Source organism: Sorex fumeus, unplaced genomic scaffold, assembly GCF_029834395.1.
Source record: "Sorex fumeus unplaced genomic scaffold, SorFum_2.1 ptg000024l, whole genome shotgun sequence".
Classification (NCBI taxonomy): domain Eukaryota; kingdom Metazoa; phylum Chordata; class Mammalia; order Eulipotyphla; family Soricidae; genus Sorex; species Sorex fumeus.
Genome location: NW_026606081.1, coordinates 2,983,736 through 3,126,704, shown reverse-complemented (window position 1 = coordinate 3,126,704; position 142,969 = coordinate 2,983,736). Strand labels below are relative to the sequence as shown.

The window sequence follows — 142,969 nt, the reverse complement described above, 5'->3', positions numbered from 1 at the left end:
TCAACCAGGTGCAAGGCAAATGCCCTATCTGCTGTTCCAACTCTCTGGCCCATTTCTCCTGTACATTATTCAGTATTTCTCTGTAACTTTCTATTATGTGGCCTTCATTATTAGAATAATTATAATACTAATAAGTTTTTATTATGCTATCATATAATAATTGCAATATGATATCTAATTTTCATGAATAATTATAGTTCAATAATTTTATGTATGGGCTGGAGCAATAGCACAGCGGTAGGGCCTTTGCCTTGCACGCAGCCAACATGGCCGACCCGAGTTCGATTCCTCCGCCCCTCTCGGAGAGCCCGGCAAGCTACCGAGAGTATTCGATATGCCAGACACAGTAACAACAAAGTCTCCAATGGAGACGTTACTGGGCCCGCTCGAGCAAATCCATGATCAAAGGGAGGACAGTATATACAGTATATAATTTTATGTATAATAAGTTTTAGAATAATTATATTCACTACTCTTCCCCATTTGTACAAGGGGTTGAAACTCCTGAACTATCTAGAATAGTTGAGGGAGGGGAGAGCTAGGATTAGGCTTTAAAAACAAAACAAACAAACAAAAAACCCACACAACAAAACAGAATATATCTCCCACTTTCTCTGTCGTGCAAGGACTCCTGTCCCAATCCTTTGTTGAGAAAAAGAATTTTTCTTGGACCTTTTCTGGTCTTTCTGGCTGTGCCACTTAAGCAGTTCCTAGCTCTATGGAAGGGGGAAAATGCATGGCCAGGACGCTCACTACTTTATAGGTCTTTTTTGGAATTTCGCTTTCTCTCCCCCACCCACCTGCTCTTAATTTCCTTTCTCCATGTGTTGCTTTCTGTATTTTGTTGAGGGTTTTTAGGTGAAATCAGCGAGAGCCAGTGGAAGCTGCTCTCTCCATCCTCATTGGAACCAAATCCAGAGGCCACTTGTTCATTTTAGACTGGTTCCCATCTGCGAATGAAACACCATTTTCTTCTCAAGCCCTGATCACCCTTGGATCGAACAGTCTGTTCTCTAGTTCAGTTCCGCTCCTGTTTCAACGTTGGCTACTGCCAGAGGCCAGGTGGCGCGTCCAATGCCATGACGAGAGTGTTCCTTCACACCAGCACAGGGTCCCCCAGTCCATTTTCCATTTCCCAAGGAGTCATCAGTGTTGATGCTGTTAAACTTCCACCACCGCATAAAAATGTCTCTTTTCATCCAGAATCCCGTAATATTTTCCTCATGTTTACTTAAGTCTTTGGCGACAGACTTCTCAAGGCCAGTTCTAAAGCCAGTACACATGGGTTAGGTTTTAGGCACCAGACACTCGCATTCGAAAATCAGGATCAACCTCAAGTTCAACCAGAGAGGCAAAATCTACTGGAGCAGAACAAGGATTGATGGCAGGGATTTAGCACATCTGAGATTGTATGAGAGTGAGTTATACAGTCTATGCCTGCTGACATCCCTGTGGCAAGACTTAGGTGTGGAAATCCGCAGACAGTAAGGGTTAAGGCGCTTGCATTGCATGTGGCTGATGCTAGCTAGACTCCCCGGCAGCCCATGCAGTCCCCCGAACCTTGCTAGGAGTGATCCCTGAGCACTTTGCCATGGATTTCCTCCCAAAGAGAGCTAAGATTCAGGGAGGCTGAAGAAGCTGGTGGTCTGGTGGAAGGTAAAGGAACTGTAGGTCTGGGCTGGAGTGATGGTACAGGTGGCAGGGCACTTGCCTTTCATGCAGCCAACCTGAGTTCAATCCCTGGCAACCCCATAGAGTTCTCTGAGCACTGCCAGGAGTGATCCTCGAGCACAGAGCCCGAGGTAAGCCCTGAGTACTGTTGGGTGTGTCCCCAAAGCACAGAACGAGACAAAGCAAAACAAAATAGAACCAAAATCCCATAGGTCAACCTGCTGCTCTGTGTCCACAAAGTGACCCAGTGGGTACAGCACTGAATGACCTTCAGATGACCTACAGTGGCCATAAACGTCCACCACCTTACTTCTGCCTTCTGAAAGTGCATGAGTTTTCTGGAATGCATAGGTCCAGCTTAGGTTATACCGATACAAAACCACAGTCCTAATGACCCTAGCCAGGGACTGTGACTTCTTCCTGAGAACTCACCGTATTTGTCTATTTGTAATGACACACACTGACCCTTTGTGTGTATCAGAATGAAGGAGCCCTCACAAAGGTTGGGAGTCAGTGTTTACAGGTCAGTGATATTAGCTAACAGATACCAAAGAAGAACTGTTCAGATAGATCTTTTAAAACCATTTTTACTGAGGTAGGGAGACGTACAATACTAATTATATTTTTTCATGGGGCCAGAGAGATAGTGCAATGGGTAGGGCACTTGATTTACCAGGATTTGACTCCCCAGAACCGCATATGATCCCCCAAGCTTACCAGTACTGATTCTTGAGCACATAGCCAGGAGGAAGCCCTGAGCACCGCTGGTGTGGCCCTAAAACCAAATACATATAGTTTTTTTATCCATACATTATTCCAACACCCCACCCATCAGCAAAGAGCCCACTTCCTTCACCACAGTCCCAAGGGCTCCTCCACCCAGCCACCACCTCCTCCCATGTAAATGTCCAGCTATAATTCAGTATGTAGTAATGATATGATTATTAGCTTTATTCCAAGATATTCCAAAGCAATAACAAAGATATTCATAGGTTTTCTGCATTTATTCACAAGGATTGCAAAGTACCATAGGTTGCTTTAACAGTAGAAATTCACTCTCAAATGGCCAGGGCAATAGTCCAACAGGTAAGCCTGGACCTCGGTTTGACCTCCCATACTGCTTATGGTATCTTGACTACTGCCAGGAGTGATCTCTAAGCCCAGATCCAAGAGTCAGTGCTAAGCACTGCCAGGCGTGGCCTCAAACAAAAGAAGAAGGAAATGTCCTCAGCTAGTGCTAAAGAGAGGTGAGAAGCCCAGGGTCAAGGTGCGGATTGAGCTGGGCTCTGGAGGCTTCTCTGTTGCTCTGTGTGGATGGCTGCTTTCTTGCTGTGTCAACATTAGGTCATAGATATGTACGTCCACTGAGTAAGGAATATACCTTTATTTCTGTCTTTAATTTCTCTATACAATTGTCTTGTTTCATTCTGGGGGCCATACTTGGTGATGCAGGGAGGGGTTACTTCAGCTCTCTCTCTGCTCAGTTTCTGAGAGTGCTCAAGGACCATGCAGTTCTGAGGATTGAAGCCAGAATTCCTACATGCAGAGTATGCATCTAATTCTCTGGACAATCTCTCTGGCTCTCCCTAACAAGTTTTATGGGATTCAACATACAGGCTGCCCCCATGTTTGCACACAGTTGGTATCTCTCTGTCCTGAGATACTCTTCTTGCAAGAACACCATTTAGGAATAATTTAGGACCCACTGCCATGAATCTACTTGAACTTAATTACCTCTTTTTAAAGTCTTAAAAATGTAACTTGCATTGAGGTGCTGGGGCTTAGGCTGTCAACTATGAACTTGGATGAAAACCCAATTCAACCCATCACATTTCCTTCAGGACAATAAAGTTTAAAGAAACACTACATGCTCTAGTTTCATCCAGAAAATGTACTGAGTACTTTTGTATTTAAAAGGTTGCATATAGTTTTCAAGAAAAGTACTCTGTACTGCTGATCTTTCATACACCTGACTGTTTAATACATTACTTATTAGTAATGCTAAACTGTCCATCATCTTTTAGACATTAACTGATAATACTGAACTCTCGCATGGTAATTCCATCTGCTGGCTGGTGTTGGCAATCAGGAAGGAATAATGGACATGAGGTGGAGGACAGGAAGTCCAAGCTAGAATTGGAAGCTGAGTCATGGGAACTCGGCGACTCTTATGAGCACTCATTGTTCTCTCGCTGCCTTCAGACCTCAAATCTTGAAGACGCCTTGGGAATTGCTTTTCAGCTCTAGGCTCAGAAAACTGGGATTTAAGTAGGCAAAAGAGGTGGCGCTTCTCATACAGAATTATCCCTCCTGTACATGCCACATAGCCCTGCCAGATCGCTCAGGTTGAGTTTCCTTGCTCATGCGCCCTGACCACAGTAAATGTCAGCTCCCTAACCCAATTGGCTTCCTTCTTTCCTTCCTTCCTCCTTCCTTCCTTCCTTCCTTCCTTCCTTCCTTCCTTCCTTCCTCCTTCCTTCCTTCCTTCCTCCTTCCTTCCTTCCTTCCTTCCTCCTTCCTTTCTCCCTCCCTCCCTCCCTCTCTCCCTCCCTCCCTCCCTCCCTCCCTCCCTCCCTCTTTCCTTCCTTCCTTCCTTCCTTCCTTCCTTCCTTCCTCCTTCCTTTCTCCCTCCCTTCCTCCCTCTCTCCCTCCCTCCCTCCCTCTTTCCTTCCTTCCTTCCTTCCTTCCTTCCTTCCTTCCTTCCTTCCTCCTTCCTTCCTTCCTTCCTTCCTTCCTTCCTTCCTTCCTTCCTCCTTCCTTCCTTCCTTCCTTCCTTCCTCCTTCCTTCCTTCCTCCTTCCTTCCTTCCTTCCTTCCTTCCTTCCTCCTTCCTTCCTTCCTTCCTCCTTCCTTCCTTCCTTCCTTCCTTCCTTCCTTCCTTCCTTCCTTCCTTCCTTCCTCCTTCCTTTCTCCCTCCCTTCCTCCCTCCCTTCCTTCCTCCTTCCTTCCTTCCTTCCTCCTTCCTTCCTTCCTTCCTTCCTCCTTCCTTTCTCCCTCCCTTCCTCCCTCCCTCCCTCCCTCCCTCCCTCCCTCCCTCCCTCTTTCCTTCCTTCCTTCCTTCCTTCCTTCCTCCTTCCTTCCTTCCTTCCTTCCTTCCTTCCTTCCTCCTTCCTTCCTTCCTTCCTCCTTCCTTCCTTCCTTCCTTCCTTCCTTCCTTCCTTCCTTCCTCCCTCCCTTCCTCCCTCTCTCCCTCCCTCCCTCCCTCTTTCCTTCCTTCCTTCTTTCCTTCTTTCCTTCCTTCCTCCTTCCTTCCTTCCTCCCTCCCTTCCTCCCTCCCTCCCTCCTTCCTTCCTTCCTTCCTTCCTTCCTTCCTTCCTTCCTCCTTCCTCCCTCCCTCCCTCCCTCCCTCCCTTCCTCCTTCCTTCCTTCCTTCCTTCCTTCCTTCCTCCCTCCCTCCCTCCCTCCCTCCTTCCTTCCTTCCTTCCGTCCGTCCTTCCTCCCTCCCTCCCTCCCTCCCTCCCTCCCTCCCTCCTCCCTCCCTCCCTCCCTCCCTCCCTCCTCCCTCCCTCCCTCCCTCCCTCCTTCCTTCCTCCCTCCCTCCCTCCCTCCTTCCTTCCTTCCTTCCTTCCTTCCTTCCTCCTTCCTCCCTCCCTCCCTCCCTTCCTTCCTCCTTCCTCCCTCCCTCCCTCCCTCCCTCCCTCCTTCCTTCCTTCCTTCCTTCCTTCCTTTCTTCCTCCCTTCCTTCTTTCCTTCCTTGCTTTCTTTCTTCGGACAATGGTGGTGGGAAATGTACACTGGTGAAGGGATCGGTGTTGGAACATTATATGACTGAAACCCTATTATGAACAACCTTGTAACTGTGTATCTCACTGTGATTTAAAAAAAATTGTTTTGTTTTGAGACACATCTGGCTGGTGCTCCTTGTTGGGGAACAATTTTCCCCCAACGTGCCCAGAAACATTGCGCCCTGGGTCCGGGCAGATGTGGGGTGAAGGACAACGGGTGTGCGTAGAAACACCTTCTGGGAGCAGCTGCTGGCTGTTCACTTTATTGCCAATACATAAATATTTTATAGAGGGTCTCAGCTTACAAGAAGACCCAGTCTCATAAAGTATAGCATTATTGGCCTATCAGCTCTCGTCCTCTGCTTTGCCCCAGTCCCAATCCCAATCGAGGCTAGATATTGCGGTTAGGATGACCTGCTAAGCGTCCGTGACAGTTTCTGTGCCTTGGGAGCATGTGATTAGGAGATTGAGTGAGGCCCAAGGCCGGACACCCCGTGCTGACACCCCGTTCTTGCCAACTTGTCCCAGATACTCCCTCTTGTGAGGCTTTGCTTCTGGGATGCTTTGCAAGGTCAGGCTTATCTGCTTCAGTTCACGATGCTCCACAGCTTCTGGTTCTGCTTAGGAATCCCCCCTGGTGAGACTTCGGGGGTCCTAAATGGTTCTGGAGGAGAGAAACTGGCTTGGTCTCATACAAGGCAGCACCTTTCCTGCTGTATTGTCTCTCCATCCAGAAGCTTTAAGATTTTAAATCAGATAAAGTCAAGGTGATTGTAATAAGTGCAGTAACAAGCTAAAGACAACTATGGAATAGTTTTGCTCGCAAGTGAAAATAAATAACCAGAGCAAATGAACTGGCAAAAACTAACAAAAGAAACTAGGACTTGGTGGAAATGATGGTGGATTGAAAGGAAAGGGAAAGTGCTGGGGTGTGTGTGTGTGTGTGTGTGTGTGAGAGAGAGAGAGAGAGAGAGAGAGAGAGAGAGAGAGAGAGACATAGGCAAAGAGTTCATTCTGTTGTGAGATTCTACCAGAATTTCTGTGTGGGTACAATGAGAGAGAAAGACAGAGACACACACACACACACAGAGAGAGAGAGAATCCTAGTATTATAAACTGGTGATAACAATAAATTATATAATAAATGCATACTTTTCTTGAAGGCCTACTTCACAGCCCCCTTAAGAATGTCTCAGAAGATTTGGCAGGGCTCTGTGGGGGAGAAAGGCATCCTTCTCCTGTCAGATCCCCACACTAGTTGACCCCTAGCTAGCATCAGTTTCCTTTCGTCCCCAGAACCCCAGCCAGTGTGCAGTAATGAAAGAGAACCTGACCCTCCTTCGTACTTCCTACATCCACAAATTACACAGAAAATTCAGGGCTGCATTCAAAGCTCAGTGCTCTGCTGGTTAGAATGGGCCGAAAGGCAGTGAGAAGGTCAGGGGTGGAGTCTTGGGGGAAGTCGTGAGGTTTTGTTCCCTCATGGCAGATGGGACACATGGTCTTTTGCCAACCTCCTCATTCCCTAGCGAGGAACATGCATTCGCACTGCCAGGGAGAGAATCTGAACTGCCGAAAGCTATTGAGGTGGCCAAACAGAGTCTTAAATACAGGTCCCCTCGCCAGCGTCCAGATTCTGCTGCATTCAGAGGTAAGAGACAGTGTGACTGGTCTGGCCTGTTGCTGCTGGCTTTGTCCACATTACTGGGACATTAGAACGAGCCAGCTTGCAAAGGGCAGAACATTCCAGGAAGAGGAAACAGGAAATAGAAAGCCTCAAGGAGGAAATGGATTAGGCAAGTTCTAGAAACAGGAAGAAAACTAGAGTGGCCAAAGCCGACCTCAGCACACTTTCCTGGAAAGGGCCAGCTAGGCAACTTGTGTGGGTCACTGGATCTTGCTTGTAACTTCTCAGCGACTGGACCACCAAAGCTTCTCTGGAAAATACAGATCAGGAGTGTGGCTGTGTTCCAATAAAACTTGACTTATGGATACCGAATTTTGAGTTGCACATAATGTTTACAAGGCAAAAAATATTCGTCTTGGGACCCGAGAGATAGTTCAGCAGGTAAGGCATTTGCTTGGTACTCAGCCGCCCCAGGTTGGACCCCCAGCATGTATATGAATCCTGCCAGGGGTGATCCCATGCATGTCAGGAGTACCTGAGGATAGGCAGGTGTGACCCAAAACAAACAAACAACAACAAATCAATCTCCTTTTTTCAACTTTTCGTACCTGTTTAAAATGTCTAACCATTAAAAAAAGTTAAGATCTGTATTTTTTTTAATTTTTAATTTTTTTCAGCTCAGAGGCTATACAAAAACAGACTGGGTTTTGACGATGGGCTTTATAGCTGACCCCTAGGTGAGTGCAGTGAGGAATGGCTGGGAACAGAATCTCCACTGATAAAATGAGACTGAGTTTGTAGGCATGGTTCAAGTTAAACTCAGAGAGTTTCTAAGTGTGGATCTTATTCTAATTGCTATGGGAAATGCCTGAAAGGCTTTCAGCAGGAAAGTAATGTGAAACATTTATAATACTCTGGAGTATCTGAGTCCAGAATGAATTATCAGGAAACAAAAGTAGGAGCAGAAAAACCTGGAAGGAGCCAGCATCAGCCATACAGGCAGCGATAATAAACTCCTGAACTGTGCGAAGTGAATGATCGATGAAAGGAGATGGGTTTAAGCAGGAGGCAGAGTGCTGCCACTGTGCTGGAACTCAGAAAATGCTCGCTGCAAATGTTTTGCTTCCTTCTTTGGTTGTAAAATGGCTGGGAGTGCTGGTTTGCTCCAAATCTCTCACCAGTCTCAGAAAAATGGGTCGTTCTACTGAAATAGGTCAGATAATATCATTAAAAATGAGCAGATACTGTGGTTTGCAAAAGAGGCATTGAATGGTAATCATGTTCGGCCTATAGTCTACTTTCTCATCCTGGAAGGATCCTCCCAACACCCTTGATTTGGTGCTCCCTTCTCTATCTGAGCTGCCTTTTCCCCTAGTATGTGCGGATGGCCTCGGAGCCATGGAGTGATACTCCTGGTTCTTATCTCGGCTATTCTTGGGTGTTAGGCTCCTATTTTGTTACTTTTTGTTCCCCAGATGAATGCAATCTTTTTATGTCTGTCCCTCTCTTTCTGACTCATTCCACTTAGCATGATACTTTCCATGTTGTAGCACTTGTATGTAAATTTCATGACAGCACCCAAAAGGAGAGAGAAAACAAAAGGGAATGCCCTGCCACAGGGGTGGGGTGGGATGGGGGGATGGGGGTGGGTGGGAGGGATACTGGGAGCACTGGAAGTGGAGAATGGGCATTGGTGGAGGGATGGGTACTCAATCATTGTATAACTGACACCCAAGCAGAAAAAATTGTAAGTCTACAACTGTACCTCATGGTGTTTTGCTAATAAAAATTTAAAAAAAAGAGCAGATATATTCTTAAGTTTTGCTAATTACTCCTTGATTGTGTGTGTTTGTGTGTGTGTGCACGCATGCGCATGTGTGTGTTCATATTTTGTTGAGTTTCATGAAAGAGCTGAGCTTGCTTACTTCTACTAATCAGGGTTTATTAAGCTCACTGGCAATATTGTTCTGAAAGCACATTTTGTTTTTATCTATTTTGATATATAACAGCTTATTTAATATATAATGGCTTATTACAAGCCGTTATATATTAAAACTGGATTTAAAATTATTCTTTTTTTTTTTTTTTTGCTTTTTGGGTCACACCCAGTAATGCACAGGGTTTACTCCTGGCTCTGCACTCAGGAGTTACTCCTGGCGGTGCTTGGAGGACCATATGGGATGCTGGGAATCGAACCCGGGTTGGCTGCGTGCTAGGCAAACGCCCTACCCCCTGTGCTATCTCTCCAGCCCCTAAAATTATTCTTAAAGAAACAAACTTGCTTTATCATTTTACACACACACACACACACACACACACGCACACTCACTCACCACATGCAAGGTAGCGCCCTACCCACTGTACTATTGCTCTGACCCCTATTACAGGCTTTTAAATGATGCATTTATCAATCTGATTAATCACTAGCATGAGGGGCTGAAGAGATAGCACAGTGGGTAGGGCGTTTGCCTTGCACGTGGCCGACCCGGGTTCAATTCCCAGCATCCCATATATCCCATATGGTCCCCTGAGCACCGCCAGGAGTAACTCCTGAGTGCAGAGCCAGGAGTAACCCCTGTGCATTGCCAGGTGTGACCCAAAAAAAGCAAAAAAAAATCTACTAGCATGAATCCTTTGCTTTCTGGGCTTGTACATGTGATAAGAAGTCTTTGTGATTTTAATTTTATTGCTTATTTGTTTGTCCTGCTTAAAGTTTGTTGAGCTTCTTACATTTGTAGATTTCTTCCAATTATTTTTCCTGGCCTCCTTTCTTGCCTGAGACTTCAGTAATATTTTTTATCAAATTACTTCACATTCCCTTGCACCACACGGCCCCTTGTGGGGGCTAACCATAAGCACAGAGCCTGGAGTATCTCCCTACAACTGCCAGGTGTGGTCCAAGCAAAACAAAACAAAACCATACCGCTTTGTATTGTCCCTAAAGTTCCTCTGTTTGTTTTGTTTATTTTCCTTTCTATTGTTGTTAGGTTTTTGTTTTTTTTTTTTTAATCTCTGTGCTTCATTTTGGACAGATTGCATTGCTATGACTTCATATTCCCTAGGCTTTTGTGTCTAAACTCTGATTAGTCAGTGACTTTTAGTACATAAACATTTTATCTTAGAATAATCTTAGCTTTACAGAAAAATCACAAAAAACTTCCTATATACCTCTCACCCAGTTTCCCCAATGACTAGCATTTTATAATACTATGGTAATATTCGAGACAATTAGGGAATCAACAGCCATGCATCCCATTTAGGGGGCTTCTTCGAGTGGTGTTCGGGGGACCATGGGGTACCTGGGATAGAACCCCAGCCTTCCGCATGCAAAGCAGGAGCTGAGCCCTTTGAGTTCTCTCTGCCTAATACATCAGTGTTTTGCTGTTGGGGGTGGAGGGTACCACACCTGGCAGTGCTCAGGCCTTAGTCCTGGCTCTGTGCTTGGTGATCACTCCTGATAGGCTGATGGGGGGGTAGGGTGGGAGCTGAGGGGGCCCACACACAGTGTCAGGCTTCGAATTCAATCAGCCACATGCAAAGCACATGCAGCCACAGAAGGCAATTACCTTCTGTATTATCTCTCCAGCCTCACCTGTATATTATTCTTAACTACGGTCCATACTTCAGGCAGACTTCCTTAGTTTTTACCTAATATTCTTTCTTGCATCTAAGACACCATAGGTAATGCGACTTCTCAAGTTCCTCTGTATGGTGACAGTTATCTAGACTTTTTTTGGTGACCTTCCTAGCCTTGAGGACCTCTTTTGTAGAATTTCCCTCAGTTTGGGTTTGCCTAATGTTTCTATTTATCAAGACTAAACATATTTGGGGACTGGAGTGATAGCAGAGTGGGGAGGGCATTTGCCTTGCGCACGGCCGACCTGAATTTGACCTCCAGCATTCTGTACGGTTTCCCTGAGCACTGCCAGGAGTAATTCCTGAGTGCAGAGCCAGGAGTAATCCCTGAGCATCGCTGGGAATGATCCAAAAAGTCTCAAAAATAAATAAAGAAGACTGACCATATTATTTTTCCTTGCTGTGACAAATACCTCCACATGTAGTGATTCAACACATGTTTTTTGCTTGCAATTCTGCAGGTCAGAAGTCTGATATGACACAACAGCAAAATCAAGATGTTAGCCAATAGGCTGGCTTTTTTTCTGGAATTTTTAGGAAGATCTGATTTCGTTGTCCTCTCCAGCTTCTGAAGGCCACTGGCAATTGACTTATCAGCTGGCAGTTACTCTCTCCATCTTCAAATCAAGCAAAAGTCTATCTTATTGATTATTCTTCCATACACTTTTTTTTTTTCACTCTCTTACACACACACATACCCCATAGAGCCAGTCAAGAGTCTCCACTTTTGTTTAATTGTTAGCTACATCCAGGCAGTGCTGGGGACTCCCCCTGGCTCAGTGCTTGTCATCATTCCCCAGTGTTATGGGAATGGGACCAGGCCTTCTGCAAGCAAAATCTACTCTCTCTCTCTCTCTCCTCCTCCTCCTCCTCCTCCTCTCCCTCTCCCGAGAGTCTCCACTTTTTAAGGACCATGTGATACTCTAGAAGACTCTATATCCTTAATCTCATCTGCAAAGTTTCTTTGACAACAAGGTAGCATAAGGTATATGTTAGGTTACAATTCACAGGTTCTGGGATTTTAAATGATGACATCTGGGAGCCATGATTGCATTGGCCACCTTGGAGATCTCGGTTTGGGGAGGAGGGAAGATGGCTGAGTTCAAGTGTCACGCTGTGACTTACAACTCTGCAGCTCAAAAGTCTGATGGGACACAATGGCAAAGTCACTGCAGAGTTAAAGTGGAATTTACTCAAGTCCATGCTAATAACATGACATCATTGATGCTAGTAACGTTAACCACCGGGCTGAGGTCTCATTGCCAGTTTCTTCATTCTAGAGAGCGGAGAACTTCATTATCAGTGAAAATGCTCTCCTGCTAATTGCAACTGAACACTTGGAAAAACACTCTTTTTCTTCCACACTGGGATGTTAGAGAGCTATCATCTACTTTCTCAGGAGAATAGTACCTTTCTTATAAAATCACTTGAAATTCTTCTTTTGAGTTACTGGACTTTATTTATTTATAGAGTTATGTGCACATGGCTTTTTTTTTTGCCTCTCTAAAAATACACATTTTTCCTTTTTTCTTTAAAATTAAAGTAACACTGCATTATTGCAACATATCTATGTTTCAAGTGTGCATCATTAAAAACCAACATGTGTACATTCTGTCACTAAATGTCCAATTCTATCCATCATAATTGTTATAAAGGGAATTCATAGCCTTGAAACCAGTTTTGCAAGAAGCATTATAAAAATTTCCCTAAAGGACGAGAGAAACTTTCCATCATGTGGTTTTGAGCATGGCACTTACGAATGGAGTATATGGTTGTACTCTACTAGATTAAAAAAGTGTTGCTCAGGACTTAGTCCTGACTGCTCAGGGATCACTCCTGGTGGTATACCAGGGCTATATGCAGTGCTGGAGATCAAACCAGAATTGGCCACAGAGAGGGTACATGTCTTACTCACCAGCCCCTTGATTATTCAACTTATTTATTTTTTTCAGGAATTTTTATCAAGACATCGCTAAAAATCAACATGTGTATATTCTGTCACTAAATGTCCAATTCTATCCATCACAATTGACCTCTTTTGGGGGTTGGAGGGCACCCAATGGAGCTCAAGAAGCTCTGGGGACCTCCCCTGGCCAAACAGTCCAGCAATTCTTGGCCAATCTTGGGTTCAATATAAGGGCCTGAAGAGGGGGTAGTACCCAGGCCCTGTACTAAAGAGGACTACTCAGCTCCTGGGTTGGCAAAGCCTGGGGACTTCCAGGGCTACACCCAGCAGCAATCAGTGGCTTCCAGGGTTTCCCCTGGTGATGCTCAGAGAAATACGCAGTGCTGGGAAGCAAATTGGATTGACTGTATATGAGGCAAGTGCCTTAGCCCCTCCCCTCTCTTTCCCGTCCATAGTAGCTCTTGAAAATCATCCTTGTCTGCTGGGTGCGTCATTCTCAGTCTCCACTTGTACCCATCCCCATTCATCGCTTTAGGCTGTGTTATGGGTGACGTGTCCTCCCATCTTGGTATGTGTAGTGATTTTTAATCGAATATTAGGCATTGTGCTTTTCATGTTGTTGAAAGTCTGGATTTCTGGTTTTGGTTTTTCTTCCATCAGTGAACTTTGAGTTTTGCTTAGGGATACAGCTTTATTTGGTCAGTTACTTCTGCCCTTTGAGATCCGCTTTTACACATTGTTAAGACCCACAAAAAGTAACCCTTGTGTTTCTTTGGTAGATAGAGGAATGCAATGTCCTGAAGGGGCAATGCCTTTTACAGGGAAGAAAAGGACGGATTTAAAAAAACAAATAGAGGTGGAGAATAAGAAGGGGTGGCCAGGAAATAACAGAGGGCAGGAGTCAAGGGCCTTGGGTAGTAGGCAGTATAGTGAATAATATAGCAATATATCCAACCCAAACTTAAAAATATGCCTGTGTAAAAGGGGGGTTAGAGGTGGGGTAGGAGGAATGTGGAGACCTTGGTGGAGGGAAGTTGACACTTGTGGAACATCTTATGCCTAAAACTCAACTAAAAATGACTTTGTAAATCATGTAGATCATATTGTCTTAATAAAAGATGCTCTTAAAAAAAAAGAAAGAAAGTAGCCTTTATGAAACTGACAATGGCTGATGGGAACAAATCCTGAGATTATGCCTGGAACTGAGCTTGAAACTATGTGTGTAGTGATAAGGAACCTGGGGACCATGGTGGAGGGAGGGAATACTGTCATTCTGGTGTTGGGTGTCTGCCTGAAATAGTATTATCAAAACCATACTATCATAAAGTATGATACTTCAATAAAGAATTGATTTGTTTGTTTGACTTGGAACAAACGAAGAATACTTGATTGTTCTCAGGGCTTAATCCTGGCTCTGTGCTCAGGGATCACTCCTGGAGTGGCTCATATGTGGTACTGGAGACTGAATCCTTTTGGTTTCCTGGAAGGTGGTACTATCTCTCTGACCAAACAGTTGATTTTTAAAAAGATACAAGAGGGGGCTGGAGAGATGCTACAGCAGGTAGGGGGTTTGCTTTGCAGGAGACTGACCTGGATTCCATCTTGTGCACCACATATGGTCCCTGCAAGTCCAGCCAACAGTGATGCCTGAACACAAAGCTAGGAGTAAGCTCTGAGTACTCCTGGATGTACCTCCCAACCCCCCCAAAAAAGATTAAAAGTAGGCCTCACTCTAGGGAGTGTTTGGGAGGCACGCATGCCCTGGGTGATTTGATAAGATTCCTCTGTTCTGGGTGGTAGGAATGAATCAATTCCAAGCTCCGCCTAAGTGGAGGGATTGCTTCCTTTTCATGCCCTGGCCATGGCCATTCTTGGTGCAGTCCTTCTGAGGGCTGGCTTCCACATGCCTGCTTCTAAACATTCAAAGGGACCGCTCACACTTTCTTCGTTTCACTCAGTACCTGTTTCTTTGAACTCACAGCCTCAGTGACCCTGTTGGCTTCAATGACTTCTTGTCTCAGCTCTGTCTCTGCTTTTCTGCTCAGCTGGGCGCCCCGCCCCCATCACTCAGCTCCAGTGAGGAAAGTACCTAAGTGCACATTGAATCTGGGCTTCGGGCTAGGGTTTCTTTGTCTCAGGGGTCATAGTCCTGCAGAGTCCATTGCTCAATGGCTGGAGCAGTTCCATGGGTTCTGCCCGGATCTCTCCTTGTTTACTGGACGAGGTTAAACCCTATTCCTTCACTTTTTTCATGAAGCAGCTGTCTCTTTAGTTGCACAGACTTGGATTTAAATTTGATATAGAGCTTCTTGTCGTATCTTCATTCACAAATTGTGCTTGCATCAGGGTGCCTTTTAGGTTGGAAAATCATGTTCCTTCAAGCTGGTAGGGCGGGTGGCAAAATTTTCTTATGTCTTTACTCGTAATTTTTTGTCCACTGTTATTGCATTTTCATTTTCTGAAATATATCAAATGTCTTGAACTGATCATCTATTTTTTCCTCATAATTTTGCTATTGTCCACCTATTTAAAATTATTTTACTATAATTTGTGTGAGATTTATTAGGGCTGGAGCGTTAGCACAGTGGTAGGGCGTTTGCCTTGCACGCAGCCAACATGGCCGACCCGAGTTCGATTCCTCCGCCCCTCTCGGAGAGCCCGGCAAGCTACCGAGAGTACCTCGCCTGTGGCAGAGCCTGGCAAGCTCCCCGTGACGTATTCAATATGCCAAACACAGTAACAACAAAGTCTCCAATGGAGACGTTACTGGGCCCGCTCGAGCAAATCGATGAACAACGGGAGGGCCTTTACTTATTTGGCCAATTATTCTAATAATTTTATAGACTTTGCTTGGTTGACTTGTTTTGATTTAGGGTTATACCTGACAGGACTCGGGATTTGCACTTAGGAATCACTCCAAGTGGGGTTTAGGGGACCGTATGAGATGCCGGGGATTGAACCTGGGTTAGCAGTGTGCAAGGCAAGTGCCCTACCTGCTGTATTATTTCTCCGGCATTTTTTCTATATAATTTTTAAAATTCTGTCATATTTTAAATTTTCAGTGTTTTTTCTAGTTATCTGAACTGTACTTTTTTAATGTCATTTTGTTCTTTTTTCATCAATGCAGTTCTTTTCTCATATCTTTAATGCTATTAATTCTAGAGCTATTTAGTCTATTAATTAGTGCTTTCTCGTGCCCTTTGACTGATCACATTATTTATTTGTTTGCTTGCTCAGGAAATTGCTACACAGGGAATTCAAAAGCCTGAAACCAGTTTTGCAAGAAGCATTAAAAGAGTTTCCTTAGAGGACAGGAGAAACTTTCCATCGTGTGGTATTGAGCATGGCACTCACTACTGGAGCATATGGTTGTCCTGTACTAGATTAAAAAGGTAATGCTCAGGACTTACTCTTGGCTCTGCTCAGGGATCACTCCTGGTGGTATATCAGGACTGTATGCAGTGCTGGGGATCAAACCAGGGTTAGCCACAGAATGGGTGTCTTATGCACTAGGCCCTTGATTATTCGGTCACGGTCACGGTCCTCCCATTGTTCATGGATTCGCTGGAGCGGGCCCAGTAACGTCTCCATCATGAGATTTGGAACTTGATTATTCAATTTATTTTTTTTAGGAATTTTTATCGAGACACTGTGATTTACAAGTTGTTCCTAATAGAGTTGTTTTAGGCATACAATATTCCAACACCAGTCCCACTACCATTGCCCCTTCTCCTACCAATATTTCCCGGTCCCTTCATCCTCCCAGCCTGCACCCTTGGAAGGCATATAACAGATTTATTTCATATTACTTGGTTCAGTTAACTTAAAGGAATGGCAAACAGAATGATCAGAAAATAAATCAATAAAAGTCGATTTGTGACGGTGAATTACTTTAAACTTTTCTAAATCTAGTAGAGGACAACCATGTGCACTATCAGTGAGTGCCGAGCTCAATGTCACAAGATGGGAAGTGTCTCCTGCCCTGTAGAGGAGCTCTTTTAATGCTTCTTACAAAAATGGTTTCAAAGCTATCACTTAATCACTTAATCACTTAACTTCCCGTTAGTCGTCGATTTGCTCGAGCGGGCGCCAGTAACGTCTCCATTTGTCCCTGTCGCGTGCTAGTGTAGCCCAATGGCATCTTTTCGCTCCGGGAACACGGAGGGCCTCAAACCGATCGTTCATGACCTTGACAAAGAAGTCTGACCATCTGGTAGGTGGGCGGCCACGCGGTCTCTTGACATCCCGTGGAATCCAATCAGTAACAGCTCTAGTCCAACGGTCGTCTTTAAATCTCATTACGTGACCAGCCCATCTGATTTTAGACACCTTGGCAAATGAGACAGCGTCCCTGATCCTTGATCGTCGACGGATGTCAGAACTCCGGATTCTTTCTCTCACTTGAGTGAAACGTGATATTCCAAGCATAGCTCTTTCTATTCTTCTTTGGGAGACCTGAATAGCGTTCTCATCTTGTTTGCGTAGGGCCCAGGTCTCTGAGGCATATGTTAATGCAGGAAGAACAGTGGAATCAAAGAGATGTGCCCGGAGCCGGAGGTTCTTCGTCCTCTTAGCTATTTCTTCGACGTTCTTGAAGGCGTTCCAAACCGCTCTCTTCCTCCTGCGCAGCTCGGGTGCCAGGTCATTTCTCATGTTGACCTCTCGACCTAGGTACACATAGCTGTTGCATTCGGAGATGGTCGTTCCATTGAGAGCGAATGGGGCGTCAGGAACAAGGCTGTTTCTCATAAACATTGTCTTCGTAAGATTCAGCTGTAGTCCTACCTTTCCACACTCACGGTCAAAGTCGGCCAGCATTTGTGCCGCTTGGCTGATGTTTGGTGTTATTAAAAGAATGTCATCAGCAAAGCGGAGGTGGTGTAGTTGCCGACCATCTATCTTCACTCCCATTCCTTCCCATTCCAGTCGTCGCATGATGTTCTCGAGGGTGGCACTGAAGAGTTTTGGTGAAATGGTATCACCCTGCCGCACCCCTCTCTTGACATCAACGATCACTTCTTTGTAGAATGGTGAGATCCTGGTAGTGAATCCGCAATACAGCTCACGGAGGATCCTGATGTATTGGGCTTGAATGCCCTGATTGGCTAGGGCTTCAATGACCGCTTCCGTCTCAACAGAATCAAAGGCCTTCTTTAAATCAATGAACGTTAAGCAGAGCGGCATCTTGAACTCCCGAGAAACCTCAATGAGTTTGGTTATCGTGTTGGATATGGTCGATGGTGCTGAATCCTTTGCGGAACCCGGCTTGCTCACATGGTTGTCCTTCATCTAGTGTTCTGCCAATCCTATTCAGGATGACTCGAGTGAACAACTTGTAGATGACAGACAATAGGCAGATCGGGCGATAGTTGCCAATGTCATGGATGTCTCCCTTCTTGAACAGTAGTACGGTCCTGCTGGTTTTCCATTGAGATGGAACCTTGCATTCAGACAGGTAGCGAGTGAAGAGCCGAGCCAGTGTATTGATGAGTACTGACGGCAGGTTCTTCAGGTGTTCAGGTCTGACCTTGTCTGGGCCGGGTGCTGTTTGCTTCTTTACTGACGAAATGGTCAGTATTCAAAGCTATGAATCTTCTAAACTGTTATATGTCCATGAAGCTCTGTATTATTCTTTCAAATCTCAATGATAATCTATCCGGATAGAGTATTCTTGGTGAGGTGTTCATTTCGTTGAGTTTCTGTACAATATCTTTCCATATTCTTCTGGTTCATAGAGTCTCATATGATAGATTTGCTATATCTAATGGGCTTTCTTCTGTACATAAGTTCCTTTTTTGATCTTTCTACATTAAATATCCTGTCTCTATCCTTGGATTTTGTCATTTTGACTTTAATGTGTCTTGGAGTTTTCCTGATTGGGTCTATTTTCACTGGGACCTGTTTTCACTTTGGACCTCTGGGATTTCAGTGCCTATAATCCTCAACTCTGGGAAGTTCTTACCAATGATTCTTTCACTAATGTTTCTTCACCACAGCTGCCTTCAGGGACTCTGATGATTCTTATAGTGTTCCTCTTGAACTCTTTCCATAGTTCTCTGATGTGCTGTTTATTTCTTTTCAGTATTTCCACTGTCTTCTGTCTTGGAGTTTTCCTAATTGGATTTTTTAGTGGCTTTCTCCTCATCTTGGAGCTCCTCTATCTTTTGCTCAGCACCTGCTATTCTGCTGAGGAATAACAGGTAATAGAAAATAAGAACTTCTATTGAGTTTTTAAAAACTATCACCTACCATGTTCTTAATTTCTGTCATTTCTGACTGTAGTAATTTTTTCATTTTGATCGCACACCTTTTTTTAGCTTTTTTTGGGTCACACCCAGTGATGCTCAGGGGTTACTCCTGGCTCTGCACTCAGGAATTAATTACTCCTGGTGGTGCTCAGGGGACCATATGGGATGTCGGGGGTTGAACTTGGGTCAGCCACATGCAAGACAAATGCCCTCCCCGTTGTACCATTGCTCCAGCCTGATCTCACACTTTTTGTGCTTTGCTGTGCTATCATTTCTTCGCTCTCTTAGAACATTCTCATCATAGTGTCAATAAAGACACTCAGCACTTACTGATGGTTTAATGTCTTTGGTGATAGTGTTTTCTCTGATTGAGCGTGGTGGACTTCTGTGCATTTTCCCCATTTGTGTTTTTGTGTTCTTGAAGTGCGTCTTTTTCTTTACTGTTCACTTTAAAGAGCAAGGTACCCAAAAGCTGACCTATCCAGGAGATCTTTATACCGTGTGAGACATATACACTGGTTGTTTTGAGGGACCAGCCAGTGATTCACTGACATGCTCCAAATCCCCCGACTGGCAAGTATTTCCTGTGTGGTTGCTTCTCCAGTATCTTCTCTGAAGGCTCCGTCTGGGTATTGGTGTCTCAGGTCTGTTTATTGGGTGGGTGAATGGAGATTTCACTGTACACACATAGTCCCCTCAATTCTCTTGCCTGGAAATTCTTTTTTCTATCGTCTAGGAAAGAACCTTCACCTCTCCTTTGCCCACTTCAGAATCTAGAGGGAGAGGCGAGGTCAACAGTTTGGGAAATGGATGGGGATGGAGAACTAGAGGGTTCTAACTGCTCCTTATGTAAAGCTTTACAGCAAAAATCCTTCTGTATCCTACCCCAATTTTTCTATTCCTGTGAATTTTCAGAGTTCTGCCAGGAAAATCTCCTCACTTCTCAAAGATATACCCCCGGCTCCCTTTGCAGGTGCTAAAGCATTGGCCTTCTTTCTCGGTCCTGTTATTTGTCTTTACAAGCTTGGTCTCCATGGATTGGCTCTCTGCTTCCTAACAACAGCTCTGTGTGTCAGTATCAGACTGTCAGTGTTGGCATCAGAAAGATGATCCGGGGGCTTCATTAAGGCATTTGCCTTTCATATCCCTGACCCCAGTTCCTTCCTGGCACCTAATATGGTTTCCCATGTGACACCAGGAGTGATTGTGGAATGTAGAGCTGGGAGTAGGCCCTGAGCACCACCAGGGCAATGCTCAAACCTCACTTCACCCTCCAAAAAATGAATAAAAATGTATTAAATGTATTCAAAAAATTCCCAGTGTTGTAGCTGCACAGACCTTTATGCTTCCTGTAATGTCACAATAATACGTCAGGACACTTTAAAAAAAAGTGAGTTTTATAATTTATAGGTGCTGAAATCCCACAGCACAGACGCCACGGGGTAAGGTGGGAGGAGGGGGCTGGAGGGGACAGGAGGGGACTGAGAGGAACTAGGGATTTTCTCATATTAAAAGAGGAGGCCAGGGCTGGAGCAATAGCACAGCAGGTAGGGCGTTTGCCTTGCACGTGGCCAACTCAGGTTCGATTCCCAGCATCTCATATGGTCCCTTGAGCACTGCCAGGGGTAATTCCTGAGTGCAGAGCCAGGAGTAACCCCTGTGCATCGCCAGTTGTGACCCAAACAAAACAAAACAAAACGAAAACCAAGAAAGTGGAGGCCAAGGGCTTTGTGGACACTTTTTACTGGAATTTTCTCTACACTGCCACTAAGGTATGATCCCAGGACTTGGCAACCAAAATGACAAAAATATCAAAACAAATGGAGTTGAAGAGCAAGTTACAGGAGGTGATGCACTCACCTTGCATGCGACCTTGGTTAGAATTCTCACACCACAGATAGTCCCTGAGCATTGCCAGGGGTCACTCCTGGGCCCAGAAAAAGACCATGGAATGGACCTATGAGTCCCCAGGGGTGTGACCAACACCTCCTCACCCCCAAAGATATGTATCAACAAAGGAAATGGAAGTAGGGTGAGGGTGAGGCGTGGGAATAGAAAGCACAGAGGGAAATAAGTCATCCGAATGGTCTGGTTTTCAAAACTCAACCAAGATCTCTGCAAACAAATGTGCCTTGGTGGGAGAAGGTCCCTGGCTCCAAGTCTTCTGTGCGGCTGGTCAGTGTTTATCTCAGGGATCCCTCTTTATAGCTCTTTATAACAGGAAAGCACCCGAGCACACTCCCATTTCAAGGGACTTGCCTTTCTGTATTTGCCTGTTCTTCTCCATGTTTCTTGGTGAATACTGAGATGGTGTTGGCAGGGATGTCTTTACTTTGCTGTTCTGAAATGACCGTCTCTTATTTGCTTGGGAGCCACGCCCTGCTATGCTCAGACCGCTCTTCTGGGGGTGTGCGGGATCAGACCTGACTTTACTATTCTTACAGTGAAAAGTCTTACAGCTTTTGTATAAAAAAAATGTGACTGGTGGATTCACGCTTCCCTAGCAAGCACGAGGCCGCAGGTTTGACCCCGTGTTGCCTGCACTCCTGGCGGCTCTGCTGTGATGGCGGATGCCACAAACCATGTCTGGCTGCACTGCCGTGTGTGTGTGTGTGTGTGTGTGTGTGTGTGCGCACATGCTCACGGGACTAAATCACTCTACCATCAACTGAGAGATGGGAAAGGGGAAAACAAACCAAAAGAAGCACCGTATTATGGATTTTTGTCCTTATTCATTTATTTTGGTTATAAGGGACATACCTGCTGGTGCTTAAGGCCTACTCCTGGTTCAGTGCTCAGGGGTTGCATTCACTGGTGCTCAGCGGAACATGCAGGTCCATGGATGGAACCAGGAGTGCTGAGGGGACCAGGGAATTCTGGAATGGACTTGGGGTTCCTGTATATACCAACATGTACTCCCACCTCTCGAGATATCTCCCCAGTCCCCTATTCTTTTTTTTGTTTATCTGATTTTGGGGCCACGCCTGGTGATGCTCAGGGTTTCCTCCGGGCTCTGCACGCAGGAATTACACCTGGCAGTGCTTGGAGAACCATATGGGATGCTGGGGATCCAACCGGGTTGGTCACGTGCAAGGGAAATGCCTTACCTGTGGTACTATGACGTCGGTCCCTCATTCTTTTACTTTTAATTTATTAAAGCTGAAACCTGGAGATATGCTCAATGTTGATCTAATATGTTGATCTAATTTATACTCATGTCACTGTCATTGTCACTGTCCTCCCGTTGTTCATCGATTTCCTCGAGCGGGCCCAGTAACGTCTCCATTGTGACAACTGTTACTGAGTTTGGCATATCAAATACGTATACTCATGAAGTGAAAAAAATAAACTGTTGAGTGCAGGTGATGGGAACCCCATCAGCCGGTCCCTGGCTTGGGTCTACAAAGCCCCAGAAAGCCACATCTGCAGGCACTGACCTGTGACCCTGATATTTCTTTTTCATTCCAAAGGAATCAGTTAAAAGATCTCAAGGAAATGGTTTCCAATCTCTAGTTTCAGAGGCTTCCTTGGAGATGTCATTAAATGCACATATTTTTCACACATGTTACATTTGGGAGTCTCTCCCCACCCTGGACATCTGCGGTTTTTAATTGGAAAAAAACCAGTTTGTGGATGTTCCCAATATATTTAATATATCATTCAATAGAATCCCGCAGAACTGGCTGGACCTAGAGGACCTGATGAGTCTAGAAGGGCATTTTCAGTGGGGGCAGGGACTAGTTCAAAGTCTGAGAAGTGTCAAAACAAATTTAAAACAGATTAGTAAGTGAATCACTGTCACTGTCCTCCCGTTGTTCATCGATTTGCTGGGCTCAGTAACATTGTGAGACTTGTTACTATGTTTGGCATATCGAATACATCATGGGGAGCTTGCCAGGCTTTGCCTTGCAGGCTAGATCCTCTCAGTAGCTTGCCGGGCGAAGGAATCGAAGTGAAGGCGGAGGAATCGAACTTGGGTCGGCTGGGTCGGCTGCGTGCAAGGCAAACGCCCTATCCGCTGTGCTATCACTCCAGCCCAGTAAGTGAATATAAATCTGTAAATCTTTATCAGTGACTCAGGGCATTTTAACCTATTGTCTTCTATTTTTGTGTGTGTGCCCCAGTAGGGCATGAAGGTGATACAGTCCCAGAGGTTGGCACGCCTTAACTTCTACACTATTTCTCTGGCCCTAAAACTATGGGCCAGAGGAAAAAAACAACCGTGCCTTATTTCTCATTTTGTTTTGCTTTGGGGCCACACATGTTGGTGCTCAGGAGACCATATGTGGTGCTGGGGATCAGACTCGGTCGGTTCTTGGTCACACAGCCACGTGCAAGGCAATTGCATGCATGACCTCCGAGCCCCTTAAACCTATTCTTCATTTTTAAATTTTGATTTTAGGCCATACCAAGGGATGCTCAGGGCTTATTCCTGGCTCTCACTCAGGAATCACTCCTGGCAATGCACAGGGCGCTCTTTGGATGCCAGGGATCAAACCCCAGGAGGCTGCGTGCAAGGCAAATGCCCTCTTGCTATACCATCACACTGGCTCCTTCAACTTAGTCTTCAACGAAGACCTCAACCCCAGGAATGTGTGGGAAGTCTTCTGAGCTGTCCTTCTGAATATGCTCCATTATTTGCTACTTGAAACTGGTCATGACAGTGCTGGACTGAGGATGGTGTTGTGCTGAGGTAGTGAATATCTATCTCCTGGCAAGTAAGTCCTTGGAAGAAGGACAGGGAACACAGGACTTGGGTGTGTTTCTCTCCAGGACATGGACAGTGGGGGGACATGGGGAGAGCAGGGATGTACACAGCTGTGTCAGACTGTTTGCAGGGGACAGTTTCTCAGACTGACCATTTCCAATGAGCCCCTCCAGCCTGCCCAGAAGGAAGGTCTTAGTTCCTTCAAAAATTAATTTGGGGGCAGACCTTTCTCATTCAGTGTTTGGGCATATAATACTACTACACCACCCCCTCACCTCAACCCCCAGCATCCGTATCTGTCCACCCCTAATTCTGGAAGATTTATCAGGAAAAGCCAGAGGAGGCTTAGGGAACAGAGACTACTCTTCCTCCCCCCGTAAGATGGTAGAGGGGGGTGCTGGGGGCTGTTCCCCCAGAAGGAGCTGGCTGTGCCCATAGTCACGGTAATGCAAGTCTGTCTGTAAGAGTTTCTATCTGCATCCAGTGGGTGGCTCTGAGTTAGAAAGTACTATTGTCAGAAGGCAGTGCTTAAGCACAGAGACAGGCAAGACAACACTATTTATAAATAAGTATCCAGGGTAGGTGATGTGCGCTCTCTCTCTCTCTCTCTCTCTCTCTCTCTCACACACACACAAACACACACACACACACACACACACACACACACACACAAATGCAGACACTACTTTGAGATTCAGAACACTTTCACCTTCAAAAATAGGGGAGACTGGGGCCAGAGCCATTATAAGTGGGTAGGGCTTTTGCCTTGCATGCGTCTTGACCTGGGTCCGACCCCCCAACACCCATCGTGTTCCCTAAGCCTAGCCAGGAGAATTCCTGAGTGCAGAGCCAGGAGTAACCCCTGAGCACCACTGTGGACCCCAAACAAAACAAAATACTGGTGTGTGTTAGGGGTTGCAGAGAGGCAGTAGGACTTTGTAGAACCCTTGTGGTACATGCTATCCACCTGGATTTGACCTGTAGCACCTCCTGTGGTTCCCCCAACCATACCAGACGTGAATCCCGAGTGCAGCGGGGTGTGTTCCATAACCCTCCCTCCATCCCCCCAAAGATAGTTAAGGCATTCTGCGAGGCAGTTCTGTCTTGACAATCATCTTGTTCACTATGATCAACCCAGTACTGTCCCTGGCATCCTGTGGTCCCTGGTGCAGTGCCATGTGCAACCCTGAAGAACACTGACTACCCCACCCAGGATCATCTGGGTAATCCCTGGCACCACAGGGCCCAAGCACTGGGTGTCCCCTGGGCCTGCCACCGGACTACTGACCAGGTTGGCTGAGAGTTGGCAAAGGGGCCCAGGAGCCCCCCGAGCACATCCCGGGAGGCCATGGACAATGGGGTAGGTACAAAGTTCACCTTCATTGTGGGTGAAAATCAGGCAGCAGCACAGGGCTGAGAGTGGTTAATTAATTATTATTTAAGAATAATTTGGTGGGGGCTGGAGAGATAGCACAGTGGGTAGGGCGTTTGCCTTGCACACAGCCAACCCAGGTTCGATTCCCAGAATCCCATATGGTCCGCTGAGCATGGCCAAGAGTTATTTCTGAGTGCAGAGCCAGGAGTAACCCCTGTGCATCGCCAGATGTGACCCAAAAAGAAAAAAAAAGAACAATTTGGAGCTGGAGCGATAGAACAGTGTGTAGGTGCTCGCCTGGTACATGACTGACCTGGTTCCATCCTTGGCACCACCTATGCTTCTCCGGAGCCCTGCCAGGAGTGATCCCTAGCACAACGCCAGGGGTTAGCTCTGAGCACCGCAGGGTGTGGGCACAACCACATTCCCCACAATTAAAAAAGAGTATTTTGCACATAGGAAACGTGCAGCCTTCAATCTCAACAGTTGTTTATTGAGGGGCAGAGGGGCGAGATGGTAAGTGAAGGTACAGTCAACATTGCACAGGGGCTATGAAGTGGCCAGAAGTGCTCATAAATGCCCCCACTGGTGCTCAGGGAACCATCGCTAGGAGAAGGGTTCAAACCTGGGCCGGTTGCATGCAGAACCTTTCTACCAGCACTCTCTCTGGGACCCTTAATGACATTTTTTTCTACACTTATTTTTCTTATTTAATTTTGTTTTTAGCAAGTTGTTCACAACGATTCGTTACGTTTAACATTCCAACGCCAATCCCACCACCATCACACCTTCCCACCACCACATTTCAAATGTTTCCACCCCGACCTCTAAGGCCTGCGGAGCGATAGCACAGCGGGTAGGGCATTTGCCTTGCACGCAGCCAACATGGCCGACCCGAGTTCGATTCCTCCGCCCCTCTCGGAGAGCCCGGCAAGCTACCGAGAGTATTCGATATGCCAGACACAGTAACAACAAAGTCTCCAATGGAGACGTTACTGGGCCCGCCCGAGCAAATCGACGATCAACGGGAGGGCCTCCTCCTCCTCCTTTTGCTTGTTATGAATAATCCACTAAAATTGATCCAGAAAAGTTTCTTTAGAGGAAAGTGTGTGAAGATTGCTGTTTTTCACCGAGGAGCTACTAAGCCCTTATATAAGAGATTACTAACATATTGAGCCTTGTGTGCTAATAGACACACACAGACACACACACACACACACACACATATCTATCCATCCATCTATCTATCCACCTATCTACCCCCAAGATTGGTTGCCTTCTACTTTACACCCCATCAAATGTGGTGCACTCTACTCTTGGTACATCAGTGGTGTAGAGTATAATATGCTGCGTGGGTGGCTGCAAATGTGGCTGAGTGCTCTAGGAATTCTAAAATTTTAAATACTCTTACACATCTGAGGTTAGTTTAATTTTTTTTTTTTTGGTGTGGTCCAAGAGGCACCTCTGTGGCTTGCTGCTCCGTGTTGCTCTCTTTGGAGAGATTTGTGAGTCTCTGGATCATGGCCATTAATGAGCTTACATGGCATCAGAAGCAGTTCCTGACCATGACTGCCAGGTGACAGGAAGCACAGGGAGATGGGGGGAGGTCGCCCATTCCTGACTCCGTGTGAGTGTGGAGATTTCAGTCACAAATTCCGCATATCTGGGATTTTTAGCAGAGTCACTCATGGATGAGGTTTGTCTGAGACTGTGGAGATTGACTGTGAGGATGATGGTGATCCATGACTGAAATCTCCAGATGCTGCCAGACCCCAAGCAAGGCTGTCTCATCAGGGGCAACACGAAGAGGGGTGGGTGAGTGAGCCATCCCTCCCACCCCCCGTGTCCTGGCAGTCGAAAACCTCCAGAACTCAATTGCCACCATGTTCACAGCCGATCTCCAATGACTGTTTTGGTTTTGGTTTTGCTTTGGGAGTCATGCCTGTAATGCCATGAGGGTGCACTGCATTGCATGGGGCTGGAACATGTGTACTCTGCAATTGGAAGGGGAAGAGAAAGAGACCTGGTTCTTAATAAGAGTCAAAAGTTGATTCTAAGGCAGTATGGTGTGTGTCTGCATTCCAAAGGCGGGTAGAGCTGGAATATACTCTTTTGTTTATTGAACATTTTTCTATTCATAATGATCCTCTCTTTTTTCATTTTATTTATGTACTGATTTATTTTGGGTTTGGGAATCATACCTGGTGCTACTCAGGGCTTACTCGTAGCTCTGTGTTCAGGATTCACTTCTGGTGGTGCTCAAGGGGACCAGGTACTCCCAGAGCAGTCCTGGGGACCCCATGTGATGCCAGTATCTAACCCAGGTTGGCTGTGTGCAAAATAAGTGCCTAACTTGCTGTATCTGCGCTCTCTCTCTGGCCCCCCTTTTTTGGGTGAGCTTTAAATTATGCTTTTTCTAATATAGATAATACATGAATGCTGGAGAACATTAGAAATTTATTTGTAGTGATAAAGTTGGAAAACTCTGTATGTCTACCTATAAACAAATGATTGAATAAATTGTGATCTATCCATTTTATGGGAAGTTACACACCAATAAAAAAGAGCGAATAAAAACATTTTCAGAAAAAAAGGAAACTCTTGACTTCAAGACTTCACATGAGAGTTTTTTTCCCTTCTGCTAACCTAGTTGAATGTGGAAATTGAGCAAGCAAAATAGGAAATATGATGACTCAATATGAAAGTGTCAAAAATAAGAAAGGCAAAAAAGAAACCAACCTAGCACAAAAGCTTGATCATTTTCTTAGAGTTCTCATTCATGTTAGAAATCTAAGAATCTGCATTTGATGTCAGGAACTTGTAACTGAAATTTGCATATAAATGAAAGATTTATAATTAAAATATTCTTTATGGGATGAAGAGATATCTTAAAGAGGATGGGAGAGGCAGAGAGACAGTACAGTGGGCTGGACCTGATTAAAAAAAACTTGTACATTCTTTGCAAGTAGGAGGCTTGGGTGTGAGCCACAGCACCTCGTGGTCTGTTTTTTTTTTGTGGGGGGAGTAGAAAAGTTAATTGGAAAGTAATTAAGTAAAGAAGCTCCCCAAGTGGGGAGGATCTTAGTATAGGACTAAGTTGAAAGGGAGTTTTGTGTACACCCTTTTATTTAAATTTTTATTTTTATCAAGTTGTTTACAATAATTTATTACATTCAATATTCCAACACCAATCCCAACACCATTACACCTTCCCACCACCATTATTTTTAGTTTTTCCACCACCACCCAAACCTGTCCTAAAAGCAGATCCTAAATAATTTATTTTGTATTGCTTGTTGTGAATAACCGTCTAAAAATGATCCAAAAAAGTTTCCATGGAGGAAAGTGTGTGAAGATTGTTGTGTCTCACCCTGGAGACATTAAGCTCTTGAATAAGAGTTACTAACATGTTGTTACAGGTTGAGCCTTATGTGCATATAATATATATATACATATATATATCACTTAATCACTTAACTTCCCGTTAGTCTTCGATTTGCTCGAGCGGGCGCCAGTAACGTCTCCATTTGTCCCTGTCGCGTGCTAGTGTAGCCCAATGGCATCTGTTCGCTCCGGGAACATGAAGAGCCTCAAACCGATCGCTCATGATCTTGACGAAGAAGTCTGACCATCTGGTAGGTGGGCGGCCACGCGGTCTTTTGACATCCCCTGGAATCCAGTCAGTAACAGCTCTAGTCCAGCGGTCGTTTTTAAATCTCATTACATGACTAGCCCATCTGATTTTCGACACCTTGGCACATCATAAGACACACATATATATATATATTTTTTTTCTTTTTTTTAATTGAGATCAGTTGCTTCTACTTTACATCAAATGTGGTCTGCTACTTCTGGTACATCAGTAACTTAGAGAATGAGATGTTGCTCCAGAAATTCTAAAATTTTAAATAGGATGATAGAGCTGGAGTTAAATTTTTAACTGGATGGTGACTTTGGGTCTGGAAGCATCTCTGAGCTTGTTGCTGTCTTCCAAGATTGTTTTTGTGAGTCTCTGGATCTTGGCTATTAATGAGTTTATATGGCAGCAGAGGCAGTTTGTGGGCATGACTGCCAGGCTCCTGGAAGAACAGGGAGATGGAATGGGGGTCTCTCATTTCTGACTCCTTGAGAACCTGGAGATTTCAGTCATAAATCACACATACCTGGGTTTTTCAGCAGATTCGTTCACACGAGTGAGGCTCATGTCATGCGTGTGGAGATTGTGAGCCTGGCGGTGGTTGGGTTCTGGAGGCTTTTGGCTTCTGGGGCTCTGTTAGGGTGGGTGATGGGCTCACCCGCCACACTCTGGGGCATTCCGGATGAGACTCAGGTCCTGTGGTCCCTTGAGCACCACTGGAAGTGACCCCCAAGACCCTAAGCACTGCCAGGTGTGTATGGTCAAGCATCCTCCTCCAAATATTCTTTTATTTATTTATTTATTTTTGCTTTTTGGGTCACGCCGGGCAATGCACAGGGTTACTCCTGGCTCTGCACTCAGGAATTACTCCTGGCAGTGCTCAGCGAACCATATGGGGTGCTGGGAATCGAACCCTGGTTGACCACATGCAAGGCAAACGCCCTACCCGCTGTGCTATCGCTCCAGCCCCTCCTCCAAATATTCTTTAGTTATAGATTTCCCTGAATTTTTCATCTTTTTCAAATAGCATATTTAAGACATAAAGTAAATCAAAGCAAAAGTTTAAATATTAATAAATTTCACTGGGTGTGTCAATGAGTATTGATCCGGACACAGGAGTTCGTAGGTTTGTTCTTATAAGACACCTTAGATAGTTAATATTTTAATAAAAGGTAAAGGCCCTCCCGTTGATCGTCGATTTGCTCGAGCGGGCCCAGTAACGTCTCCATTGGAGACTTTTATTGTTACTGTGTCTGGCATATCAAATACTCTCGGTAGCTTGCCGGGCTCTCCGAGAGGGGCGGAGGAATCGAACTCGGGTCGGCCATGTTGGCTGCGTGCAAGGCAAACGCCCTGCCGCTGTGCTATCGCTCCAGCCCAATATTTTAATCGGTAGGATAAATTCTAAATGCTTTTGGAGCTGGAGCTGCTCACCTTGCATGCAGCCGACCTGGGTTCCATCCCCAGCATCCCACGTGGCCCCTGGTGCATCGACTCTTACAATTCTTGAGTGAAGAGCCAAGAATAACCCCTGAGAATTGCAGAGTGTGGCCCCAAAGTCAAACACCTAAAAAGACTTTTTTTTTTATAGTGCTTCTAGGAGATGAACTGTCACAGTCATCCTGTTAATCATCGATCACTCGCGTGGGCGCCAGTAGCGTCTCCATTCGCCCCAGCCCTGAGATTTTAGCACTGTAAACTCTATGCTCTCTCTCCGAGGATGCAGCACGCCAGCTGGAAGTCCTTGGGCATAATGGTGACGCGCTTGGCGGGGAATGTGCAGAGGCTGGTGTCCTCCAAGAGCCCCACCAGGTAGGCCTCGCACACCTCCTGCAGTGCCATGCATGATGGCAAAGCCCGGGGAGCACAGGTCGGTCTTGAAGTCCTGCACTATCTCGCGCACCAGCTGCTGACGTGGCAGCCGGTGGCTCTCGCGTAGCGCCACGGTGTCGGGCCAGTGCTGGTAAGGCTTCTTTATGCCACCCGTGGCCGGCCCGCTCTTGTGGGCCACCTTGGTGGCCAGCTGACTGCGGGGCGCCTTCCCGCCTGTTGACTTGTGCGCCGTCTGCTTAGTACAAGCCCTCTCGTTCTTCCCAACTCATCTGTAGACTTCCTCAGGGTTAGGGAAATGAGACCCATTTTAGCTATTGCTGTTGGCATGTTTGCTACGTCACGGGTGGCTTGCCAGGCTCTGCTGTGCGGGTTGGACACCCTCGGTAGCTTGCTGGAGATGAACATTTTAATAACATTATCTAGAAAACCATGCTATTTTTCTATAACTTGAAATGACAGGCTTAACAAATAATTCTAGACAGTATAGCAGGTAAAGCGTTTACCTTGAGGGTGACTAAACCAGGTTTACTCCTGGGCACCCCTTAGGGTTCCCTGAACACAGCCAGGAGTGTTCCCAAGGTGCAGAGGGAACACTACCAGATGTGACCCCAAAACCAAACAAAGAATGCAGTGCAAAATGTAAGAGGATTTTTTGGGGGTGATTAATGAAACTAGCTAAAACTTAAAAGCAACTATATTTAAATTACAAATATGTCTAAAAGCATTTTTCTAAAGTTGCCCAGAATATTAACATTTTACATTCAGGCTAGAGAGACAGTACAGTAGACCAGATGCTTACCTTGATCACAGCTAACAGGGATTTGATCTCTGGCATCACATATGGTCCCCAAAAGCACTGGCAGGAGTGATTCCTGAGCACAGAGCCGGGAGCAAGCCTTGAGCACTGTTGGGTGAGCTCCCAAACAATATTTCTACATTAACAAAATCAAATTTAGTTGTGGAAATGTGAATTTGTTTTTGCTTTTTGTGCCACTCCCAGAGGTACTCAATGCTTACTCCTGGGTCTGTGCTCAGAGATCACTCCTGGCGATGCTTGGGGGACCATATGGACTGCCAGGGATGAAACTCAGGTTAACTACGTGCAAGGCAAATGCTCTACGATTATTTCTCTGTCACGTCCCATGTTCATTTTCCTATAAAAAAATGATCATCCATAGTTTCAGCACTCAAAAGACAGCCATCGTTAGTATATCGATTTAGTTCTTTGATCTCTCTCTTTGTGTTTCTGGTTTTGGGTCATGCCCTAAGATGCTCAGGGTCACGCCCAGTGGTACTCAGGGGGACTGTGCGCAGCCAGAGATCAAACTCAGGCCTCCTGTGTGCAAAGCATGTGCTTAGCCCTTTGAACTCTCTCTGGCCCCTCTCTAGTCTTACGTTTATGAACACTTTTGGGGGTGGTTTTACTGCACACATAAAACTTTATTTTCTTTTCACCCTCCAGGTGGTAGAAATATTTCCCATTCTCATATTTATCTTACGTTCACCATAAGCAATGCTCCCAACAAAGGATTCGGTATTTAATGTGGTCGAGTTTTTATGTGCGTTCTGAAGATGGCAGGGCTGGAGATGTTCTTTCAATTTCTCAGCGAAGCAAAAACTGCTTTGTGCTAAGAGCCCAGAAGCATGACATCAGCCACGTGCGCTGGGAAACTAGTGGCGGGGATGCTCTGGCCTCTGAAGCACTGAGAAGATGAGAAGTTCTCATCAGGCTGGGAATTGGCAACAGAGGGAACTGGAGGCAACCGAGGGAACTGGAGCACAAGTGATGGGGCACCTCTAATGTCAGTCCCTTTGAGTGCTAGCTCCGCCCATCCACCTAAGGGGAATTTAGCAATCATCTTGGCACAACACTAAACTATGGCGCTGGGGTAGCCATTTCTTTCTCTTCTTCAGCCGTACAGCTTTTTAACTTAGGGTTGGAGTAAAACCCTCCCCCCCAAACCCCCCGCGCCCCCCCCTCCGATCTCCCCCATCTCCACCCACTTGGACTTTGTTGTTTAAATTTTCTTCTGATTTTTTTTGTGGGTGTGTGTTTTTGCTGTTGTTGTTGTTTTTTACAATACCAGGCTGTGCTCAGGGCGTCCTCCTGGCTCTGCACTCAGGAAACATTCCTGGAGGGCCCAGTGTGAACTATATGGGTTCCCAGGGAACAAACCCAAGTTGGCAGCATATAAGGCAAGCACCCCACCTGTTGTCCTATCTCTTCAGCCCTGGTCCACTGTTTTATTTTTGGAGTGGAGTTTGGGTCACATCAAGCTCAGGAATTACTCCTGGCTCTATGCTCAGGGACTACTCCTGGTGGCAAATCAGGGGACTATATGTGGTGCCTGAGATTAAATCCTGGTCTACCATGTACGAGACTTTACCTGAAGTACTATCTCTCCAATTCCCTTCCTCACCCCACATTCTTTTCTTTTCTTTCTTTTGTTTTTTTTTTTGAGGGGGAGCACAAAACCTTTCCCCCAGTGCAATGTTACTGAGAACCTTAATTTTTCTTTCTTTAAAGGCAGCAATGTTTGATTGGCAGTAGAGGAACAGTGCTGAAAACCAGGACCCACAGCTTGAGGTTAAGAAAGTATGTGATGGGGTGTTTAAACCAATATTTGCTTTCAAATTACAAAACACTCGAGGCAACGCATGGAGTTTTGCTCATGCTGATTGTTCTGCCAACAAAACTCAGTTGTCTGGAAACTATTACACAAGGAGTTTCTGATAGAAGAAAAAAAAAACCTCTGAAATTTTTCAGAAATCAAAAAAGTGAAAGGCCTTTAAAATCCCCACAATTTTGGGATTTTTGGTTTTGTTTGGGGGCCACACCCAGCTATGCTCGGGACTTCCTCCTGGCTCTGCACTCAGGGATCATTCATAGTGGTGCTAGGGGACCATATAGGGTGCTGGAGATTGAGCCTGGGTCACTGCTCAGGGGAATCATAGGGGATGCAGGAGACTGAACCTGGGTTAATTCCTACACTCAGGAATTACTCCTGATGGTGCTCCAGGGACTGTATAATATCTTGTTTTTCTCTTCTCCCTAAGTCCTTTGCGTAGTTTATTCAAAGCAATGTCCTTTTTGTATGGACACAAGAAGACAGTATATGCTATGCTTTTGTAACATGAGTCTGTGTTACTTTCCTAAAATCCCCAATGGCTCTCCCCTTCGCTGCTCTCAAAGTTGCGGTGGCCCTGGGTTGCTCTCCCAGCTGGGACGGCCCAGGCCATGGGACAGATGGAGGAGGAAATGAGGGCCAAGCCGGTGGGTTGATCAATTGTCGTTTATTCCATCCTCCCCACGCACCTGCCCCAAACTCTCTGAGCCTCCCATTCTGGCCTCACACTCCCTTCATTCCTGTCTCCTCCAGTCTCTCAGCCTGGGCTCTCTCTTTCCATGTGCCTGCCCCTGTATTCTTCTTCTGTATCCTTTTCTCTCTGTGTCCCTTGCTAGTCTCTCTGCACTCCACCTCGCTACCCTGCTCTCTCTCCCCTCTCTCCAGCTCCTCCAGCTTTTTCCTCTCTCCAACTCTCAGCTCTCCGGGCTGACACTGCACCCAGTCTGGTAGCCAGATCAACATAAGAAAGCCCTTCCTGAGAGCCCACCATATTCAAAAGGAACACCACCTAAGAGGCATTCCAAAGCCCTTCCTGACTGCCCAAGGGCAAAATACCTCCTAAGGTGTTTTTCTCCTTTCCTCAGTCCAATAACTCTATCGACATCTCAATACTAGTTATTTTTGTATGGACACGGTAAGAGATAACATTGAGGCTTGTAGGACAGCTCTCCTGGAAACATCTTGCCACAGACTCAGACTACAGTGCTCAGGCCAGATTAATCATTCCTAACCCTAGCAGGGTCCGAATCTAGTTGCTACTTTTTGGATCATGACAGCATCTGTCCATAACCAAGCTTTTAACTGAGAGTTAAGCATTATCACACCTTGGCCAGGCCCAACTTGATGCCAGGGTAGCACATAGCTTACCGCTTGCCCTGGTTCCATCCAGTCCCTCGTTGGGACTCTGCTTTTGGGGGTGCTAGGAAGCAAGGGCAGCTGAGGCTTAGGTCGAGAGAACAGATGCCCATTAGGAAAATAAGACTGAGAGTCATGTTACAAAAGCAAAGCACCTACTGTCTTCTTGTGTCCATACAAAAAAGGACATTGCTCTGAATAAACTATGCAAAGGATTTAGGGAGAAGAGAAAAACAACATTTACAAGTCAACAGAACACAAAGAAGTTACAAATAAACACAGAGGAATGGGAGCACTGTGATGGGAGCAAACCAATAAACCTAAACTACCTGAGGCCATGCAGGAACAATGTTATCCGACAGGGGACCATATGGGATGCTGAGGATAGAGTCCATGTCAGCCACATGCAAGGCATATATCCTACCTGCTGTACTATCATTCCGACCCTGGAGCTAAATATTTTATCTTGGGGACTTTAAAAAAAAGGAATAGAGCTGTTCTAGTATACTCTAAATATACCTTCTTTCCTCAGCAAATTCATCATGTGATATGCTGAGAAGGGAATGAAAGAACAGTTTTCTAAATAATCAGTAGTTTAAGAAATCCTTATATGAAAGAGACGAACACACACCGGTGCTCACTGTAGCACCGTTCTCAATCATCACAGCATAGAAACAACCCTGTGCCTGAGAGCGAATGATGAAAGGAGATATCTCTTATGTGCACAGTGGAATACCATTCAGCCATGCAAATGATACAGTCTTCTTGCTACTTTCCACAACATGGTTGGACTTCGTGTGGCATTATAAGTGAGATATGTCATGCGGAGAAAGACAAATATCCTATGACTTTACTGATTTGCAGAATGTAAAATAACAAAGTAAACAAACCGAGAAAATTAAAATAAACCTGTAGAGACTGGAAACTGAAACCTGGTGGTCACAAGAGGGGCAGGGGGTATGGGCAAGACGGTAGAGTGGCGGAACGGGTGGATGGTGACTGGTCATTTGTTTGTGGGTGTGGTGTGGTATATACAGTGACAGAGATGAGGAACTGTAAACCTGGAACCCGGGCAGTGTCTTAAGCTAGCGTCACCTCACAGCAGACCTCTGGGAAGTAGACCATGTGTCTTTTTATGCCCCCACCCCTCCATGCAGAGTGTCATTTTAAAGCCACAGAACGCTTGAAAATCTCTCCCATTGATGTCAGAATAAAGGAGAAACTCCTTGCTCTGGCCTCTGCTCACCTGTGGGTTGCACTGGGGCTCAAGCCCCAACATCTTGCATGTACTGCAGTGCCCACCATTGAACAACGTCCCAGAGCCTGCCTGCCGATGACTGCTGAACATAGCTCTGAAGACACGAATACCTTCTTCTGTTCCCAGAATATGCCAAACACTTTATTTATTCTTTTATTATTATTATTATTAGCGGGAGGGCTACCCCCAGCAATGTTCAGCCAATAGCGTGGCTCTGACTGGTTGGTTCTTGAGTCTGGTGAAGCTTGGGGTCACCAGAGCCACGGCTGGCAGTGCTAGGGATTAAACCCAGGGCCTCACCCATGCTAGGTATGTGCTCCGCTATCTGGACAGCTCCCTGTCTGCCACACGCCCCCTCACCCCCTCCCTTGTTTGGCACGGCAGGCCTTTGCGCCCAGTTTTCCCTCTGCCTGGGGCTTCGTCAAATCATCAGTGTCTGTCATGAACAACACCGTGTTCCTCCCACATTCATAGAGTTGAGGCCTTACCCTGAAGTACCTCACACCCTGAGAATTTAGGGAAATGAGCCGAGAGCTGTAATTAGGATGAGGTCATGCTGGAGTAGGGTGGGCCCATAATCCAGCATGACTCGTGTCGTTACAAAAGGGGAAATTAGAACGCAGATGTGCACCCCGAGAGAACACCTTGCGAAGATGGGGGTGATGTGTCTGTTAGACCAACAATGCCCTCGGCAGCTGGCAAACCACCTGGACAGAAGGCTTGGTCTTGTTTTGTTTTGGGACCACACCTGGTGAGGTGCTAGGGGTTACTCCTGGCTCTACACTCATCAGGAATCACTCCTGGTGGGCGCAGGGATTGCCGGGGATTGAATCTGGGCTGGCTACGTGCAAGGCAAGCACCCAACTCTCTGTCCTCTCGTGCCAGCCCAGAAGGCTTGGTCTTGAACATCCAAATCTCCCAGTCTTGGGCCACACGTTTCTGTTACGTGAATCACCTAGTTGGAAACTACTTTGCATGGCAGCCCCAAAAAACAGCATCACCTCATTTTCAATGAGTGAAAAGACACTTCCAGGGCCACCAAGAACCCTAGTTCTTGAGGGGAGGGGAGTCTGACTCTGGGGGGGGGGAGGGTCACAACAGGCAGTGCTTAGGGCTTGCTCTTGGCTCTGTGCTCAGGGACTACTCCTGGTTGGGCCTAGGGGACCCTGTTCGGGGTCAGGGACGGAACCCATGTGGGCCTAAGAGCCCTACCCGCAGTCTCCCAGCAGTTTCTCTCAAGTCTCTTGTCAATACGCTTGTACACATGGAAACAAGTCTGTCACTCTCTGGTTGGCTGCCACTTGCTTTGGCTGTGGGGAAGGAAAGCGGGGACTGGTCTTGCTCGAGCTGCCTTCACAGCAGCTCCAGGTCCCAGCTGGGAGTGTCGCCAGAGTGACACCGCAGGGGAAGGAGCTAGCAGCCCCCAAAGCCATGTGTGAGTGCTGTCATGTACAGACTGGAAATCGGAGTGATGCAGTATTTAAGTGAGAAAAAAAAATTGAGTACTAATCTCCATCCTTGGTTTTCTGTCACTCTTCTGTCTCTCTGATTGGCAAATCTCCAAACATTTTTCACAGACTGAGGTGTGCCCTTCATAACACTAGCAAACTGGGGAGAAAAAGAATCCCGATGATCGTGAAGCTGCCGCTCTGACAAGCGAGGAACTTAGAAAGAAATGGTGAGAGCCGTGAGAAAATGTTCTTCACATGTACAGATCCAGTGATCATGAGGCATCTAGAAATGTGAAATTTCTGTTTTTTGTTTTTTTTTTTTTTGCTTTTGGGGTCACACCCGGCAATGCACAGGGGTTACTCCTGGCTCATCTCATGCACTCGGAATTACTCCTGGTGGTGCTCGGGGGACCATATGGGATGCTGGGAATCGAACCCGGGTTGGCCGCGTGCAAGGCAAACGCCCTACCTGCTGTGCTATCGCTCCAGCCCCAAGAAATGTGAAATTTCTGGACCTGAGAGATAGTAAATAGGGTAAGGTAGCTTTTCTTTCATGCAAAGTGACCCAGGTTCAATTCCCGGCACTCCAGTCCCTTCCAGGAGTGGTCCCCGAGCACAGGAGTAAGTCCTGAATACCGTTAGATGTGGCCCCCAAATAAAACAAAACTAAGCTAAAAGATAATTGAACACTATTTTCTTTTTCATGGAGAGGGCTGGGTTTGGGGGCCACAGAGATGATATGTGGCTTCTTCTGGCTCTGTACCCAGGAGCGACCCCTGATGAAGATACTGGGGGAACTACATGTGGTACCAGGGATTCAAATCTGGGTCAGCCACAAGCAAGGCGAGCAGGCACCTTAACTCCTAAACTATCAGTCCACGGAAATTCACTTTTGGGGCCACACGAGTTGTTTTCAGGCTTACTCCTGGCAGGTCTCGGGGGACCATGTAGTGGATCTAAACTAGGGCGGCCGCTGCAAGGCAGGTGCCCTACCCACTATACTACTGCTCCCCTTAAAATACCTTTAACACTTGAAACTTTTAAGAACTTAAAGGCAAACTGATAGGCACATTTTCCTTTTGACTCTAAAAGTAAAAGCACGACTTTACAGTTTATCCCCTTAGAGAAATAATGACTATTTCAAAGTAGAATTTCTAAGTAGAATTCTACATTCCACTGTAGAATGAAATGGAGAAAATACACTTTAAAAATACCAAGAAGTTGGGCTAGAGGGGCTGGAGCAATAGCACAGAGGGTGGGGCGTTTGCCTTGCACTCGGCCAACCCGGGTTCGATTCCCAGCATCCCATATGGTCCCCTGAGCACCGCTGGGGGTAATTCCTGAGCGCAGAGCCAGGAGTAACCCCTGTGCACTGCTGGTGTGACCCAAAAAGAAAAAAAAAGAAGTTGGGCTAGAGAGATTTAAGTAGAGGGGTTTTGGTGCTTTCCTTGAAGGTGACCTACTCCAGTTAGATCCCTGGCATAACAGATGGTTTCCAGAACAGTGCTCAGGTGACCATCTGTGGTCCCTGGGTCAGTCACCTGCCAGGTAAGTGCCTTACACGCTGTATTATCTCTCTGGCCCTATTATTCATGATTATTCAGCACCATGCAGGAGAGTTTTGCAGGCCAGGAGGCAAGTGGTTCCAATGTAGTAGGTAAGAAGTTGGACCACCAGCTGGCAGACTTGACATGAGACCTCCAAATAATCACAGCTAACAGTCAATATACCAGCATCTTACACATGCTTCACTGCAAGGCACAGTTCTAAAGGCTGTGACAGATGAGGGTAAAGATGTCACTAATGGCATGGGACGAGAGAAATGAGCCTGCCTATTCGGTAGACTGTAGGAAAATTTCTTGTAATTTAGAGATTTTCATTTCTTTTGCTCACTGTGATGAGAAAATCTGGTGGAGTCACCTTGAGTGAACATGTTACTTTAATTATTATTTTATGAAACTGTTCTTTTTTATTGGAAAAATAAACACCCATTTGAAATGTGCTAATCTCAACTGTACTTTGACTTTTATGTTCTGCAGATTCATCACCAAGGGCGCAATCCCTGCATTTGCTACACATTCAAAGAATTCACTGTCCTGAATTGACTTCTTGGAAGAAACGAGTCCTTCTGTCCTCAGGCAAATCTTAGAAAATGCTCCATTTTACAGTTAGAACATAAACAGTTCTCAGTCCTGGGCTCATTTTAGCTTTTTATTCGGTTTGGCTTTGCTGTCATACCTGGCTGTGCTCGGAGTTTACTCCTGGCTCTGTGCTCAGGATCATTCCTGGTGGGGCTCCGGGGACCAGATGTGTGTGTGTGTGTGTGTGTGTGTGTGTGTGTGTGTGTGTGGGGAGAGGGGCAGGGGGGAGGCGTCAAACCAGGGTCAACTGCGCCTTAACTTCTGTAGTCTTTTTCTAGTCCATCATTCTAGTTTCTTTACACAAGATGACTTGTGTCCCACCAAGGCGTTGGGTCAAGTTTCCTTAGTACAAAACAGGATTCTTTTCCCGCTAACTTTCAAAAAGATTCTATTTTGCTCTCCTGATCCATTTCCCACCGAGCTTTATGACTATGTGCATCACATCAAAGGGCTCAGAAATCCATCCCGGCCGTGTTTATCAGAACCATGTGGATTGGGTGTGATATTTACATTTTTGGGTCTGCAGTGACAGGTCATCACGGGGCTGAGCAAAAAGAGAAGTTTATTGGATGCTTTATGAGTGCAGGGGCTTGGAAAGTTGGAAACAATATCCTCACCCTAGAGTTCTAACGGCTGAGGAAAGGGGGGCAGGTTTCCCCCATATTCAACTGGCCGACAAACTCCAGCAGGCTGAAAAGAGCATTTGTTCGGTTTTATTTTTATACTTGATTTTAGGGTCCTACCCAGCAGTGCTCAGGGCTTATTCCTGGCTCTGTGCCCAGGAGAGTCACAACAACAGTATCCTAAATTCTGGTGGTGCTTTGGACCATATGTGGTGCCAGGAATCGAACCTGGGTGGGTTACGTGCAAGACAAGTGCCACAATTGCTGTACTGTCGTTCCCACACCAGGAGTGTTACCTTTAGACAGAGCTCATTTCACCCAAGAAAGGAGGAGGAGGAGATGCCTTGAATGAAGAAGTTACAGCAGCATCCAACAGGGAATATCTGAAGCTCTGGGGGTGGCCAGAGCAGCCAGAGACAAAGCAAGTAGAATGAGAAAACAGTTGGTTTGGGGGCCACACCGGGTAATACATTCCCGGAATCACACCTGGTGGTACTGGGGTGGGTGCATGTCGGATGCCCAGGATTGAACCCAGGTTGACTGTGTGTAAGGCAAGCGCCTTATCTTCCGTACTATCTCTTGGGCCTCGAGAAAACAGAGATCTGAGGAAAACACCCTGATGAAGGGGGCCAGGAGCAGAGGAAGAGTCAAGTCAGAGAGCAGGACACTGACATCATGGAAAATGTGAATGGCAAAGGATGCAGAGGGTGGAAAAAGCCCTCTAGAAACACAATCGAGAGAAACAGAGGAGATATAGAAAAATTCCAACAGGTCTGTCCCTAAAGGGAGAATCTCTGGTTGCGTATTTTTTGTCTTTTGAAATTTCTGTGTTTTCTGCATGCTCAACAGTAAAATACCAATTGTAATGATATTAGAAATAAAGGGCTCAGTTGCCCCCCACGACTGGCTCTCTGGCATGGCCGTGGCTCCAGAGGCACAAGGACTTAATGGAGAGCCTGGCAGCTTGTGGCAGAAAAGTGAATGGACTATGCGTTAAAGTATGGCACCATGCCACCCCGGGAGGGAAAGGGTGTCTGTCCCTTCCACCATTCCTCTGGCTCCCCCCCGCCCCCCCCCCCCGCCCCCACAGCAAGCTGGCCACCGCCTCAAAGCTTATTGGAAAGTCAGGTATGAGCCAGCAGTGACGGGGCAACTGCAGCCTCATGGGAAGGGGGGTGGTACCGTCTCGTCCTTCACACCCTACTGAGGTCACGAGTTGCCCCCCATGAGCAGCTCTCCAGCACGACCATGGCTCCAGAGGCACAGAAACCAATCTCGTAATTACCTGGCTCTTGGCAGAAAACCCTCCAGACTTAATTAGTAAAATATCAGAAATCCAAAATCACATGATTCACAACGCCTTTTCAGCAGTTCTGATTGTTGGGTGGAAACTCTCAACAATAATGGTGCATCTTTTGTCAAAAAAAATGAATGTAATCAATGTAGAGAAGAGTTAAGTGGAAATCATCTGCCTCACAGGCATTGGGAGGGGTGGGAGGGGGGATATACTGGGGTTCTTGGTGGTGAAAAATGAGTACTGGTGAAGGGAAAGGTGTTTGGTCATTGTATGACCGAGACTTAGACCGGAAAGCTTTGTAACTTTTCCCACAGTGATTCAATAAATAAATATAACAACAACAACAAATAAAGGGCTCTAATAAAATCTAAAATATCTGATGGCAACCAAAGCAGGTACTTATGAATGCCTCAGTATTGAGTGCCTGTGTACCAGGCACCATGCTCAGGATAAGTCCAGAAACAAGAATGGCTCCGTTGTTTCACAGGAAGGACCAGCAGAGGGCTTGACGGGGTGGGGGTAGGAGTGCTCTGCACAGCAGCGGGGGATGAGGCTGCAAGTTGACTCGGCTGCCAGATGACAATGATCTTTGTGTCTGTGTTGTCAAGTAATACCAACTTTATACTGCAGGCTGGAGAGCAGTCCCTAAGGGGCCGAGTTAGAATCAGAACTGAGCTTCACCTGAACTTAAGTGTTTTTTACTTCATCTGGACAGGAATGGGGCTGCTACCCTGGAGGAGTCTGAGTTAGGAGAGAGGAACCCACTTCCCAGCGAACTACAACAACTGAATGAAGGCAATGCAGTGAGGATGGAGAGGCCGAGTCTGGGGAGGTTTGGGGAGAGTTGAGAGGGGCATACACAGGCCCTTAGGATCCGATATATGATTGGGGAGAAAGAAGGTAACAGGAATGAGTGCTGTGTTTTGGGGTTTGGTGGGCCTTGCACATGGCACTCAGGAGGCATGTCAGTTCCTCCTGGGGTTACCCAGCCAATCAGGTGCCAGTTTACTATGATGCCCCGGGATACAGATTGCTTTGGGCCCACAGTGCTGGCAATTCCTCAGGATGCTGGGGGCGGGGTGGGGGGTGGTGGTCAAGGCTGCACTCTGGAGGGACCATGTGGTCGGTACCCTAAGCATTGCAGGAATGGGCCTGGGATGGACTGGGGCCAGCTGGATGTAAGCCACGCATCTAAATTCCTGTCCCATCTCTCCAGCCCGAGTGCTGAGTTTTTTCACTGAGGTTCGTGGGTGGGGCAAGAATGACAGCTCCACTGGAGAGCTGGCACAGAGGGACTCCCAGGGCTTGTCCAACAGCCAAGGAGGGGACAGGTAGGAAATAAGGGTGGATGGGCACTCTACCCCAGAGACTCCAGCCACGAAACAGTATCCTAACTCTTCGCTAAATCTCTTGACCACATCAACGTGTTTGGGTACGTTTCTGCTTCTGGGGGACAGAATCCACTATTTGTTGATGGACAGGGAGGCGGGAGTTCTGCTTTCAGAAAATGTTTATATGTTAGTGACTGTGTCCTACTCAGCAGGAAGGGACGGGACCTTCTCTGCTAAGTACAAGAATTAGGGAGAGAGAAGACAGAACTCTTTAGGAGGTGGGGTGTGGTGGGGGAAAAGCAGGTTTAACGAGACTAGAATATCTTAATTATCCATTGTAGGTGCCTGGAGAACTTTTGTTTTGGAGTCACGCCTGGCAGTGCTCAAGGCTCACTCCTGATGGGCTGGAGTGATAGCACAGCAGGTAGGGAACTTGCCTTGCATGCAGGGGTCCTGGATTCAACCCCCAGCCAGCATCCCACTGGACCTGCAGGTGGGATGTGGTCTCTGACTGCAGGGCTTACTCCTATCTCTGCCCTCAAGGATCACTCCCAGCTGGCTCAGGGGATCATCTGTGGTGCCAGGGGCCAAACCTAGGTGGGCCCTGTGAAAGGCAAGTGCCCTGCCTGCCATACTAATGCTTCCGTCCCAATGCCTGGTGAAGAGTGTGTGTGTGTGTGTGTGAGGTCAACAACATACCTTGGTGACAGGCGCTGTACTTTTTTCTTTTATTTCCTTCTGTTTCTCAAGCGCCAGGCTCTGCCACGCACCTCTATTCTAGCTCATGGATCTCCATTTTGCAACATGGAAGACTGGCACCTTAGGTGAGGCACTTGTGCAAAGACGGCCAGGCCGTGTGTCAAGGAGGAGCCGAGGTGGACCCGGTTGCAAAAGCCTCACTCCTGGACCAACCAACAAGCTGAGACATTTTGAAGACGGATTAAACCCACACCCTTGCCCTGCTGGGGGTGACTTCCGCGGCACCTCTGATCACTTCGGGTCTTGCCTTGCGTCCTGGAGTGCGCGGTTAGGACTTCGAGAGGGGAAGGCCTTCCTTATCGGCCCCCAAACCAGCCCCACGTGCCGTCCAGGAGTGCCGGGGCGCTTGAAATGGGTTGCAGACGAGGGTCCGGACCAGGTGAAGTCCCTAAACCGCCGGGCCCAGCTCTGGCCATCGCGTTTAAGCAGCGCTGGACGAAGCCGGTTAGCTGGATGCCTCGGAGACGGCGGCGGTGTTCGACGGGGGAATTTTTCTTCGCTCCGCAACCTGGGGTTCCCGATGCCCCACTGACACCTGCCGCACCCACTGGGCGCGAAGTCCCGCTCGCCCCCTCCAACGCGGACGCCCCCCTCCTCCCCTCCCGCCGCTCCCGGGCTGCGGGCCACACCTTCGAGCGGCAGCCGGGGCCCGCTCGGCTCCGCTCGGCCTCGGCCGGGGCCCTCCCAGGGCCGCGTGCGCACGGCGGGTGGGAGCGCCCTAGGGCGCGCGGGGCCGGGAGCCCGGCGCGCGGCCGCTTGTTGCTCGGGCCGGCCGCGGCGCCGGCGCGGGGAAGCGAAAATGAAATTGACTTTTCCGAGGAAGGACGAAAGCGGCGCCGCCCGCCAATGAGCGGCCGCCGCCAACTCGCGCACCTCCCGGCGCGGCGGCCCGCGCGCTCCCCGCCCGCCCCGGCGCGCGCCTGCCCGAGCTCGGCACAAACACGGGGGAGGAAGGGCGGAGGGAGGAGGAGGGCGCAGGGGAGGCGCGGAGGGCGGAGGGCGCGGGGCGGGGGGATTTCCAGCCCCGGCGCTCCGCAGTTTCCTCTCCTTGTTTTGCTTTCGATCTGGACTCGGCTCGGGCCGGCCGGGGAGTAACTTTTAGTTTTGCTCCTGCGATTATTCGACCGACGGGCTTTCGTTTCCACTGCACACGCCCTAGCAACGCGCGGCCCTTGCGGGGTTGCATTGGTGGCGCGGAGAAGGCACACCGAGAGGTAACATTGTTTTTTTCTCTCCCTCTCTCTCTCCAAATAACAGTTACGACCGTGACTGTGTGTGTTTTGCGTGTGTTTTGCGTGTGAGTGTGTGCGCGCGCGCGCGCGTGTTTTTCTGGAGGGCATGTGTATGAGGCTTGGAGGGGAGAGGTAGCCTAATGTGTGTCCTGATGGTTTGACACGTTTTTTTTCTTTTTTTTTCTTGCCACTGGAAAAGGAGGCGGGCGACGCGGGGCGGCAGGGGGTGGGGGGGTGGGGATCATAAATATTAACACCCGTTTCTGGAGGCACCGTCGGCGGCTGTTGGGGAGCGCCTGCTTTTTGGAGAATCAGGTTCTGCTGCTGTCGCTGTTGCTACTGGGGCTTGCGGAGGCTGCGAGGAGGAGGAGGAGGAGGAGGTAGAGAGGGAGGAGGAGGAGGAGGAGGAGGAGGAGGTTGGTGGAGGTTTAATTTCACTTTTGGATTTGCAGCTGCGGGGAGGTGGCGGCTCCGTGGACGCGCCGACCCGGCCTGTGAGCTCCTGCGCCCCAGGTGTCGCGTCGGGGCGCAGGTCCGCGCAGGAGTGTCGGGCCTCCGTTTTACAAACGAAATTAGGGCGTACGTGTGCGTGTGTGTGCGTGTGCGTGTGTGTGTCGTGCGTGGAGTTCGCCCCCGCCGTCGCCGCCAGACCCGAAGCTCCGGGGCAGCTGCTTCTCGGAGCCCCGCGGCTGCAGCGTCACCCAGGACCGCGCCGGCCGCCCGCGCCCCGCGCCCCGCGCCCCGCGCCCGGCCGCGGCGCGGGGAAACTTGCGGGCGCGCCCCGCGGCGGTGCCGGGGGCCGGGCAGGGGCGCGGGCGGCGGGTGGCAGCGGGCGGGCGGGCGGGCTCCGGCGGGGCTGGGCGCGGGCCTGGCCGGCGCGCCCGGCTTCCTGGGGGCTGGGCCGCCGCCGCGCCGGAGGGACCCCGCGTCCTCCCTCCCCCGCCGGCCGGCGCCCGGCCTGGCCCCGGGGCCTGGTCGCCGCGCCCGTCCCGGCGCGCGGGGGCTCGGGAGGGCGCGTCCCGGGCGGACCCCGCGCCCAGGGGGTCCTCGGCCCCGGCCGCGGCCTAGCGCCCCGCAGCGCCCCCGGGCCGGCCTGGCGCGCTGGGCCCGACCCGCCTCGGCCGCGGAGCCTCGGGGAGCCCGAGCGGCGCCCCCCGCTGGCAGCCGGCGCGCTCCGGGGGGCGCGGGGGGCGCGGGCGGGTTGCGGGTGCCCGTCCCGCGCCCCCCGGCCCGGCTCCCGGCGCCCTGGGGCAGCTGCCCGCCGGCCGCGCGGGGCCGCGGCCGCCACTTCCTCCCCGGCGGGCGAGCGATGCCCGGCGCGGCCAGTCGTGGCGCCCGGCCGCCGCGCTGCGCCCCAGGGCCCGGGGGGCGGCCCGCGCGGGGGTCGGGGCGCCCTGGCGAGTGGCCGGGGCCGCGCAGCCCTCCCCGGGGGGCACCGGCATCGCCCGGCCAGCCCCCCGTCGCCGCCTCCCCACCGGTCTCGGGGGGCTCTCGCTCCGCGCAGGGAGGAAGGTTGGCAGCAGAGCCGGGCGCCAGGTCGGGGTTGGGGGCATCGGGGAGGCCCCGGGGCGGGACCCCGGACCAGACGTGGGACCCGCTTGGCACCCGACTGACCCTCGAGGTCGCCGGCTTGCGCGTGTTGTTGGTTTTAAAAGAATTCTTTTTTTTTTTTTCCTTTTTAACTCCTTGGTGTCTGCAACTTGGGCACGTTTCGCCGCTCGCTCTCCAGCCCTGGCACCTTCTCGGGCCTCGGCTGCGGCCCGGCCCCTTGTCCTTGCTTGGGGAGCCGGGACAGACAGCGGCATTCTTAAGCCAGGAGGCGCTCTGGCATTGGCCTTCTGCCACCGGCCTCCCTGTTGCTCCCGACCGGCTCCCTCCGTCTGCTTTTGATGAATGGCTAGGGAGGGTGGAGGGTAGTTACATTTCCTGTTGTGGATTTTCAGGAATCACCCAAGTTTGCCGGCAGGCTTGCAGTCTTCTCTTCTTCTTTTTTTTTTTTTTTAAATTTATTGTTGTTTTTTTGAGACCGGCTGCAAATCACGTTGGCATTTAGCCGCCTGCGCTTCTGGGTATTGAAGGGCAGGTGGGGATGGGATTGATGACAGCAGGAAAGGTGGTGCATGGTCTTGATGTTAGACAGATCCACTTTCCAGGACTCGGAGGATCATCCCTGCTCAACTTCCTCAGGCTCCTGATGCAAGGGGTCTTGAGTGTTCTCAGTCTCCCCTACCCACATCTTTTTTTTTTTTGCCTGGAGCAGGGCAGGCGGTGGACGGAGAGGGTGGGTCGTAGAAACCTTGCAAAACCCTGAGAAAGTAAACTTTAGCAGATGGAGTAGTCAGGACTTCGATTGGCACATTCAAGGTTTGACCTTGGAACATCTGTTGATTGATAGAGCCCAGTCGGGAATTTCACTGCATGGTGATTGTAATTTACGACTTAATCTCCTGTTAGGAGTTAGATTTTGGCCTCCCAGACCCAAGGCTTCTGTCTGTTATGATTTGTAACTTCTTCCTAGTATTAAATATTTGCATATCCTATTCTTGGTGAGTTGGTCGTGTTTTTGTTTTCTTTCTGTTGACCTTCAGAAGTTAGAGATTAAGTTCACAGGGTTCAAGACTTACCTGTGAAAATGTCATCATTACCAAAAGTAAGGGTTTATAGTAAAATGGGAGCAGATTATAGCAAGCAAATGAAGCTGTGACAGCTTGAACCCGGGCCCCATGTCTCTTCCTGCTTCCTGAAGCGTTTTATTGGGCAGATATTCATTGTACCAAATCTAATTAAAGATGTTTAAACTTAGTGGAAAATTTGAAACTTGGAATACTTTCATGTTTGATATGCATCCTTTTTTCCTCGTGATTCCAAGGTCATTGCACTCTTTATTTTTAGTATTATTGCGTTTAAGCCCTGTTGTGTTTTGAGAATTTCTACGCACTTTCTCTTTGAAAGAGAACAGATACGGAACTCTAAATGGGGTAACTAGGACATGGTTCTAGTCTGTGCTTTATACCAGAGAGGACTTCAAGCTGACAGGGGGGCTTTATTTATTTGTTTAATAAATATTCCAAGGATATTTACTGGGCCCCAGATGAAACTGTGACTTCAATTGGGAACAGGCTGACAAGTCTCTTACCTTCTGGGGAGATTGTGTTATAGTTGTTAAGCTGACAGTACACAACTGAAAATTAAATGCAGTAATTATCTTTTGGGGCGAGCCCTGTGGAAGATGAGAATGATCCTTAACTATCGCCGCCCATAGGGCTGCTTTTGAGAATGAATGGGATACTGTGAATGGGAGAAGACTAAATAAATGCAAGGCATTGGCTTTCAAAATTTGTCAGATTATGAGCCTGAGAGGCAAAGACTCATGACTGGATTAAGCACTTTCTCGTAGAATTTCCTGCAAGGAGAGATTTTATTTCTTCTGAGAGTGTATAAAGAATGGCAAGGAATTAAAACTCTCTTAAGCATCAAGATATTGAACAATAAAATTTTATCTGAATTTTTTTTCCTGTCCGTGGAAAAAAGTTGGGCAGTATCCATGGAAACAAATGACATGCAAATAACAGCACCCGGACTGATGTACTTTCCCAGTCTCTGGCAGGGACAATCCTCTCAAGCCTCACTGGGTTTAGTCTGAATTTTCTTCCTGATTGCTTCAGACTTTCATTCCTTGTCTGATATGACAGACATGCCTTTAATGGATTTTAGTATTTTGCTGTCACTCCTCCCCCTTCATTTTTTATGTATTTGCAGTGCTGGGGATTGAACTCCAGGCCTCACGCGTGCAAGGCAGGCACTCTCCCTCTGAGCCACCCCTGTGGCTCATAACTACAGGGGTTGCTTTTCAGTTGTTTGGTGTTTCTGTGGGTCTCCTGAGCGGTGCTCAGGCAACCTAGCACCCTCACCAGAGTTTCCCAGTCAACGGGACGATTTGACAGGAGACAGAAGCGCCTAAGGGTGTGGGACCCTGCAGTGCTGGGGATACTTAGGCCACCCGAGAGGTGCTGGGGGCGGGGGGGGGGGAGGTGCTCTCCAGAGCTGCACCCGGTGAACCTCAGAACCATGTGGTCCCTGAAATTGAGCCTAGATTGGGCAGCGTTTGCACTAACCACTGTACTCTCTCCCCATCCCATTTATTTTATTTAGCTTTATAATTTATTTATCGAATCACACTGAGATGCACAATTACGAAGATGTTCATGATTGGGTTTCAGTCATGTAATGTTCCAACACGCGTCCCTTCACCAGTGTGCATTTCCCACCACCAATGTCCCCAGTTTCCCTCCAGCCTCTCTCTGTCCCTGCCTGCTGCTAGGACAGGCACTTGTCTTCTTCTCTCTCTTTCTCTCTCTTTCCTTTGACTGCCTCATGTTTTTAGAGGAACTCTACAAGAGCCGACAAGATAGTCCAGTGGGTAGGGCACTTACCATGTGTGCGGCCGACCCTGGTTTCATCCCCAGCAGCCCATATGTTCTCCCGAGTCCTGCCAGGAGTAAGCCCTGAACACTGCCAGATGTGGTCCCCAAACCTAAATAAAATAAAGGAACTCTGTCAGCTTGCACTTACTGACGACTGATACATACCTAACACAGCATATGGGAAAATTTAATGCAGCATATATTTATAATGTGCAGCCCAAGAGTGTGGGCATTACCATTAAAAAAGGCCCTCCCGTTGATCGTCGATTAGCTCGAGCGGGCCCAGTAACGTCTCCATTGGAGACTTTGTTGTTACTGTGTCTGGCATATCGAATACTCTCGGTAGCTTGCCGGGCTCTCCGAGAGGGGCGGAGGAATCGAACTCGGGTCGGCCATGTTGGCCGCTTGTAAGGCGAACGCCCTACCCGCTGTGCTATCGCTCCAGCCCTGTGCTATCGCTCCAGCCATAGCATTACCATATAACATACCATAGCATTACCATATAACAATATAAATTGCTAAGATTTGACAGTCGTCATAAACTGTTAAGTCTTTTCCTTCCCGAAGTTCCTTCCTACACAAGGGTAGGGGGTGTGTGTCCTTTATTTATTGGTGGGGTCATATCATACCCATTGGGTTTCAGGGCTTACTCCTGGCTCTAAGCTCAGGATCAGCCCTGGTAGGGCTCTAGGGGCCGTATGTGGTGCTCGCGTTTGAACCAGGCTTGGCCATGTGCAGGGCAAGCCCCCTGCTGGCTGTCCTGTCTCTCCAGCCCTCTTTGCAGTATCATTATTTGGTGCATAATATCGTGGAAGGCAGGGTTGAGGAGAGGGTCGGCGGTGAGAGTCTGGTGGGAAACTGGTAGTGGAAGGGGGACTGAATGAGAAGAGTGAATCTTGGGTCCTGATAGAAACCTGATGCCAATATTTTTATATAAAGTATCAAGGAGAAGCCCAGGCAGGAAATCCAGCTCCCAGGCGCCTGGAGCTGAGGAAGACTTGGCCCAGCGTGTCTCTTGGGCCCCTTGGGAAGCTGTGGCAGAGGTGGCAGCCACTGCTCCCCATTTCAGGCTCCCAGTGAAAGGATTTTTTGGGGCTTGGGAGATAGGTCAGGAGCATATGCTGAAGGTGCGAGGGGCCGTAATGGGGTCCCTGTAAAACCCTGTAGCGAATCATTTCCTCCCTCAGCAGCTTGATCTTTTGACAAATAGTCCCTGCCATAGGTTTCACTTATTTTGGAAGACTACATACGGATGCCCATTTTTCGACTTTAGCCACACAGAGAGCTTCCAGACAGAACTCAAGCAGAGAAAACGTGCACCGTCCAATCCAGTTGATGTAATTATGTTCCGATGCAAAAGAGAAACATGATATTTCAGACATCTGGGCAGCCATATTTTCAGATAAACACACCAGCATCCAACACTACCTTGCAGGATTGCAAAACTAGTTTAGAAGAGCCTAAGTCCTCCCCAACTAGGTGCGCGCCCACACACACACACACACACACACACACACACACACACACACACTTCCCATCAATAAGTTGAGTTCTGCTGGGGATCAGGAAAAAGTGATCCTCATGAAACATGGCTAAGCTTTGAGGTGACCCAGCAGACAATTATTTGGGCAAGTGGACTGAAACCTTGTGCCTGGTTTCTTTTATGACATATTTGTTGACAAGTGTGTACACACAGGGCTTGGGGCTGTGGAAGGTCCCTGAGCTCCAGAGTCCAGAGGTCCGGAGTTGCCTTTTAAGCTTTTGCATGAACTCTCCCCCCCTCCCCTTTCTGTAATCTGTAAAATGGGATACTCAACGGCTGTCTTTGGGGCAAGGGATCAGTGGGTGTCAGATCAGCATGTGACTGGCCCCTGCCGCTACCGACGGGAAACATAGGAACCTTCAGATATTCTATTAAAATCCCTCTCTTCCTCTTCTGCCTTGAGACTCCGTCACTCTCCCACCCCCTGTGACAAGCCTCTCTTACCACTGTGGCCTGGAGCCCTGATGTGGAGGAGAAGACCCCATGAGCAAAGGCCCTCTCCCCTGAGCCAGATGTTCTCTGTCATTTTCATGGTCTCCTCGCCATGCGACATAGGGAAGTCAGCTGCTGAACTGGGTTCCCCCGGGGCAGTGAATATATGGTCCCATCCAGAGTTTAATTCCCCGATCTGTGCCCTTGTAGCTGTTGCTTGTTCGACAGAAGGTGGTATCGGTGTGATGGTTGTGGTGCTCTCTGATCTCTTGCTTTTTTTTGGGGGGTGGGTGGGGTGGGGCCGCAGTGCAGGGGGCACACCAGGCTAAGCTCACAGCTCACTGTTGGCTCTGCACTCAGGGCTCACTCTCTGGCTCGCTTTGGCGACCCTGTGTGGAGCCGGGGATCGAACTCAAGTCAGCTGCGTGCAAGGCAAAGCCCCAGCCACCGTCATTCCAGCCCAGTTGTGGTGCTCGAAATTTCCATTTGCAGCAGCAAATAGGACTTTATTTTATAGGCTTCTCTTTGTCTGGGAAGGCCGTGGAGATTTAGGGGTTGGGTTTTTATATCTTTGTTTTGACTTATATTCCCTTTCATCTCGTAGTATTCAGCTTTGATAACCAAGAATGCCTCTGTTCGTCTCCTGCCCTGTGCATGCCTCAGAGTTCCTTTTCTTTTTTTTTATGGGAAACAGAAGGCAGTGTTTTGTTTTTTTCTGATGGAGTCTAAGCATTTTTATCTGAAGGGCAAGACCGATCCATCTCTGCAGTTGCGTTTTGTGTGAGAAAAGCCTGTCCAGTTTTTATTAAGCGAGTATCTTTGGGGGAGTTAGCTACTTGTTCTGTGATTTTCGTAAGGAATTTTTTCCCCAGGTGCACTTAGTAATCTGCTGCTGTCTGAATAACAGCGTTTCCACAGAGCCCACCTAATGTGACTCCGGGAGAGATGAGTTTGCAATTCACATGCTTCTTCTTAACTTATGCATGCCAAGTTTTTGTAGGAACCGAAGAACACCCATCTAACTGCATTAAACACTGTGCTGGTGCGATGTGCTTAGATCCAAGGGACATTCACATCTCACGGGGGTGGCATTTTGAGTCTGAAGTAACTGCCTACAAATTGCTTTATTTTAAGTAACGATACTGTCTCCTCTGAGTGACTCGTTGTTGATCTTGTCCCCCTTACCCCAGATCTGTTGAAGAAGATGAGAAGAATCACAGTGGCAAGGAGGGCATTTTTTCAGCCGGGGTGTTAGTGGACATGTGGGGTGGGGAAGGGTATTGAAAGGTGATCTTGGAGGATGAGGTGAGGAAAAAGAGAGAATGAGTTGGAGATTAGACTCATGCCTCCTGACTTGAGTGGAGAGATGTGATGTTCAGATAGGTAGATTGTGTCTTGCCACCCATGTCGTATTGAGTGCATTTTGGGGGTGGTGAGAGCCAGCTTGTAGTTAACAATGGTTAACACATCGAAATACTGATAATATACTTCCCCTACTTTTTTTGTTTGTTTGCTTGTTTTGCTGGGGGGCCATGCCTGGCTGTTCTCAGAGCTTACTCCTGGCTCTGTGCTCGGGAATCACTCCTGGTGGGTCTCCAGGGACCACAAGTGGGCCGGAGACTGAAGTCGGGTAAACTGTTCGGTGTGCATCCTGCCCAACCGTACTGTCTCTCCAGCCCCTGATTTTGGAATTAGGCCTTTTGGTTCTGAAGATGAGAGTCAAATGAAGGAAGTGTGGAATCATCAGCTGACTTGAGACAGCCAGAAGGTGGTGAACAGTGTTGGCAGGGGTGATGCCACCACAGAGATAAGGAGATAAGAGTATTGGAGGTGGGAAGGCAGGAGGGGTCGATCCCTGCATCTAAGGTTCAGCTGTCTTTTCTTTTTCTTTTTGGGTCACACCCGGCGATGCACAGGGGTTACTCCTGGCTCTGCACTCAGGAATCACTCCTGTCGGTGCTCAGGGGACCATATGGGATGCTGGGAATCGAACCCGGGTTGGCCAAGTGCAAGGCAAACGCCCTCCCCGCTGTGCTGTTGCTCCAGCCCCGGCTCAGCTGTCCTTGGAGTGAGGCAGAGTCAGGAGAACATCGCGTTGCTAACATTTATCATCAGTCTCAGGGCCCTTCACCCACCTGCCGTTGGTCTCCTTGCTGCTGGTTGTACTTGTTAGGGGAGGTTAAGGCGGAGTGAGGAACACAGCACAGTGCAGTATGTTTCCGAGACGAGCTGGCATATGCGGGTTGAACTGTGAATGCCGCAACTGGGTCCTGCAGGTCATTGGGGGTGGAGACTGCGGTTTCCACGTTGTTGAATTGTATGGCGAAGTGGGCTTTCTGGAATTAATTTTGGTATCACATATTGAAGCCTCAAATGTTCTAATAATTCCTCATCTATGTATCTGCTCCCGTGAAGTAACCAGAGATGGGACAAAGCTTTGTGTACAAAGGATTGTTTATTGAATTAGCTCCCATTAGATTGAGAACTTGGACACCGCCTAAAAACCCAACAATAGGAACACATTTAAATAAATGATGGCACATCCAGACAATGAATATGGGTAACTTATAAAATTCGTGTTTGAGCACTCGATGATGGAAAAATATTCATGATATTTGTTGAGGAAAAGAGGACATTGAATTGCAGTCCTAATTTTATTTTTAAAATGTTTGTCTACGCATTGTTTAAAAATAAAACAAGCCTGGAAGGAAACATTTGAATGAAGGGGTTGTGCATGTTAAGCTTTCTTTTTTTTCCCCCTGAAACTTTTTTTCCCTATCTTTGAAGTCTAATACAATACAACTGTTATTTTTTAAAACAGAAGAAAAAAAAAGTCCTTAAGACACTTTTTTGTTTCCCCTCACCTGCCACTGGTAAATGTTAAGTGAGAATAGCTAGGGCCAGGGTGATGACCCTTGGTGGAGCAAGTGCCTGACACGTACACGTCTGGGGTTTGATTGCTAGCACCAAGTGAAGTGAAGATGCCTAAAAGCCTCTGTCTGGAAGCCTTTCACATTTCGGGGCGTGGGGACCGGTGCATACCCATTGGTGCGCGGGCTTAACTCCAGACTGCTCAGGGATCACACCAGCTGATGCTCAGGGAACCGTATGTCGGTGCCAGGATCAAACTGGGCTGAGGGCAAGGCAAGGAAGGGCCTGGAAGCCTTAAGTCCTGTCCTGTCTCTCTGGCCCCAAATCTTGATCCTTTTTACAGATACTGAAATCATTTTAGGCTTGATAAGAAAGAGTTGGGTTATAACCTCTACTAGCTCAGAGGCAGAATACTTTGGTATTTATAGTTCTGTCCTATATCCAGCCCCCACTTGAAAAAAATAAAAAGCGCCTGTCTAATACAAGTATAAAGTGAAATATAATTTGTTATTGTTTGTTCATTTTGGGGCCACACCCAGTGGTGCTCAGGGCTTACTCCTGGCTCTGCACTCAGGGATCACTCCTGGCGGGGCTCTGAGACCGTGTGTATGTGGTGCTGGAGACTGAACCTGGACGGGCAAGCGGCAAGGCAGACCCTCTACATTATGCACTGTTGCTCCGGCCCCTGTAGTTTAAAATGTTCTAATGGTAACTATCTCACGGTGATTCAATAAAGGAGTTAAATAAAATTAATAAGTTATTCTAAGAACTGCTATAAAATGTAGCAGTCTAATTCACTTTAATAATATCTTATGAAATCTAGTCACACACACACTGTCCTCCCATTGTTCGTCGATTTGCTCGAGCGGGCCCAATAATGTCTCCATTTTTGAGACTTGTTGTTACTGTGTTTGGCATATTGAATACGTCACGGGGAGCTTGCCAGGCTTTGCTATGCGGGCGAAATACTCTCGGTAGCTTACCGAGCTCTCCGAGAGGGGTGGAGGAATCGAACCTGGCTCGGCCGGGTTGGCTGCGCGCAAGGCAAATGCCCTACCTCTGCGCTGTCGCTCCAGCCCGTGAAATCTAGTATACCAAAATATTATTTCAGCATTGTTGAATGCAAAAACATCTGTGAAATGTTTTCATTATTATTTTTGTTTTGTTTTGTTTTTCATTTTGGGTCACACCTGGCGATGCACAGGGCCTATTCCTGGCTCTGCACCCAGGAATTCCTCCTGGCGGTGCTCAGGGGACCATGTGGGATGCTGGGAATCGAACCCTGGTCAACCGCATGCAAGGCAAACACCCTCCCCACTGTGCTATCACTCCAGCCGCAATTTTCATTATTTTTGTGCTGAAGTTTTAAAATCCTGTCCTTTTATACCAACCACTCATCTTATTCAGCCGCCGGGTTCCATTCATGTTGGCTGCCCTGTGAAATGGTGCAGGATTAGACGAAAAGGAAGGTGTGATGAGAAACTGGGGTGGGGGACAGGCTGTGGGAGATAGTCTTGTGGGTAAGGTGCTTGCCCTACGTGCAGTTGTCCTGGGTTCGATCCCCTGCACCCCAGATGGCACCCTGAGCCTGCCAGGAGTGATCCCAGAGTGGGATCCCTGAGTACCGCAGGGTGTGGCCCCCAGACAAATAAACAGAAAACTGTAATAGAGGGACTATAACCCGAGGTTATAGAGTGTAATAGAGGTTATTGAGGGTAATAGAGGGACTATGACCGCGGAAGAACGGCCAAGTCAGAATGGTTGTTGGCTGTAATAGCACATATGTTCTTGTCCTCCCACCCACAAATTATTCCTGTTTTCTTCAGCATCACATAATACAGTGCTCCCCAGTTTTACAGAAGCAGCACATTGGCCGTGCCATTTATTCCTGGTGAATCTTTTCAGCCTCTTGAGGTGTCGGGAAAAATGGATAACTTGAATTTTTTCATCTCCGGCGTTTCTTTGCACTTCCCACCAGCAATCGATATGCAGTAAGAACTAAATAAATATTTGTTGATTTGATTTTCAGGCATAAAGCAAAGGTTAGCTTGGAAGGCAGAATTCCAGCTCAGCCAGTGGTGCGGGCTTATTTGGTGTTAAAAACTTAATGGTATAGATATTTAGCACATAAGCATCGGGGATTTGTCACTTTGCGTTAGGATTTGTCACTTTGTATTAAGGTTTCATCATGCAGAAGACGGAAAAATGAGTTTCCCCTCCTTTGTACCTGCGCCTTAAAAGAAGAAAAATCTTGTCAGTCCATCCCTTTGACATTTCGGTTCCAATCATGATACTCATAATTTCTCGCACATAAAATTAGCTCTGTTTGCCGATGTGCTGGTCATCCCCCTTTGGAGCTGCAACTTACTCAGTGGGGTAGTTATTAATAATAACTCCGTTGTTAGCAAACACTTGCAGCCCCTTACATACTCACCATGGAAAGACTTGAAACCATGCACTGTGTTTTCCAGTCGCCCTCATTTGTTCTCTGACTGTAATTGTTGCTTTGAGCAGCGGCCTGATCCGCAGAGCCGGGGCAATTTCTTTTTCCTGAAGCCTACCTAAGAACTGCTTAGGTGGCTTTTCTCTGCAAGATTAAATACGACCTTCACTGAATCATGTTAGCAGGCCAGCAGCTAGAAAAATAAAGACTAAACCAACCTTCGCGGAGCAATTCCCAGTTGCTTCGTGGGCCGGAGCCGTCCCCGACTGCTCCTTCCAATGAAAACATCGCCTGGCGAGTTGGAAGTGAATTCTTGTAGATTTGGGGATTTGCAGCTGACCGAAGAACAGGAAAGTATAATCTCATTTCAAATTAATCCTGAAGGTATATCTGTACGACTGTCTTGTTGGGGATGTGGGGATTTTGTTCCCAGGGGAAAGCTTCCCCGAATCCACTGCTGGGCTGGCCTCGGAAGGTTTGGTCTTCGAGCTAGGAAGGTAGAGAGGGGCCGAGAAGTTAGGTGGGGCTTGTGGTCCACAAAAGCCATCCTGGGCCCGTGAGGGCGTTTCTGGGTCTCCCAGGGTCCTGTCCCCCTTTGGGCTCGGCGTTATTGAATGAACGCAGGCACTTGGGGAGTCTGCTGAGAGGCCTCGGTGGGGAATGCAGAGGAACTGCCCTTTCCACTTGTGGGTGTTGATTGTTGAAACTGTGATACTGGTGATACTGTTGGTTGTTGAAATCAAGGTGTATTGTAAACCTCCTTGGAGGGGATTTGTGTTCCTCAGAGGTGCATTTAGTGCATGCAGACTTGTTTCTGCTTTTCTTCAGAGTCAGGCTGTATCAGATGGGGGGAAGAGGGGTACTTCTCGCAGAAGGGACCCCCACGGCACTCACCCCACCGTTCCGGAGGAGGGAGAGCAGTAATCCTCCAGGCTGTGAGAGAGCTGCCTAGCTCTTCGTTCTTTGTGGTTCTTGAAATTTATTTGCTCAAGTGAAAGAGAATTCAGCCAGTTGGACGGCAGCATCACTAGTGTTTCTAGATTATCTGTCTACAAGTGCTTCACAAGTGCTTCCTGGGGTCAGCCGAGTGGTCATAGATGGTCCCAAACAACAAAGCCAATGTCGCACATCTTTGGCCAATAAGATGATTTTCCAAAGAAGTGTCGTAATGAGTTACGTAGTAGTTAAAAACTAATGCACTGTTTTGTTGTTAGTGCTGTTTTCCTTCGGGTCTTTCTCTGGGGGTTGGCAGACAGCATGCTTGGCCCGGACTGGTTCCTTGTGTCTCTAGGGGGAGGGGCACACCCTGTTGCCTGGGGTAGGAGATTTGAACCTGGGCCTCCTTCCCTTTCTCCTTCCCTCCCTCGCTTCTTCCTTCCCTCCCTCTCTTCTTCTCTCCCTCCCTCCTTCCCTCCCTCTCTACTCCCTCCTTTCCTTCCTCCCTCCCTCCTTCCTTTCTTTCCGTCTCCCCCCAATTGTCTGAGTCACAGAGTTATTCACAGTTGGGTTTTTGATGTCCAGCGTTCCATCCCTAAACCCAACACCAGTGTCTCCTTCCAGTCCACACCCCAGCCCCAAGCCTGCCAGCTTGACAGGCACCTTTTAAGTTCAGTTGTTAAAGGTTGGGTCTTGTGATTTCAGTGCTGTTGACTGTGGTTTGGGCATTTAGTTCATTTCTTAACACCACTGATGTACATAAATCCCCGGACCCTTGTTCCCGGGCCTTTCCATGCACTGTGCACCAATGTTTCCCGGCCCTTTTAGCCATCTCCCCTGTGGCCTTTCCCACAATTCTTCCACCTTCACGGTAGAAGGCCTGGAGAAGTCAGCTGCTGTCTGTCATCCAGGAGATCGAAGGTGGCGAATTCCCCCCGGTGAAGTAGTCTTGGCTTTCCCTCCGCTGGAACCTTCAGCCCTGCTTTGCTCCAGAGCCGTCCCCGAAGGTTTGTGCTGGGAGAACCTTTGCCTGCTCAGGGAAGCCGCCCTTGGCTTGCGGTGGCTTCTTCATGAAGGAGAGTCTTTCTTATTTAATATTGTAAGGCTGTCTCTCTGTCTCTGTCTCCGCCTCTCTGTCTCTGTCTCTGTCTCTCCCTCGGGTCAATAAATACATTCTGTTGCTTGGAATTGAAGAATATTTATTGTTCACAACCGGATTTAAGGAACCAGTGGCAGAAAATAATGGATCCACAAATGCACGTCTGCTCAGCCATTACAAATATTTCTCATCAGAATCATCTTTAAGACTTCGGGTGGGATTTGCTTTTTGTCTGGGGCCGTGTCCGGGGTCATTGTGGTGGTGTGTGTTCAGCAGGTCGTGATGTGCCAAGGCTCCCACCCGGTCTTCTACATGCGCGGCAAGTGCCTTACTGCCCTTCTCTCTCTCCAGCCCCCACGCTCCAGAATTTATGTCATCTATTGCAGTGTGTCATGTTCTGTGAAATGAATGCCCGTCTTCTTGAGTGGCTTCTACATTTTGGAGTGTCCTTATGGCTTCGTCATAGCACTCAGCGAAATGACATTCATATATCCCCAGTACTCAATGGTAATTGAGTTGAATGAAATTGTGCTGATGACTCAGTTCTCCATTTGCTGTTTCCTGTCCAGACACAGGCTCATCCAAAGTGCATCAGAGCGGGTACGGATTCCCTCGGCCCCAGGAAGGAGCATGGACCAGACGGCGGGCCCCCGCAGCCTTGCCTCCCTGTGCCTTCAGGGGCATCTGGGAACTGCAGTCTTGCTAGGTAGAGTGCAGTGACAGTGACCACCAGCTGTCTGTTAATTAGACAGTGCTGGCTAAGCCACCATTTCCCCGAAATACAGCGTCTCGGGTTCGTAACAGTGGGGGTTGCTAATGGTTCAAACAACACCCACATTTCCTCTCTCTGGCCTTTGTCAGTTTTGCTTGGTTTTGTTTGCCCTTCCACTTCCAGTTGCAGTGCTTCCTGTTCCGTGGAGCCTCCCAGAGTTCCTTTTTGTGGATTTTACCTACTAGAGTAAAGCTCTCCCTGACCCCTGCCCCTGCCTTTCCCCAGATCCCTGATGGGAAGCACCGGTTCCTGGTACTTTGAGATCAAAGAAACGATGGACAGAGGGTGAACCAAGAACTGTGATGAATGTCTGTCACTTCTGGGGGATGCCACAGGTCACACAGGGCCTCGTAGAGTCATCTCTCAATTGGTTTTTCTACTGGTGGCTGCAGGATCCGATGCCTTGGTCTGTTGATGGGCTCTGAGCCTACCCACACTGCTGCAGCATAAGCCCTTCTCGGGCAGAGGTCCTGCCCTCATCCTCCCTGTCTTGTTCAAAGAGTTTGTTCGTCATGGTCCGTGAGTCAGGTTGGGCCCTGGCATCAAGTTCAAATCATCTGCCTTTTCCTTTCCGCCCCCTTCCCTCATGGCTCCTCCCGGAGGGTCCATCTGCTTCCTCATTGAGAGTTCATAACTGGGGCACAACCTGTGCAAGGTTTTGGTGTTGGAGCCTGGGGTGCCAAGAGGAGAAAATGGGAGTTTTGGTTTGCTTTTGGGCCACCCCCGCCTCTGCTCGGGGGGTTACTCGTGGCTCTGCTCAGGAATTACTCCTGGTGGTTCTCAGGGGAGCGTTTGGGATGCTGGAGGGATTGATCCCAAATTGCCTGCGTGCAAGGCCGGCTCCAGACCTGGTCTACTCTCTCTCCAGCCCCCAAAGATGGGATTCCTGCTCACACGGACTGTGTGAAGGAAGGTGCCCATTTCCAGGTGCACAGACCTGCAAGCTTCAGTTGGGTCACAGAAGGAGAGAGAACTGGAGGGGAGAGAAAGAAGACAGACCGGTGGGTGGGGCGGAGAGCCCAGATGTCACTCAGGGCCCACTTCAGAGCCATGGAAGGGTTTTGAGCAAGGCATGAGCTGGGGACTTAGTCTGGCCAGGGCCGTGGAGGGCCAGGAGGTGCTCGCCTTCCAGACAGTGGCATCTGGGTGCCCTCCCCTTGTGGCAGAATATGACCCTGTCCCCCCCTTTTTTTTTCTTTTTGGGTCACACCCGGCGATGCTCAGGGGTCACTCCCGGCTCATGCACTCAGGAATCGCTCCTGGCGGTGCTGGGGGACCATATGGGATGCTGGGAATCGAACCTGTGTCGGCCACGTTGGCTGCGTGCAAGGCAAATGCCCTACCCGCTGTGCTATCGCTCCAGCCCCTCTGTCCCCCTTTTTAAAAATTTTTTTTATTTTATTGACTCACCTCTTTCATTTTTTTATTTTATTGGGGCTGGAGCCATGGCACAGCGGGTAGGGCGTTTGCTTTGCACCTGGCCAACCTGGATTGATTCCTCTGTCCCTCTCAGAGAGCCCAGCAAGCTGCCGAGAGTAACCCGCTCGCACGGCAGAGCCTGGCAAGCTACCCATGGTATATTCAGTATGCCAAAAACAGTGACGACAATTCTAACAATGGAGATGTTACTGGTGCCCGCTTGAGCAAATGGACGAACAGCAGGAGGACAGTGCTAGAGTGCGGTGTTTTATTTTATTGAATCACAGTGAGATACAGTTACAAACTTTCATGTTTGAGTTACAATCTTACAGTCACACAGTGATCAAACACCATCCCTCCACCAGTGCACATTCCCCACCACCAATATCCCTGGTATATCCCCCCTTTCCCACCCTCCCACTGCCTCCATGGCAGACAGTATTCTCCAAGCTCTCTACTTACGGGCATTATGGTTTGCAGTACAGACACTGAGAGGTTATCATGTTTGGTCCTTTATCTACTTTCTGCACACATCTTCCATTCCAACCAGTTCCTCCAGTCATCATTTTGTTAGTGACCCTGTCCCCTCTGATATTAGGTGGAACCCTGCCCCTGCTCTCTGGCCAAAGCACTCACCCCAGGCTTTTCTTTTTAAATTAGACTGCCCTTCCTCATACCGGTTCTGCCAAGTGGTTCCTAGGATCTCAGGGAAACTAAGATTTGGAGGAGATCTGTGCAGGGAGGCTGGGAGGAACAGGGCGGTGGCATGTCAACACAGTGAGCACCAAGTCTAATCGCAGATACCTTTGGAGACGACTCTCCGAGGACACGTCCTCAGCGTGCTGGGAGAGATGTGGCAGTGTTCTTGCGCTTCGAGTGGATAGCAGTTTTGGTGCATGCTGGTTGGAACTCACTGGTGATCGGATGGCTTATACTAGGAATAGCATCGAACTAGTAGAAACTGCAGTGAAATGCATTTGTTTTGAGTTGGTGTGTTGGCAGAACTGGGCTTCATGTGGATAGAAAGTGTTTGGATGGACCCCCTCCCCCGCCAGTCAGGTAAGCTATATTTGGAGTTTGCTGGCAGAGGGAATAACTCAAAGGAAATTCTCCAGACAGCAAGGAGGAGGCTGTCAGGGACAGCGTGTGGAATGCAGTGAGCGAAGGAGGCATTTATCTTCCTGCCGAGGGAAGATGGACAATACCTGGCCACAGTAACCTTTCCTAGGGCACTTGCTTCTTCCACCACTAGTCTTTTGGGAAGTCACTGACTTTCCCTGAAGTTACCCAGGATTGGATTGGAAGTCAGACAGTAGCCAAACAGTTTTGTCGTTTCATGGGAGGGGATGTTCCTAGAAGACTTCAGGCTAGTCGCCCTTCAGAAACCTTTACTAGTGGAATTTTTAGATAGGAGCACCGAAAGCGTTGTAGCCACCTTCTCCGGGTCCTCTTATTTTTTTGATGTTTCTCTGTGGGGGACATCCACTGTGGAAGCGTGGCATGAATGTGGAATGAGGTATTGGAGCATGAGTAAGGTGGTGGAATGAGATGGAGTGAGTGGTGAAAGGTTCAGTGAGGTGGAAGGTTGAGTGAAGTGGTAGAGTGAGGTGGTGTGGAGTGAGGTTTTGGAGTGAGATGGTGGAGTGAGGTAGTGGAGTGAGGTGCTAGGAATGAGGCGATGGGAGTGAGGTGGAGTGAGGTGGTCCAGTGAGGTGATGGAGTGAGGTGACAGACTGAGGTGATGGAGGGAGGTGATGAAATGAGATGAAGTGAGGTGATGGAGTGAGATGGAGTGAGTAGTTGGGAGTGAGGTGATAGAGTGAGGGAGTGGAGTGAGACGCTAAGAGTGAGGTGATGGGAGTGAGGTGGAGTGAGGTGATGGAGTGAGGTGACGAACTGAGGTGATGGAGTGAGGTGATGAAATGAGATGAAGTGAGGTGATGGCGTGAGTTGTTGGGAGTGAGGTGGTGGAGTGAGGTAGAGTGAGGTGTTGGAGTGAAGTGGTGGAGTGAGGTGATGGAAGTTGCAGTGTGGCAGTCCTGTGCAGCAATACCCATCCTTCCTGCCTGCTTCTCCCCACAAGTCAACACGGTCCAGTCACTTACCGGGTCCTCCACACTTTCCTCACCCCCGTCACCGTACACTCATTTTCCTATACTCTCACACTGTCCCGGGGGACCGAGTCTTTCCCAGGCCACCGGGTCCCCAGCCTGTATTCCAGTTAAGAGGGCTCACCATCACTGAACCTGTGTTTGAATTCACGTCCCAGCCAGGGACCGTCTTTTGGCTTTGGCTTCGCTCCTGCACTGCCAAGACGGCGCTCAGAGGACGTGCTGATTCAGGGGAAAAGACAGCCGCTCTTTCACCACTTTCCATATGGAGAGAAGATCTGAACGTGCAGGATGAGCCCGAGTCCATATGCTGTGGAATCTGCCCCCAATTCTCGCTTTGCTGAATTGCAGAGGCAGCGCCTTTTAGACGGCGGGCTGGGGCCAGGCCCACCGACCCAGGGGTCCCCAACACAGCTGCAAATGTAGGAAATGCCCTAAAAGTCATGGAGCCTGTTAGATTCTTACTGTCTGAATGAATTATTCTAGAAGATCTTCCTGGAAAAAGTGGCTTGATTTGTTGCTAGGATTCAGTAATCGATTAACCTTGATTGAATAAGTTATAACTACAATAGGAAAAAAAAAACCCTAAAAGATGGTGGTATAGAAATACTTCTCGAACCTCCTAATTTATAGATATGTGGAAATTAACTCTGTGCAACGCAACACAACCTTCGCATCCTGTTGTTTTTTAATAAGAAATTAGGTTACGTTTGTATCTGCCATAGATTTAATGATCTTGCAGATTTTTTCCTCTTTCAAACCATGTTTTGCATACAGTTAATTTGTTTGGCACGCTTTCTTTGAGATGACTTTTCTGGGTAAATGGATGTTGTAATATTTTATTTGATTGTTTTTTGGGCCATGCCTGGTGGTGCTTAGCTCTGTACTCAGGGGTCAGGGGACCGTATGTGGTGCTGGGGAACAAACTGGGGTCAGCCACATGCAAGGCAAGCACTTTAACCCCTGTACTGCTTCTCTGGGCCAGTACAGCATCTGTCCCAACAAGCCATCTTGGTGTATCAGAGAGGGTGGCCCTGGATCCTTTTCCTCTCCTTGTACTCTTTAAGAAACCTTGCTGTGGAAGATGGTCTTGAAGAAGGAGCCCTGGGGTTTAGTTAGTTTAAAATTATTTTTTAAAATTTAGATACGATTTAAAATGTTTGATACCTTTGACAAAATTAAAAGGTAAAGGCCCTCCTGTTGTTCATCGATTTGCTCGAGCGGGCCCAGTAACGTCTCCATTGGAGACTTTGTTGTTACTGTGTCTGGCATATCGAATACTCTCGGTAGCTTGCCGGGCTCTCCGAGAGGGGCGGAGGAATCGAACTCGGGTCGGCTATGTTGGCTGCGTGCAAGGCAAAAGCCCTACCGCTATGCTATCGCTCCAGCCCCTTGACAAAATTACCTTCTGGAAATTTTGTTCCTATTTATGTATACTCCAATCCAGAGTACTTGTGAGGTACACAGCCCTGTTTTAGATGTCTTTACATGCTTCTCTGTATAAACCTTACAGAGCTCCCCAGAGAACAGAGAGGGTAAGTACCACCCCAAAGCCACACAGGAGCTACGATAGAGCTGAGATTGAAGTCCAGTGTCTCTGCCAGGCTCCATACTCCATGATGTTCTCCTTGTCCCTTCGGTCACAGTCAAGTGGGAAATCTAGCAAAGGGAGGCTGTGACAGCCTCCCTTGGATGAATGGATGACACAGGAGCCCCAGGTCTGGACAGTCACTGTTTTGTCGTTGTTTGTCGTTTGTTTGTTTTGGGACCACACCCAGTAGTACTCAGGGCTTGCTCCTGATCTTGTGTCCAAGGATCACTCTTTGCAGGGCTGGGTATCCTACAGGGTGCTGGGGATCGAACCCGGGCTGGCCAGTTACAAGTCAAGTGCCTACCCACTGTCCTTTCTCTCTGGCCCCCCGGACAGCATCTGTTCCAACAAGCCATCTTCAGAGAGGGCGGCTCTGGGATCCTTTTCCTCTTGTTGTGCTTCTTAAGAAACTGCCGTGAGGAAGTGGTCTTGAAGGAAGGAGCGGCCCTTGGGAGTTCGCTCCCGTCTTCAGTTCTCCCGTGTTCTCTGTTCTGCGGGCTGCAAGCTAAGAAGACAGCAGAAAGTGGTCAGCCTCACATCCTAACCATCCTCTCTAGTGTCTCAGTCTCTCTGAGACTGTGTGTTGGTGTGGTGTTGGTGGGGTCCGCACCTGTTGGTCATGGGTGCCTGCTGGGGACCTGGTGTGATGGAAAACACGCACACCTACAAGGACAGGCCTCTCTCTCTTTCTCCCTCCCTCCCTCTCTTTCTCCCTCCCTCCCTCTCTCTTTCTCCCTCCCTCTCTCTTTCTCTCTCTCCTCAATGCAACCCCTAAGTCACACATGCCCACACAGACACACACACACACACACACACACACACACTCGCTCAGCTTACTGCTCAGCAGACCAATTATAAGGAAACAATTCTCTTTGTTTTGTCAGTCACATGACAGGCAAGTGTCTAAACATTGTATATCTCTTTCAGCCCAATAAACCACTCTTTAAGAACTTCAAAAATGGAAGAAACAAATTTTAAATGAATCCGCATAATTTCAGCTTTCATAAAAATAATTGGTAAAAGAAAGTATTTCTCCAACTCTCAACATGCAGAAGCAGTTGGCGCTAAATTTTCCCCCAAAGTGATGTTTCCCCAGTTGAACCATAGCGTGTACCCGGGTTAATATATAATTCAAGTAACACTTTAAGTAAGAAGATACTGATTTTCCTGTGCAGTGGGAATATATTATAAGGATGGAAATAAGTTGAGATTAAGCCCGGCAAGCTACCGAGAGTATCTCGCCCGCGCGGCAGAGCCTGGCAAGCTCCCTGTGACGTATTCGATATGCCAGACACAGTAACAACAAAGTCTCCAATGGAGACATTACTGGGCCCGCTCGAGCAAATCGATGATCAATGGGAGGGCCTTTACTTTATTTTACTAATTACAGATCCAGAATTTCTTATCAGCTATCCAGAAAATCGGAAAACTGGGTCTCTATCGTGACTTGGATTGGCCTTGTCTGCCTTGGATTGGCATGAGACCGTTCATAGTTATCCCAGTCAACGTGAATGCTCATGTTTTATTGGAAAAGATATTCCTGGATGAGTTAAAGGGCTTCTGTTCTCACTATTGCTGGCGGTGGGGATCATATCACAGACAAGATTTTCTGAAATCCCACTTCTGAAAAAGTACCTAGTCAAAGATTCTGTTGAAGTGTTTCTCTCTTACCACCAGAAAGACCCCTGACATCCTGGTGTTTCCAGGCTAAATTCCTTCATACACTGGATTCAGGAAAGGGGTGGTTGTCATGATTTTTCAATTTTATTTTGGATCCTACTCTGGCAGTGCTCAGGGCTTATCCTGGCTCAGTGCTCAGGGGTCATTTTTTTTTTTAAACTTTAATTTTTTTAATGAATCACCATGAGATACAGTTACAAACTTAACATACTTTTGTAAGCGATACAATGATTATGTTTCAGTCACACAGTGACCAAGTATCTCCACCATTAATGTTCCCAGTATCCCTCCTGCCACGCCCACCTTATCCCCATCACCTGCCTCTGTGGCAGGTACATTCCCTTTCTCTCTCTCTCTCTCTCTCTCTCTCTCTCTCTCTCTCTCTCTCTCTCTCCTTTTGAGTGTTATGATTTGCAATACAGGTACTAAGTGGCCATCATGTTTGGTCCATAGTCTACTTTCAACATCCCAAGCGAGCTCTCCAACCATCATTCACTTAGTGGTCCCTTCTCTATCCCAGCTCCTTTTTTTATTTTTTAAAAATTATTTATTTATTTATTTTTGCTTTTTGCATCACACCTGGTGATGCACAGGGGTTACTCCTGGCTCTGCACTCAGGAGTTACTCCTGGCGGTGCTTAGGGGACCATATGGGGTGCTGGGAATTGAACCCGGGTTGGCCACGTGCAAGGCAAATGCCCTACCCGCTGTGCAATCTCTCCAGCCCCAATCCAAGCTCCTTTTAACCCCAGCATGTGAGGCTGGTTCTCCAGGGCTCAGGGCACACTCAGCCGCTGGGCTCTCTTCAGCACCTTTTCTGCCCTTTTGGTTGTATCAAGCCCACTTTTGCGATGCTCACTGGGGTCACAACCCTGCTTGTCGTGTCCTCATCTCTGCTGTGGTCCCCTGAGAAGGCTCCTGGTTTGTGGTTGTGCCCAGGAATATGGACAAATAGAACTGCTGGCTGAGGGGGTGCTATGTGGTCCACGGGGATTGACACGGCCACTTTGGGCCCCCAAGACAAGGGTTTGGCCAGTGAAGTGACCCTACATGCTTCCTTCAAGGACATGACTTATTATTTCCTTTTAACTAGAATTTTTTTAAACTAGATAAAACCCAGCTCCCGGAAGTGTGTGGCCGCATTTGCGGCCGCGCGACATCTTACTATCTCATTCTTTGGACAAACTGGCAGGCTACCGAATGTAACCTGCCCACACGGCAGAGTCTGGCAAACTCCCCGTGGCGTACCCAATATGCCAAATACCAGGAACAATGATGGGTCTCATTCTCCTAACCCTGAAAGAGCCTTGAATATGGCACTTTTTAAAAAATCTCAGGGCAAGGACGACGGAGACGTTACTGGGGCCTGCTCGAGGCAATCGACGAACAACAGGATGGTCGTGATCGTGATCGAACTAGATTTTTTATTTTGAGCACTGTGGTTTGCAACTCATATGAGCAGCGTTTCATACCCAAGCTAGCCCAGCATCTGCCCTCCACGCCCTTCACCCCTGTGCCCACATGCCTCCCACACTGGACAATGTAAATTTGAAGCTGACCCCTGCAGAACCGCGAGCATTAGCCAGTGAGTCAGGGGGTACTCTTGAGTCTGAGGCCATGTAGGCCCGCTGGCCCAGGGGTTGGGGACAAGGACAGTGGAGGGAGGCAAGCGGGAGCCAGTGCCTGTGACAGTTGTACTTTGCAGTGGCTCATACTTGTGCACTTAAATTTTTTTTTTTTTTTGCCGCAATGGTGGGGACATCCTTTGAAGCAGTTCTCAGAAAGTGGGTTGGTAGTCGGGGAGGTGTCGGCGGGGGCTCCCGGTTATTCTCAGCCAGCCCTGTCAGGCCATGAGTGAGTGCTGGGTCTGAGGACACAGTCTGTGGTCTGTGGTGCTGGGAAGGTGGTCCTCAGGGGGGACCTCCCAAACGTGCCATGCTGGGCACTGAACAGGGCCAGCGGTCCTCAAGCCTGTTCAGGCTCTCCTTCCCTTTTACTTACGTTTTTGTTTTTTTTTTTTTTTTTGGAGCCAGCCCCTGAGGTGCTCAGGGCTTTTTCCTGGCTCTCTGCTCTGGTATCCCTTTTGGGGTGCTGGGGATGGAATTTGGGTTGGGTGCATGCAAGACAAACGCCCTACCCCCTGGCCTGGCCCCTTATGATTTTTTTTTTAACCAGAGTGTTCTGACTGTGGGGGCAGATTGCAGCCGGGGGTGGGGACGCAGGGGTGCGGGCCACACTTGGCTGAAGGAAGGCGTTGGTGTCAGGGCCCACCACTTTCACTTTCTGTTCTCACAGTGCTGTCATTCTTCCCTGGGAGAACAGTCAGTGTGTGTTCTGCTGGGTACTGCGAAGTCCTCACAGAAAGTTCCAGGCCAAAGCGAGCAAGTCCTACTGAAGGTTTATTCAGGCTTCCTTAGTCTACAAGTTGAGGTAAAGTGCTGGGAAAAAAAAAGAAACAAAAAACCCTCCCTTGTTCAGGGCTTGAAGGAAAGTCGGTGAGAAGGAGAAGCGGTGATTGGCAGGGCAAGGGAGCACGCTGAGGACGGCAGCCTTGGGGGGCTCCAGTCAACTTGGCACTGGCCTCAGAAGTCTTCAGAAAATACGGGGCGTGGACCCTCTCAGGGCTGGATAGGAAAAAAAAGAATGAAGCGCAGTGGCAGGCTGGGAATGGGCACTTCTGTCTCTGTTCCCTTCCCGGGGAGGGGAGTCCACGCCGCCGGAAAAGAGCCTTTTTGCTTGGAAACCTCAAGAAACTGAACCCGGGCTCGTCCTGCCTTTGCACCAGAGGTGAGCCTGGGATGCTTAAATCCTGCTCCAGCACAAGTCGGCCTCGGGCTCTTTCACTTTTTATTTCTACCCCAACTACAATTTAAAGGTCGTTCCTTATCTTCCTCCCCCAGAAGGGATTCCCTGTCAGATCCCTGGGCCCGATGGCCAGGCTCCTGGACGGATGGAGAGCCCTGTCTCGCATGTGCCTATTCCAGCTGCCCCCGGATTAAGAACAAGCTGCAGTTTCATTCAGAGCACCGCGGCGGCGTCGGGGAAGGGGTGGGGGGAGTTTTCTAGAGTTTGCGGTATTTGCACAAATGCTCTCAAGTACCCAGACTGACTCCTGGGTCTGTGCTCAGGGATGGCTGTGGTCAGGGGACCCTATGGGGTGCTGTTGCGTCTCCAGGCTGGGTCAGCTGCATCCTTGGCCAGCACCTTCCCCGCCGTACTGTCATTCTGTACAGACAAGTCAGCTGTTTGTCCTTTGCCACAGAATTTGCTGGCCCTGTGCTGATGACCGGACTCCAGTTGGGCAATTTCTGCAGGCGGTGCACAACGGGCCCTGCTCCTTGACCAGTGCTCTTCCTTGATCATTGTTAGATGAAGAGGCTACTTATTAGAGACTCCATTATCTTCTTTCCGCTCTGTTAAAAAAATTAAAAGTTTTCTGGGGCAGGAGAGATGACTCCCAGCACTGAGTGCGTGCGTTGCACGCAGCCGATTGAGGTTTCATCCCTCAAGCACTGCCTGGCGCGGTCCCTGAGTGCAGAGCCAGGAGGAGTCCCTGAGCAGTGCAAGAATTCTTTTCCGTGTAGCACTACATGTGTGCCCAAGCATGTATGTGTTTGTCCTGTACCTCTGTATTTTGGGTGGCACTCTGGGACTGAAGTATCCCATTTCTCATTGACCTGCCATTCGTTGGTTTTAGGATCCATTGATGATTTCTGTACCAGTTCTTATGATAGCTCCCAAGTGGTGGCCAGTTCAGTCACGGCCATTCTATTTTGTGGAAAGGATTTCTCTTCTCTTTACCTTTTTTATATTGTGTCCATTGGGCTGTGACACATTTTTGTCATGAGGCCATTCACTGCCCAGATGTCTCCATTAGCCCCGTCCAGTTGCTTGCTTTCTTCTTCCGTCGTTCTTGGAGTATTCCCTTGCTTTCTGAGCCCGCTGCTCGTTCGGACGGTTCGGATTCCCATTTTGCCCTCCCTGTGCCAGCCCTTGAGTCCTTCTCCCTGAGAGGCCTTCGTTCCGTTCAGCAGAGGGGTCGTTAGAAGCTATCATGTGAGCACTGCCTGCATAGAATGCCACCAGCATCCTGCCGCCCCTGATCTCTCTGGGGACAGAGCTGATCTATTTACATATTTGTGTTGAATGTGTGGACACGCTTTTTACATCTGTATTTACTTCCGTATTCATCTCGACATAGGACAAACATGAATTCTCTCCAATTCTAATGACAACACTGTTAGTTTAGTTTCTTTCTATATTTGATTTTTTTCCCAATCTTAGGGGCCAGGACTGGCGGGGGTGGGGGGTCCACGTGGGGTTACTGGGGTTTGTGCCTTATCCCTACCCACCGTATGGTGTAGTGAGAAATCTGGTTCTGGTTATCCAGAAGGTATTAATTTTGTCAATTATCTGTCTGTAGTTCATCCCCCACCCCCCAACTGGCCTGAGCCTGCCCCTTCTTACAGCCTGCAGGGCTCCCTACTCAGGACAGGGCCGCCCTCTGTGCAGGAGCACGGCTTAGACAGTGGTTACTGTCTCACTCGTCCAGGGACCAGAAGCCTGAAATCAAGGTTGCGGCAGGCTTGCCTTCTTTTTGGGTTCTGCGGGAGAAGCCACGGTTGCTGCCAACCCTTGGTGTTCCTTGGGTTGTGAATTCTTCACTCTGGTGCCTGTCTCTGTCTCTGAGAGAGAGAGAGAGAGAGAGAGAGAGAGAGAGAGAGAGAGAGAGAGAGAGGCAAGAAGGAGAGAATTTCCTTCTAGAACAGGAGTTAGAGAGTAGAGAGAGAGAGAGACAGACACGGGAGGGGGAGATGGGGAGAGAGAGATTTCCTTCCACTAGGACAGGAATCACATTGATTTAGGGCTTTTTTTTTTAAATCAAGGTAACGGTTCGCTAGAGTGCAGGGAAGTTGATTTTAGGGGTACAGTGTGACCACATCACACCCACCACCAGAATGTCAGTTTCCTTCCACATGTCCCTGGAACCCCCTGTTTGCTCCCTTGATGACTTCATTTGATCTTGACCAGGTCTCCAAAGACCCTGTTTCCGAATAAGACCACTTTCACGGGTCCATGATTTTGTCGGCGGGGGCTGGAGAGTGGGGAAGGGGGGGTGGTACTCTCCGTGCCAGTACACTGGCTTTGCTCAGGTCCACCTAATGGACTTCAGGACTTAGTCCTTTATACAGGGAGAGAGAGGGAGGGAGAGAGAGAGAGAGAAAGAGAGAGAGAGAGAGTAGAGAGAGAGAGAGAGAGTGTAGAGAGAGAGAAAGAGAGAGACAGAGAGAGAGAGAGAGACAGAGAGAGACCGAGAGAGAGAGACAGAGAGAGAGAGAGAGAGTGTGTGTGTGTGTGTCTGTGTGTGTGTGTGTTGGGAGTGGGGAATGCCCTCTGTCATTCAGGAAAGAATGTTCTTATTGTTCCAGTGTCCTTGGCTTCTAATCTGAAGAAGGGCACTCGGCTGACCTCCACATGGACGGGAACACTCAGGACTCAGTGCAAATCAGAACTCCCGGGGACTGATCCCTCACATGCCCCCTGCGGTTACAGGCCGCACGCCCGTCTCACTGTCCCAGACCCTTCCTCTCTTGATGTTGGGGCGCACCCACTGTACCCAGCTTCCCAGGTCTAGGTTCCAGGTGGCCCGATGCCAGCATGCTGGCAGTGTGGGCTCCCTCTTTCCCACCGTGTCAGCGTCCTGACTGTAACCCAGCATGTCCCCTAGGCTTATTGACATAACGGCTGAAAAGACGGCACCACCTGTCATAGACCCCCTCCCCGTCAGAGACCCCCACTCCCTGTCGTAACCTCCCATCTCACCACAGACCCCCCTACCCTCATCATAGACCCCACCCCCGCTATTCCGCATCCCTGTATGCACTTTTGTGCATCCTTAGACTATATTGCTCTATTTTTAACTTCTTTATCATATACATCCTGAGTATTGTCCCATGCAAATTCAGCATTCTTTCGTAGCCACGATACTCTGTTATCTGAGACCAACCACATTTTATTAGACCTTTCTGGTGTTTGCGTCTGTTGAAACTTTTGCGATTATACCTCATACTTCAGCCAATGTCTTTTTTAAATTTTTTTCCCTGAGTTCACGGCAGATGGATAGTGTGCCAAGTGTGTAACAGGATTTAAAGGAGCACGCCACTCAAACATGTGAACAGCCACTCATCATGCTAAAGAACCCAAAAAAGGATCGTTCAGCCAGCATTCTTGACCATAAATTTTGTTGATAGGAACTTGTTGTTCTGGGGCCACAAACTGGTGTTCAGGGCTTCCACCTGATTCTGTATTCAGGGGGTCACTCCTGGCAATGCTTGGGGTGGGGGGGACCATATGGAGTGTCAGGGGTCTCTTTGGAACCCTTGACTCATGACCCCTCTTTAGCAGATACGAGGCTTTGCAGCAAAGCCAGAAAAGTTACTCCCATTCCACAGATGAGTCTCCATGACCCTCCACTTTGGTTCCTGTGGTCACAGACACTTGCCGACCCGAGCAGTTGTGGAGTGTGGTGGAGATGGATTTCTGATCTCTCTTTTGCTCACACTGGGGTTCATGACACAGGACAGGGCTGGCTCTCGGCTCCCTCCTCACCTAGCTGTGGTGGACCCAGGGGTCCGCCCACGGGTGTGCCCTTGTCTTCACTTTGCCTATGGGTGGCTGTGCTGTCCCGAAGTTTTATCTAGTAGTAGATCTGCATGATGGCCACAGTTGTGCTCAAGGATAAGTAAGGACAGTGTGAGGCCCTGGAGAGATTATAATTGCTTACTGGGAGGAAGCAGTACATCAAATTAATTAGCCAAGTGTCAGAATAAGATAGATCTTCATTTATTTCCAAATACTTCTTAGAGCTGCAAATCAGGGTCCATTGGTTGTTGTAAGTAGAGTTGACTGCATTCTCTGGTTTTTGGGTTTTGGTTTGGGGGGCTGTACCGAATGTGCCAAGTTGGGTCATTCCTTACCTTAGAGGTCATTCCTGGCTACTGTGGTGCTCCAGAGGTGGGGGAAGGGTGTGGACAGTAGTTGAACAGAGGGGTCAACCTGGGGTCTGCAGAATTCAAACCCTCTGTCCCTCCTCCTCCTCCCTTTCTAGCCTTAGGACAAGCTTTGCTGAAGGGTTGATTTAAAGCTGGCTCTTCTTTCTGAGAGGTGTGAGTTGGTAGGAGTGGTTTCTGGTTGTGAGGAGGGGCGTGAGGGATTAAGTATATTAGAAATGTGTTTTGGCAGGCTTGAGGCATTGATGGCATTGCTTGAGTGACGAAAATGAAGGGCTTGCACAATGGCCATATGACCAATTGTCACGGAGTGGAAATTGACAGGTACGGTTTCCTGGCTTCTCCACACGTCAGTACCTTTCAGCAGTACTCAGCCTCAGTACCTTTTTCAAATGTGCCCATGGAATTGACAGGAAGAGGATGGAGCATGTGCTTGGCGTGGGATTGCTTTGTGCTCCTGAGCTTGCTCTCCTGCTGGACAGCCTGGCCAGGTGTCCGTTCCTCCATCCCTTCTTCTAGAATCTCCCTCTCTGTGCCAGGCGCCTCTCGCTATGGGCCAGTTGACCTGGCTTGATGGCAGAGCCGAAAGCGACTGGAGAAGGTCCCAAGTGATGCAGAGAGAAAAGGAAAGCTCTTGGATTCCCTCCTGACCCTTTCTTCAAGGGGAAAGGGGGTAAAAAAAATTTTTTTTTTGATAATATTTTTTACACTATCAGACCAGGCCATCGGGCTCGCATGCCTCTTTAAGCGGTCCCCGCCCAGTCAGGCCTCAGGGTCTGGAGGTCACTCAGAGCCTTGGACTGCTGGGGACCTTTGAGCTCCCCCTCAGCAGTGGTGGGGGTGGGGGCAGCTCTCTGCAGTGGGGATTTGGGTGCGAAGCTAGTGAACTAGTAATAAATTCGACATGTTAGTGATCTCTTATAGAAGGGCTTAATGGCCCCTGGGTGAAATACAACAATCTTCACACTCTTTCCTCTGAGGAAACTTTTCGGTAGCATTTTCAGTGGGTTTTCATAAAGTTTTTTCGGTTCTGCTTGGGGGCAGGGACTGGGGTTCAGGATGGAAACATCCAAAATATGGTGGTGAGAAGGTGTATTGGTGGTGGGACTTGTGTTTGAATATTAAATATAGCGAACTACTTTATAAAATAAAAAAGTTTTAAAAGTAACCTCCCAAGGTGTGTGGCACCATCTAGCCTCGAAGTGAGGGGGAGAGCACTGTGGGGAACCCAGGGGTCTGTGGGGCACCTGGGGTCTGCCTCCATTGCAGGCTGTGCCCTCTGCATCCAGCCCTTCCCCGCCAGACTCTTCCCAGACAGAACGTCATCAGGAGGCGTCTCCTCACACATTTGGGTCCTACAGACACCGGAGCATCTGGTTGGTCTCGGTGCCCCTGTCTGGTGACACAAGAGCCTCAGCCACCTGGGCCACGGCGTAGGGGTTCCGCAGCCCTGTGTGGATCGTGGGGCTCCCGTGCCAGACTGTGCCTATCTAGTGCATGCCCAGGATTGCTGAATGGGCTGCACTGGGTTTCGTGGGGCCAGCAGGGTGCAACTCTCCAGGGCTACCTACCTGTGTAATAATATTCATGTAGGTGTCTAACAGTAGGGAACGTTCGTTTCCATGGAGGAAGGCATATCAACACTCAAGGGCAGGAGATACAGATTTATTACTTGAAGCAGTGTGTTAGCTGCAGCCCAAAGGAGGAAAAGGCTGAGGTCTAGCCGGGGATCATGGATATAGGACTTGGTATCACACACACACACACACACACACACACACACACACACACACGAATATTATTTGGATATAAAAAAGGATGAAGTAGTGCTGTTTGTGTTGTCATGGATGGACTTCAAGGGCATGATGCTAAATGAAATAAGTCAGATAGAAAAAGAGACCATCTGATCTCTTTTATTTATGGAAGCTAACACTTCCAGTTCATAAATACAGAAAATAGATTAGTAGGTGCTAGAATTGGGACTTGAGAAGTGGATGAAGAGGATGAAAGGAAAATAGTGGTGTTTCTTCTTTTTTTTTTTCCCATATATAGGGACTGTTTGGGGCCTTAGATAATGACAGGGCTAAGAGGCACCTGACCCCATTTGATCTCTAGCTATGCACAGTCCCCTCCCCCTAACTTCGAGCACTGCTGGTTACAGCTGTGTGGGTTCCCAGGTCATCCACAAGCAATACCCCGTCCTCGGACCCTGACATTGAATTGGCTGCCTACTTGGCTGAGTATCACTTGGGAGCATCCCACTCACCCGAAATAATCTTTTAAAAGAGGAATGTTCGAAAATGTCTCAGGAAGGAAGAGAATATATTCCTTTCTTTGTCCTAGTGCCCACCATCCATTCTGTATTCGCATTGGCAAACTTCAGTCACTTTTGATTACCGGAACCCCAAGGTACTACAAGAAAATAGAATCTGGCCTGAGTTGGGAGTCTCAGCAGGACCCTGTGGTTTTTGGAGTCTGTAATCTTTTTTTTTTTTTTTCTGAAGCCACCTGCAGAATAAGTGCTCACACAAGAAACAGAAGTTCAACAGAATCGTGCAGGGGTTAAGGAATTCTCCTTGACCTCTTTTGCTTCCCCTCCCACCACTATGGTCCTTCCACAGCACCTTTCATATGATCTCCCAGCACCTCCAGGAGTGATCCCTGAGCCCAGCCAGACATGGCCCCAAACCCCAAAACAAAACAAAACAGAACAGCCCCGCCTACTCCGATGTGGGTGCTTTCCATAGTTCCTGGTGGTTGTCCTTGTGTATTCAAATCCAAGTGCCACAAAGTGCAGTGGCTTTGTAGGTTAGTGCTTTTGTAACCACGCTACCAGAACAACAATAAACAAATCGAAGTGCTGTTCTTTACTTAGTAATGCTGAGCAAATAAATTGATTTCATGAGCCTCTATCGAATTGCGACCAGAGGTTTGAAAAACACAGAGGTCTAGAGGTTTGGGGGTGTATTTTCTGAAACCATACGGATCTGAATTTTGGTAAATCCAGGCTTTACCACTTAGATTGCTCTGCCTATCGGTGGGTAGATTTATTTCCTCCACTGTAAAATGATATACGCCAGGTAGAGCTTGTTTGACGTTTCATTGAAATAATGCAGAAATAGCACTTTGCTTTGCAGAGAGCACTTGAGTTAATGTGTTAGGGGATGTTCATGACAACAGTGTTGATGAAGATGAGAATTTTTAGTTTCAACACCAGCTTCCTCGCAGTTGATAGAATTTTGAGCTAAAATTTCTTTTGTTGTAAAGGTTCACAAAAGTTCATGTGAAGAGTGTATGTGGATTGTGATTTAGAAGGATCTTGCATTTGGGAAATGACTGCTGAAGACCTAGGAAGGATTACTGCTAAAACTCCCATTATGTTTCAAGCAAAGCATTGCCAGTAGGGTTCCTTGCCCATGCGTTTCCATCGGTCCCATCCTGAACCAGAACCATCGTTGGTTCTTCCTCCAACCCTGGTCTCCTCCTTCCCTTAGTTCTCGTATCAGGGACCTGACCACTGTTTTTGCTTTTATCTGTTCATCAGTTTTGTATCTCAGTGCCCATAGAAGCGAAATCATCCAGTAAGTGTTTTCTCTTGAGGCTTAACTTCATTTCACCTAATTCCTTCAAACTCCTTCCATTTTTCTGTGAATGACAAAGCGTCATCTCTTTCGTATAGTGGAGTAGTGTTGCTTGGTGTCAGTACACCACCCATTCTTTCTCCCATCATCTGTCACTGGGTACTTGGGTTGCTTCTGTGTTTTAGCTGTTGCAAATGATGTTGTGCCAGACAGCAGGGGTTAGGTATTGCTTTTTTGTATTAATAGTTTTCTATTATTTTGCATACCCAAAGTGGAGTGACTGGATTAGGTGGTTGTCTTTTACTTGGTGGTTTTTTTTTTTTTTTTTTTGGCATTTTGGGTCACACCCGCTGATGCTGAGGGATTACTCTTGGCTCTGCACTCAGGAACTACACCTGGTGGTGCTCCAGGGACTGTGTGGGATGCCAGAGATCGAACCTGGGTCGGCTGCATGTAAGGCAAACGCCCTACCCGCCGTACTATCGCTCCAGCCCTGTGTCTTTTACTTTTGATTGCTTTTTTGGTGTATTTCCAGGGCTCAGACCCAGAGCCTCTGATATGCCCGAATGCTCTCTACCAGAACCCCGACCTTGCCCTCTCCCTAGCTCCTTAAGGAAGCCCTACGGCATTTTTCAAAGTGGTTGCACCTTATTATTCACACAAGAGTTTTCTCCCCACAGAGCCTGGCAAGCTCCACGTGACGTATTCGATACGCCAGACACAGTAACAACAAAGTCTCCAATGGAGACGTTACTGGACCCGCTCGAGCAAATCGACGATCAACGGGAGGGCCGTTACCTTACCTTACCCTTTCAATACTTGTTGCTTTTGATATAAGCCGTTCTCACAGGTGTAAGGCGGTCCCTCATTTGTGGTCCTAATTTTCATTTCTCTCGCGATTCTTTATGATGAGGTTTGCGTGTGTTTTCTCTTTTGCTCATCAGCCACCTGTCCCTCTTCTTCGGAGAACTCGATTCAAATCTTTTGCCCAGGGACTGGAGAGATAGTGTAAGGGGGTAAAGGTGCTTGGGAGTGACCTCACCCCCACTTTGATTCTCTGACACTTTGGTCTCTGCATTTGATGTGGTTCCCCAGCACTGCCAAGAGTGCTCCTGGAGCACAGAGCTAGGATGAGCCTCAAAACTCAAAAGACAAACATCGTTATGCTCTTTTTGGTTTTATTTCATTTGTTTTGGGATCACACTAGGCGGTGCTCAGGACTTACATTGGCTATGCACTCAGGAGTCATTCCTGGCGGACTCAGTGAACCATATGGGGATTAAACCCGGGTCGGCTGCGTGCAGTGCAAATGCCCTACCTGCTGTGCTATGGCTCCAGCCCCCCAGTATGAATTTTAATTTTTTCTCCTTCACATTGTTGGAGGAATCTTTCTATACCTTGTTTATTAACCCCTTACCAGATACCTGATACGCTAACGTCTACCACTAGTGGCTGTCTTTTCCTGTTGGTTATGTTTCCTTTGCTATACAAAAGCTTTCAAATTTAATGTCAGCCCAAATATTTATCTTTAATTCCCCAGCTGTTGGGGTTGAGTCCCTCCAAAACCTCTCAGTGCTAAAGTCACGGGACGTTTACCTTACGTGTCTTTCTTATGTTCAGAAGTGACATCCAGGTGTTAGATGTGTTTTGAGTTCATTCTTATAAATGGAGTTAAGGAAAAAAAAAGAAAAGAAAAAAAGAACAAATGAAGCTGCATAGTAGTGGAATAAAACAGACACCGATAAATGAGATTTGACTGAAAGCCAAGGAAACCCCACACATTGACTGATACTCAGTTAATGACCAAAGCTTTTTAGATAATCCAGTGGAGGAAGGTGAGTGTTTTCAACAAAAGTACTGGGAAAACGGGAGAGTCACAGACTGACTGGGGGTTGAGCTGGAGAGAGAGTACAGCGGAGAGGGTGATGGTCTTGGATCGCTGACAATACAGATGGACCCTGAGCATCACCGTGAGTGATCCCTGAGCACTGAGCGAGGGGTAATCCCCGAGCACGGAGGGGTGTAGCTCCAATACAAACAACATAATGAAGCTAAAAATAAAACAGGGATAATGTGTAACCGACTGGGTCATTTTCTGGGTGAGACATGGCTGGTGTCAAACGTGCAGATGTGTCGCTGGTGTGCATGGGGACTCCGGCAGGTTCTACCCATGCGGGGGTGTCCCCAGTGACTGCCCACGTTGGCAAACAGCCTCCTTCCTCCTTTGCCCATTTTTGCGACCTTTTACCTTGGCCTGAGTGCCTGCCCGCTGTTAGGCAGGAAGATCCTGTCCCGGAGAGAAGAAACATGTAGACCTTTCCCCTGACAACACCCCAGTGTCCGTCTGTTCCCTACACTGAGTCACAGGACAAAGGGCAGGCACTGAGGGGGACGGTGGGGATACGACCAGAAGAGCCGGGCTTGCTTCGGGGATTCTGTCGCTCGGGCCGAGGATGACCTTCTGCTGGGGACTCCCTCCCTGCCGGCTCTGCATTTCCCACAGAGCTTCCCCCCACCCCCCCACGAACCCTTTTAATAGTGATTTATGGATTCCTTATGAACCAGTTCATTTCGTTGGCAGTTAATCATCTGGGGCCTTGTGATCTCTCTTGCAGTCTTTTATTATTATAATTATAGGATTATTAGTTAGCTTGGGGTGATTTATGTCTCCTCTCCCCCAGCAAATTTATTCATTCCTCGAGGGTGGAGAGCCTATCTTGAACATCTCTGAAGCCTTCCCAGCGCTTGGCCCAGCTCCCTGCAACAGCCCGTGTGGAATAAGCCCCCAGGGATACTGTGGTCCAGTGCAGGCGTGGGCAGTGTGGGTGCCCCAGTGGCCGGGAGGGGGTGCCGGGGCCGAAGGGAGGGTTGAGCCCGAGTTTGTGACTGCGGAGCGTGTCCGTGGGTGGGGGAGACGGGCGTGGGCACGTGCTCTGGAGGAAGCTCTGCTCCGTGGCAGGAGCCCTCATGCCCTCGGGGAGAGATGGTGCAGCTGGGAAAGAAAGGAAAGGGGCCAGCACCGCTGCGGCCAGCTGCCTGTGCACACTCGGCCTTAGCCGGTTCTGAGCATCTTCCTCTCCGTATCGCCTCTTCCCTTTTGCTCCTGCGACTCTCTAAATGGCCACTGAGGGACCCTGGAAAAGTTCTGTTTTTCTCCTAGGGAGATGCTTGTTTTGGGAGGCGAAGAAGGGTCAAGCTGTGGTCAGGCAGTGCGGGAGCCCCCCGACCCCCACCCCACCCCCACGGTTAGTTCTCTGCTGGCTGGGCCCTAGATTAGCATCAGGGCCTGAGGATGTGGTACTGCTGGTAGTGGGGGGTGGGGGGAACACCCTGGAGGTGCTGGTGTCCTCCAGGGCCGGCACTCAGGGACACCACGGGGCTGGGAATCGAACTCATATCAGGGTATCAGGCACATGCCAGGCAGGGGTCCTAACCACTGTACTGACCCCTCGCACCTTTCTTCTCATTCTTTTTTTTTTTTTTTGCAGTGTAGCACTTTTATTTCCTGAATATAATTATTTTTTTAAATTTTTATTAGTGAAACATCTTCTCATTCTCGAAGGGATTATTTTCTGTCTATAAAGTTTTAGAACCATAGTTCTTGATCCTCCGGAAATACTCACTTTTCCATGATTGCTTTGTTTCTGTGGAGTAGCTGCTTTTAGGCTTCTGACTTTGGTGGGTTTTGTTTCGGTGTTTTGGGCCACACGTAGTGATGCTCAGGGCTTACTCCTAGTTCTGCACTCAGGAATCACTCCTCTTAGTGCTCGGGGGACCATATGGGGTGCTGGGGTCCAACCTGGGTGGGCTTTGAGCAGGGCTAACGCCCTACCCACTGCACTGTCTCTCTGGCCCCTTGTTTTGTTTCTTATGTAATGAATGTTTTGCTTCTGTTTCAAAGATTTTTCTCAGTAGTCTTATTTTTTTTTAAGCACATGTGCTCCAGTATGCTTATGTATGTTGTTTTGTTGTTGTTTTGTTTACGGTTTGTAAGGATTATTGTGGTTGGAAGTTAATTGGTCATTGTTCTTTCAAATCCTGCTGTTACTTCATTCTGTCTCTTGTCTTTCTGAAACTTCAAACTACCCATGGTTGCTTGTTGATTTTGTTTTGGTTATGGGGCCACACTTGGCTGTATTCAAGGCTTACCCCTGGCTCTCTCGTCATATGTCTTGCTGTGGGACCATATGTGACACTGGGGATCAAACCCAGTCAGCTGCAAGGCAAGTGCCTACCAACTGTACTATTATATTGCTCCAGGCCCTTATACCAAAGGTTTTGTATTCATTCTTCTATTCTTGCTTGGTTGTTCCCAGATTCTCTCTCTCTCTCTCTCTCTCTCTCTCTCTCTCTCTCTCTCTCTCTCTTTCTCTCTGTGTGTGTTAAGAGAGGGGAAGATTAAGATTGGAATGGAACAGAGCGGATTTGTTTTCCAGGACTTCTTTTCCTAGAGGAACCTTAATCTTCGGTTATTAACCCCTGCTCTCCAAAATACGTCAAAGACTCTGTTCAGCTTCCACATCTGGCATCTGCAGGTACCCGAGAGCTGGAAAGAGAACGGCCCCAGTATTGCGAGCTTTCCTGTCTCAGTTTATTCCTTTGCTTGGATCTTGCCCTTCTCATTCTTTTACTCACTCATTAGCTCACTAATTGCTTTTCAGCAGATTAAAAGAAAACACAAAACAACAACAACAAAAACCATGTATGGCCCAGATGTCTTGCTTATTCAACCATGGAACTAGGTCTGGATTACCTATTGTGTGTATCGTTACCAGCGGTACCCCTCTTAGCCCAGGATTTTATTATCTCAAATCCAGCAGGGATGTTTTTGAAGTGTCTCGACCAGAACACTAATAGAATTCAAGTGGTGTTTGAGGAAGATTAGTGTGTCAATGGCTTGTGAAACCCAGAAGGGCCGGGGAAGTCTCGTCAGTCAGTAGAGTAGGCAAAGGGCTGACTATGAAAGCAGCCGTTAAGTTTCAGAGCAACTTGTACGGCGTCCTGCTCACTCAAGTGGGTTGCCGCTTGAGCACAAAGCCTTTCATTTTGCCTCTCCCTTCTTGTGCAATATTGAGTCCTAAGTCTCTGCCTCCTCATGGTAGAAAGTAATTGAGAAACTTCTGGCAAACCCCAGTTCCAGTGCCTGGCGTAAAGTCCTCAGTACGAGGCCACTGCTGCATTGATTATTCCAACATCCAAGCCTTCCTTATTTAGGTTCAAACTCAAGATTGCAGGGCCAGAGAGATAGTGCAGGGCTTAGGGTGCTTGCCTTGCATATAGCCAACCTGGGTTCAATGTCCAGCACCACATATCATCCCCCAAGCAATGCCAGGAATAAGCTCTGAGCACTGCCGGGTGTAACACACCTTCCTCCCAAAGGTCAAGGTCTTGCCAGTGGCAGGAGTCAGGGACAAAGGGCACGGTTAGCTCACGTGACTTTCGTCACAGAGAAGCGCTTGCCAGGCTCTTCTAGCCCCCTCATATTCTCAGGATTCACCATGGGCTGAGGTGACCAAGAGCCCCATGGCCAGGCCTCTGGAGATGACCCCACCTCCCAAATCTCAAGGCTGACAGATGATTTTACAAAGTGCCTTTTGTCAGGTCCGAGGGTAGTTAATTCACATTCTGGCTTTATGGAACCATGCCATTTTAGCATTTCGCTGTTTAAAACAATCAAGTTGTACAGGAATAAGATTACCGACGAAAGATAAGCCCAATTATGAGCCAACAGGTTTCGAGAGGATTCTTAGAATCATAGATGAGACGTCTCACTTTTCTAGACTATTGAAGTGTGGCCCAGAAAGATGGGGCGACTTGCTTAAGGACATACGTTATTAATCACGGCAGAGTCCGGACTGGAAGCGAAGTGTCCTGATTGCTGGAGCCACTTGATAAACAGAGCATCTCTGTTATTTTGATCAGCTTTCGGCCTTCTTCAGCAACTTGAAGAAGTTGCATGAGGCTGGGTATTGGTGCCAGTGGGAGGCATCCAGACCAGGAACACTGGTATATGACTGACTTTTCATTAATGCAAGTGGAAAATTCGTGCCCAGTGAGTTCCTCTTCTCATCAAAAGTTCTCTCTCTCTTTCTCTCTCTTTGATAGCCACCTCAGACTTGAAGATCAAACTAAAATCTGGAAGAAGGGTCAAACAAAATGATTGGTTTCTGGTGGTAGGCTTCATCTAGACTCTCCTCCCTGTTCTTTCACAGGAGGAAAGATAGTTCTCCCCTTCTGAGAGCCGTGATCGATCTGTGTCCAGTCTCCAGTGGCAGAGCCGGCAGTAATTGATAATCCGTCAGTGCAAGGGAGGTAGGGCCAGGCATCAAAACTCAAGTGAAAAAGAGGAAGTGCTGTCATGTTAAAAGGCCAGCTTTCTGTTGGGTGTTGCTGGAGATGTCTGGGCTATTAAAAAAGCAAGCAGGACCCTAAGATCATTGATTGCAGCACCAGCTGAGAAAAGAATCCAACTCACATGCCCACGTATGTCTCTGGATGACTGAATAAAGATGATGTGTGTCTACAACGACAGAACCTACGAACCAAAAATCAATGATTTTGTTTTTTGGGGAGGGGGAGTGGGGGTTGGACCCCCACACAGTGGTACTCAGGGCTTACTCCCAAGTCAGTGCTCAGGAAACGTTCCCAGTAGTGCTCAGGGAACCATATACAGTGCCAGGGATAGAAACCCAGGTTTGCTGTGTGCAAGGCAAGACCTTACCTGCTGTACTATCACTCTGGCCTAGAAATCAATGATTAGTAAGTCTTTCCTTGCTTCTTCCATTTCCTGGAGGTTCTGGACATTCCTTGGCTTATGGCAGCATCTCTCTGATCCCTGAGTCTGCCTTTCCTTGGCCTTCTTCCCTCGGGGCCTGTGTCAAGATTTCCTTTCCCTGTAAGGACATTTTGTGAGCCTCTGGTCACATGTGTGACCAAGCAATCAATGCATAATCTCATTTTATGAGTATCATTTATTGACATTGAACTCAGATCCAACAACTATAACTCTGCCTGAAGGAAGCTTACCTGACGTTCATGCTTTCTTCATAAACTGTACCCCAGGTCTTCTTGCACCTTTGAAACATTAGATTGTGACCAAACAGTACTCTTTTTGAAAAAAAAATATATTAAAGAGTCAGGATCTCCAAAGTTACTGAGAGTTGCATTGTAGGCAACAATGATTCAACACCAGTCTCTCCATCAGCATCCACTTCCTTCCACCAGTGTTCCCAGATTCCCTCCCCACCCCCACCCCCACTCCAGCCCTACCTGCCAACCTGACAGGCACATTCCAAAGTGTCAGTGTTTGCCGCGTAGCTCTCATGTTTTCAGTTGTGTTGAATTTGTGTCATGATGGCCAGACCCCTCACTCATGTCACCGGCATAACTGAAGCCCTGATGTCTGTTCACCCCTTACTTCTTGTTCTCTTCTTCCCCCTGATTCAAGCAGAGCACCCTTGGGGGCTGTTTGGGAGCACACAAATCAGTCATGCATGGAAGGAACAGGCAGAGTTGCTCTTGATGGTGAAGATGACATTGTTTTTAGTGTGAGGAGTGGAAACATCATCCAGAATGTGGTCCTGCTCTGTGTCACCTGGAACTCGCTTCTTGGCTGACTCAGATCATGTCACACTCTCCTCAGAGCCCCATGGCATGGTGGCCCTAGTTGGCATCGCCTTTGCTGTAGAATCCTGCATTCAACTTACATGTCTGTAAATCAGATGAAGATAAGAGTAGGTAGAGAAGATAAGGGCAGAGACTAATTTGTTAGCAATTCCATTCTTGGATATAGTGTGACGGACGAAGGAAAACCCATAGAGAAATGTATTTGGAAGGAAGACAGGTCACGTGGGTTGAGAGGGCGGAGGTATAGTCCAGAGGTCTTCAAGGGCCAGTTCCAGTGAGCCAGTGTAGAGAGCCTGAAAAGCACTAGTGTGCTTTGGGTCTAACTGCCCATCTATGGGCCCGTACACAGGGCAGGCTGCTTGGCAGGCATAATAAGGTGGAAGAACGCTGATGCAGACCATGGAACTGTTTTAAAGGAAAAAGGAGGGGCATGTGGCAAGTTGAGGAGAATGGTAGTATAGAACGATCTTTGAGTAAATCTGCAATTTTGTGAATGTACAAGCTAGTATGAAGACAGAGCAAGATGTGAGTGGATTGTGAAAATGGAAAAAAATAAATCAGAGGCTTATCAGCGAGCTGGTGAAAGACCTTGGAACTTGGTGAAAGCTTGGAGCATTCAATCAAGTGAATCGATTCTTTAGAGCTTTTGAAGTACCAATATTAGGGGGTTCAAAGCACTTGTAGATTCAGTGGTTCAAAGGAACCAACCGATTTTAATCATTCTTTCCAACAGCAGCTATTTCGTTCTGCCCACTTAATCTTGGGAGAAGACCCAAAATATTGGAGATAGCATAAGGGTGAAAGGCGCTCACCTTGCATGTGACCTACTTTGGTTCCACCCCCAGCATCACCTATGGGTCCCTGAGCACCACTGGGAACGACCCTGAGTAAACCCTGATCACTGCTGGGTGTGGTGGGGCTCAGGGGACCGGATGTGATGCCAGGAATCAAACCTAGATTGGCTGCATGCCAGGTAGATGCCCTGCCGACTGTACATTGCTCTGGGTCCAGTTTTTCAAACTTAATTTTGAAGATCAGGCAGGAGTGTAGTTTTCCTTCCAAGGGCAGCCTGGCGTTTGGCAGCAGAAATGCCTGATGTGTTGTTTCTCCTCTGTGCAGGGCATCATGCCAGTAGAAAGGATGCGCATGCGCCCATGGCTGGAGGAACAGATCAACTCAAATACGATCCCAGGGCTAAAGTGGCTTAACAAGGTAAGTGCACAGGGCGTGCATGTGTGGCACGTGTGAGAGTGAGCGGGAAGAAGGGTGCATGGGAGAGCCTAGGCATGTGGATCACCAAAAAAATCCTTCGTTGTATCCCGAAATCTGAAGCGTATTAATTGCCAAACACAACCGACCACCTGGGCTTGAGGTCTTGTACAGGGGTTAAGGATTCACCTTGGAAAGTAGCGGACTCCAGTTATCAAACCAAGACTCATCCCAGCATGGCTGAGAATTGCCAAGAGTGGCCCCTGGCTCACCTGGGAGGCGATCCCCAAAGAAGACCAAACAACAAACCAAAAACCATAAAGGAAGCATCAAGTTCTATGTAGACTGATTATCGCCTCCAGCTGGGGTTTCCACCTGGAATTCAGTTTCGGCTGATCTTTTGGTCTTCTGGATGAATGGTTATAAGAAGCTTCTTGCTGCATTTTCCTTAATCACTTTTGTCCTCTCCCTTGTCCAAACTCCTTCCTTGCCTCTCCTGAATCTCTTGGATTAGCCGACCCAGAACTTAAGGTCTTTTTATTTTTGGAGGGGGTGAGAGGAGGAGTTGGGGTCGCACTCGGGCTGCTTATGGCTTCCTCCTGGCTCTGGACCAGTGTTCAGGGACCTCTCTTGGTAGGCTCTGGGGACCATATGTGGTGTCAGGATCAAACCTAGGCCAGCCACATGCAGGACAAGCGCCTTTCCTGCGTACTGTCTCTTCAGCTCCAGAACTGAGGGTTCTATATTGGGAGTAAAGAATAATGAAAATAAAGATTGTAGTTTAACAAGGTCAAAATTGTGTTACCACCAATTTGATATCAAAGTCTTCAATTTTTTTATACGAACAGAACTTTTGTTTTTGCCCTCATTGAATGTCTTCCCTTCATCTTTCTCACGAAGTCTTGTGTATGGCGACTTAAGAAGCCACCTGCCATTTATAAACCTTATAGATATATACTCTTCATTAATCATGAAACTCAAATTTAATTGACCCTACTTGTTAGAGGTAGATCAGGAAGACGGTGTATTTGAAAATTAAAAACACTTACCAATAAGTCAGTATTACTAGAAAACCATCTAATCCTGCCTTCAGCAAGAGGATGTGTGGGAGAAGTTTCTCTCCCATAGTCAGGAATAATTGCAATTCTCTGAGTATATTTCTTTTTCCTCTTCTGCCTCCCTCCTGTTTTTGAATCTTAAGTATGTAATGTATAATAATGTGATGACTGGAGAAAACCTGGTCAGGCGTTTATCTTTCTATTCTTTGTTTCAGAGCTTAAACCTGATGTGACTCAATTCTAAGAAATATCCAGCGTGTGCCACATAATTATTATTTTTGTTTGTTGTTTGTTGGCTAATTTTACTCCTTGTTTTGGGTTGGAGCGATAGGACAGCGGGTAGGGTGTTTGCCTCGTACGTGGCCGACCTGGCGACCCAGGTTCGATTCCTCTGCCCCTCTCAGGGAGCCCAGCAAGCTACCAAGAGTATCTCGCCTGCACGGCAAAGCCTGGCAAGCTCCCCGTGATATATTTGATATGCCAGACACAGTAAAAAGTGTCACAGTGGAGACGTTACTGGGCCCGCTTGAGCAAATCAATGAACAACGGGAGGATAGTGACGGTGACTCCTTGTTTTATCTTTTCAGACCTCCCATCTTCTTTTTGTTTTTCTTTATCCACTTATTCCTTTACTTATGTTTAATTGAATGATATTGTATTTGAAGGTACACGTGAGTCCTGTCTCAAGCAAGGTGAGATACCAAGTAAATAGAAAAACAGACCCTTTTGCTCATCGTATGTGACCTGTTACAGATGTGTATAGTCTTATGGCAATCACTAGCTTTTTTTAGACTTGTTTCACGTGTGGTCTTCTAGGTCTGTATCCTTTGGGGGCAGTGTAACGGCCTCTTTTAGAGAGATAAGAGGTTGGTTGGTGAGCCAGAGATAGCGCAAATGACGTTCTGGGTGTAGCCAGCCTGTGTTCAGTTCCCATTACCAAGTGGTGTCTGAGCACTGCCAGGTGAACTGTCTGAGCAAAAGTCCAGGAGTAGCTCCTGCACATCATCAGAGATGACCTCAAAAAAAATTGAAGGAGGGTCAGAGTGATGGAACAATGGGTAGGGTGTTTGCCTTGCATGAAGCCGACTCAGGTTCAATTCCCAGCACCCCATATGGACCCCTGGGCAAAGGAGTAATTTCTGAGTGCAGAGCCAGGAATAGCCCCTGAGCATTGCCAGGTGTGACCCAAAAAGCCAAAAAAAAAAAAAAACCAACCCCAAAAAACACCAAAAAACCTGAAGGATATAAAAGAAAAAGAAATTAAGTTGTGTCTTGTCTCTTTTGGGAAGCTGATAGAGTAAGAACGACAAGACAGTTGGCCCTATTTATGGTAATAGTAGCAATAATGATCACTAACGTTTATCAAGCGCTGAGAAGCCCCAAGCAAGCTGCCTGCATTGGCTCCCATAATCCCCATTTTGGGGTACCATTTCCATTTTATGGACAAGGAAACTGAGCACAGATCTAGGTTAAATAGATACACGTGGAAGAGCAAAATAATATTGCTTAGCTTGATTGTGTGACGTGAACAGATGTGCTCTCGAATTCTACAAAGGAAGTCATTTTTGCTGTTTCCCCCAGTTTTGAATCATAAATGCTGACACTGGCTGGTTGGATGCAGCAGTTGCCTCATCGTGTGGTGCCTCTGTGCCCCGTGTCGAGGTGGTGTTCAATATGCCATAGTTAGTGGCCCTCTAGAATCGGTGGTCCTTGGTATGAGATGTGTGTGAACTCATCCCACAATCTATGGACTGGGCTGTGGTTGGACCAAGGGTCTTCGCAGAGACGCAACTAAGTCACAGGTCCCCGGCTGAGGTCACTCTGGATTGTCCAGCTGGGCCAATGCAGCAGGTGTTCTTAGAAGCAGCAGAAGAGAAAGGGGTACCTGGGGGCGGCCATGAGGCTGCAAGTTCAATTCCTGGCACCACCCCACATGCCTTGGGGCCACTTGCTCGCTCTACCATCAAGTGAGTCCTGCCCCCACCCCTTGACCAGTTTGCTGCAGCCAACATATGCAACCTATGTGTCCACATACTTCCACATGAACCGGAAGTGTGTGGACACCGCAACCAAGTATATCACCCCATTGAACACTGCAACCAGCACTCCACGGAATGCATGCGATGTCTCCATTTCCCAGAGAGCACATGTTGCAAGCGTGGGACCTTGTGTGCGTAGCAACAGCCAGAAGGGAAGGGACAGGGAGTAAAGAGAACGAGAGGCCCAAGAGGAGAACGAGGACCCGGGCGGAGAGGAGACTGGCCGGGGAGGTCTGCAGACACGAGGGACTGGATGAGCCTCCTTCCAGGGAAGCTTCTCCTTGGCACCGTGGCTTTCAGAGTCCTCAATTGAGGTTTCTGGTCTCCAGAGCTGCTGGTAGATTCCTGTGCTGCCCCATTCTGTGCCCGCTCTGGTATGGCTGAGCCTGGAGAAGGCATCCTGACACCGCGGGAGGCTTTTTCCCTGGGGCGCGTCCTTTCCTGCTGGCGCCTGGGAAGCGAGTGGGTTCCTCGTGTGTAGCTGAACACGGCGCAGGCCTCCCTGAGAGTCGCCTTTTCCTTCTTCTCCTCCCCCCGAGCAGAGAGAGACGGGGACCTCGCCCCCAGCTCCTCCCTTCAGCACCTGCTCTCGAGGGGGCTGCCAGAGGGAGAGCTCCTGGTGGGGGCCGCAGATGGGAGTCGCTGGCTGGGTCAGGCTGGCAGAGCGGGCGCGTGGCTGAGTTACCAGGCAGTGCTGAGTTACCAAAAGCCCTTGGGTAGGGCGGGACCATATGTATATATATTTTTGGGGGGTCACACCGGGTGATACACAGGGTTGCTCCTGGCTCATGCACTCAGGAATTACTCCTGGCGGTGCTCGGGAGACCGTATGGGATGTGGGGAATCGAACCCGGGTCGGCCGCGTGCAAGGCAAACGCCCTACCCGCTGTGCTATTGCTCCAGCCCCTGGACCATCTTTCTCCCCATACACACATGCCCACAGGAGAGTCGCATTTCCGATTCCTCCTAAACGGACCTGATTGGGTGGAGAGACAGGTGATAGAACAGACCCCTGGCATGAGTCAGACCCTGAGCTCCACCCCTGGCACTGCTTGTCAGCCTCCCCTTCCCACAAGGCCCAGTGTAACGGGTGGCCCCCAAGCTCTGCAGAGGTGGCCCCGATAGTACCTGATGCTCGACCCCCTCACTCAGGCCCCCCCCAGCTGAGCATCCTCCCCCGCCCCTATCACTGCTGGGGAAAAGATCAAGTCAACTGGGCTCGTTGGCATTCCTCTGAGACCCTAATATTATTTCCTTCCTCTTCCCAAGCTTTCTGCCGGACGCCGTCTGGGTTCTAAGTGGTTTGAGGTCATTTCAAAGGCTCTTCTCTCCCTGCAGACTAGTAACTCCTAGAAAATTGGCACCGTCCGCCCGTCCTGCCGTTCCCAGATGCGTTGGCCGTGTTCAGCGCTGGCGTTTCTGTGAATGAGTCTTGGCGGAAAGTCTGTGGGTGGAGGTGCTCGGGGCTGTCCCCGCTGCTCCCATGCTCTCTGCACGTCAGGCCCGTGGCTGACCCTCGGCAGCCTTCTAGTAGTAGATCTTGCTCGGTTCAGAAGCGGGCAAGTAACACCTGCTCACAGGGGTGTTGGTGGCTTTGGTTTTGCTCTGCTGTGACAGAGTTGGCGTCCGCAGGGTCGACCGGCTGCTGTCACACGTCTTGCGCAGAGGGGGAACCCAGCAGCCCCAGACGCATTCTCCGTTGAGAGATACCAAAGCGTTCACGTGTGTTTTCAGTCTGTTTTTCGCCCTCAGTAAGTTTGGAGGAGACTGATGATGGAATGATTCCTCTGGTTTCCTCTGAAGGAGCAGTAAGGATTGTCAGCGGCTCCTGGATGGCGCCGTGCTTTGAGTCCTTTCTCTTGTCCCATGGGCGACTGGAAAATGCGCAGACTGTGGTCGAATAGTCTAATAGCAAGGGAAACAGCACAGTCAGTTCCTATCTCAAGTTTATTAACACTGATCATGTTTTGTTTTATCTGTGTGTGTGAGAAAGAGAGAGACAGATAGAGACACACACACACACACACACACACACACACACACAGACAGAGTGAGAGAGATTTTAAAGCCATTTCTGGCTATGCGTCAAGATAACAGTGCCCTGGTTATGAACAGTTCTTCCCCTGACCCCACCTCTTGACTGGCCTTCTTGCCACATATTGTGGGAGAGATGGGTCAGCTCTGCACTTGCCCAGTGACTTGCTTATGGCCTTGTCTGGAGGCAACCACGCACCCCGACTCATTCCTCCTCCCTCTGATTCCCACTCTCCAGATATTGGAGACCTGCCACCCCCTAATTCCGGCTTATTCCAGACTTGCGTTGGTATAATGATCAGGCTGTCACTGAATCAGGGACAGATTGTAAACAAAATAGCAAAGTCAATTGGAACATCTTACGGAAGGTGACAGGAGGCAGAGAGAGTTAGGAGCTAGTGTCCACTTGTGGCCAAGGTGTTTGGTTCTAAGATAATTGCTCAAGATGGTCTTGAATGGTCTTCTCGAGTCACGCAGTGCTTATCTCCAGTGCCCGCAGAGGGACAGAGTTCTGCTGTGTGTAGACACAGGTGGATGGTGGAGGCAGCCCTTCTCTAAATCGCATGGACCCCCGCTGTGTGTGTGGAGAGGGGTGTTCAGGGCTTCTGGGGTAGTTGCTGATGTCGGAACCTCTCGCTGTTACCTTCCAGGATAGCATGATGGTTTCCAGGATGTTCCGTGTTTTTACATGCTCTTTCCTTTTCTTAAATAAATCACCTTCATCTTGTGGCACGATCTGCTAGTCAGGGAGAGAACTCAAACAAATGGACCACAAAGGAGGCCCCAGGTTTGCACAAGGTCCTTTGCCCTGACCTGCTTCAGCAACTCGGGGGTGGGGGGGTGCGCGGGTATGTGTGATGTGTCGATTGGTTGTTTTCTCCCCAGTCAACATAGACTTGTTAAAAGTCTTGTGGTTTTCTTTCTTTTCTTTTTTTTTTTAACCTTTTTAGTCATTAAAACTGTATACTTAAGTGGCTTTGCTCATGATACTAGGTACCCATCATTCCAGTATTCATATACGCTTCATTCCAGTGTTTTTCATCACTTCCTAAAGGAAAAACTATGCTGGTCCATGAAGTAGCTGCTCCCCAATTCCCGTTCCCCTAATTCCCAGTAGCCTCTAATCTGCTTTCTCTCACTATGGAGTTACCTTTACTCAGTATTTCCTACAAATGCAATCATTCCCTACGCGACCTTTCATTGACCTAGTTTGTTTAGTTGTGTGTTTTTGAGTATCTTCATTCTACATTCCCCGCTTTTTTGTTTTGTTTTTGGACCCCACTTGGCAGTGCTCGGGGCTTACTCCTGGCTCTGTGCTCAGGGATCTCACCTGTGTTGGCTGTTTGCGAGGGAAGTAGATTGCCTGCTGCTCTATCTCCCCTGCTCTAGCTGTTGTCCTGTTTCAGTAAGATGCTGGCCGTCCTTGTCGTGTGAAATAGATCTTACTGTTGTTTTGATTTGTCATTTCCTAATGAGCAGTGACATTGAACGTATTTTCATGTGCTTGTTGGCCGTTTATCTTCTTTGGAGAAAGGTCCCTACAGTCCCACAGCCCAGTTCAGCAGGATCCAACGTGGATGTTTCTGGGCTCAGCCTTTGCCTTTGTGGTTTCACTGTTTTGGCAGTTTGTGTGAGAATAGGTTTGTGTGTGTGTGTGTGTGTGTGTGTGTGTAGGAGTGTAATTGTGCACTCACACTTGCAGATGATTGTCTTGAATCAAATTCTTGTCTTCCAGAATACACTTTGAGATGTCAGCGTAAAACTCCTTTGACCAAGGGAAAGTACAGTTGTAAATGCCTGTGGTTTTTTTGTTTGCTTGTTTTTGTTTTGTTTTGAGGTAATATTGATTTACAAGGCTGTGTGTTTTAGGGAAGTAGTTTCACACCATTTCAAATGTCTGTCATCACAGCACACCTACGCCCGAGTACCACTAGCCCTCCACTGCCATCTTTGTGGTCCCATCATCCTTTCAACTCTCTGCTCCCTTTCCCTTAATCTAACTTCTGTGATGAAGGGAATTCTGTGAATCTTAGGTTAGAAAGAGTCTGCAGTTTGTTTTCATTCGGCTTTGAGTGTTCCTTTGCTGTTTTTCTTAAACCCACACAGGAGAGAGTTCATCAATATTTGTCTTTTCCTTCCTGATTTCTTTCCCTTAGCATTAACTCCTTCATTTTCATCCTGTAGTTTGGAAAATGCAGTATTTCATCTTTTCATATAGTTGAATAGTGTTGTGTGTGCGCACGCGCGTGTGTGTGTCTGCGTGCGCGCATATCTGTGTATGTGTGTACCTTAATGCATTCATGTGCCGTTGGGCACACTGGTTATTTCTGTAACTCAGCTCTTGTTAATAGTGTTGCAAAAACATTAGCTTCTCATAAATAGTTTCAAATTAGTGTTTTTGTATTCTTTGGATAGATACCTAGGAATAGACCTATTTCTAAGCAATCCCCATGTTTTCCATAGAGACTAAATTGTTTTCATTCCCACAAACAGTGAAGGTGGGTTCCTTTCCCCCACATCCCTTGCCGCCAATGTTTACATTCCCACCATCATACCTTTGGATATGTGTTATTCTTGCTGGTGTAAGGATATAGCTCATTGTCACTTGGGTTTTTATTTTTTCATTTTTTATAATTTTATTTATTGAATCACTGTGAGAGCAGTTACAAAGCTTTCGGGTTTAAGTCTTGGTCAAACAATGAAACACCCATACCTACATCAGTGCCCATTCTCCACCACCAAAAACCCCAGTATATCCCCATCCCACACCCTCCCCCTAACTGTGGGGCAGATGATTTCCACATTACTCTCTCTCTACTTTGATTACATTCAATATTTTGACACCTGACCCTCCATTATTATTTGGGATTTTACCCCAACAGTCGGATCTGCCAAAAAGGCAACAGTAGACAATTTGTTTTCTGTTGCTGGTTATGAATAACATATGATGTCACACGGCTGCTGTAGTTGCTGCACGATTTTGAAATTCCGAAATTTTAACAATTTGGAGGAATTTCTGCCAAGACCTGCTGGGTTCTAAGATTTGTTCCTGAGTCTCTGGGATCATGGGGTGGTGTGGTGACAGTAACATACTGTGTGGTCCGGACACATTTCTGCCAAAAGCCACTGGGTTTCGAGATTTGTTTCTGAGTCTCTGGGATCAAGACCGTTAAGCAGCTTGATCAAGAGCCAGAGAGGCCGTTCATGGGTGGCGACTCGGGGTCTCATTGGGACAGGGAGGAAAGGGCCGGTTCCACCCCCATCCCATGAAGCCCCGCGTGTTTTGTCACTGCGGGCCCGAACCTGACTGTCCAGTGGCCTCTGGAGGATGGCGACCACCGGGCCGCCAGGGGGAACAGGCCAAGTCACATAACCTGTTCCCACCTGGGGTGGCCCAGCGCTGGTAACCTACTGCAGGGACCGGACGCAGTTCTGCCAAAAGCCACTGGGTTTCGAGATTTGTTTCTGAGTCTCTGGGATCATGGCCATTAAGCAGTTCAATCAGGAACCAGAGAGTCCATGTCTCCAATCATATGGCTGAGCCGGAGGTGGTTTGTGGGTGTGTCTCCCACATCCCTAACTTTTGGCCATTTACTTTCTTGTTAAACTTTGCCCCAAGTTTTTGGGGCCTGGCCAAAGGCACAGCAGCAATTTTGGGGTATCTGGAAGTCTGAAGGCGCCATCAGGCTGCTGATGCACTTGCCTTAGAGGTACAGATTGACCTGCTGGCAGCACCATACCCTCGTCATTGTCACTTTGATGTACGTCTCCCTGATAATCAGTGTTGATAAACATTTTTTTTTGTATTTTTTATTTTATTGCTAATATTTCCACATTTCATTATCATCACTCCCTGATTGTGACATATTCGCTATGCCAAACAAAGTAACAACAAGTCTCATAATGGAGACGTTACTGGGCCCACTCTAGCAAATCGATGAACAATGGGAGGACTGTGCTGACAGTGCTGATACTCCCTATTTATTTTCGTCTAAAACTTGGTTTCTAATCTTTCATCAAGTAATTGTGGACAGGTTAGTAATAAATGATTTTTTAAAAAAAATTTTAATTGGGTTTTAGTCATACAGCGTTCCAGTGTCCATCCCTTCACCAGCATACATTTCCCACCACCAGTGTCCCCAGTTTCCCTAATGACACCTTCCCCACCTTCCTTCCCCTTGTCCCCCTCCCCCCGCCCTGCCTGCCTTCACCCCAGCTGATGAACATTTTTTAAGGCTCCTATTGGCTGTCTGTGTATCTTCTTTGGCCAGGTTTCTGTTCAGAATTTCTCCCCATTTTTTATCAGGTACTTTTTTTAAAATTGAGCTTTCAAAGCTTTTTTATGTTTTGAATATATCTTATCAGATATGTGCAAGTATTTTCTTCCATTTAGTTAGATGTCTTTTAGTTAATTAATTTTGCCATGCAGAAGATTTTAAGTTTCATGTAATTCCATGTTTTGTTTTTGTTTTTCACTTTTATTTCCTTTGCTCTCAGGGTGGAATGTCCACAGACACTCCTAAAGTCAAATTCATGGAATTTTTTTGTCTGTTTTCTTCTATTAATTTTATACTATCGGGTCTAACACCTAAATTTTTAAATTTGGTTTGTTTTTATCTTTTGGGCCTCCCCAGTGGCCTTCAAGAGGCCCTGGGGCCCGTCCTGTTGATTCTCCTCTCTAAGAGGCATGGCTCAATTTCATGAAGGCCCAAGGGGCCCAAGGATATACCCCATACCCCACACCCCACACCCAAGCCTTAATTCTATTATTAAAGTCTTTCTGATCCTTAAGACCCAAGTCTTTAATCCATTTTGAGTTAACTTTTATGCAGATGTGAGATAGGGATCTAGTGTGTCTCTTTGCATGTGTCTGTCCAGTTTCCTTAGCACTGTTTGTTGAAGGGACTTACTTGATGTGTGTACCTATTTTTTAAAAAAATTTCAATACCACACCGTTTTGACTAATATAGCTCTGTAGTATAGTTAAAAGTCAGGGGACCATGATACCTCCATTCTTCCTTTTTCTCAGATTGCTTTGACTTTCTGGGGAGTTTTCAATACCGTGTCGATTTTGATGGTTCTTTGTATGAAAATAGAAATGGAGTAGATTTTTGTATGTTGATTTTGTAGCCACCACTTGATTGTTTTACTCTTTTTATTTTAGTGGAATCTTTGGATTTCCTGGGTGTATTATCATATCATTACAGATAGTGATAACTTTTTTTCAATTTGGATATTGTTTATTTGCTCTGGGACTTCCAACATAAATGTTAAATAACAATAGGTAGAGTGACTTTTCTTGCTTTGTGCCTGATCTGAGAGATGAATCTTTAACTTTTCACCATGGAGTAGGTTCTTAGTGGTAGGTTTTTCATATATGCCCTTTACTCTGTTGAAGTCAGATTCCTGTACTCCCATTTTTTACAATTTTCATCATAGGCGAATGTGCAGTTTTGTTTAAAACTTTCTCTACCAAAAAAAAAAAAAGAACCAAACTTTCTTTGCGTCTTTGATACATTTTTGAAGTCTAATGTTGACATGGTGTTTCATCTTAATTGATTTGTGTATGTTGAATCATCCTTGCACCCCTGAGACAAACCTAATTATAATGTGTAATTCTCATAATGTATTAATCAACTTTGTTTGGTAAGATTTTGAGAGTTTTTTTGTTTTGTTTTTGCCACACCTGGCTATGCACAGAATCTGCACTCAGGGATCACTTCTGGCAGCCACAGGGGACAATGTGGGTTGGTCATGTGCAAGGCAAATGCTCTACCCTGTCTGTCACTCTAGTCTCAGGATCTTTGTATCTTAGGTTCCTCGTGGATTTGGTCTATAGGTGTGTGTGTGTGTGTGTGTGTGTGTGTGTGTGTGTGTGGTGTGTCTTTTTCTGCTTTTAATATCAAGGTAATGTTACCCTGATAAGTAAATTTGAAAGAATTTCTTTATTCTACTTTTTTTGAAAGAGAAAGACAGATTGATAATAAGCCATCTTTTAAGGATTGGTAGAACTCACTGATGAGGGACCAGAGAGGTAGTACAGGAGATAAGGCGCTTTCCATGTACCTGGCCGACACCAGTTTGATTCTGGCATCCCAGATGGTCCTGAGTGCAGAGTCAGGAGTAACCCCTGAGCATCGGCTAGGTATGGCTCAAGAAACAACGAAACAACAACAGAAGAAATAACTAGTGAAATGATATATTCCTGGGACTTTTTTGTTGTTTTTGGTAACTTGATTGACAGCCGGTTGTTAGTTTGTTTGTTTTTTCACCCAGACTTACTTATTGAATAACTCTGGAATCAAAGTTTGATAGGCAGGCATGGTTAGAAATATTGCTGACATGCATTTCTCTCTATATTTTTTTTAAAAGTTTGGTTCGTTTGATCACCCAGCTGTGATCAGGGCTTACTCCTGGCTCTGCACTCAGGAATTATCCCTGGCGGTGCTCAGGGGACCATCTGGAATGCTGGGAATTGAACCCAGGTTGGCCGCGTGCAAGGCAAACGCCCTACCTGCTGTGCTATTGTTCCAGGCCCCTCGCAGTCCTCTCTTTTAATTTTTTTCTCATTTTTCAGAATTAAAGAAAAGTTATTGATAGATGTGTTTTAGGCATGTCATGTTTCAACATCAATCCCACCACCAACAGCATATTTTTAACATAATTTTTGTTTATTTTATTAATTTTTATTAGTGAGACACCATGAGGTACAGTTGTAGACTTACAAATTTTTGTGCTTGGGTTTCAGGTTTCAATTATACAATGATCAAGTACCCATCCCTCCACCAGTGCCCATTCTCCACCACCACTAATCCCGGTATTGATCCCACCCCCCATCCCCCCCATCCCATCCTGCCTCTGTGGCAGGGCATTCCCTTTTGTTCTCTCTCTCTCTCCTTTTGGGTGTTGTGGTTTGCAAAAGAGGCATTGAGTGGCAATCATGTTTGGTCTATAGTCTACTTTCAGCATGCTTCTCCCATCCTGGGAGGATCCTCCCAGCACCCTTTATTTGGTGCTCCCTTCTCTGAACTGCCTTTTCCCCTAGCTTGTGTGGCTGGCCTCCAAGCCATGGAGCAAAATTCCTGGTACTAATCTCGGCCACTCTTGGGTGTTAGTCTCCTATTTTGTTATTTTATGTTCCCCAGATGAATGCAGTCTTTCTATGTCTATCCCTCTCTTTCTGAGTCATTTTGCTTAACGTGATACTTTCCATGTAGTACCACTTGTATGTAAATTTCATGACTTCATCTTTTCTAACAGCTACATAGTGCTCCATTGTGTAGATGTACCAGAGTTTCTTTAACCAGTCATCTGTTCTTGGGCACTCAGGTTTTTCCCAGATCTGGCTATTGTAAAGAGTGCTGCGATGAACAAACAAGTGCAGATGTCACTGTATAGATGACTATACTTTTTTGCTTCTCTGGGATATATTCCCAGGAGTGGTATTTAATGGCATATTTTTTAAGGTCGTCTTTAAGCATGAAGTTTTGGATTCTGGTATACTCTCCCCTACACATTCCTTCAAAGACACCAATACTTTTCTCTTTGTATTAATTTTCACATGGACATCGAAATCTGCATTCAGGGAATTTGCCTCATAATTTATCTGCACTGAAAAACAAAATGTCACCCACCCTTTCCTGATCATTGGCCTTTTGCAGCTGACTGTCCAGAAACTGTCCCTTTCTCTCCGTGACTGATAGAGAATGAGCAGGGCTGAGTTTCTGAAGTGGCCCTGGCTTTCAGTTCTCCTTTACTAATTGAGTTTCGAGTACAGTCGAATTTTCCCTTCTGACAGTTTTGCCTTAACTCTCAAGTGTGCTGAAGTATTTTTAGTTCAGGCTTCTGTCATTGGTTCTGGAGCAACATACCGGGCCTCTTTGGGGTCAGTTGGGACCCCTTCTATTTTCGATCGTGTGACACTAGATAGACTTCGTGGAAAATCCATTCTGACATGGTCTTTCCTACCTCAGTGTACCACGCAGGGATACATGGGAATTGCCAGAACAGGGCTCTGATCTCCAGAATTCTCACAACAGAACGTCCACGCTAAACCCTGGGTAACAATATGTGGTCATTCAGTTCCGAAATAAGGGATTACAGGATTTAGATTGTTTGGGGTATTTTGTTTGTTTATTTTTGCTTTTTGCGTCTCTCCTAGGGTGCTCAGGGCTTACTCCTGGCTTAGCACCCAGTGATTACTCTGGGCAGGGTTCAGGGGAGCGTCGGGGGTGCTGGGTATTAAATTCAGGTCAGCTGCATGCAGGACCTAGGATTTTTGTTTAGATGCCTACTGGGCCTTTGGATCAATCATTCCACTCTGTTCCTCTTTCCAAACCACTGCAAAATGGAAATCACTTAGAGGCAAAGCCCGAAGTTGCTGCAGAAACCAGAGTGAGCCCTGAGACCCTGTGAGTTTGGGTCACTAGGTTAGAATGATGTGGTCCCTCCGGAGCCTCCAGGACTGTCCCCAGAGCTGCCCAGGCCAGTTGCAGTTTGGCCCAGCGTGTGTTCTAGTTTTTATGAAAGGATCAGAAAGGATGGAATGAGCTATAAGAGTCAAGACGTTGAGGCCTGTGTTTTCCAGTTAATGTTTCTGATTGTGTGTTTGCCAGGGTAGATTTTCAGCAGATTTTCAGATGCGTCTCAGGATGCCCACATGGGGTAATTAGAGAAAGGATATTCCCTCTGCAGGACAGAGGGTTAGAACGTCACACAAAAGCTCCGATTGGCCATGCAACAGATGGAGTGGTGGGGTCGCAGGAACAGTGTCCTTAGTTACCCTTTTCTTCTCTGCAGTAGCACCCGTGCTCGTGTTTGGAACTTGGAACGTTGCCTGCTTTTTCTTTGACCCAAGGCAGATGGAGTTCCTCTTTACGAAAGGGTGGAAACCAAGAAGAGGAAGCGCGAGCTGGTTCAGTCAGTGGGCAGTGCCTGGATTTATAAAGCCATGGGCGCCTGGGGAAACAGAACAACACACTGGCATAGCCCAGAGGACACTTTTAGTGGCCAGACTCCACAGTCCCACTTGGTTTTGTGGTCCAGTTCCTGGACCGATGCCCACAGAGATTCTGCAGGGGCGTAGGGTGCTTGCTTCCAAAACAGCGGACCTCAGTTTAGTTCCTTACGCTGCCTCTGGTCCCTGTCCCATTCTGTAGTGACCTTCAAACAAATAGCTGCGATTAAGCCCTGAGCTCTTCTGGGTGTCGCTCACACCCATCTACCCCCATTACAAGACACTGGGCCCATTATCTTTACTGTGTATCTTCATATAACCTATATATTAATTCACTATGTTTTCCTGGGGACATTCAGCAAAACCAGTGATAGGAAGTGGAGGTTCCTGCCGTCGTCTGGGATCTAACTTGGGACTGTACCTTGGAGGGCTGAAGCTTGTAGCTTTCTCTCTCATTTCTTTTTCCTTTTTTCTTTTTCTCAGGAGAAGAAGATTTTTCAAATCCCCTGGATGCACGCGGCTCGACACGGGTGGGATGTGGAAAAAGATGCCCCACTCTTTAGAAACTGGGCGATCCACACAGGTATGGCACCCCCGCCAGCATCCCGGGGGCACCCCTGGTCCCAGCAGCAGTAGGAAGGAGTTCAAAGAGTGCTTTGTCAGGCTGGGAAGGGCTCAGGCTTAGCAGGGACAAGGCCCAGAGTCTGATTCCCAGCATCTCCTCATCGCCCACACTGAGCGTTGAAGAGTCTGGTCTGCATAATCAGGCTGTCCCCTCACACTCATAAAAGCAAGGTGGGGGTCAGGGGTTCTTTGTACTACTGGCCAGCAAACCTGTTTCCAGAAGTTTTCACTCTGTGTATCCTACATAACACTCCCCTGCCCCCCCACTCTTTATTTGTTTATTTATTTATTTTTTTAAAATTAAATTCACCTCTGGCTTTCTTGTTAGGAAAGCATCAGCCCGGAGTAGATAAACCTGATCCCAAAACATGGAAGGCGAATTTTCGATGTGCCATGAACTCCTTGCCGGATATCGAAGAGGTCAAGGATAAAAGTATAAAGAAAGGAAACAATGCCTTCAGAGTCTACCGGATGTTGCCCTTATCCGAACGGCCGTCTAAGAAAGGTAGAGAAAGCTGTTCGCTGACTGGCAATGACCTCCCTGTACATTGTGGTGCCTCTGGGTTTTCTTGGTTTCCTACCGCCCCCCCCCCCCCCCCCCCCCCCGCAATGTAGTGACTCCAGCAACTTTGTTCACCCTGTGGATGATAATCTGCCTGTACCTGACTGGGGGGAATGATTCTCAGAGCTCCCGAAGACTGTCAAAGAAATGTTTGAGATTGTGACCAAGTTCAGACAAAAGCAGCAGGCTCGCTGGGTGTTTGGGAACAATTTAACTGAGGGGATTGGTTTCTCTGTAGGGTCTTCATTCATTAACCCCGCACTCTTTTTCGTGTTGCCACAGGAAAGAAATCAAAGACAGAAAAAGAAGACAGAGTTAAGCACATCAAGGTAATCTTTGGTTGTTTCAAGAGAAGACAAAAGTTGTGAACGTGTTAGTGGTTCATCTTCTGTTTCACAAAAACAAGTAACGTGATCTTGGTGAAGGATTTCAGCTCTCTGCCGCTATTGTGTTTTATGTGCTTTAAACGTTTCCTCCTTGGCATGTGCCCGCTTGCCACCACCAGTACACATACTCCCTGCTCAGCCCAGTTTCCCCGAGCAGTTTATGAATGAAGTCACAAATTCACACTGAGCTTGTCAGGTCTCCCATCTGGTCCCCTCCACTCCTGCCAGCTGGTCACTTGGGTCTAGCCAAGCTTCAGCAACCAGTTACCGTCTAGTACTACGCGTTGTATTTTCAGGCTAGCGAGTAGACTTTCACGTCTAGTGAATCTCATTAACTAACGTATTTTATTGTAGTCATGACAGGCCTGCATTGACAGGTCTGTGTAATTGCTGGGGCAGTGCTGGTCAGCTCTGGTACCAAGTGAAGTTGACTTGTGTTCTGTTCCTCTGTTGAATCAACTTTCATGACTCCAAAGGGATGTGTGTGTGTGTGTGTGTGTGTGTGTGTGTGTGTGCGCACACACTTTTTAGTAGGCTTTGTATTCTAAACTATTGGGTAATCCTTGTTTTATAGCAGGAGAGAGAGATAATTGTCAGTTTTTCTGTGCCAATTTGAGGATGAGCTTCCGTTGCTAAGCGAAGAGTGGCCATTAGGAGCCAGAGCGATAGCTCAGTTGACGAGTGTGTGCTTTGGGGAGGCCCAGATTTGATTCCAGGCACCTCATAGACCTCTGAGCACTTTAGGAGTGACCCCCAGGCTCAGAGCTAGGAGTAGAGCCTGAGCACCACCAGGGGTGGACCCCAAATAAATAAATAAAATTAAGAGAGTAGGCACTCACAGTTGTAGACCCAGAAGCCATCAGGGAGATGATTATCTTTGTTTAGCTTTCTTTATTTTGGGCCCATCAGTGCTGAGGGCTTACTCCTAGATCTGGGCTTAGGAATTGCTTCCGGTGGGGTTTGGGAAACCATAGTGGATGCTGGGGATCGAACCTAGGTCAACTGTATATAAGGCAAGCGCCTTACATGCTGCACTGTCTCTCTGGTCCCAAGATAAGATTTTCTTAAGGTTCACTGAGCTCCATTTGCAGATTAAGAAACTAAGGCTTAAAATATTGGCGTGACAAGGAGGACCCAAGGGTGTATTAACACATAGCCAGGGTTGCAGATTTATTGAGAACAGAACTTGCAATGAGACGCCAACTCTAATCTAGAATAACTGTTGAAGAAAAAAAGCCAGATAACACGGTGCTTAGCAAGCCAGTTAGTCAAAACATTCGGGGGAAAAAAATACCACCCAAACTTACTTCAAGCATAAAGTTAGATTTGTGAAGGTAGTTAGACTTTAAAGGTAATCATAGTTCAGCTGCTAGTTTCAGACATCGCCACCTCTACAGTGGAAAATACATATTTTAGGCAGAGTATTTTAGTAGTGATACCTTCAGTTCCACTTTCAGTATTTTCAGTTTGTGGTTTATTTTAAGAAGTGCAATTAAAGCCTAAATTTACTTTAACTTTTTATTGTGGAAAATTTTTTCTATACAAAAGGGGACCAGGGAGTAAAACTTGCTCTGTAGATTATCACCTATTGTTTCAACATTCACATCAGTTTTTTTTTTTATTAATATAAAATTTACCTACTCCTGGTGGAGAATGGGCCCTGGTGGAGGGATGGATACTCGATCATTGTATAACTGAAACCCTAGCACCAAAGTTTGTAAGTCTACAACTGTACCTCATGGTGTTTCACTAATAAAAATTAAAAAAAATCATTATCCACTCCCCTCTCCACTCCCCAGAGTGAATCTTCAAACTTGGAGATTCAGTCGTTTTTAACTTACAATTTCACAGGGTTCAACTCAGTTTTTTGACACAAGTGCCAATAAAAATTTCAGTATGCATCTTAAAATAGTAACACTCTTTAAAAATAGCACCGTAGTAGTATCATCAATTCTCCTTCAGTGTTCAGATTTCCAGAGTCTCATAAATATTATAATTTTGTGTAGTCTTTATTTGAATCTAGATATAAATGGGGTCCAATGTTGTGATTAGGGGAAATGGGTCTTAAGTTTTAAAAAAATATGTTTCCCCTACATCACTTAGTATTACTATTTTTAACTTTTCCTTGCGGATAATGTTCATCATAACTTGCACTGTTTCACACAGTTGGATTTTTTTTTAGAACCTGAATTTTGGTTAATGTTACTAAGTCAGATAAGTATAACTTTCCCAAAAGATGAAATGTAGAAGAAGATTGTGCTGTAGTTTTAGTCTAACTATATCAGATCTACTGCGACTAGAGTTTTAATACCTCTAGCTCATGCCTCGTACAAAACAAATAGCAGATATTTGATCCTTATGTGGATCCATGCAATTCAGTTGACTGAATATAAAGTACACAGATCTATGTGGGGTGGAGTGGAGAGGTTGCAGTCAATGTAGATTTTCTTCCATTTGCTAAATTAGTAAGGAAGTAGCACGGGGTAGCTCATGTTCACTCTTCAAAGATTGGACTCAAACACACGGGCCATACTCCACTGGATATCTGATGCTAATGGTCATGAAGTGCACCAATATTGTATTTATCTGAAACAAGGAAATCCGTGACACCTACCTGATAAGAAAAATGTGAAGAAATGCGCATCTTTGAATTGATGGCCTTTGGCCTTCTAAGAAAAGGGCATCTTGGTCATGCCAACAGTGGCAGTGTCCTCCTCTTGGCCCCTCCAATGTGCAAGTGGTAGAAGGTCCAGGTCTGGCTGGGGCTTGGCCTTCCCCGCTGCCTCTGGAGTCAGGTTTGATCCCAGGAACACGAACACTGAGATACACAGAGAGGAAGTTCTGATTCGTGCCCAAACCTTGTTTCTTGGGGGACATTGTTCCTTCAGTGGAGAGCAGATGATTTGTTCGAAATAAGAAAAGCCTCACTTTGGAATTTCAAATCCCGTTAATGTAGCAGCAAAACATGGATAAGGCCAGTGGACTTCCCAAGTTTTGTGGCTCGGGGCTAGCATCTTTGCACCTTAATGTTTTGCAGAAGGTTTCCCAAGTTAACTGTCCAGGTTCTGTGGCCCTGGATGGTCAGAGGGCCTTATCTGTACTGAGCTTTGAAACACCTTCTATGTCACAATGCCTGCATGCTCTGATTTAATATTTCATGTGCAGATATGCAACAGAAAAACCTAGGTCTGTATCTTCCTCTGAGGGGGTGAAAAAAATGTGTCTCGTGTGTAATGATTAGGTAGCAAAATTTACTGTTGAAACAGGCTCTTCTCAGTCTTGGGCCAATTTAAATTGAACTGGAGTTCCAGTTAGCAGAAGGTGTTTAGAATGTGCAGGCTGAGTGTCCATTTTCTCCTCCTGGGTCACTCCACTCTGTTTAGCTTTATATGCTGAATATGTTCCCTCAGCAAAGAGTTTCCCTGATTCTGAGAGACCAGAGGTGTAGAACAGGTTGCCTTAATGTTCTCTGACAGTTCCTTGGAGGAAGTACCCTCTGTATTCACCGGGCTGTGTTTTAGTTGAAGTGAGCTCCCACTGTGTGGAAATAACTCTGAAGAAATCGGAATACAAGATACAGCTGTGAGCAGCACTGGCACAGATCAGCGTAGACATGGGTTTCCCAGAATGCATCGGGGTAGAATCAACAAGGTTTGAAATGGGTAAAAGAGAGGAACAGGAACTGGCATTTTTGAGCTCCTCCCAAGTTCCAACTCTGTAATTTTTATCCCATTTAGTTCTCTCAGTGATAGGCAGGCTCTCTTCCTTCCACAGAGAGGGAAGGGTGCCACAAAGGTCATTTTCCCCACATTGCGTTTCTCTGTGGATCTGGGATTTGGATCCAGGTGAGGTCAAGTCCAGAAGCTGCATCCTTTCGCCCTTCCCAGTACCTCCAAGCCTCTCAGAGCCAGACCTTGGTGGTCATGGCCAGCACCAGGAGCATCACAAACAAAGGCTTGCCGATTGGCTCTTGGGTCTTCACACAGTGAGTCAGGGAAATGGCTCGACCATAAGAATAGGAAAAAGGTGTGAAGACAAAAACAGGTGGGTTGGGTGGCTTAGACGAGAGAGCTCTCTGCCCCCGTGGATTATTCGCTGATGCAATGTGCCTGCTTTGAAAGCGTGAGGTACTTTCAGATCAAAGCACTGTGTTGTGATAGAAAAGACAATCCAGGAGCGCCTCAGAACTCGCTCGGTACAGAGCAGACCTAGGTTTTTCCCGTATTTATTCTGAATGAAGACCTCTGCTGGGAGTGAGGGAAAAAGTGTTGGTTCCACAGAAGGTTCTGGTGGTGAATCTGAGGACTCTTGGGGGTCTTACGTATTTTGGGGATTCCCCAAGTTGCTTTACAATATCGTTGAGGTAAGAAGTAACTATTTCCTGGACTTGGGAGATCCCTCGAGTGATGGAGAGTCCCCAGTCTCTGAGGACTATTGGGTGTAAATCTGGTGGCCTCCGTGCATCATTGCCCCAGTACCACGGCCCTCACTTGATCTCTGGAGCAATCCCAGACCTCCCGAGCACTGCTGGCCCCTAGAAAAAACAGTCTACAGACTAGAGTGATGGTACAGTGGATAGGGTGCTTGTCTTGCATGCGACCAATCCTAGATTTGATTCCTAGCACCATATATGGTTCCCTGAGCCCCACCAGGATTGATCCCTGAGTACAGATCCAGTAGTACGCCCTGAGCACAGCCAGGTATGCACCCTGCCAAAAAAAGAAAAAAAAGAAAACAAAACAGTATGCTGTCCGCTGCCATTTCAAGAAGGCTCATCTTTCTGGGCTGCTACTGGAGCTCTCCCTTCATTTGCTGGAAAAGTTTTTCACCGTCTCATTTTTTCAACTTAGATCAGTTGAAGATACGTTCTGTGGCCCACTTGGAAGCCATGAAAAAATCAAGGATCAGAGAGAAAGGTGTTGGCCTTGCAGGTGGCTGACCATGGTTTCATCCCTGGCACCATGTAGGGCCCCTGATACTGTTGGGATTGAGTGCTGAGTACAAAGCCAGGCCTGAGCCCTGAGCATCAGCTCATGTGGCCTAAAGATGATACCCCTGGCCACCCTCCAAGAAGAAAAAGGAAAACATCAAATCAGAGTGGTCCTGGATGGTGCAGGCGTGAGGGTCGGGACACAGCACAGCCTGGAAAGACTTAGCTGGGCTAAGTCTCTCCGGAAAATTGTATGAACTGTGGGGCTCCTTTGGGAGGGGAGTGGAACTGGGGCCCTGATGGAACTGATACTTGGGAGGAGGGTTCCTCTCCATGATTGGAAGGGACAGAGGAAGGAGAGTCCGTGAGAGATTGCTGAGGTGGAGTGGAGAGGAGGGATCATTTCCCTGGAGACAGGAGTGGACTAGGAGGCAGCCTGGCGTGCATCAGCCCCGACAGGGGAGAGCTAGGAGTGACGTGTGTGGTGCAGGGAGCAGGCAGGGTGTGAAGTGAGGGAGCATGTGCCCTTGGGAGCAGTTGCTGGGGGCTGAGTTGGGTCGAACAGGCTCAGAACTTACATCACTGCTGGAGGAGCTGATGGCCCAAGCAACTGGGGGACCGGGGCCGTCACTCAGAGGCCTGCCAAATGTGATAGGCGTGTGATCTGCGAAGTTTCCAATTTGATCCTCAGCACGACCTGGCCTCAACACCCTAGGGGCCCCCCAAATATCCAACCATTAGGCCCACACATTTGAGCAGTGGTTCATGTGACCTTGGGCACTGCCTGGTGGGGGGCATGGGGGGTAGGGAGGAGAGGGCCCCCTCACACCAAAAATGTGGTGGGAGCCTTCACCAAGGGACGTGTCTGAGTTGCAGGCAGAGATCACCTCAGGGGACGGTTGGGAAATAAACCAGAGAGAAGTCGGCAGGGAAGTCTCGGTGAGAGCAGGAGGCAGGGGATGGAGTTTGCCTAGTTCTGGGAAGAAAAAAAAGGTGGGTGTTTGCCGTGGGGGGTGGGGGGGGCGGCGGGAGGCGAGACTGCAGCCTGCCCGTTGCCTGTTCACTGTGGCCTCAGGTCTCAGGGTCGGGCTTACACCTGCCGGAGTCTAATTCTTCCAGCTGTTTTTATGTCAGTCTGAGCAGTTGGTTGCAAGCGAGACCTAGAGGTGGCTTAAATTTTGCTTCAGGGACCAGCTTTGTGCGGATGGACCAGGGCGTTTTGAGAGGACCTGGTTGGCATGGGGCATGGCCATTTTTAGTTGGCCCCCCGGGCGGGGCCCTGTATACATGGACTGTGTGAGGCATGGGGATGAGTCAGAATGGATTTGCCACGAAGGGAAGAATGGGCCTTGGTGGCACAGACCCTCTGCTGTCCTCTGACTCACCTCCAAACCAGAAAGTGCTGTTTGAGAACCAACAACGTGTTAGTGTTCTCACAAGGGCGCCTTTACCCCTGAACCCTCTCGTGGTAGTTTCCTTTTACCTAAAAGCCCCTTAAATTATAGACCAAACCTGACTCCACAACGAGCAAAAAGGTTTCCTGGACATAAATATCTGGCCAAGCTAATCCACCATGAACTATTCTGAACAATCTTATTTTTTTTGCGTGGGGGGGGGATGTGGTTTGAGGGGGGCATCACACTCAGCGATGCTCAGGGGTTACTCCTGACTCTGTACTCAGGAATTACTCCTGGCAGTGCACAGGGGACCACATGGGTTGCCGGGGACCAAACCTGCATCAGCCACCCGCAAGACCAACATCCTCCCTGCTGTACTGTCGCTCTCGCTCCACCTCCTCCCCCTTTTTTTATGCTTAGGGTTAGAAATGAAGATACTTGACTTCATTGGGTCTAGATGTAGCACTGTAACACTGTCCTCCTGTTCACCGATTTGCTCAAGCAGGTACCAGTAACGTCTCACGACAAATTGTGAGACTTGTTGTTACTGTTTTTGACATATTGAATATGTCACGGGGAACTTAGCAGGCTTTGCCGTGAGGGTGAGGTACTCTCGGTAGCTTGCCGGACTCTCCGAGAGAAGCGGAGGAATCAAACCCGGGTGGGTCATGTTGGCCATGTGCAAGGCAAACGCCCTACCGCTGTGCTATCGCTCCAGCCCGGGGTCTAGATGTATGGAAAGAAAGGAAACTGAGAGAGGAGGCTAGTCCAGGATTGTTCGGGGCAGCTTATAGGGCAGCACAGGTGGGCAGGGGCTGGGAGTCCTCTTGGGACAGGGTAGAGGTTCCCCCAGAAAACCAAGAGAAAGCGTCTCAAAGTCTCCCCGAGACCCTTGGGCTCAACGCGTAATACACAGAACGCTCTGCTGCCCCTTTTCTTACACCTGTTGTGTAGGTTTGCATAATCCTATTTTAATCATTTTCAAGAGTTCCAGCTGGGATTTTGGAGATCCCCAGCATCCGGGCTGGAGACCTTCGGGAAGGGGCCGGCTCTCTCGCCAGGCCGCTAGGTCTGTGCCCTTAACTTTGAAGTGGACAGGCTCCTTCCGAGGTGGGCACAGGAAGGGCTCCAGTAATGCTCAAAATAATTACAGTCATGGTCAGTCGAGTCGGGCTCAGTTTCCAGGGGTAGAAGCTCTGCTCCCTCGTGGAAGTGATGCAGAATAAGAGCCAGGCAGGAAGCATGGAGGAAAACGGTGTTGCAGTTCGAGTGCTGTCGGGCCCCGCGGGCGTGAGTGCAGCATACACGTGCTCAGTGGTAGATGAAGCCCCGAGTCCAGCCGTGAGGCAGAGCACCTTTCAGAATGAGTCAGTCTTCTCTAGTGTAAAGTGATGAAAGCAGCATCTCTCTCCCTCTCTCTCTCTCTCTTGCTTTTTGGGTCACACTCGGCAATCAATGCTCAGGGGTCACTCCTGGCTCTGCACTCAGGAATTACTCCTGGCCGTGCTCGGGGGACCATATGGGATGCTGCTGAGAATCGAAACCAGGTCGGCCACTTGCAAGGCAAACGCCCTACCTGCTGTGCTATCGCTCCAGCCTGAAAGCAGCATCTCTTGCACTGATTAAACCGCAACTCACTGAAACACTTCAAGGGTCTTCCATTGGTCCAGGAGAGAGAAGGATTTTAAGCATTTGCAAGTCTGCCTTGTTGCTTCGGTAAGAAAGCTAGAAGCAGGATGGATACAGGGTAGTCATGAAAATAAACCCATGAAAACAAGGCGGTCGCTTTTCCCCTAGTGTTCCTTAAAATTCAGGCTACTTATTCCCTTGTGAGAAAAGGAAAGTAGACTTGTATTATGGGGCATGACTGGAGAGAGAGGGGGATGCAATACAGGATCATGGGAAGCCAGAAAAGTGCCATCAGAAAGGTGGAGACTTGGCTGGAGCAATAGCACAGCGGGGAGGGCGTTTGCCTTGCACACAGCCAACCCGGGTTCGATTCCCAGCATCCCATATAGTCTCCTGAGCACCGCCAGGAATAATTCCTGAGCGCAGAGCCAGGAGGAACCCCTGTGCATTGCCGGGTGTGACCCAAAAAGCAAAAAAAAAAAAAATGTGGAGACTTGGAGCACTGCCAGGGAGTTCCAAGTATTGGGAAGGGCGAGAGCAGACCCTCAAGTTAGATGGAAGAGAATGGGTGAGAGGGAAAGGGATTTGAGCAAAGGCCTTTGGACTTGGAATAACAACTTTATTGGTGACCTAAGATAATAGTGAGTCTATTTTGTAATAAGCACCAGGTGCACGTTTATCTCATTTAACACCATCCCAGCGACGTGGCCCAGACTATCATCCTTCAGTTTACAGCTCTCCACAGGGCCGGAAACGTGGCTTATAAAGCCATTTCGTTTAGTGAGATCCTGACATGCAGGTACAGGAAACACACTTTGACCCCAAAAGTCAGGCCTGTCTTTTCCCCCCTCGACTTCTTCCCTTGGGTGCCAAGACCTGAATTTCTGTAGCAGAGTGGAAATCAGAATGCAGTGTCTAACGCGGCTTGGGATGAAGGTGACAGAGGGCCGGTTTGGAAACTTGGCTTTAGAGGAGAAGTGATGGTGTTGCAAGTCATAGACCAGTCAGCCCCCCAGCTCCCCTCCCCACTCCCCCGAGGACAGACTTCTTACTTGGAACTTGTAAAAGAGAGGAAAATGCAAGAGGCTTCAGGAGAGAAAGATGCTAAAACCGTTCAGTGGGGGGATTCGGGGGCTCTTCCTTTATGTCTGCCTTTCCAGATCTCTGGTCAACCTCGTGGTGTGATTTCTGTGTGTTTGTTGCGTTTCTTTACAAGGAGCTCTCCCAGAAGCCTTCAAAGGCTGGGGTGTCCTGGTGGGAGTTTGCCAGCTCGGGTCTTGAGGAGGCAGCAGTTTTCTGTACTTTGCCCGTCTCCCTAAGATTTCTCCATTGAGCCCCAAGTAGAGAAAGAATAAACAGATACACCAACCCCACAGCTCTGCACGCTGCACGTTACAATCATGGGTCTATCTGCTTCACCTGATCTGCTCGCATTGTGTATTCTTTTCAATCCTTCCAACCCCCTCTCCATTTCTGGATTTCTGACGGAGTTACCCTGTTTCACTTGTTGGGGGTTGGGGAGAGGGGTGGTGTCTGACTTGATTGTTATTAGACGTGAAGTTGCGCCTTGGGGAAAAGCTCTCTCGTCGGAATGCTCAAAGTCAGGATTACCTCAGGATTAGCTCCCGGGAGAGTTGGTTGAGTCCCTCAGAGAGGGAAATGGTCACTTCTTCCTCCAAATTCCCATTGTTGGGCCAGTTTGGGCCATTGAGGGAAAGCTTTTCTTCCGAAGTAGTTATAAAAAGAAGGAGGTGGTCCCTCCCGTAGAGACTTAGCCCGGAGTGGACCCTTGGAGAGCTGCTGCCCGTTGAGAAGGAGGATTCGGAATCTCTGTAACCTGGATGTGTACCTAGACAGATCAGGGAGCGCTGCTGGGTGTCAGCATTTCAGAGGGCCGGCAGATGTGCTGGTACCATTTCCTGGAAGGAAAAGGAAAGAGACTTAGGACCCTCCAGAGAAAGGTGCCTCTTGGCTCCCAGACTCCAGGAAGTAGGAAAGGCATCTGACCCTAGCATTCAAGAAAGTAGTCAGAGGGTAGAGTTTAAAGCTAAGGAGAGGGAGGGAAAAGGAAGTGTTCTCAATTCTTTTTTCTTTTCTTCTTCCTAGCAAGAACCAATTGAGTCATCTTTGGGGCTTAGTAATGGAGTAAGTGATCTTTCTTCTGAGTATGCGGTCCTGACTTCAGCTATAAAAAATGAAGTGGATAGTACGGTGAACATCATAGGTAAACTGTTTTGACATCTCATTTTTTTACACATACAAGCCAGCCCTCTGGGGTCTACAGTTTGCAAAACGGGACTGGAAATGACATAGTCAGTGGGAGGAAGTCTTGGAACCATTTCAGAATGCAAGTTCCAGCCCCCAGATGTCAGGGCTGAGAAATAAGGCCTTTGAGTCTCAGAGAAAAGAAACTCAGGTGGGTCCTCCTCAAAAGAAGAAGCTTGAGATCCAAGTAGATGAAATGTTTCCTCTCCCTCCTGGTCAGTGAGTCTCGAGTCCCAACCTTTCCCTCACGGGCCATGTGGAAATTGTTATTTACTCAACTTGGGAACCAGGGAGGAAGCAGACCCTCATGCGTCCTCAGCACCTGCAGCAGAGGGCTATGGAGGACAAGGAGCGTCTAGGGACGAGTTGTCAGAGGGCACACTGGTTCCAGAAAGATTGGTGCTTGTGTGTCTGTGCGTGTGCATGCATGTGTATGTGCATGTGTGTGTGTGTGTGTGTGCCCGTGCATGTGTGTGCGTACATGTATGTGAGTGTGCATGCATGCATGTGCGTGTGTGTGTGCGTGCATGTGTGTGTGCATGGATGTGTGTGTTCATGGGTGTGTGTGTGTTGGGGATAATACCCAGGACTCACATATGTAAGGCAAGTGCTCTGCCACTGAGCCACAACAGCTTTTAAGCGCCATCTGTATACGAGACTTAGCACTGTCAGCAGGAAATTAACTGGAGGAACAAAATGGGTCTGGTCCCTCGTTTCATGGAAGGAGACACACAGCGAGTTAAGGAAATCTAGCATGACTGTCTGTGATCAGTGCGTCTGAGGAAACTGAAGAGACGGGGCCGAAAGGCTGACCTCTCAGCAGCCACCTCTCCCCTGAAGCAGGTCGGGGAGGAAGAGCAGGAAGGAACTCAAGGCCCGAGAGGGGTCCCCTTCAGGAACACCCCCCCGAGCATGAACCAGATGGCTGTGTGGCAGAGAAGAGGTTCAGCGAGAGAGGGGGCAGGGCCCGGGGCCTTGACCAACCCAGAGGACGAGAGAGAGTTCTATTCCCAGTCTCCTGGAGGGCTTTTCTCTAAACGGAGTATTCCGTGTAAGCATGCCAGCCTCAGAGTGTACCGGTGTCTCGTCCTGGGGAGCCACGTGAAGCCTCTCAGTCAAGGCCTGCAGGGGTGGGTGACTGGACAGCTGGGGGCTCGCCAGAGTGCACCAGGAACCATCTCTCTTGCCCAGAATCCAGAACCACACTTCACTGGCCTGTGGGTCTCTTGGTGTGAGAGCTGCGGCTGCATTTTGTAAACTGTGGGTGCCCTGAGGGCGGCCAGGCACAGAGAGCTCCCTCAGAGCTGCAGAGCGGACCTCCCACCGGATGGATGTTCAGCTAAGTCTTGACTGAAGGCTGTTACCCTGGCCGGTCCAGGACTGCATCTCTGTGGTTGTCCCCTGGGCCTGGGGGTTCTGAAGCAGAGCGTGTGTGGGGGACCCTGCGAACGGCAAGGTCTTTGGCAGAGAACTGAGGTGTGTGTGGCCAGGACCCGCTGTGCCTCTGGGATGGCCTGTGTGCCCGCGAGGGCATCTACAGTCTTGCCCGCAGTCCGGTCCGTTTAGGAGTAGAGAGGGCCTGAGTGCAGGCTGTTCTCACTTCCCGGGCAGCGTGGTCAGCAGCCCAGGCCACTTCCTTCCGGCTTCCTGCTCTGGCTGGCCAGTGGATCTTCCCTTCCTCAGCAGGCAGCCGTACTCAGAGCCCCAGCCAGGCCCTACTGGGCGCAACGCAAGACACTTTTTCTATTCTTTTTACTTTTTGGTTTGTGGGCCACGTCTGGCTCTGTGTTCTGGGATCACTCCTGACGGGGATTGGGGACTATATGGGGTGCTGGAGCTCTAACGTGGGTAGACTACACGTAAGGCAGGCACCCCACCCCCCATATTATACTTTTTTTTCCCCTTAAGATTCAGGTTATTTTGATGTTGGTTTTTTTTGGGGGGGGTCACATCCAGCGATGCACAGGGGTTACTCCTGGCTCTACACTCAGAAATTACCTGTGACACTGCTCAGGAGACCATATGGGATGCTGGGAATCGAACCCGGGTCGGCCGCATGCAAGGCAAACACCCTACCTGCTGTGCTATTGCTCCAACCCCAAGATTCAGTTTATTTTGAGTGAGCTGATGGGTATTTGGAGTTCTGCTTCATGGAGGAAGTGAATTCAACTTCAGATAAAATGCCTAACAATCAAAATACCAGAAAACTTTTAAAAATATTTATTATTATTTTATTGAGATGCCATGATTTACAAAGCCATTGCTAACCACACAGTTTTGGCATTCCGTGGTCCAACTCCAAATCCCCCACCAGTGTCGGCATCCCACCCTGATGATCCGGGTTCCCCCTTCCCATCTAGCCTCTCAAGGAAACTTTTTTTCTTTTTGGTGGAGGGAGTGAGGGTTCTTCGGGCCACATCTAGCTGTTGCTCAGGGCTTACTCCTGGCTCTGAGCTCACAGATTACTCCTGGCAGGGCTCATGGAACTATTAAGGGGTGTCAAGGATCAAGCCCATATCACCATGCGCAAGGCACGCTTCTTACTTGTACTATTTCTTCAGCCCTGCAAACTTTTTACTTTTTTCTTTTTTAATCAACGTATTATAGTTTGGATCACATGGTTACTGTAGTGTTGACTACTAGTCGAATTTTATTTTTATTTATTTTGCTTTTGGGATCACATCATCGGTGCTCAGGGGTTACGCTTCGCTCTACACTCAGGAATCACCCCGGCAGTGCTCAGGGGACCATATGGGATGCCAGGGATCAAACCTAGGTCAGCTATGTGCAAGGCAAACATCCTCCCTGCTGTGCTATCACTCAGGCCCCTGATTCCTGGTTTTAACGAACATAGTTGCTTCACCTCCAAACTACTGAAATGTCCAAGAATAGGGCTTTAGGTTAAAGCTTAGGCTTCAAAATGTCAATTCCCTGCATGGTTGGTTATGCCTGGCACTTATGATTGGTGCTATAGAAGGTAGGTAATAGTTTAATGAGTCGCCACTTCTGGGGCAAGGATGAATGCCAGGTCGGTTCCAAGACTCATCTGATGAGTTACATGAATCTTGTCTTTGACTTAATAATAAAATGCTAAGGATAGCAATAAGATGGATTTGTATCTCGTTTTTGTTTTCTAATTAAATGACCCTTACGAAGCAGATCATGGTAGATGAGTGGAATCATGCAAGTATTTTAAAGAAATGGGTGGACTGGTTTTTACTCACAGTAGCATTTCTCAGATGTTAGTGTTCTCAGAATTTTTGTCTGTGCTCTCCCAAGCGACCACTAATTAGCCATCTCGGTCTTGTGATTCATGGATGAAAACTTGCAGCGTCCACGTTTCTTTGCATTTGGGAGATTCTCTTTCGGTCTCTCTTTACCTTTAAGAGGTGCTTGATTTACAGAAGACCCATTCCTTGCATTCATTTGTTTCTAAGCCCAGATTTCATTTCAGTTTGGGAGTTAGGCACGAGATGAAAGCTTTGAGGTGTTTTCATTCTTTCATAAGCATTTTGTTTACAAGGTCACAATGGATTGCTGAAATGAATCCTTACTGTGTTAGATTTTAGTGCTGTCTGTAGTTTTTTTTTCGCTGAGATTGGAAAATCAGTCACTTCATTTAATGGAGGGCAGGCACCCCGTCCATTCTGATTCCGGACGGGGGCGGATTTGTCGGCAGCTTTTGCATGTGTGCTAACGTGCAGACGGTCCCGTTTCCACCCTTCCCAATAGATGCATGCTTGCTGGATTGCCTCTTTGTTCTGGCTTTTTATTCTTGCAACAGTTCACAGCAGGAACACACACACACATACACACACACACACACACACACACACACACACACGAGACCCTGTCAAGGGTTATGTCCTGGTCTGTCCTTCTTTGCATAACAGTGGGATGCACTTCCAGACCTCACCAGTTCTTGGCACCAGAAGGGAGAGTCACGACTCCACAGTTCAAGTCCTTCCATCGTCTGTCTGTCTTCCATCCCTCCTTTATGGCAGAAGGCCCCGGTTCAGCACTTCGGGTGCCCAGATGCAATCCTGTGAGCAGGAGTTGGATTGGGGCACAAACACGGCCCAGTTCCTCATTCCGTGGAGGAAACCAACAACAAGAACCTGCTGATCAGGGCTTGCTCAAGGAGGTAGTCTTGCTTTTTCCTTTCAAAAAAAAAAATACCAAAACAACTCAGGATTTTTATTTTCACTTTCCCCAAGCATTAAGTCCTGTCATGTGCGGTGACTTCTTCTCTCGGAAGCACGTTGAACGGTTCTGGCATTCCCCTCTTGGCAGGCCGCCTGGGCAGGCAGCGCTGTTACTGAGCCCCCTTGAAACGGGCCTGGGTAGAGTGTCTGCAGGTGTGGACCCAGAGCCCAGGCATTGCATTGCTGTAGCTCTCCTTCGTGTTATCTGATGAAAGGTAAGCCCTCCACCCTTCAGAGAGGCAAAGATCACTCCCACACAAAGGGCACCATTCAGATCCCTCAAGGAAGCCCCAGAGTCCTAGTGCCTGGCATCTAGCGATCAGAAAATAATCTAAAATAGATTATGTCTTGATGGGGTGGCCCCCAACTCTGCATGTGCATGCGTGTATGTCTGTATGTTACTTCTAAATTTGACTAGCTGTATGTAAAGTAAACCTCGAGTGGCTCTTTCTAGCCAAGTGTAGAAACTTGAACATCAGCAGGGAGCAGAGAAGTTACAGACCAGAGACAGAGTCACAACGTAAGGACTAAATGCAGCCACCCCACTGGGGCCTCAGCCACTGGGATTCATCATGATTTTAGGGTGGGCCTAGGTCAGGCCGGGCTGTTTGCTCTTGGGGTGAAGGCGCCCCAGATGCTTCCTGCTTCCCCCTGCACCTCGCTACAGATTCAGCTTCATGAACTTTGAAATTACTAACCTCTTAAAGTGACTCTCTCACTGTTGCTCTGGGCACCCAAAGCAAACCATAGACATTTTAAAACAGGGGCACAGAGAAACTACAGAGGTTACGGTGCTTGCCTTGTGCATGACAGACCCTGGTTTAATTCCTGGCACTGCGTATGGTCCCCCGGCACTGCCAGAGAGTGATCCCTGGGCATCACTGAGTGGAGCCCACAACACAGAAACAAGCATAAAAAAACAAAACAGCAGAAGGGCCAGAGAGAGAGCCCAAGTGTGAGACCAGAGTTTGATTCCTGGCATCATATCTACCACCATCCGCCCACACCCAGCACCGTAAACCTTCAACCTCCGATCACTCCTGCGTGTTGTCTGTAAATTAAAAGGAGCGAAAAGAACCAGATTAGAAGTTAAAAAGACTTGCATGACCAACTTCTGCATGTTTGCTTGCCACACGATGTTGCACCCAGCCCCTACCCTCCCTGCGTCTTCATTTCCTCCAATATAAACCGAAAACGATGCGGAAGAGCCATCTGACCTCAGCACATTGTTGCACACGTCACCCGAGTCGGGAAAACCACTGTGTGGTTAGAAGAGGTAGAATTATAACTTTATGATTCTCAAAATCACCCCCCACCCAAAAAAATGGCATTTGAGTAAGAAAGGTCACTTCAGAGGCTGGGAGGCATGTGCTTTGTACAGGGGAGGCAAAGACAGAGAAAAATAGCCTTTACCTGAACTAATATGGGAGGGGGTGGAGGTGACACCTGGGCCTTGCTGATTCACTGGCCTCTCTGGGGTTTGGCTTTTTTCACCATTGTGGACCCAACCGCCTTCCAAAGGCCTTTGTGCTTCCAGTTGCCTCTTAGGAACTTTCTCTGGGAGCTGGAGGACACCCGCCTTTTCAGGTGGAGCCTTCCTTGAACCCATGATTGTCCATAAAGTCGGAATGGCCTTTGCAGGAATCAGACAGGCTCATCAGCCCTTAGTCGTGGAGAATACTGCCGTCATCCTCAGCTTCTAGATCCAGCTACTGTTACATTCCTGTGGGTGACTTTTCCTGATGTGCTGACATAATGTCGGATATGCTTAGTGGGTTTCTAGCTCCTTCAACCAGTAGAGTATTTTCTTGGCACTCAAGCAACAATTGTTAAATATATGTGTGTGTGTGTGTGTATTTATATGTATATATATATGTGTGTGTATGTGTATATATGTGTATGTATATATGTGTGTGTGTGTGTGTGTATATATATATAAAGGTAAAAGGTAAAGGCCCTCCCGTTGATCGTCGATTTGCTCGAGCGGGCCCAGTAACGTCTCCATTGGAGACTTTGTTGTTACTGTGTCTGGCATATCGAATACTCTCGGTAGTTTGCCGGGCTCTCCGAGAGGGGCGGAGGAATCGAACCCGGGTCGGCCATGTTGGCTGCATGCAAGGCAAATGCCCTACCGCTGTGCTATCGCTCCAGCATATATATATATATATATATATATATATATATATATTAGGACCTGAGAGTTCAGGCGATTGGTACGTACTTGCCTTGCATTCCACCAACCCCGGTTCAGTCCCGAGCCCGGCACATGGTCCCCGGACCCTCTTCAGGAGGATCCCTGACCACAGAGCCTTGGAATATCCGTGGGTCATAATATGCTGCTGCCTATGAGCCCAGTGTCTCATTAAGCTGGGATTTGAACGTTTTTATCCCGAGAAAGCCACAAGTTCTCCTTTTCAACTACATTAACTTTCATTTTGTGGGGGAGGGGTGGCGGGGTGGTTGTCCTTCCCCCCAGCATGCTCAGGATGCCCCTGGGCCACTTGCAGTAACACTCAGCCAAACAGGCTCGACAGCTCAGTGCTCAGCCTGACTCTGCAGTGCTGCTTGGCCCAGTGGTGCCGGGGCCTATCGGGCCCTCCTGAACGTGTGGAGGGGAGGGCGTAGCAGTGCCTGAGATCCAACTCGGGACCTCGTGCATGGCAGGAATGTGCTCCAGGCCCAGCCTTCATTAACTCACTGTTGAGGAGAGCTCGTTGCGGAGCCCCTCCGAGGTGAGCTGAGGGGCCCTGAAAACTACCTTGGATGGAATCTTGGGCTCACCGCTTCCTGGCTGGCTGGCCTTGAGCCAGCCTTGACCCTCCCTGACGCTTTGCCCCTGAAACGGGGCCCGTCTGCTGTTCCTTGGCATGGGGTCATGCGGTGGGTCTGTGGCCAGGGGCGCAGAGGCGGGTGCTCAGTGGTGAGTGCGTCCTCGGGCTGCTGGCAGTGGCCATCGCTAAACCACAGCTCTGCTGGTGAGGAGTAGGTGTGGCTCGTCCGTTTTATTCTGCACTTGCAGGGAAAGTCAGCTCACCTGGCAGGGTCAGCAAAGAAGGGGAGCAGACAGAGAACGGAGTTGGGCTGGCCCCGAAGCCTTGCCAGGAGGCGTCTCCCACTCTGGGGCTCCCTGCCTCTCTTCAGGGCTTGTGAGTTAGGACTTGGGGAAGTTCCTCGGGGCCCCGGGAAATGTGCTGATGGAGAGGAAGAGTCCTTGTTTTCTGAGCAGAACACTGGGGCTGGAGAGTGTGGTGTCTGCCTGGCACTCAGCTGACCGGGTTCGATCCCCGGCATCTCCTGTTGTCTTCCTGAGCTCCATCAGCAGTGATCCCTCAGCGCAAAGCCAGGACTATCTGGGGATGGGCCCCCAAAACCTAAAAGATCAAAGAAAGAAAGAACAAGGTGTATGAGCTTGGAGAGAAGATCCTAGAGCCTGGGAGCCCACTCTGGAGCCCAGGAAACAAAGACTTGTTACCCTCTCCCACTGTCCAGCTCTCGGGGCGCTCAGTCGGACCTGACTGTTCACTTTTGTGTCTTCAGGGAGCACATTCCCTGAAATAGGGTCAAGGCGAGCCCCTTTTAGATGTGGTATGCAGGCTTATAGATTTTACTCTTGGCGGGGGCCCTCCCAACAGCACTCAGGAGGCGGGTGGGGATGAAGGATCCTTGAGAGGTCCTTGGCCAAATAGCGGTTGCATGCTAGGGCCTGTGGGTATGGTGGTATTCAGCCTTGCAGGCTAAGGACCTCTGGGGACACAACCTGCGATGTCACGGGGACTGTGCAGTGCCCGGGATCTCGGCCCCGTACCACCTCTCAGCCCCTCAGGTCTGTGAATTTTAATAGGTGCACACAGTTGCGTCAGCACTGGCATGTTCAAAACATCACTGTATCATTGTATCACTGTCATCCTGTTGTTCATCGATTTACTTGAGCGGATGCCGGTAACATCTCCATTCGTCCCAGCCCTGAGATTTTTTTGTTTGTTTTGCCTTTTTTGGATCACACCCGGCAATGCGCAGGGGTTACTCCTGGCTCTGCACTCAGGAATTATCCCTGGCGGTGCTCGGGGGACCATATGGGATGCTGAACCCAGTTCGGCCGTGTGCAAGGCAAATGCCCTACTCACTGTGCTATAGCTCCAGCCCCAGCCCTGAGATTTTAGCAGCCTCTCCTTACTCATCCTCTTCGTGATTCAAGACAGAGTGTTTATCCATCACCCCAAAATGTTTCTTCCCAGTCGCTTGCAGCTCCAGTGTGCTGTGGCATTGTCACGTCAACCGGGTTTAAAAAGGCCTTTGGCTAGAGTCTTGACATTTCCCAGAAGACATCCATGGAAAGAGAAGTTGACTTGTTTGGGGTGGTCTACACACACACACACACACACACACACACACACCGTCGCCACCAATCCAGAGGCATCCAAGGCATTCTGAGAACTGCCACATACTCCTCAACCCGCCCACCCCCTAACTGTGTCAGCACTTGATTGAAACTTTTGAGGTTCTGAAACCGGGAAAAAATGATTTTGTTGCCCCAACTCTTACCTTGTGTTGTCTTGCTCCTTCCTTCTCACTCCTGCCCCAAGCTCACTCTCTGGATTCTCCTGTGTTGGCCCGCAACCAGAACCTTGCCCAGGGGGATGTCCCCTGTCCCTCCTAGCACTTGACAGCAGTGCCCAGTACAAAGTAGGTGTGTGGTAGATCTTCTGTTAGTTGCATGACTGAGCTGGGTATTACAGGAAATACCAAGGAGAGAGAGCATTCCTGGTCCGAACAAAGAGACATATTTAGAAGGATGCTTGAACTGCTGCCATTGTTTCTGCTAGCAAGCTTGCTGTCTGTCTGTTTGGAATGACCTTGCAAAAGAGAAACGAATTTTAGAGTTGGAAGTTAAAGAGGCTTACACTTCTGCAGGTTTATCTAAAGCCTTAATTGTCGAAGACTTTTAACTGCTCTTTTTTTTTTTAATTCTTAATTTTTTTTTACTTGGGGTCACATTCAGCATTGCTCAGAGGTTACCCCTGGCTCTGCACTCAGGAATTACTCCTGCCGGTGCTTGGAGAACCATAAGGGATACCAGAGATCGAAACCAGGTCGGCCGTGTGCAAGGCAAATGCCCTACCTGCGCGCGACACACACACACACACACACACATTTCTGTCTCCACCACACCTCTTCTTAGGAATTGGGCTAGGACAGGCATATCTTATTTTCGTGCCTTTTCCCCCCTTGGGAGAAAGGCAGAAGGCACTGCAGGAGAGGTGAGCATCAGCCTGGCCCGCGTCTGCTGAGCTGCACAATTGATGCTCTCATAGGTAGTCCAAGGGCAAAGCAAGAATTTGGGAGTTGACTGCTGTGTATCATGTGCCTTCCTTCCTTTAACTTTATCCTGTCCAGGAAAACCTAAAAGCTTCCGGCTTCTCATCTATTTGTATCCTGGGCACCTTGTCGCCCTTCATGGCCTCGGAGGCCTTTCCTCAGCCTCATTTATACCTTCTCGTCTTCTTCCCCAGAGAACCCCTTCATTCTCATTCCACTCGAAAACCTTCTCTGAGTGGAAGTCAGATATCATTCACCTCACATCCTGTTAGTCATTGCATTTCCCCTCCCCCATTTTTCAAATAAAACAATAGAGGAAAGCATTTAGAAACAAACAAGCAAAAAAAACCAGTCGAGCAGTCAACTACTTCGACCAGTTTAACTTTGAGCAGTTTGCTCGGAGTAGCTCAACAACTGCTCAAAGGGGCCCATTCGCCGAGGCTGCCTTTTCCAGGTGACTGAATCATGGCTCCCTTGCTGCCTGCCCTGAGCATCCGTGATTGAGAGAGGAAGCATCAGCGCTCTGAACTCCGCACACAACCCAGATGAGCCTCCTCACTGCTCTGGCCTGCTTCCCACCTCACAGGATAGAGATGCTCTCCTCTCATTCTTACGGGGTGGGATTTTAAAGTAACGTTGACAGTTGTGAATAGGCTGTACTGTATTTCGAGGTGCTTGGGGAAACCAGGGTTCTTCCCGTTTGTTGATCGGTGTCAGTTGAGGCCGATTTCATCCAGCCAGTGGCCAACAGAGATCAGCTGTGTTTAAAAGTAGGGCAGACAGGTTGCAAGATAAGGAAGCATACTAGAAAGGTATTGAGGAGTTGGGCGGGTTTGGGCCACATCCAGTGGTGCTCAGGGCTTCCTCCTGGCTCTGTGCTTGGAGGTCACTCCTGAAAGTTTACAGTACCAGGGATCAAACCTGGTACAGCAGTAAGCAAGGCAGTGCCTTAACCCTGAACTCACTCTGTTGTCTCCAAAGGTATTTTTTCAGTCTCTACACACACACACACACACTTGTGTGTGTGTGTGTGTGTGTTTAAATATTTTCTTGACTTGAGAATAGAAAGATTCATTACTGGAATTGAAATTGATTATAAACAAAGAACTAAAATCAAGTATACTTGATAATCTCTCATTTCAATGTGAAAGCATTGAAAAAGATAAAGGTGCCTCCCTACAATCAGTCAGTCAATATAAGTAGGACAGAGCATTACAGGAATTCAAATTTAAAACCACCACAATTCTCTGTAAGTGTACACTTAATCAGAATGGCTAAAATGGGAAAAAAAAAAATAGAGACAACACCAAAGGCTGGTGTGAAGGTGTATAAATTAGATCCTTTGTCCAGTTTTGGTGGGGCTGTAAAATGGAATAGCTATTCTGGGCAGCTGTTGGCAGCTCGTTGTAAAAGTAAACTCGTCGTTACTCCCTGACCCTGCCATTCCTCTCTTGGGGCTTTATCCTAGGAGAAAGGAAACTGTCCGTTGAAAGCCTGTATCCAGGGCATCTGCCTCAGGCCCTGGATAGCTCCTCGGGGAGGACGTGGGCAGAGAAAGGGAGGACTTGGTATGATAGACGACTCTAACGTTTCTGTGGACTGTCTCCTGGTGAATTGCTTTACTCTCTCCTCAGTCATATCTACTGAGAAATTGCACTCGCGTGTCTTTTGCTGAAAGCCCAGATAGGAAAGGTTCTGGTCCTCTGTGCTGGGTATGGCCCCAGGAGAGCCAGAGAGATAGTACAGTGAGTAGGACAGTGGGTAGGCCTTGCCTGGGGCAGACCTGGGTTCGGTCCCTGGCCACCCCATCTAGTCCTCAGACCCCTTCCAGGAGTGATCTCTGAGCACAGAGTCAGGAGTAAGCCCTGAGCATTGCCAAGTATGACCCCCCAAATAAACAAAGCATATATTTTATGCACTTAACAAATGAGCGTTGGTATTGGTAGAAAGTAAATAGCTAGGTGTTAGAGTAACATCAGGTCACCTTATTTATCCATTTCCACCTCAGATCGCTTTTGTTGGCTAAGGGGAAACAGGAGATGCAGGTTGGGAGATGGCAAAGTCCCACGTGGGCAGGGACCGTGTTTTCCTGAGAAAGACTCCAGGACTTTCTTGTGCCTCTGGGTTACACTATAGCACGGGCTCGGGGCTGGAGCAATAGCACCGCGGGTAGGGCGTTTGCCTTTCACGCGGCCGACCTGGGTTCGATTTGCAGCATCCCATATGGTCCCCTGAGCACCGCCAGGAGTAATTCCTGAGTGCACGAGCCAGGAGTAACCCTGTGCATGGCCGAGTGCGACCCAAAAATTTAAAACAAACACAGAAAAACAAGCTCTGTGAGTCCCTGGCCGGGAAAGGAACTGCATGGCTGTGGTTTGAGGGGTATCCAGGAAGAGCCCTCCCTCGGCCCTCAGCCCCCTTGGTCTGGAGAAGCCCACCCAGGCTGCAGAGTGAATGCCTGGCTCCAGGCCGTTCCCCCTGGGACTCTCCTTTTCATCCCTTCTCCCCCAACCTCACCCCGCATACTCTCTAAGGAACCCGAGTTCTCGAAGCCTCTTGGACACACATTTCAGTCGATCTTTCCGTCAGACCAGGCCAAGGCATTTTGCATAGTGATTTGGCTGCATTTAATGTGGCTGACCCCACAGGAGACAGGTACCCTAGAAACAGGTACTGGATGGCATCATTCACGTCTCTCCTCGGCCCGAGCCTCATGCTAGGGCATAGCCTGGGCCCCTGGGAAGTGCTCTCCTGAAGACAGACGGACCCAGAGCCCTGTGGGGTGGGGCAGCCTGGGGCTGGACTCCTCCCGGTACATTGTTCCTGCCACTGAGCTGAGGGACTCCCCTGCTCCTTGTATGGGTGCCAAGGTGCCACTGCAGGGCAGATACCAAGCCTCAGGCTGGCCATGACATCTGAACCCCCGGAGGAGCCACTGTCACCTCCAGAACAAATGATGTCTACTGGCCACACATCCCAGGGGTCTGAACCAGAGAGGAGTCACTGGTGGAGAGACCACAGCTAGGTTGCCTCCAGGAGTCCGGAATTTCACCCCAAGCCAGGCTTCCCGGAGAGGAAGGGATGTCCCTGACTGTCACCCCGTCGCACCCCTCTCTCTGGACCTGAGGGTCACCGTCCTGTCTGCATGCCCAGGAGCCTGTGGCGAGTTGGACGTTCATTCCTCTGCCTCCGCTTGCTAATGCGGGATGAGTTGGTAGAAATACGCCTGTGCATGGAATCAGTCTCTTTAGAAACTTTTCACCTCTACATTTGTGATTCTTATCGAAGTTGTCTCCCATGATTCAATGAAAAGGTTTCTCCGAAAGGGGAGAAAACCCATGTGGGAGTGTTGTTGGCAGCACCGATGAACAGACTTGCCCAGGAGTCCTCCCCGGGGATGTGGGCACGCGAGCAGGGTGCATTGGATGCTGCGCCATCGTAACCCAGCAGTCGGTGACTTTCCAGGGACTCGCTCACGCCAGGCTCCGAGCGTTCCTGTGTGACTCCTTCTATGCAGCAACCTGGAAATGGCAAAGAGTGACAGAAGTAGGGAACAGATTAGTGGGGAGAGAGCTCCGGAGAGCAGTTGTAAAAGAGTAACAGGTATTTATGGTGATGAATATTGGTGTTGCCTGGGTGGCAGGTAAACCGTGACGAAAGACACACAAACACAAAAGAGCGTGAGTGGAACAGAGGCAGCCCGAGCAGACGCAGAGATCGTTATCGGGGTCAATATTCGAGTTGTGATCTCGTTCTGGAGTTTGGCAGGACGTGACCACTGGAGGAATTTAGGCCACCCGCTTCCTCTCTTCTGGGCCTTCATGAGGATCCCAGAATAAAGTGTGTAATAATAATTTGTTCAAAGAAAGGGGCAAGAGGATGGGGGGGGTAGCTCCGTGGGCATTTTCGCGGGAGAACGTTGCTGGGTTTGCTCTTCAGCATTGAAGTTTTCCCCTCGCTCAGAGCCAATCAGAGCACTGAACGGAGGGTAGCCCCTGAGCCCCAAACAGTGTCGCCCTCCCCCAAAATAAAAATCACAACAGAAAAGCCAGGATTTAGAGACGGGGTGATGAGGATTCATCTTCTCCATGTCCTGGAAAATGGATGTGGCCACCGTGCTCCAGTCCTGAGAAACGGTTCTACCCCATTTTTCTGATATTCCCAGGGGCCACGTCTTCAGACCAGGAAAACGGGTGGGCGTTTGCACAGAGCACCTCACAGCTGGAAAGTGCACGGTGGGCGGAAGGGGTGATCTGTCCTCCTGAAGCTTTGAGAATGCCTTTCTGAACCTCGGGACCCAGAAAATGAGCGCAGCAGCTCTCCCCAAGCTGAACGTATCTGCCGCCACGACCACATGTCAGCACCCTGGACACGTGCATGGACACAGTCCAGAGTGCGGGCTTGTGCTCCGGTCGCCTAAGTGGCCGGCAGAGGTCTGTCTGCTGGCTGCTGAGCTCGTTCAAGGAAAGTTCTCTTTTTTCTGCAGCCTGTGTGTGCGAGGATGTACACTTGCTCCTTGTGATGGCTTTTCCCTTTGAAGTTGTAGGACAGTCGCATCTGGAAAGCGGCATTGAGGATCAGGAGATTGTCACCAACCCGCCAGACATCTGCCAAGTCGTCGAGGTGACCACCGAGAGTGACGAGCAGCCGGTCAGCATGAGTGAGCTGTACCCACTGCAGATTTCCCCCGTGTCTTCCTACGCAGGTAAGGGCAGGGGACAAGTGGGGACAAGTCCTGAAGTCGGAGATTACCTCGTTCACCAACAGCAGAGAAGCTCAGCTCTGCCCGGGAGTTACTCCTACTCGATTATTTTGTTTGAATTTTCTCAGCCAGCCTCTTCCCAGGCGCTTTGGTCCTCAGCTGACATGGTCCCGGCACTTTTGGACTTGATCACCCATAATTCTCGTCAGGCATGATATAACAAATAATAACCTCTCTTGGGTTTTATTTTATGCGCGCCAGTTATTAGCAGTGTGAACGGATGCTCTTAATGGGACCTCAGTGGGACCCAGCTGGCAGGGCCTTAGAATCACCCTCGTCCCTGCCTCCGCTGTGGCTCTTCGTTTTCAATTTAGTTCAGCATCTAATTGGACTGGGCAACTGGTCCCATTTCTGGTTCCCCCAGGGATGGCCACGGGCTGGCAGGAACTGGTCCAGACAGTCACAGGATCAGAACCAGATTCTGTCGGTTCTTCCTTCTTCGCAGAATAAAGTGATGACTCCTTTGCCCACTCACATGACTTCATCGTCCAGCCTCTGATTTAATTTAGAGGGGTGTGGGGAGGGGACGACTCGGTCTTAATTAAGAACTATAAATTCTGAGGCAAATGTTGTGGGCTTGCAAATATTGAAGCAAGAAAGCCCTCTCATCAGTAACCACAGTCAACTCTAAGTGACTCCAGAGTCTTCCCCGTGGCCTTCATTTGCTGCCAGCCGGAGTGCCCTTCCACTCGGCTGCCGTCCCAGAGACTGGCACAGACACAGCATGGAAATGAGGTTGATTCAGAGGGCAGGCTACTTGTGAATCAATGAGTCACGGAACTAACGGCCTATTTCCTGAATCCCGCCATTTTAAATGTATAGGCTCAGGGCAGTAAAATCCCCATGACACAAAGCTACGTTTTAGCCATTTCAAGGGTGCCAGCGTTGTTATGCAGCTGCCACCACCATCCGCTCCAGAACTTGCCAGACTAAGATTGGTACCGATGAAATGTTGCCTCCTCGCTCCTGCTGCCTGCAACCCCTGCCCACCCCAGCCTACTTTCTGCCTGTCGGAAACGGGTTCCTCTAGCACGACTGAGTGACGTCTCCCAGGCTCTGTTCCTATTTCACTTTGCAGACTGGTCTCTGAGTGCAAGGCACCTAAAGGGAATCCAAGGAAAGCTCGTCCAGCCAAGGCTCCTCACCTGTGGAAGTGGACACTTTGTCCTCCATTTTTCCATTCATCATACATACTAGTGTCAGCTCCTCTCGGCTCTTTCATGGTAATAATGAAATTAGGGTGTGCATTAATGGTGCCCTGGGAACTGAGTTCTCTGCTAGGCCTCGTCGACTTCTTCAGTTGTCATCAGAGTAACCCAGTCTGCCTTTTTTTTCTCGGATGCTGTCATTTTTTTTCTTGCTTTCAAAATTCAGACTCTCGGTGCCTGAGCGATAGTGCAGGAGTAAAGGGATCTGCCTTGCACAAAGCTGAAGTCAGCTTCATCCTTGGCACCACACCTGGGCTCCCCCAAGCACTACCAGGAGTGGTCCCTGAGCACAGAGCTGGGAGTAGGCCTGCAGCACCAACCAACCCTCCCCGCCACCATCATCAAAACACCCCACAAATTAAGATTCTCAGGCTAATGTGTTTCCAGGGACAAACAGTGCCTTGGACCCCCAGGGAGTGACTGTGGACGGCCTCCTCTTATCCCTCACTTCACTTCAGTACTGCCTGGACCACTGCCACTCCTAACCCAACTGTATCCCTGAAGTCAGAAACCCACCAGGAGAGGCAGAGCAGCCTTCATTTTTGCCGCTGACATCCCTGACGCCTGAAACTTAAAGCCCCTTCTTTGCATCCCCCCCGATGCAAAATAGGAGACTCTCTCATATCGGTGCTGCTCCTGGCGTCGTGACCGCCATCTGGGGATTTTCCTCTGGACTGGAGCTTTTGAATAGACGTTTATGTTCCTGTGTTGAGAAAGGACTTTTGGAATCTTCTAGGGGATTCTAGAAAGGCCTCCTCCTGCATGTCCGTCAGCAGTGGCATTTCGCTTCAGCGGAAGAATCGCAGGAACAGCTGGTCCATGGAGAGAGACATGAAAATTTCATTAGCCCTTTCAGGACATTTGCATAGATTTGAAAGGCAGGGTTTGGTGCCAGGCTGGCAGGCTTCAGGAGGTTTTGTTGGAGCCTGGCTTTTCGGCCTGGACTTCAGTTCTTTCTGTTGTTTTCGTTGTCTGAATTCTCCAGAACCTCTTGGAAGGAGGCTAATTGGAGAGAGCCAAAATGATTCATCACGCTCCTTTTCTAGAGCTTATGGGCTCATGAAAAAATGTTTCTGTTACTGCATGAGGCTGGCTTAAGTCTCTGTCGGGAAGTTGGTGGCATTTTGCTAGGAGAGGCATCTTTTGGGGGCTATATCATTCTCCCTGCTCCACGCCTTCTTACTTCAGGTTCAGGCTGTTTACTGGGTTCTTCGTGGCAGGGTTCCTTTGTTCTGTTCAGCTGACTTTCCACCTCCTCAAGCCGCTTTCATTCACTCGTTTAGGAAAACTGGTATTTGCAAGCTGTTGTTGGTATTTTTCCTCCTACCGGTCATTTGAATACAATCCCAGTATTATTACGAAACCACATCCAGTTTTGCAAGCCTGTCCTCTCTATGGTCTAAATATTATGGCGCGCAAGAAGAGGCAGCTTCCGGAAGTGCAAGTGCTTGATTGGATTTCTTTGCAGCAATATAAAATTCCAGTTGGATTTGTAAAACTTGCGCATCGTGCATGACCAGAACCAAGGTTGGTTATCACTGGCAGACAGACGGTCTTTTGAGGGCAGAGATGTGCCATAAAGTAGCCCCCCAATTGATGTAGGGCATTCAGAGTTTTGGTGTTGACGATGGTTTTGCTTTTTAAAAGAGCCACAACAGTGTTTGAGGGAAAGAAAGACAGAGCTCAAGAGAAAAACATAGTACAGAGGCTTGATTGGCTATAACTGTGAAGCAGGTCTGTTGACTGCGAGAGCTCGAAGTAGAGACTTTGAGTGTCTGAGAAACCATATCAAGCTTGTGTTCTCTTGCTGGGTGGGGCAGGATAAAGTGCTTTTGAGATTAAGAGGGCTTTGAGATCTGAACCTTTTACTAAGCCTCCTAGTGAATGTTATTGAGGAAATGATCAAGGGGGAGACAGACATCCTTGTCATTCTTATTAATAAAACTTGTTGAGCAGGAAGGGTTTTGTTTTAATTTTTTCCCCCAGAAATGTAGCAGGATGTCAGAGTGCAAGGAGACTTTATGCATAAAACGTTTGTGTCTCCCCATAATGTTCCTGAGATGGTTTGACAATGAAAGCAGAGCACGGAATGTGAACAGAAGAATTGCCTTCATTCTAGAAGCTTTGCTCAGGAAGAAGAGTCTCATGATGATTGAATCCAGGCCTCCTTCCTTCGCAGCCTGGTCTATCCAGGGAAACTGAGGCCGGAAAGAGGAACGCATTATTCGCAAGCCTACTATTACTTTATAGATACTTTGAGCAGATTCAGGAGCTAGTAAACCCGCTGCTACTTTTTTTTTATCCCGTGGTATTCAAAGTAAATAAATAACCAAATCCAATATAATCTTGAGGGGACACGAAATGTAAACAGCTCATGTTGATATTTCTGCCATAACACTGATGTGGAAGTAGCAGCTGCAGGGAACTAATTTGTCATCGAAGAAGTAATCTTGAGAGGCCGGGGACATAACTCAGGGGTTCAGGCGTTTTCCATGCAAGTGAGCTAAGTGTGATCTCGCACTACGTCCATCTCCCAAACACTCTCAGGCGAGATCCACGTATCGCCCATTCCCCACCCCCTTAAAAGCAGAGAAATTATCTGGATCCCGAGAGTGGCTGTGGTAAAGTGATCCCATGTAAGCACAAGAACCCAGACAGTGTACCCACTGCGGCATTTGGAGCAGATGAATGGGGGGAGCCATGACGACCCCTATTCCTCCTGAGAGAGGGGCCTCGGGGTTTTTTTTTGTTTTTTTTTTTTTTGGCAGGAGCCTCGTTTCCCTGCAAGGCCATGGGTGGTTGTCGTTCGTGTTTTTTAAGACAGTAAACGCAGAATCTCAGTTTGCTACTGTGCAAGAACAGTGGATCTTAATTTAGTAGCTCCGCAGCTAACACTGGTATCAGCTGGAAACAGAAGAACATGTGTGTCTTTTCTCGGCCCGCACGATCTCCCTGAAGTTGAAAGCTGGGTGCTCAAAGGAAATTCCCACTCTGAGGCTTAAGCTTGACCCTGCCCAAGGATCTGCCTTCCTGTCCCTCCCAGCACTGCAACCTGCGTTGCCGTGGTGTGCCAGAACCTGGGTGCTTGCTCTTCCCCGCCCTGCCCCCCTCGAATTGCAGCTCCCATGGCCTGCCTGGTGGCACCTGTGTGTGTGTTTGCATTTGCCGGATTAAGAAATGGAAGAGGGCGGTATTTCCGGAGCGTAAGCAGGAGTGCGAGGAGCTCGCCGTACGTGGAAGGAGACAAGTCTTGGCTTCAGAGCACTTGGTGAAGACCAAGCAGAGAAATGGAAGGGGGATCTTGGTGTTTTCTCAGAGGCTGGCACAGCAGGAGTGCCTTGGGAAACAGTTACTGCATGCGGTGGGATCCAAGGAGGGATTCTGTGTTTGCTTCTCTGCATTTACTCGGTCTGCTGCTTGGCGAGCCTTTTAACAACTCTTCTGCATTTTTCGTGGGAGAGGCTGATTCCTGCTTCCCCGGGAGATGCAGCTAGCAGGAGCCCCCCCCGCCCCGACACATACACACACACACACACACACACACTCACACACACACCTTCCAGGGGCCAGAGAGCTCCTACAGCAGGGAGAGTGCTTGCCCTGCACTTGTCCAAGCCAAGTTCACTCTCCAGCATCCCATAGAATCACTCAAGCCCCACCAGGAGTGATTGCACAGCATAGAGCCAGGAGTACTCCCTGAGCACTGCCAGGCATGGCCAACCCCTCCTCCTCCTCACCTCCACTGTCACCCTCCCTCGCCCCCTCCCCCAAAAAAAAGCCTGAGAGTATAACCACACACTCGGTGGCTTAGCTCAGCATATCCATGTTACCCAACAGCTTCCGAGGGGCAGAGTTTCAGACACACCTTAGCTGGGTCCTCTGCTCAGACGTTGCATTCCCCTCTAAGAATCGGGGGGGTGGATGTGCTTTCATGCTCATAGAACCATGGGCAGAATGCAGTTCGTGGCAGGTGGTCCAGAGGAGGGCCAGGAAGATGAATTACCCTCTTGGTTTCTCGCTGGCCTTTGACTGGAAGCAGCCCCGGGTTCTTAGTCGGGGGGAACTTTCCCTATATGACGGGCTGGGCTCCCCAAAGCCAGCAAGGCGCAGGATCTTCTCACAAGAAAGGTTTCAGCCTCAGCACAAAACATCCTTCCGGGTGAATTCTGTCAGAAGTCTCACACCCTGGTGCATGGGATCCCACAAGAAAGCAGAGAGGGTGGTGAAGATCATGGCAGCCACCCTGGAATCTGTTCATGCACAGTAACCCAGACAGAAGAGGAAACCCAGGAGGTCAGGGATAAAAATAAATAGGATGGTGGGGACCTTGAAAGACTCGTGTTGGGACTTCAGTGAACTAGCTGAGGTGTTTGGAAGAGAGCTTCATCGCAGTTATGGTGGGTGGAATGACAGTGAGTAGGGCCCATCCATAGAACCTGGGCCGTCCAGGCATGGAGAGCAGAGACTTGATAGACCTCATGGGACATACCACCCATCTTGGGAAATGGAGGCCAATAAGCTGATCTCCACGGCCCTCTAACGGTGAGCTCCCCCTCAACTCAGACACCTCTCCTCCCACGACGGCCAAGATTTGGGAGCTGACATCTCGATTCTATCATCTCCCAAGTACAAGCGTTTGACCCCAGGCAGGGGATTGGAAGTGATGAATGTGGTGACCCGCTTGGCAAAATTAAATGCTACTACCGTTTTCAAAGACTGCCTGAGCCTCTAAACTGACTGAATGGCAAGAATGATGACTCTTGTGTTTTTCTCTCTGTGAACAGAAAGTGAAACCACCGATAGTGTGCCCAGTGATGAAGAGAGCACTGAGGTAAGCGAGTTGCTAGCCGCTGGCCCCCACAGGTGGTGTGGGAAAGCGTCCGAGGTGGCCGTCTTCATTCCTGGCCCCTAGTGCGTTTTCTTAAGAGCCTGAGTTTTACTTTGGGGTTGTGTGTGTGTGTGTGTGTGTGTGTGTGTGCACTTTGGGTTTAAATTTCAAAAACTCCTCTCCCTGGGGTTGGAGCAATAGCACAGCAGGTAGGGTGTTTGCCTTGCACACGGCCGACCCGGGGTGCAATTCCCAGCATCCCATATGGTCCCCCGAGCACCGCCAGGGGTAATTCCTGAGTGCATGAACTAGGAGTAACCCCGGTGCATCGCCGGGTATGACCCAAAAAAGGGCAAAAATAAATAAAATCAAACTCCTCCCTTTGGGTTTGCAGTTCTAATTTCCAGCCTTGGGGGACGGAATGGGAGGAAGGAGAGTCCGCTGTGAGCGTTAGGCGGAGGAGTTTGTGCCGGCAGGAAAGAGGAAATCGAAGCCGCGGCCAGGAAATGTTGATATTCTTACCACTATAAACAGCCGCGTTGAGCAGCAGAAATAGAATGTCCTGAGTGGCCAGAAGCAGTGGCCAGCAGTCAACAGCGGCCGTTGCAGAGCGGCGCGAGCCCCTTTGTCTCTGCCTGGAGTCGCTGCCCTCTCTGCCCGTGCCCAGCGGCTGCCACGCTGCCCACTGCCCACTGCCCTTAGAGGCTGCGCTCACACAATGGCAGGAAGTGGCTGTAACGTGGGAAGCGTTCCTGCTGCCCGGCCGGCCAGCGGGCGAGAGAGGAGAGAGCCTCTGCTTTCTGACTCATGCTCGGGGTGTTTGAGTCAGGGGTGCCCCCGCGTTCTGAGTCCTTGAAGTGCTCCGGAGACCGTCTGTGTGGATGCTCACGCCCATCGCAGCTCTGTCTGTGCAAGGCCAGGCCTTCCAGCTCCTCCTCTGAACGGAGCCAGCCTCGAGGCCAGCTCGTGCTCAGCCCACAGGCGCTCTGAGCCTTTTCCATCTGGAGACAGTCAAGGGGCGCTGACCGTCTTTAAGTCTCAGGTCACTTGCCCTCCCCCCCATGCAGGTTGACTCCAAGATGGGTTTCACCTAGCAGAGAGGCGCCTAATTGCCACCAGAGCTAAGCAGCTGTTTTGTGGCCTATCTAATGACCTATCTAATGGGCGGAACTAGAACCAGTACCAGGGAAACCAGAACTCCATGTGGAGCCTAGTTCTCCTGCCTTCGTGGAAGTCTTCGCTCAGTTTCTAGGAGACAGCCAATGAGAATCGATTTTTTTTTCCCTTAAGGGAAAAAGAAATCAGCCATCGGGTCCACATAGCTGGAGATATATTTCAGTGGAGACTTGGACAATTGCCATGCATGTTTGAGTCGCTTATTCTATTCTGTTTATTTATTTTGCTTTTTTGGGTCACACCTGGCGGGCGATGCACGGGGGTTCCTCCCGGCTCTGCACTCAGGAATGACTCCTGGCGGTATGCAGGGGACCATATGGGATGCTGGGAATCGAACCTGGCTCGGCCGCGTGCAAGGAATGTTTTGAATTTTTTAATTTATTAAAAAATAAGTAATTTTTTTAAGAAAAAGACCTGTAGGGTAGGGGCCAGCAGGGCGAAAAGGTGGTGGCATGAGGGCAGTTTTGTTTTCAAAAGCCGTTCGAGAGAGAGCAGAGGAAAACGTTGTCGACTTGTTTCCTTCGGAAGGGCCGGCCCCACTGGCGGAAGAGGAGCATCGAAGGCAAGCAGTACCTCAGCAACATGGGCACACGCAGCACCTACCTGCTGCCCAGCATGGCCACCTTCGTGACGTCCAGCAAGCCCGACCTCCAGGTCACCATCAAGGAGGAGAGCTGTCCCGTGCCTTACAACAGCTCCTGGCCCCCGTTCCCAGACCTGCCCCTCCCCCCCTCGGTCACCCCCGCGGCCAGCGGCACGCGGCCAGACCGGGAGACCCGGGCCAGTGTCATCAAGAAGACGTCAGATCTCACCCAGGCCCGCGTCAAGAGCTGCTAAGCCTCTGCTTGCCCTGGCGGTTGTTGGCATTTCTTGGCTGTGTCTTGTCGTTCGTTTGTGTTTTTCTTTCTGACACCTTTTTTAGACAAATCTAGGGGGGGGGAAGCCTTGACAATAGAACATTGATTGCTGTGCCCCAACTCCAGGACTGGAGCTGCTTCTTTAACTCAGGACTCCAGCCCACTGGTAGACGTGTGTCTCTAGAGCCTGCTGGATCTCCCAGGGCTGCTCCCTCAAGTTCAAGGACGTCACTAGGACCAACAGCCACCGGGGCAGAGGAGGTGCTGCATTGCGGAGTGGATGCCTCTGAATGGAAGAGAAAATGTGAACTAGCTGGAATTTTTTATTCTTGTGAATATGTACATAGAGCAGGACTAGCCATGTTGCGGTCTGCTTCTGCACCTTATCTTAAAGCACTTACAAATAGACCTTCTCATGATCTTGCTCTATTTCACTGCACAGTCAGCGCCCCTGGCCCCGCCTCGCCCCTTCCCGCCCCACCCAGTTCCTCCTTCTCCCCTCCCCAGGGGCTGTGTTCCCCAGCCCTGAGGAGGAGCAGCAAATGAACTTCTCCACAGATGTCCCATTTTAAGACTGCTTTAAAAGAAAGAAAGAAATCTTTTTCTAATCTGCTATGCTTGAATGCCACGCGGTACAAAGGAGAACCCTCATGGAGATATTATGCAAATTCCCAGATTTGAAAATGAAACAAACAAAAAAGATACTCTTAATTCTAACGAGAGCAAGCTTTTTTATTTTTTATACAGGGGAATATTTTATTCAAGGTAAAAATTCTAAAGAAAAAATATAATTGTTTTTTATCTTTTCTACAGCAAATTTATAATTTTAAGATTCCTTTTCTTGTTTATCAGCAGTTGTTATTACATCCTTGTGGCACATTTTTTTTTTAATTTTGTAATGGTGGAAAAGCTTTTATGAGCTCATGTAGCAATCAAATTATCCTGTGGATTGATAATAAATAAATATGATATATAGTTAAATTTTTAATGGGCATTCTGCCTGGCTCTGCGTCTACTTTACAGCCTGCTCGTGGGACAGGACTGACAGAGGATGGTTTGTTCTTTTTTGTTCTCATTCATTCACTTCCTATAAACACTGTGGTCTGCAAAGTTGTTCACGATGAGTTGTGACAGGCGTCCAATGTTCCAGCACCAATCCTGCCACCACTGTCACCTTCCCCCCACCATTGTCTCCATGTTCCCAGAGACCAGTTCGTTCTTAGCCGCCAAAACCTTTTCCCTTCACAACAACAGGAAGTGCCGGTGGTTCTCTCTGGCTTTGAGTCCTCACTCTCCCCCTTTCGAGGTTGAGTACCGAGGGCAGTTTCCTCACAAGGAGGAAATGGAGATGTAACAGGAAAATGGGCCATTTACAGGACCAGAAGCACAGGGAGGTGGAAGCCAAGTCCAGTGTGACTGTGGAGAGGGCGTCTTTTCCTCACTCCCACTGTCCTCCTCAGCCACAGGCCTGTCCCGCCCCTGTCTGGTTTTCCTCATCCATAGGCTTAAGTAACTGGCGATGGATTGGAAAGATGCAGAGTACACGCATCAGATGCTTGCCCTGCATGTGACTGCTTACCACAGTCAAATCACTGGCACCACAGATGCTCCCTTGAGCACTTCCAGGGGTCACTCCTGAGCACAGAGCCAGGAATAGCCCCTGAAGCACTGCCAGGTAGAACCCCTTCCCCAGAATTCGTAACAGGAGAAAGACTTTATGTCACCTGTGGGGCTCGTGGCTGGCATTTTTAACAGTGGGAAGTATGGGTTGGATTTCTGTTCTGTGTCTATTACCTTTTGGAGCTGCCAGGGCCTTGGGTCTTGGCCATGTCTTCAGGACTGAGAACGTGACTTTGTGAGTGAGAACGTGAATTCGAGACCTCCAGAATCTACCACCCCTGTGGTGTTTCAAGGTGCACATCTGACCTTGGGAAAGCCTCCGCACTTCCCTCCCAGGCCGCCCCGGGGTAATAAAACGAGAAGAGCAAAGACTCCGGGGGCCTTTCTACAGCTTCCGGGGACTTGCAGGCAATTGCTCAGTTAATATTTGAAAAAGGTTTCTTCAGCAGGAGGACAAAGGGCTATTTTTATGCCTCTCCCCGTGTGTGTGGCTGCAGATATAATTAGTGGTCATAAAATTATCCAGCCCTGAACAAAAATTAACTGAAGCATTTTACAGCTTGCCATGTGGTATTGCACTGCCTGGGATGGATGGACAGTTGACTGCTCCTGTGAGGGGCGCTTGTGTGATTTGGTTTCTCTCTGATAGGGGAGAGCTTCCGCTCCTCGTGACGGGCAAGGTCAGGGAGGCAGGAGATGCTCTCCGCCACCCTGGCACCATGCTCTGGCCTTTTCCTGGGAGCCTGCCCAGCAGTGCTCGGACCCCACGGCCATTCCCGTGAGACTTCCCACCGAGCTGGAAGGGTCAGTGTTGAGGCTGAGGGACAGTGCCGCTCAGGGCTGCACCCCGCAGTACTAGCTGGCCTCTGAAACCAAAACTGGCCGGGTGTGGGGGGCAGGGATCAAACGTGGGGCCTCATCCATGTGAGGAGGCTGCGCTTGACTACTCAGTGGTCCCCCCAGCTCTGCTCTCGCTTTTGAAGATTCATCTTCTCCCAGGGCTTCGAAAAATGAGTCCAGTTCCTTGTAATATTGATCAAGACCCTCTTAATTATCCTATTGTTTTCAACAAATTTTTATTTTAAGAGAAAGGAGACCAAGATGGGGCTGAAGTACATAGTGCAGCAGGTAAGGTGCTTCCCTTGCATGCAGACAACCTGATTTTCTCCCTGGTGTCCCATACGGGGCGCCAAGAGTAATTCCTCAGTGCAGAGCCAGGAGTGACCCCTGAGTATTTGGGGGTGGCACCAAAAACTTAGAGAAAAATTGTACAGGGGTTAAGGAACTTATCTTGTACCCAATCAGCCCTGGGTCAAGCCCCTGGCACCCCAGTATGGTCCCCCAAGCACCACCAGGGTTTACTCTTAAGCAAAGCCAGGAATAAACCCTGAGTAAAGCTGAGTGTGGCCTCGACCACCCCCCACCATTTCAAATCTTAAAAAGGGGAGAAATAAAGAGGGGCGGACCAGCTCATGTCCCTTTTCTTTCAGTAGCTGCCCCAACACTATCCCTAATTGCTCCCTCTACGTGTGTGGGCACAGTCAGTCTGTTCCAGAAATGTAAGTAAGTAAGTAAGTAAGTAAGTAAGTAAAGGCCCTCCCGTTGATCGTCGATTTGCTCGAGCGGGCCCAGTAACGTCTCCATTGGAGACTTTGTTGTTACTGTGTCTGGCACATCGAATACTCTCGGTAGCTTGCCGGGCTCTCCCAGATGCTCAGGTGAAATTCTAAAGATCTGTCCGTGCACTATGACATTAATAGTTGGAAATGATCACCGGACAAGAGCAAAGCACTGGGAAAAGGTAAAGGATACACATGCAAGCCTTTCAGTACTTGAATTGCAAGCCCTACTATAGTGCCCTGGCTGGAGCGATAGCACAGCGGTAGGGCGTTTGCCTTGCAAGCGGCCAACATGGCCGACCCGAGTTCGATTCCTCCGTCCCTCTCGGAGAGCCCGGCAAGCTACCGAGAGTATCTCGCCCGCACGGCAGAGCCTGGCAAGCTCCCCGTGACGTATTCGATATGCCAGACACAGTAACAACAAAGTCTCCAACAGAGACGTTACTGGGCCCGCTCGAGCAAATCGACGATCAACGGGAGGACAGTGACAGGACAGTGACCATAATGCCCATAGGAGGGGGCCGGGGGGAGAGAGAGAAAGAGAGAAGTGTCTGACATAAAGGCAAGCTGGGGTGGTTGGGGGAGGGAAACGGGACAATGGTAGTGGGCAAAAACATACATGGGTGCTAAGGGACAGTATTGGAACATCACATGACGTGAAACCTAATCATAAACAACTTTGAAGAGAAAGAAAGGAAGCGGGCGGGAGGGAGGAAGCTCTGTCCATGGTCATGGAGGCCATGAAAACTAGAATTGCCTTCCATGCATTTGACTCAGGTTTGATCCTGGGACCCTAGATGATCCCCCAGGGCCTGCCAGGAGTCATCCCTGAGCACAGCCAGCTGTGGTCCACAAGTGAACTCTGCGTAAAGGATTTCCGCGAAAGACAATTTCAGAGTGATCCTTGCCAGAGTACAGGGAAATGAGGGAGTGAAAACAACGCCTGGGGTTGTGAGGAAGGAGGCGAATGTGATGGGACAACTCAGGAGTCTGAGCCTCCGACTTGCAGCTTGAGGAAGTAGAACCATGTGGTTCATTTGGCCTGTGTCTGTGGAAGCTGATAGCCTTTTAGGGGTGTGTGTGTGTGTGTGTGTGTGTGTGTGTGTGTGTGTGTGTGTGTGTAGCAGGATAGCCTTTTAGGGGTGTGTTTGTGTGTGTGTGTGTGTGTGTGTGTGTGTGTGTGTGTGTGTGTGTGTGTGACACCCATTGGAACAATGGTATCCGTTCTCTGTGGTTAGCTCCCCATAACAGGACACCTGTGAACTGTGACTGCTGTGACAGGAACTTCCGCCATTCTCAGGCTGAAGGACCCCAGCACATCCACAGACAGAGCTTCCAGAAAACCGTTCACAAGGCTCTAAAACAAACCCGTGCTCCACCAAGACGTGAACCCCCCAGGTTTTTGTGCATGTTTGGGGCGGGAGGGATGGGATGGGGCTCCCAGGCAGGGCCCAGGAGACCCACAGGCTCTCACCAGCTGGGACAGGGACTCCTGGTGACGGTCTGAGGAGGCCTTGCTGCTCAGTCCCTGAGATGCCAGAGATCATCGGGCAACCGTGTGGTGACTAGCAGGAACTACTCCCCAGGTTTTGCAGAGCTTCCTACCCAAGGAAGTATTCAGGTGTTTGCCTGTGTGTGTGGAGGGCAGCAGCTGGGGGGCGCATCTGGTGGTGTTCGGGGCTTACTCTTGGCTCTGTGTTCGGAGGTCATTCCTAGTGGTGCTCAGGGAGACCCTCTGTGTCAGAGACTGAACCAGGATCAGCTCTATGCAAGGCAAGTGCCTTAACCTGCCTATTTTTCTGGCCCAGGAGGTGTTCCACTTATTTAAACATGTTTATAACTAAGAGATATTTGTGAATAAAGAAAGATCAATTGGAAATGAAAAGCTCAAAATACCATTTTCCCCCAATCCAAAGAATGCTTTCTGTCAAGGAACCACTGCTGAGATTTTTTTTATATATATGTAATTTTTTTAGGAATAAGGAAACTGAGCCATTTAGTTTCAGAATTTCAAGTTTGCAGTGCTTTTGGAAGTATTTTTGCATGTGGATTTACAAAGATGGTTAAACCCCAAATGGCCTCCCTTCCTGTGCCAAGGGGATGAACAATGAACATTCCGTTTGCTTGAGGCATTCTTTGAACAATTCAATTCTTTGAATTCATTAGGTTGTAAAACCCCTGTTATTCTAGTTATGGACAGACAGACCCAGATAAAGGGCCAAAAATCAGAAACCCACCATTCTGCCAAATTTTGCCTAAAGACAGAAAAAATAAAAGCTCAGAAGACTTGTAAGCAGGAGGCCAATACAGGTCTCTGCACTCGGGGTTGTACTTCCAGGGACTCAGGACCGACCACTGTGCATTTGGAGAGAGAGCGACAGCAGAAACTAGTTTGGACCTCGTGGCATTTGGTACCCTCATCCTGAAATTCTCTCATGGCATTCCCAGGGGCTTCCCAAGGGATCACAGTCAGGGGCCTTGACCTGAGGGGGCACCGCCAGGCTGCATTGGGATCCTTCCCTGGGCAATCACAACCCACCTTTCCCCCGCGACACCGTGTCCAAATCTCAGTTCCATTTGTACTTATGGAAAAGGGTGGGAGATTCCTTTAAGAATCTCTTTCTCGGGGCTGGAGCAATAGCACAGCGGGGAGGGCGTTTGCCTTGCACATTGCCGACCCGGTTCCCATCCCCAGGATCCCATATGGTCCCCTGAGCACCGCAAGCAGTTATTCCTGAGTGCATGAGCCAGGAGTAATCACTGTGCATCTCCGGATGTGACCCAAAAAGAGAAAAGAAGAAGAATCTCTCCTCCCCGGGATCCATTGCAAGTGCAACCCCCGGGGCTGAGCCCGTGAAGGAGGAAGCCAGTGAGGAGGTGCCTGGTGTCCAGACGGGAGATGAAAGAGAGATGAAAGTGTCTTCAGACCCACTCAGCACCCCCTCCTACTGCCCTTCTCTGTAGACAAATGAGGGTTTTTGCAGAGGCTTCCTTCTGTGGCCGCACTCACAGCAGGTGCAGTGCTGCCGAAAATAGAGCCTGGAAGGAAGGAAGTGGCCGGGCCTAATGGTGGGTTTGAACACAACTGTTGAGTCTGTCCGAGAACTTGGGTCAGGGAAGGCTCAAGACGAAGGACATTTCCGAAAGCACCCCCTCTGCGAGGAGCACCCCCCACCCAACCTGACGTCCTCTGACCAATGTCTTCAAAGACAAGTAGCCCCTGTGCTTGGATTCCTCCTAAGCAAAGTGCTCTTTGGAGGCCTGGTCAGTTTCTCAGCCTCTGCTCTGGACATGTTCAGACAGAGCGAGCTGGCTCTGTGGAACGAACGCTTTGCGCTGAGGCGGCGCCGCTGCGGCCGCCAGCAAATGCAGCCTCTGCCACTGAAAAAAAAGGGGAAAAAAAAGTTTGTTTTAGTAACGCAACTGTTTGTGCAGGTGCAAAAAAAAAAAAAATATATAGTCCAGGGCGATAGCATCTTGAGGTTTCAGTTTTGGTTGAGAAGACTGTTTAAAAAAATTCAAACACTCGAAACACCTATCCACGTGAATCATCAGGAAGAAGAGAGAATATTGCCAAGACATTCTGTCGGCTGGAAGCGTAGGCCATAAATCTGAGAAAGTTTCTTATGTCCTAATCCTGTTCGAGGCCCCAGTGCCAAACTTCGGCAATATTGAAGTCCACACTCGACTTGCACGTGGGGTCTGAAGTTGCAGATCATCGGAGCAGGTAGAAGGGGCCAGATCTCGTGGCCGTGGTAGTGGAGCTTCCGTATTCCACGGAATTAACATGGATAAACATACCCTTAGGGATGTTTAAACCCCCCACACACACACTTTGTTTCTTCCCATAAACTTAGACCTTCGCTTTCATTTGTTTTTTCTTTTGTTTTTGGGTCGCACCTAGATGCACAGGGATTGCTCCTGGCTCTGCACTCAGTAATTACTCCTGGCAGTGCTTGTGGGAGGACTGTATGGGACGTCAAGGCCAGCAGCATGCAAGGCAACCACCTTGCTGGAGGGAGAGCTGTGCTAGCTCTCAAGCCTTCATCACAGCTTTTCTCTGGGAAGCTCTTGCATTGTGGGAAAGATAGAAAATATTTCATGTGTCCTGTCCTAGCGTAATCAGGAGAGAGACAAATACAAGTTTTCCCAAAAATGTCAAATACAGCCCTAAGCCAGGAATTGTCTGCAACACAGATATTACAGGAGAAACACAATCAATCATGGGTGGCTTGAACACATTGGAATCATCAGACTTTTCATTTGTGAGACTGAGTTACAACAGGGTGACTCCAAATAGCGTTCCCACTGTGACTTTAACTAGGATAACCAATAATCTTGGTTTTCCCACAACTGAAGAGGTTTCCAGAACACAGAACTTGGATGCTGGAACCGTGTCAATGATGAGCTCTACAGGGTCCTTGCCATTGTATGTTTTCAGGTGAAAGCTCTATAAGAAGGCAGAAAGGCTAATGCTTTGACTTCGTTGTAGTGTTCTGTTTTCTTTGTTTGGGCCATGCCCAGCGGTGCTCAGAACTTAGTCCTGGCTCTGTGCTCAGGGATCACTCCTGGCAGTGCTCAGGGGATCACATGGGGATTGAACCCAGGTTGTCCACATGCAAGGCACGTGCCCTACCCACTGTCCTATCTCTCCAAGCCCTGTTGTGTTCTGCTAAATAGATTTGTTCATTTTCTTAATCCTATTAAAGCTCCTACAATTTCCTTGTTCTAAATATTCACTGAGCAAACAAAGGCAAGTCTAGTAGTTTTTTTTCAGCCAGTGAGTCAGCAACTCTGAGTGATAGTAAGTCCTATAGGGAGAAATAAAGCCAGGTAAGGGAGATAAAGAGTGAGGGAGGCAGCCCAGGGCGTCCGTTTGAGAACTTTAAGATCCATGGAGAGGTTGGGCAGTTGCAAACACCAGCAGTTAGTGGAAAGGAAGGAAAACTGTGTATCAGCAAGGTTCACGGGGGCGGGGGGGGGGGGGGGAACAGAAGCCACTCTAGCTATTTTTAGTGGCCAGGCTTTGAGTAGAGAGAAGCAGGTGCTGGCAGCGTCATGGAGAAGGCAGGAGGAGCTGACTGGAGCTCTGCCTCCACCTCTGCCTGCCCGTGAAAGCTTGAATGTCCCAGGAAGGCCCTGCGCCTTCCATTCCTCTGTCTCTGTCTCTCTTCCCATTAAATTCGTGATTAAACAGAGAGAAAGTTCCTTTTGAAAGACCCAGTGTCTTCTAAGTGAAAGGCAACACCAAACTTTACACAACTTTAAGAACTTTTTTGGAGGGGGGTCCACACCCGGAGATGCACAGGGGTTAGTCCTGGCTTTGCACTCAGGAATTACTCCTGGCAGTGCTCAGGGGACCATATGGGATGCTGGGAATCGAATCCAGGTCGGCCACGTGCAAGGCAAATGCCCTACCCGCTGTACTATCACTCCAGCCCCAATAACTTTTCTTTTTTTGATGAAAGGGAAGGTTTATTTTATTTTATTTTGCTTTCTGGGTCACACCCAGCGATGCACAAGGGTTACTCCTGGCTGTGCACTCAGAAATTACTCCTGGCGGTGCTCAGGGGACCATGTGGGATGCTGGGAATCGAACCCGGGTTGGCTGCGTGCAAGGCAAACGCCCTACCCACTGTACTATCACTCCAGCCCCAACTTTAAGAACTTTACGCAGGGCAAGAGTGATCGTACAGTGGGTAGGGCGCTTGCTTGGCACATCGCTGACCCAGGTTCTGTACCCAGCACCACATATAGTCCCCCAAGCCCTGCCAGGAGGGATCCCTAATTGCAGAGTCAGGAATAAGCTCTGAGCATTGTGGGGTGTGCACCCTCCCCAACTCCCCAAAAAGAACTTTATATAAGTTTCTCCCAAACACCTGCTTTTTTGGCTGGGGGTGACTTTGCCCTCTTCTGTGGAATTTTGTTACTCCACTTACAGGCTGGGCAACTGACTCGTTTAAAGCTGGGAATATTTTTCTGAGGTTGCAAAGGCAAAGTGTTTACGGATAAAACAGGAAAGGAAGGACTTTGCCACAATCAAAAGGATGTTTGTTTTCTAACTTTATCAGCGAGGAAGAAACCCAAAACACCCATAGCCAAAATGAACACACAGAATGCAAAATTCTTGTATGGGATTAATGTTGAATTTCTTTATCAGCTGTGAGTTGCTGTTTCCCAAAAGCTGTATGTCTCCATGCTCGTTCAAAAGAAGTTCCAGGCCCTGGGGAAGAGTTGCTTTCTGTCTTAGAATGGCCATGAAGATAAGTGCCTGTGAGCCTAGGAAGTCAAGTGTTGGTCTAGAAGGAATTA

General features: G+C 48.5%; 1 protein-coding gene and 1 non-coding gene across 3 annotated transcripts; one reads left to right on the top strand and one right to left on the bottom strand.

Moving 5' to 3' along the window:
* The first annotated feature begins 44,225 nt into the window (after nt 1-44,225).
* On the top strand, nt 44,226-134,406 carry IRF2 (interferon regulatory factor 2). 2 transcript variants are annotated; one of them, XM_056114271.1, is made up of 9 exons: nt 44,226-44,422; nt 85,097-85,189; nt 99,757-99,856; nt 100,226-100,402; nt 100,742-100,788; nt 110,908-111,025; nt 125,128-125,292; nt 131,342-131,388; nt 133,090-134,406. In XM_056114271.1, exons 2-9 carry the CDS (start codon nt 85,103-85,105, stop codon nt 133,396-133,398), a joined length of 1,050 nt encoding a protein of 349 aa, XP_055970246.1. In that variant the 5' UTR covers nt 44,226-44,422; nt 85,097-85,102; the 3' UTR covers nt 133,399-134,406. The 2 variants fall into 2 exon arrangements, with proteins under 2 accessions (XP_055970246.1, XP_055970247.1); XM_056114272.1 differs by lacking the exon at nt 44,226-44,422 and adding an exon at nt 44,911-44,934.
* On the bottom strand, nt 71,871-71,972 carry LOC130023835 (small nucleolar RNA U13). Its single transcript, XR_008792504.1, has one exon. It is a non-coding gene; the product is annotated as a small nucleolar RNA U13 (small nucleolar RNA).
* Nucleotides 134,407-142,969: the final 8,563 nt, after the last annotated feature.

Bases quoted from the DNA above. Each gene is read 5' to 3' on its own strand.
- IRF2 (XM_056114271.1), top strand. From the start codon at position 85,103: ATGCCAGTAGAAAGGATGCGCATGCGCCCATGGCTGGAGGAACAGATC. The intron at 85,190-99,756 runs GTAAGTGCACAG...TCTTTTTCTCAG, and splicing joins GGCTAAAGTGGCTTAACAAG to GAGAAGAAGATTTTTCAAAT. The intron at 99,857-100,225 runs GTATGGCACCCC...CTTTCTTGTTAG, and splicing joins AAACTGGGCGATCCACACAG to GAAAGCATCAGCCCGGAGTA.